General features: G+C 42.3%; 4 protein-coding genes across 5 annotated transcripts; 2 read left to right on the top strand and 2 right to left on the bottom strand.

The window, feature by feature from the left end:
* Positions 1 to 6,191: 6,191 nt before the first annotated feature.
* On the bottom strand, positions 6,192 to 22,539 carry rybpb (RING1 and YY1 binding protein b). Its single transcript, XM_072382852.1, has 5 exons — positions 22,385 to 22,539; positions 21,648 to 21,773; positions 9,880 to 10,248; positions 9,697 to 9,795; positions 6,192 to 9,411 (listed from the first exon to the last, which is right to left on the bottom strand). Exons 1-5 carry the CDS (start codon positions 22,408 to 22,410, stop codon positions 9,162 to 9,164), a joined length of 870 nt encoding a protein of 289 aa, XP_072238953.1. The 5' UTR covers positions 22,411 to 22,539; the 3' UTR covers positions 6,192 to 9,161.
* A 27,239-nt stretch (positions 22,540 to 49,778) lies between these two features.
* Positions 49,779 to 88,361, bottom strand: shq1 (SHQ1, H/ACA ribonucleoprotein assembly factor). 2 transcript variants are annotated; one of them, XM_072382867.1, is made up of 12 exons: positions 88,309 to 88,361; positions 87,270 to 87,436; positions 87,094 to 87,158; positions 83,170 to 83,298; positions 82,893 to 83,053; positions 82,681 to 82,793; positions 82,495 to 82,589; positions 74,209 to 74,366; positions 73,637 to 73,690; positions 71,236 to 71,359; positions 63,501 to 63,621; positions 49,779 to 52,470 (listed from the first exon to the last, which is right to left on the bottom strand). In XM_072382867.1, the coding sequence occupies exons 2-12, from the start codon at positions 87,410 to 87,412 to the stop codon at positions 51,843 to 51,845; spliced, it is 1,791 nt and encodes a 596-aa protein (XP_072238968.1). In that variant the 5' UTR covers positions 87,413 to 87,436; positions 88,309 to 88,361; the 3' UTR covers positions 49,779 to 51,842. The 2 variants fall into 2 exon arrangements, with proteins under 2 accessions (XP_072238968.1, XP_072238969.1); XM_072382868.1 differs by lacking the exons at positions 87,094 to 87,158; positions 88,309 to 88,361 and having other exon boundaries at positions 87,270 to 87,332.
* A 1,679-nt stretch (positions 88,362 to 90,040) lies between these two features.
* gxylt2 (glucoside xylosyltransferase 2) lies at positions 90,041 to 106,131 on the top strand. The gene is made up of 7 exons (XM_072382853.1): positions 90,041 to 90,473; positions 98,591 to 98,789; positions 99,657 to 99,788; positions 100,387 to 100,638; positions 100,965 to 101,088; positions 103,630 to 103,802; positions 104,976 to 106,131. Exons 1-7 carry the CDS (start codon positions 90,184 to 90,186, stop codon positions 105,150 to 105,152), a joined length of 1,347 nt encoding a protein of 448 aa, XP_072238954.1. The 5' UTR covers positions 90,041 to 90,183; the 3' UTR covers positions 105,153 to 106,131.
* Positions 106,132 to 106,438: 307 nt separating this feature from the next.
* ppp4r2b (protein phosphatase 4, regulatory subunit 2b) lies at positions 106,439 to 113,750 on the top strand. The gene is made up of 9 exons (XM_072382854.1): positions 106,439 to 106,614; positions 107,282 to 107,363; positions 108,067 to 108,237; positions 110,094 to 110,187; positions 110,266 to 110,303; positions 110,425 to 110,499; positions 110,618 to 110,758; positions 110,860 to 111,161; positions 112,268 to 113,750. The coding sequence occupies exons 1-9, from the start codon at positions 106,581 to 106,583 to the stop codon at positions 112,639 to 112,641; spliced, it is 1,311 nt and encodes a 436-aa protein (XP_072238955.1). The 5' UTR covers positions 106,439 to 106,580; the 3' UTR covers positions 112,642 to 113,750.
* The last annotated feature ends 14,152 nt before the right edge of the window (positions 113,751 to 127,902 follow it).

A 127,902-nucleotide genomic window follows, 5' to 3' on the forward strand; every position in this document is an offset into this window, starting at 1 on the left:
GGAGCTCCCCTGGCCTGCGCCTGCATGGGCTCCAGTGTGGGCTGTGGTGTGTCACGAGTTTGATTGAGATGTCTTCATGGGCTTTATCAAAATTCCGTCAATAGAAATAAACCGCACAGCTCTACAGTCGGATGTCTGGTTGAAGAGCTGTGGGGTTTATGGGTCTCTCTTTGCAATTCTTTCCCTAAGGCTGATGTCGCTGTGATTGATAAGCAACAAATAGAGATCCTCTTTCCACTGTTTAAAGCCATGTATGAACTGGTTCCTGCTCTCATGAGCTTGGAAACAGAGTTAGGGGCTCGAAGCTGCATAACAAAAAAACTCTTGTAATTATGTTTTCAAATTTTGAGCTGTCTGCCTGAAGGTTAGATCTGAAGAGAGTACAATTCATCGTCCTTCGGCACAGACTTATTAAAAGATGTCTGGTCTGCAGCAGCTCTGATTGTTGATTTCCTCTGATGCTGCGATGAAAAGATTCTTCCTCCCAAGGTGTAACTACGCAGGATGTGACCATGACATGCAGCACAAAGCCTGTCTGGCATGCTGCGTGCTGTTGCTAGTCATCAGATGAAATGATGCAAAGCCCACTTCATGTAGTGAATTCCCTGCTTCCCCAAGCTTCTCTGTTTTGGGGGGAAAATGGCAGACACTTTGAGACATTTTCGTCTGTGATTCCTGTGCCATACTGATTTGATCTGGTTATGGGGTTTGTTGTCTGTAAGCAGATTTTGATATGAACTTTATGTGGAAAGATAAGGACCAAAGACAGTCATGTGAAAATCCTTTGGGAGCAAAAACCCTCTGAAGTCTGAAGCCCATGGATATCACCAAAGAATATGATTAATCCTTTGTGATTCTTTAATAGTGACTTTACAGCAGCTGCCATGTGTTCTTGTCTGGTTTCGGGTCTTTCTCCCTTGTGTTTCATCTTCAGCAACTTAAATGCAGTGCAGTGGGTATTCCAATTATCTAGCTTTAAATACTCCTGGTTTGCTTTTGCAGTAATTTTTTGGTCACCGTCAATCTACGATCTGAAGAGTCATCTTTGGCTGTATCTTAGCAGAAAATATGATGCCATACACCCATATGCTAAACACCAGTGACCCCATGCATCTCCATGCTATCACACTTCCTCCATTTGTTTTTCTAATGATGTTTTACAGTTTGAAACATGAGTCTTTTCAAGCTCTCTCTCCATTTTTTTCTTCCAATCATTCCGCAGCTTGATCTTAGTTTAATTCGTCCAAAGAATCAAAGTTTCACTTAATAAGGAAGTTGGTTATGTTTTGGGAAACAGCTATAAAGTCAAATGCTGTGTTAGGGTCCAAATGTCTCTGGATCTAATTCCAGTGGAAGATAGGAACGAAAATAAACAGGCTTCGAGAGCATTTAACAACTTTTTATTCTCTGCTCCCCACTGTTGTGGGCACTACTGTTTCAGGTAAGAAGCTGGTGCTGTCTGCCCAACTGTACTATGAACAAACAATCCAAAAAATCAATTCCAACAACAGCAGGAACAGAACAGAACAGAAGTCTGGAGGTATTAATGTTACCGAACAATTTTCTGTGTAACAGTGAGGTAGCTCTGACACACAGCAGTCTGCTTGAATATCAAGCACAACAGCAGATACTTGACAAATGGACTGTGGAAAAACTAAGAGCCGAGTCAGAAGTTTGTCTCATCAGCCACTGCATTACGTCATCACACAAATTCATCATTTATTTCAAATAAACTCTGTTTAATCCATAAAGCTCTGTTTCCAAACTGATCACTGCATCACGTCAATGGAAGATTCTTAAAAGAAATGTTTTGCTGTGAGTCAGCGACAGCAGCATTACCAGCCATACTTAACACTATTGGGCAGCCTGGCTTCGCCAATAAGGAGGGAATAAATGGCAAAAATGACAGGTGCATTGCTGATGGAGACTATTTCCATTCAGCAAAGGTAAATTGGATTGTTTTTTAAAGCTAGTGGCAGCAGCAGGGCCAAGTCAAGAAGAGGACAGAGACAGCTTGTGGAGTTAAACAGCTAAAGAGCAGTTTAAGTGTCAGTGCTGCCTGCCCACAAGGGCGCCCCTTGCAGTGTTAAATGGGCCTATTCTTATTGGCTGAATTAACGTCATCAAAGAAGCAAAAACATGAAGAGGCTAAACGATTTTGGGATAAGGGAAGGCAAAAAAACAAGAATAAACGCAGTTGTGGCTTTACCCAGATGGAGATCAAAAGACAAAAGTCTTCAGAGTGGTGCTGAAGCTGGTTGTTTTCTCTTGGACTGGTAGGCTGTTAGCTAAAAATAGATACGACTTGTTGCTAGACAGTAAAGCAACAGCATTTTAGATGGTTTCTGTCTCCAACTTCACTGCTAGATGTCAGTCTCTGCAACACTGTCTGTTCCTTTAAGATGGCAGGAAGTCTTCGAGGTGTTCAAAACAATGGTCTAAATTTCCTCTATTTTCCCTTTATCGTACCAACAGCATCACTGTTGGTCTTCCTGCCATTTCTGTCACTCAGATAGGAACAGATGATTATTTTTTAAGCATTCTACAAAATCTACTAGTTCCCTGCATTCTGACTCCTGCCTGTCTGTAACGCACCACCACTGCAGAATCCCCTGTGGTGCCTATCCAACACATAGTCAGTAGAGATGGCGCTTAACAAGGACCGCTCACATTCAGCAGTAGAGGTTTTTAAAATATTAAAGGCACTGATGTTGTTTTGTGGTTCCATTTCTGTTTCCCTGTGCTTTCACCTGCTGTTTGGTTGCAGTGTCACACATTGCATGTCAACACAAAGCATGCTGGACATGAAAAGCAAACATCCGACTGAAATATTGTACTTTAAAAGTCATGCTGGGTGGCACAAAAAAAAGATCATCTTCGTCAGTCCAAACCCAAAGTTTTATGTTTCATGAGTAATGAGACTGAGCTGGAGTGAAATGATCTGCATTCTGCTGGTTTCTAGCATGATGTCCCCAAATGACAAAAGAACAGGTGTCAACAGCATGTGCGGTGCTCTCTGCTAAAAGTCTCACAAATCCCAGCTTACCCCTAGTTGCAGGTGGAATGTTGAATGAGTGAACAGGGATATGACTTTGGATACGACTCCTGAGTGTTGTCTAAAATGTTCTGCGTGTTCCAGATACCTTCTCACATACCTTAAAACGGAAAATGTTCATTAGCCTAAGTTTCCACATTCAACTATTTTTCACTTTTCTTTAGGTCGGTGGAATTTCTTCTTTGAAACACAAATGTGAAAACCTTATTTTTGCTGTTTTTGACAAGCGCAGACCAATTCTGTACAGATGGAATCGTGTGATCAACAAGAAGTGGGTCGAATGACTCATTTGCCCTTCCCTTTTCATGACTACAGCTCAGTAGAGCAGAAGCTGTTGGTGATGTTAGACAGCTATTTAAATGCTCTGTCTTCCTCTAGACTTCCGGAGCACGTGCACATGCACCACTGTAAACATCACAGAGTCTGTGGTCGGAGAGGAAACACGGCTCACTTCATCGTCTGTTTTCACACTGAAAGCAGTGTTCTGCATCAGAAGTGATTTCCTTTTCATATAAAAGTCATATAATCAAGCCTTCCTCAAAACATGGATCTGGTCATGCTGAGTCTTAAGAGCTACCCTTTCTCCTTGGGTAGTGACCTGAAAGGTATTCATTTTAACACTTCATTTATCCCTCAAGGGAGGGAATTCTTTAATACAATATACAATACAATATTTGGTAGGAGCACCTTTATTCTGCAGCAGGGTCTGAACCCTCTTGGAAAAGTTTTCAGGAATAGTTCTCCAGGCTTCTTCAAGGACATCCCAAAGCTCTTCTGTGGATGTCGGCTGCCTTTTGCTCTCTTCTCTGTCAACCTGATCCCACACTGCTTCATTAATGTTGAGGCCTGAGCTCTGAGGAGGTCCGTCCTTGACTGATGGTTTTCTGAACTGGACTGAAGATGAGTGAAAAGGGAGCCGATGTCCAAAGAAAAAACTTTGATACTTGAGAAAGCCCAGCGAGCTGTTACTCAAGACCATTTCAAAAGATTACACAAAAAGGTTTTTGGCAGCAAAATGTAAAGAAGGGTCTCGTGTTTTGGCCAGAAATGGACACATAATTCCTGCTTGGGCTGAAGAAGTAAAACTCTGAAGTTTTTCTCATGTAAATTTGCTTTAGTAAAGTTTAAAATGTTAAGAACACATTGGATCTTTACCTGGCAAGGCAATTCATTTTTCTTGCTCAAAAACTCTCAGTTTTACAAACTATCCTTCACCATCCCGATTATTTTCCCACAGTAGAATACAACAGAGCTAAGTATTGGCTTTTCTTCAAGATGGTGAGATGATGGGGAAGAAAACAAACTGAGAGCTTTTGGGAAGACAAATGTGAAACGCTGAATTTGTGGCTAAAAATAAAAACACAAGTTGTGTGTTGAAAATGTGCATGACCTCCAAAAAGAAACCTTTCTAAACCTTCAGACGCGTTCTGATAGATATGCTTTTAATAGTTTGAGGCCACATACAAGAGCCTGCTTTATTGAGAGCTTCATAGACAGCTGAGAGATTTGGAAGCTTATGCAGCGAACACACAACCTGCACAAAGTGGCTCTGCACCCAAAAGGCTCTCCTCAGCCTGGGAAAGAAAGTTAACCCTCCAGAAAGAAACAACCGATTGGAAAATGATGAGAAAATACAGAGTGGGCTGCTGAATTCAGCGACATAAGACGGCCTGAATGTGCTTGGATGAAAACAACGGAGGATGACAGCATACGTGGCTTCGAATGGCACCGTGTCTTTATTTCAGTGTGACATTCCTGACTCCTGAGGGGTGAAGGCATACAGAACGCTGTCTGCTCAGATTCAGCCGAATGGAGCAGAGCAGACCCTTTAGCGCTTCACACTGAGGATGGATGCTGATCGAGCTGCATTTCAACAGAGCCACAAACCAGAGACAGCTGCGTGCAAAGGTAGTTCCTCTCAGACAAAGACTTAAAGCATTTATTGCCTGAAAAGGATTCCCAGCAAATGCCCATTTTCTCAGACCGATTCAAACATGAACATCATCCAATCAGAAGCTGAGCTTGTACTTGAAGCACATATTTGTGTCATAACTAACTTTTGGCCAAAAGCTACATTAAGAGGAATGTGAATATTCCTGGAGCTGAAACTGAGGTGTGAAATAAAGAATGATTTATAAAGGAAAAGAGGGATGTTGCTCATATATTCACCTTCTCATCTGTTGGCTGTCAGAAAGCTGCAGTTGCAATGGTGAAAATGCATCCTTGTGGTTCAAAATACCTTTAGACGGTGATGCAAATGAGCCATGAGAATAAAATACTGAAATTTTTTTGCATTCTACAAACCTCATATCTTTTATCTCTTTGTTTCTATCGTCGCCATTTTATGTTTCTTGTAGCAGATGCCTCATCCTGCACGACCCAAGTTAGACTCCGGTGTCCGATGTTTCCATGGTTTCTAGACATAAAATGGCAGTATCTGGTTCTGTTGCTTACTGCACTAAATGTGACTGCGGATGCAGCGGAGGCTGTGATGTGCACTGTCTCTGACACAAAATCCAACAAACTCATATCCTGTCTTATAAAAGCGACTTATTAGACATTCTCTGTCTCTCTTATTCCAACTCGTTCCCTTCAGTTTATCCTGCTGAATATTTGACCCATATGTAACACCAGGACAGTCTGATGGACAGCGGGTCTGACTTGGTAAAGAAAAAAAAAAAGAGATCAAATTATTTAATATATTCCCCAACAAGGACAGAATCATTTGATTTATTGCTCACTAAAAATCTAACAAGAAACTCAGTTTTAAGATAAAAGGTTGAAGCAGAAAATGTTTTTTCTACACTGGAGGAAAAGGCAGCAGCAAACCGGAGTAGATTATCAGCTGAGACAGCAGTCAGTGGTTGTAGCAGCTACATGTCAGATGGCTGCTAACCAGCCCCTGGAGGGACCCGATGATTGAAAGCTGTTCTCAATATGAGGACTCCCTTAAGTCATGTGTCACAACACTGTAGAGTCTCCCTGGGACTTCACAATCAATAGAAGCCAGATCTATAACCCCAACCCATAATCTGATGGAGTAATGCAACAGGAGATATGAATCAGCGTGTGCCTGTAAACACGCAGGATGTAAAAAAATAAATCAATAAGGGACACGAGACAGCCAGAAAAAGGATAACTTTGACAGTTTTATTTGTGAAAAACTACAAGCAAAATTCATAAATAGACATTTCTATTTGAAGCGGAAGAAAAAGAACAAAAAAAGAAAAGAAAAAGGTCAGGTTAGCCTATAAGCGCAAAGTCGTGCACATGCCAGAAACATGTAGTAGTTAACATCTTTAGCTAGACAAGGAGCCGTGATCTGCTGAAAATGCTGCGTACGTTTCCACACCAGGAACATAATGTGACCATTTCACAAGGGGAAACAATGACACATCAGCTGGAATTATAAAACCCAAAACAAAAAGAAAAGGAAAGGAAAAACAGGAAAAACTCAAACTGGATCAAACAAAGAATGGCATTATTGTACTGTCCCTACAATTTTTTTTTGTCATTTTCCTTTAAACCGAGCAATAACTTCAAAAGCATTGTACAAGACATTGTTATAGGAAGAAATGAGTTTGTATAATACACTTAATTGGAAGTTCACGTTTAAGATTATACAATAAGTAAACAAGCATTCTATATTTGGGTCTCTGACAAACAAAGCTAAAATATGTAACCATCTTTACACAGTAAATTAAGGTTACTGGTCGCACACAAGAACAGAACTGCTTGCGCGGGAGGGAAACAGAAAACAAAAGACTTCATCTCCAATGCCATTACTCATAGTGTTTGCACCTTTTTAAAATTCTATATACAAGCAATAATTCATATAGTCAGCAAATGGCCTTTTGTCAATAATTTAACAATGAATACTCTGTCGGGAGTACTCAGTCATGTGAATGTGGTTACAGATAAGGCAGGTGAGAAGATGGCTTTTCAGGCCCAGTTGGAATAGATTGCATTACAAAGCAGGGTTGTATTCTCAGTAAAAATCGGGCAAAACATTCTCCCCTCCGACTCAGCAGATTTTACTTTTATCCACATTGCTTTTCCTCAATTTGAACACCCCGATTCCATGTTTGTATGCCATAAAGTGGATAATTACATATCAACTACAGCTCAAAAGCAGATTGAAAAAACAAAAAACAAAAGTTGACACATGCCCCCTTGACTCGAAACATCGCTTACAACACATGATTATCACCCCCACATGTCAAACCGCAAAGCGTTTAGGCGACGACGATTAAATCCTGCCCCTTAGATCCAAGATGAGGGGATGTTAGCCTCGACTAACCTGGGTTTAGTTGCTCTGTTGGGGGAGCTACACGTACGGTCCTGTGACAGTCCAGCAGAGTGAAGGTTTTTACTAAAGCCAAAGTCTTAGAGCCAGAGCTCGTCTCAGCTGCCCACCCATCCCCCGGCTGCTTCACGTTGCCATGAAGCAACAGTTTCCTTCCACTCTGCTCACAGTACGACGACCTCGGCTCCAATTTAGCCACGCGCAGAGATGAGTGGACAATAAGAACACCGTTTACATGGATTATATTAGTCTTTATTTAAACTGTTATTCATCTCACACATTAGATAATTGCATTTCAAATTGTTATTCATCTGTCTATGTATCATGTCATTATGAAATTCCTTTGGTCCTTCAATAAATAAAACTAAGATATCATATACACATTTATTCTTTATACAATTTCATACAGTTAAAAGGAAATAATGTTGGTCTATTATCAGCTAAGGTGAAAGTGAATTAAAACCCTTACGTAAGCCTCGCTGTTCTAAAATCGAAAGGACAGTTGTATTCTGTTAAGTACTGCAATGTCTTTGCCTTCAATGACAGGAGTCTTAAATCAATACAAATAAAAACAAGTCAGCTGAATTGTCAATCTTTGCACTTGTTTTGTGTGTGTGGAGGATGAAGATTCAACGTCGTCTTCAGGACCACAACAGAAGGGGGGTGGGGAGAAAAAAAAAAACGAGACCTATTCACAATACCTCGACAGAACTGATCCGTAATGCACTCCCGTTTGGTTTTACCAAGTGGGAGTGCGTCCTTCAGTCACAACAGAAACAAGGACAAGAAAAAAAACAATTAAAGTGTGGCCCCAGAACCGAGAGGACAGCTCTCTTCAGCCAGGAAACTCAATATTGAAGTACGGAATGCAGAACATATCGACAGCTTTTAGTGTTTTACACAACAGCCTACACTGTACAGTTAAGGACAGAAGATACTGTATGATCTGCTGTAGCAAACGAAATCAGAGTCAAGGATGAAAGAGTCAGGTGTCGGAACTTCAGGAGACGTTCCTCTGATGCACTCTGACCTGTAGAGGCGAGCAGGAGGACCTGATGGAGGTCTCGACAGTGTTCTGGGTGAGACAGTGTTGTTGAAAAAAGTGAATGAGAATTTGATTCATCAGCACTTTGTCACATTGAGTGTTTGGGCAGTCCCAGATCTGCAAAACCGCTTCACAGTGTATCTAGCACCAGTGCGTGTTTGTCTTTGTGTGTGTGTGTGTGTGTGTGTGTTGTCCTAACATTTTCAATGTAATAAAAACACTGAAGGAACGACCAATCAGCAGAGCTACACAGCAAAGCTTGAACATAAAGAGGAGAATATCAAAGTATACAGGTGCAACAGGTAATAAATAAGGGTAATAATAGTTATTAAAATGGTGGTGGTTATTGTGCCCAGCAGAGAATTCTTCTTTACAAAAACAGAACAAACAAAAAGAAAGTCGACTTGGCCTCACATCCACGTACAAATATAAAACAATACATACAAGTGTCTGGATGCTACCGTTAGGAGGGGGGCAGGGGTGGGGCGTTATTCCGTGTAGCCCGGCTCTCCTCGCCTATGCCATGAATGTAACCACAGGGGACGTTTGTTTCCCTGAAAGGCGCAACCCACTGTTTCTCTTAGCCAGAAAGCTCCTCTCTGCATCCAGGGGAGATCATGGAATGGAGGCGGGGCAGCGATGGGAATGAGATCTCTCCCCCTATGGGATCCATAGTGTCCAGAAACATGGGGGCAACAGTGGGGAGTGGAGCGGGATGAGCGAGGGTGGGGTGTGTGTGTGGGGGGTGTGGGATCTCAGAATGATTCGTCGTGCCCCACAGACAGATCCCCTTTAGGGGTGGAGGCGCGGGACGAGCCCTTGTCCATGCTCTCGGAGCCGGAGCTCTGGTGCTGCTGTTCGGACCCCACGCTGGACGTGATGGTGGACGAGGATGTGGATGAGGAGCGGATCTTCTCCTTAAAGTCCGTTATGATCACCGTCACGTTCCCGACGGTGATAGCCAACTGCTCTGCGGTACTCCGGTCGATGTTCTTCAGTTTGGGCCTGAGCGGATGGCCAGAGAAGAACAAACAAGCACATGTTAAGAGCCAGAACCATCAAGCACAATCTATGTCAGCAGCTGCACTAAATGGCACAATTTATCAGATGACACAGACAGACTCAGACGTGCATCAAGAATGTGAGTGGGTGTTTAGAGTAAAGATACATTTGTGAATCACTTGAGGTTTCCCACATCCTTTGAACTGAACGAGTTTCACTGATAAGATGTGGTGTGTAGCTGTAGAAGTCAAACCAAAGAAGTGGAAAGTAAAAGTGGGGGCTACACACCTGGAAATGTGAGAGTTCTTGTTGGTCTTGGTTGTTGATTTACCAGACTGTATGCTCTGTTTGTCACTGGGTGGACTCTGATGGCTGTCTGATTTAGGTCTGGAGGAACACAGACACGTGTGAGGAGTGAGGCCGGCACAGCAGACATGAGTGGAGACTTGACATGCTGACTCCATTACTGACCTGGTCTTTTTGCTGCTGGGCTTCTTCGTCACAGCTGGGCTGATGTCCTTCTCTCTGTCAGGTTTGTCTTTGATGGGTTGCTCTATGTCACACACCACCTTCTCAGGGGTGTCCCCCTCTGGCCTAACTCTATCCGGACGCTCTCCCTCTGGGCGGCTCTCTCCGCTGGCTTGCTCTCCTTCACCCTCAGGACGCTCCTTTTCACCCTCCGGACGCTCCTTTTCACCCTCCGGACGCTCCTTTTCACCCTCCGGACGCTCCTTTTCTGTGCGTTCGCTCCGCTCTCTCCGCTCCTTCTTGGCTGGGGGAGGCATGGGATACTGCTGAGCCACCTGCTGGGCAACCAGCTGGGAGTTTATCCTGGGTTTCCTGTGGAGGAGATCCGAGGCACAAACATGGATTAGTCTTGCAGTGGAACGGTGAGCTGCCTCTGACCTTCTATCTACACAGCCCTACCACAGCAGATAAAGACAGGTGACTGAACTTAGAAGCCAAAAGAGACAGCTGTGCCCCAGCAGCTACAGAGGTGGATTTGTGCAGCCGCTCTCTGGTGGAGCATCTCTATTTTGAGGGCTAATCTCATTAACTCACGGCTGTAATAAAATGAATGCACAGGATCACAAGGTGGAATATTTGCAGCATGTCGCTTAGGTCCTCTAATCTGATTACAGCAAGGCTTGCCCCATTTGTCACAGACTGAGATTGAGCCAGACATGGTGATGCTCTCGAGCAACCCCAGAGCCGTTTTTGCCTCATCCCGCACAAAGAAGCAATCCCAAACCTCTGGCGGGAACCATCACCATCTACAGGCAACCAACAGCAGCCTCTCCTTCCGTCAGCTGAAAGCCTTCAGACATAAAGCGAAACGCTAAGCCAAAGTCTGAGAGCCCGAGCCAACGCACACACCTGCAACATAATGGACACCAGCTGGCAACATCTGGAAGGGGAAGGAGAGTACCGCAAGGGAGAGGGAAGGAAGAGTGCGGTCCTCCACAGACTGCTGCAGAGACCGAACTGCAGCCAGAAACTGGGACAGCATGGTGAGGAGTAAACCGCTGGATTGCTCATACACACAAATGTGCACTTGAAAAGCTTAGCGTGCAAACGCCCTGGCACAGCTCGCTGTATTAAGCTGAAAACAGTTAACTCTTGCAAAGCCAAATCCAGCATTAGAAGGAAGCGTTTCTCCTATCCCAGGGGAGCAGAGGAGGATCCTTAACCCCAAACTGCTTTGGGACACCTGTGGTCAAGCAGGGAGTCCATAAAAGGACCAACTCTGCTGGAACAATCGAGGTAAACAAGCGCAGCTGCGAAGAGGCTCTACAACGTCAGACTTTCAGTGGCTTGCTGTAGAGAGCGGTTTTCAGACAGCCGCTTTAGTGGTTAGCCTCAGTGTTTCAATTTGACAACACCACACTGCCAGTCCAGTCATTCTCATTTCTGCACAACTTTCACAACTGACTCTACTGCCTCAGTCTCTCCACCTCGTGTTATCCTCACCCTTACAACCTCAACATTTGGTCTGTCTTTTCTCTTTTTTCCCCTTCATTGTTCAGCTCAGTTGTTTGACAACGGCAATGAAACTATTTCGTCTCCTTCTGCTATGCCCTATAACAAGCTGAGACGAGCAGGAGGACGGGACACGCTGATGATCAGAAGGCAATCAGCTGGGGTATAATAGAGCATCATGTTGTAATACTCACACTTTGCTCCAATCAATACACGAGCAGTGCTGAATACTGATGAGGCTGCTTAGGTTTCTGATCGGGGATCTATTAGCAGTTGGAGTCTGGGGGTTTTCTACCTGTTGGCCTTGTGTGAAACATCCTTTGGAAGTGTTTAGTGGGTGAAAATTGGAAGTGAGAGTCAAATGTTCTTCTATCCCCATATTTATAAATTGCTATCCGGATTTTTTGCTATCACTGAAAAAGACCCAGATTCAATCTTCAGTTAAGAGTAATTACTTCCCATGATTAATATTCAAAGGTCCTCCTTGTCTTACTTTACTCAAAGATTTTAAATAAGCTTTGAAGTTATATGCACGATCATTTGGGCTCATATTTTTCCGGACCTCTTTAAACTCCTGAACTGTAGTTTTCCCTGCCTTGCACCCATTCCTACTGCATATAGCAGCTCATTAGTTGGGAACACAAAAGGGCAACTAAGAAAAACTACATAAACAGCACTGATCAAACTACAGTAAACCCCTTTTCCATCAAAGTGCTTCCGTTGCTGGTTCAGAGCCAGTGCCAACATCATAACCAGTTCAGTTCCAAAACGCTTGCTCTGGTCCAGGAAAAACTGGTGCCACACTAACATCATCGCTTTGCCGATCAAAGAACTCCTTATCAGCAGCTTGCAGTGACTTTGTGACTGCTATGTTTATTTACTAGAATGGTGAAAAAAAAAAAGATGTTGCAAATTGAGAGTACACCTGAGTAAGGTTCAAACGTATAAACAAAGAAGCACTTAAAGTGAGTTAATGACTGGGCTCAGGCAAACCAGTTCTCAGAAGGTTCTAAAGTTGAACCAGCTCTTACACCAGGCCAGTACCAGTATCACCTGGTAGAAGGGAAAAAAAAGACAGATTACACCCACACGTGTCCCGTTGAAGAGAATATTTGTTTCTCTCATCCACCGCTATGAGTAAACGTACTGAACACACACACGGCATCAAACAGGCCCAGCAATAATTTAGCTTGGCAGAGAGAGCTGTTAGCAGAGGAGATGATGAATGAATGAGTGATTGAGTGACTGATAAGCTCCACACGTTCTTTGCCCTTTGCAGAGTTGAATCCCTGGTCACAGTCTGAGGTTTGGTGAGGCAGTGTTGCTGGGCTGATTCAGTGCAGCTGTGTGTCACATGGCACGATAAAAAAAAAAAAAAACATCTCCATCTCTCTCTTTGCCTCCATATTTATTACACTTACAGCTTTACACGGCACTGGTCTTTGCCTTATCAAGATGGCTTGGGAGATTCTGCCTGACACTGTGTGAGAGTGCCACATTTCAGATAGTTGTGGCATCTTCAAAACAAATTTAAACTGCCATATTGTCTGGCAAAACTTACGATAATAATAAAAAAAAACAGATAAAAAACAAAGCTGAAAAGTGTCCTCCTGCTGAACCAGAACTGCTTTTGAGCATCTAAATCTAATAAGAACCATCTAAAGAGTACAAGAGTTGCAGAGAATGACACTGGGAGCAGGACCAGCGAATCCGATGTGCTATTTCAGAAATTGCTCCATCCTCCCACTGCTACCAAAATATTCCGAGGGAATCACTGCGTGTGCATGTCAAGTGTGTAAAGTCTTCTGTTGAATCATTCCTGCTGTGACGGCTTACAGAACATTACCTCCCCTTTGCACAACAATAGGCCGTGACTGACAGCTCCTCCAGTGCTTGCCCCTAAATTCCACCATCTGGGGGAGGGAGGAGTGAGGAGACCCCCTCCGCGGGATGCCAGGAAATAACTATCATCATGCTTAAAAGCTCCTAATTTAGTCAGAATGACACCCGCGGTTTGACCGCTCCTCTCCTCCTGAAGCATCACGGGCGCACCTCTGCTCAGCTGGTCAGCCCACACTTGTGAGACGAGAGCGAGAGCCGAGTCTGCCGTTTCAGGGGCAACTGTTTCTACAGAGACCAAAAAACAATGAGCTCAAGTGCTTCATAGAGAGACGGAGTAATGAAGAGAGTGAATGAGCGATGGAGAGTGCGATATAGAGCGACGAAGGAAAGCCCTCATTAACACAGCTCTTTTATTTGAAGTGCTGTGTGGAGGACAAGCAATTATTTCCTGCCAGGCTCAGTGAATGCAGTGGCAGACAGCTGAGTGAAGAGGAGAGTGGGAGAGACAGCCGACAGACAACAATGTTCCCCAGCCAAGGACAGCCAAAGCAGGAGCAATATCAAACATAACTCTCTCTCTCTTTCAGACTTTGCATTTTACCGCAACTACACAGCAAAACATTTCTGGTTATCAACCAGCGTAACTCTTCAGAAGAATGAATCATCTTCTCGTGCAATCGGTTGTGACCCGTTTGCCTAAGACACCAGCCGGGGGCAATATCACAGCCTCAGCCTGGGGCACGTCTCAGATCTAATGTGTGAAAATTCCACATGTCGCACTGGCAACCGTCTCACCGATCGACGTGCGTTCATCTGTGTCAACATTTACGTAACGCCTTGGTCAATATGTAGCAATGCACGGTGCCTTCCCCTCCCCCCACCAGTGAGGAGGATGATGCGGCAGAGCCCAGAGCTGCGTATGCTGCTGTAGTCAGCTGGCATATCTATCTGCATACTTGATCGCTTCATAGCTGAATGTTGGAATGTTGAGTATAACTCAAGAATTTGTTTGAAAAACTATGCAAAACAGTGCCATGCCTGTGATGGAAGAATGGAGGAAAATTAATTAAAACAACTGTATGGCAAGTAAGTCAAAAGTTTGGACACACCTCTCAACTAATAGTGCGTTAAAAAAAAAGTAAAAGGTGCCTTCATTGTGTCTAAATAACCGCCCAAAACCTTAAAACATTCAATTAGCCAAAAGATGGGTTAAATCGTCATGTGATCTGCTGTCAACTAATAAAGCGATTATTCAACAAAAGCTGCTGCAGAATCTGCAAATGACGTAATACTGAGGGAATGCCAAGCAACACAACGTTCACTTTTCCTTCTTTTCATAATTCAACATGCGTGTACTGAATGTTAAACAAATGCTCAGTTAAAATAGTAGTAAGAACTGAGCTTGCATGGTAGAAGTGGGCAGTTGTTGGGCTCCTGGCTCCATAAGCTGTCCTCAGGCTTCAGCGCAGGCTCTCCTGAGATGCGTGGCTGTCCACAGCTGCCTGGGCCTCTCCTTAATTCCCCAGCGACCTGCTATGAGTGCTCAACAGGTCCTTGTTCTGTAATTCAATGTCCCAGCCCACCCACTGGATCTTTAACCCCAATGCGGTGCAGTGGTTTTGCTCTGGCTGTCTCCGGGTACCCAACTCTCCTCCCTTCTCTTCCCCTCCTCCGGTGGAAGAGAGGGGTGGGAATAGAAGGCCTTCAGTGTTCCATTTAAAGTTTTAAACGCAGTTTGACTGAAATAGGAATATTATAGATTTAAGTGAGTCAAATTGTACCTAAAAAAAACAACAAAGGGGGCACCTGAGCCACTCCGAATCGCTGTTGGGTAAATTCCCTTGCAGCAACAGTGACGACAGCGCAGGCTTCAGACGTCAATCTTACACAGAACCTTTCAGAAATCCAACTATTAATAATGCACATGCACACACCTAGATTTATTCATCAAAAGATGGAGAAGTACCACTGTGAACCTCCAGGCCTGAGTAAAGAAGTTCTAAAGGGGGGGCAAGGGCATTATTGCCAGCTCCAGCCATGCATGGGTGTGTGAGTAATGTGTGCGAGTGCTGGGAGGTTGACTGAGGATAGCACCTGAAGAGCTGCCTCGGGCAATAAGCTCTTTTCAATCATTTCCACTGCCCAGAGGCATTAAACATTTGTCCCTTTATCTGCGCCTTCCAGCCAGGATTTTGAGGGTTTAATATTACTGTCACTTTTCTACCTTCACCACCATTACATCATAAATATGACCATTCTTAGTGGGAGCTACTGAAGTAATCAATAGGCTTGTGCCAACTGCCACTTAGATCACCAGCAGAAAGCCTAAACTCTTCCTCGATCAATAATCCCTGATTAATTCAAAGTCACTCATTTGTGCAACCTTCCCAATCTGTCAGTTCTTGACAAGTGTGCTGTCCTTATATATCTGCAGAATACTCAGACAAAGAGAGAGGGGAAGGCTGAACATTCACACATGCTTTTCACAGGGACTAAACGTGCTGGACAGAGCAAAGAATGTCGAAGAAATCTCAGATTTGTCAGATTTTCTACAACAACTGTAAATGTCCTGCACCACCCTGGAGGACGGGATAATCATTTCTGCTTCTCCAGATGAGAGAAGGAATCAGACTGACAGGTTTTGTGTGTTCCCGTGAGACACAAGTGAGAAAGGAGAAGGTCTGTGATGGATGATTTGTCATGGAGGAAACGTCTAACTTATCTGTCTGTTAATGTGTAAAAGATATTTCATCTCGACACTGACAAGGCATTCAATGACTGACCTTTGAGGAACTGCACGGCATCGAACAGGCTGACGGGAAGTCAGGCAAAGGCACTGAGCACAGACGATAACTTCTTCTATGCTGCACTGTCACATTACTCAGCACCAGGCTCTTGTTTTTCTCCTCTCTGCGAGCTCACCATGATTCTCTTTGACTTCTTCCTTCCTTGCGTTTCACTTTCACCTCATGCATTAACCCCACCAGCACATTTTCCCTTCACTCTCTCCTGCTGCTTGCTAATAGTAAGCATCTGTCATCTGTCAAAAAGACCCGGATATCAGCTCTTCACTGCTGTCTCGTCATATTTTTGCCCATTGGCTTTACTCTGCCTGCTTTGGAATTTGTTCAACAGCTAATCAAGCAGCACTGCCAAAGGGGACACAGCGCCATCCCAGCAGGCTTTCACGTTTCGCACAAGGGCAACAAATGCGAGCAAACACACAAGAACAAGATGAGGGGGAACCTGACACCGAGAGGTCAAATACAAAGTTTCTGCTGATAGCTCCAGCCAGGTTCCAAATGCACCAAAATTATTTGACTACTCTCTCAATAATAGTGGGACTGATCATGACTTAAAAATTTTTTTAAAGATCTTGAGAGATCTTCCAAAGTTTGAAAAATTAAAAAAAAAAAATGGACATAGGAGTAAAATGGCGCTGCTCTTTTCCCACGAATTGCTGGTGGAGCTAGTGGAAAAAGAGGAGGTTGACCAGTCTCTCTCTCCCTGGGTAATGATGTGCTTCGCTCTGCTTCAGCCCCTGGAGACTCTTGGCTGAGTGCGCACCGCCCCCCTACAGCCATACCCCTCTTCAACACACACATAAGTGTCCAGACGCCACGCTCTCTGGAGTCCCCTCAATGTTCCGTTTCTCTCCTTGTCCTCTTTTGCCCTCCTCTCCTCAGCTCGCTCTGACTCCACAATTCACAGCTTCCTCACCCCCTCTTTTCGTTGTCCTCGTGTGCCTTTTTTTGGGGATTTTCTGAAGACTCATCTCTCTTTCTCTCTCTCTCCCTCGCTGTCACACTCATTTGCTTTCCTCATTTTTTCCTTCCTCCAAGGGAGGAGCCCCGACTCAACAGCCTTCTCAACATTTCTCCGTTTTGTCAGATTGCCAAATTGGCTATTGTATTTAATCACTCACACACTGCCAAATCCCATGAAGTAATTAAGAACTTTTAAATCCGGCAATTAACATGTAAAGATTAGGGCTACCCACTCATGCTCAGGACTTCGGTGCAGATGCTGATAATGCTGGATAAGCAAAAGCAGTTTCCTCTGAGTGGGGGCTGCTGTCTGCACGGGGGGGGGGGGGGGGGGGGGGTGCGGATATAAATTGAGCGCCAGCCTGTCCCGCTTATGTAATTCCATTATCCCAGACAATTTGCCTTAATGTGGCAGTGGTAGAATCCACGGATTATAATGACTCTGTTCCATCATTGTGAAAGACAGACAAGCGCACAGGAAACAGAAACAGACACACACGGCAATCATTTTTTAATAATTGTGCCACTTCAACATGCCGTCTCACACACACACACACACACACACGTGCTAATGTGTTTTTGGCTCCAATATTAAATGATAATAACACTAATTACCTCACAATGTTTATGGGTTCACCATCTGGTTTAATCAAAAAGCCGCAGGCTCGAGGTAACGCACATTTACATCTTAAAGGTCATCAAAAATACATTATGTGACTATGGACAAGTACATGTGTAGGAATAAGTAAGACAAGCTACAGGTGACTGAAAATATTTGTCTTTTTTTTTCCACTCGCATCTCAGCCTGAACTGTGAGCGCAGAACAATAAAAGCTGGCTGTGCACGCCTACAGAGACAGCATAGCGAGTCTGATTCTTTGGATTTAGCCTTAACAAAGCTTTTAAGAGTGGCAACTTTATAGAATATTTTCAACCAAATTCACATTTATAGTTCGTAGTTAAGAGTTTCAACGTCGCCAGATCTTTGCACTGTTCACACTGCGCGATGTGACAGAGTTCTGAGCCCTCTCTACAAGTGTGATACGCGTCAGTAGGTCAAACACCACAAGATATGTTGCCAGACTTGTCTGATTAATCTTTATCAAGTTGTTAGTCGTGCAGGAAAGACTCTGTGTCATTATGGGTGTTTCTCCCCGTGCCTTCTTTATCTAGAGTCGTGATATTGCACTTTGGAAACATTAAAGAACATAGAGCCGTGGGTGTTCTCACCACGCTTAACCAAATCCTGGAGCAAACTGTGGTTTCTTCACAACGCTCTGTCATGTTTGCCTTACATCTGTTGTTTTTCTTTTCTGAGTTTCCCCCTGAATTTCCCCCTGATCCTGTGTGCCCTGACCCCATCTCTTGTGCTGCCGCCAACTCCTCCCCAGCCTACTGCTGCAAAATTTCATACAAGCCCGACATTCGGTCAAAGACTGAGCCGTGTCCGCTAGTCTCACAAATCTCGTCTTTAAAGTGTTCACACGCAGCACCTGATGACCGCAGACCGGACTCGCCTCAGATGCTTGCTGTGTGAACTTAATGAAGCGACCCGGACATGCAAAGAACCCCTCAAGTCTATTTTCTCTTTAAATACTTCTGTCTAAAGCAATTAAATGAAAACTACAACATTGTGTGAACAAATTGTTTTCATTTCGATTAAACTAACGCTTGTAAAGAAGTGTATTAGACCTTGTTTTAACTTGTAGGATAATTCACTCCTAACAGCTTTAATGCCCGATGGCCTTGGAGCAGAGTAGCAAATATATCATACTGGTCGTTTTGTTTTTTTTAAGTCAGAGCACCGAGTCTTCTTAATCTGTTGTCAATGAAGAATGGAAGCACAGATGAAAGGTACTTTAACAGGCTGACGACAGAGCAACACAGTGTGGATAACAGCACATCAGTCAAAGACTGAGGTACCTCAAGACTTCCTGTGATCGCCAACATCAATCAACTTTAAAAGTCTAATGGTTTCTCTGGATGCAAGAAGCGCATACCAAACACTGCCTCAAAAGTAAACTTAAGTACAACAACAACTGCTATCACATTCACACAGAGATCAGGTTTATATACCAGAAACTTATAAATATGATAGCATCCAGCTCGCAGGGGATGCTAATGCAAGCCCTTCTCCCATTACCACAGAAGTGGGCGCTGAATGCAGAGACCGAACTCTTGGGCTGCTTGAACTTTTAGATTAGCAGCGAGGTCAGGTGCAAAAAGCAGAGTGCTTTCTTGTTTAAGAGTCAGAAAGGCAGAGGCTAGATTTAGCCCACTTGGGTATCATGTTTCATCACTGAGCTGGACTGAGTCAACAGGTGCGCTGGGAGAGTGGGGCCTCTCACTGAATGCTGATGCCGGAGCCGGAGTTTACGCTCTCGTTAACACACATTCTTGCCTTCATTAGCACAAATCAGAGCTGCATAACTGCCTGTTAACTAGCTTACCTACCACTGGCAGGGGGGAAAAAATTAAGAAAAAAGAATAAGTGATTCTAGCCTCATCGGAGCCTCCCTGTCTGTTAAGAACCATCAATCATGTCAGTTCCCCATCAACACCTGTAGGAACAGCTGGTGCTTTAATGGCTGCGCTGGCTAAAGAGGGGGAGAAATAATTACCTGATCTTGAATTTCACTAAAGGAGAAACTGGCTGAGCCAAATTCAAAGTGTAGCAAAAATGCACTCTACGATATTAGCATCTTATCATTCCTACCTGTTGTACCAGCATCTACTGAGCAATAGATGGAGGTAAATGAATGACTGATGCTGCATCTCTCCTCCTAGTGCTAGCTGACCAGGCCACAATATACGAGTACATGTAACCACCATATATCTATTTCTGCTGATCAAGGAAGGGGTGTCCAAAAAAATCTTGCACACCCTCAAAGTACACAAAACAGCCATTTTCAAAATAATTATTTCAAAACATGTCAAACTGCTGGCAAAAATGAATACCCAAGCCCACCTATCTTAAATGCAAAATGCAAATTGATAATACAAATTCAACTCAAATTGAGACTCCTACCAATCACTGGAAACTTTAATAAGAGCACACTTGTGGCCTCATGCACAAACGCACATTCAAAGTGATAAAAGCAGCAAGACAAACATCCACACACAGCCTCAAGTGTGAATCATTTAGCTAAGAGCATCTTTTCTAGCTGGAGTACATCAAACAGAGAGGGAAAGACGGCTAATTAGTACTCATTAGAATAAGAGGCAGCCCCACAACGACACAACTGCATTAATCAAAGGTTAACAATTCAGATCAAACGAGAATATGTGGCAAACACTCCAATGATGTCATGTGCTTTCATGAAAAAAAAAAAGGAGGCAACTGAGCTGTTGCCAGAGAACAAGGATGGGATGGCTACAACGTGCTTGTCTGCGCTTCCTGCTTTCATGCAGCGTGCTCAACCAACGTCGTCAGCTGTGGTCTTAAGCTACACGCTGCTGGGAAAGGATCATAGGGGGAGGGGAGCCTGACAAATAAGACTGAACTCAATCTTTCAGTTTATCTGTAAGGCAGCGTTAAACAGGTTCTCCCGTTTGTGGTGTAGGCCGAGGCGCTTTTTTTTTTAAAACCACAGCTAAAAAGGCTAGAGTGCAGGGGGACTTGTCAACAAAGCCACAAATGACTCATCTGTCTCTCCATGTCATCATGCAACCGATGATGTGAGCAAACAAGCCCACACTGTAGCCCAAGCAACTCGTCATCAAAAACATTCCCCAGAAGAGAACGAGTGGGTGTCAGTGTACACAAAACTGAAAGGGAATCCCATCACGAAAACACAGTGATTTCATCTCGGTTTCCCATAAGACGATATCCTCGGTTGACATCACAAAATTTACTCAGTTAAGTTTAGGGGAAATGCCTGGGACACACAACCTTGTTACCATCAATGATGCGTTGATCAAGAGAAACCTCTGAGAACAGGCAATCAGTGAAACCACAACACGATTCTGGGAATAAGGTAAGGTTTTCAGCAAACTAGAACATAAACAAATGTGTGGACTGACATTTGACTCTTATGTGGGCCACCTCAGGTTCTGCAGTAACTGTCACAATAAACGATCAAAAAAAAAAAATGTCTCCAATTCTGATAACAACCAGTTTTCTAAACCCAAGAAACAGGAATGCTCTGTTACTGTCCATCATGCCCAATACATGTGACTTGCCATGGCATGAACAGAACCTCTGCAATCCAACAGGTAGGTGAGCTGCACTGCACTCACTTGCATTCACCTTGGTTCACTCCATGAAAAATGAAAAAAAGACAGTCTTCTCAACGATGCTCTGTTGATACAAGGTAGCTGTACAGACATCATAAAGGATGGTCGTCGTCGCCCCCCCACCACCACACACACACACACCATTCGTCTTTGGCTCGCGAAGCAGACAGTCTACTTAGACGAATGCATAAAAGCAATGCGATGAGATGAGAAACTACGGACCATCCACAGAACGGCAGGAGAAATGAGCAAGATTCTCAATCAACAAGTCCCGATCCGCTCACAGACAAATAGGCTGTCGATCAAAGTTGTCATCCCCATAAATTGCGATGCAATGCTGCTGCAGCCTGGAAAAGCAGAGAGGGGAAAACAAGACGCTCAGGCGTAGATGCAGAGAGAAGGAGCGCTACGTTACCTTGTGGATGTGCCCTTCCTCACATCGCAGATGCTGCATTTGAAAGCCTCGGCGGTGTTCCTGAAGGTGCAGACGCTACAGTCCCAGTAGCCATCGTCAGCGGTCTGTTTGGCTTGTCTTTTTGGCCTTACAAATTACACAAATGTTAAGGTCAAGTTGGGTCTTTAGAAATACCACCAGCATATTTCGTCAATTAACAACAGAAGAAACTGTGACAAACATAACCTGCTGCATAATACACGAGCTACTTAATATGACACGAAGCATGGCGGTGTTGTCATTAACATTAGGTTCGAGACCCGGCAAGTACAGCTCCATAGTTGATAAATCTCCACAGTGGCGAAGCGGGCGACTGTCCACACCGTCCGATTGTATCGCCAGCTAGGCTAGCAGGCAGGGAAGCGTTGCTAAAATTTTGGCATCGAAGCTTAGTAGGTCGGCTGACGAAACCAATATCAAACAATGCCCATTTCGACATTGGCCCACCAAAAGGCTTCGTCGAAACGGAGGAGCGTTACTGGGAATGCCAGGCGTATCCTCGGAAAAAATTCTCTTTGTCTGTTAAGTGACTGGGTTGTAGGGAGCGAGAAGCCGCCATAGTGACTGCACTATTCTAGCTAGCTGTGGCATACCAACTGAAAAAGGGAGAAACGATCCCTGTGTGAGAGAAACGCATCCAAATTTCGATCCCAAAACGCACGAAACAAGTCTAAATCGACAGTGGGTGGTCGCATTACCTGGTAGGGCTCTTTTTGTCGCCCATGGTGAAGAATAATCCTCGAAAAATGAGAAGAAAAGGGGGCCTCCTTTAATTGTCAGTGAGTGTAGTAGGATCCAGATAGAGCCGCTGCTGAAGCTGTTGGCAGACAGGCTCCACTCAGCGCTGGCTCGAGGCACGGCACAGCGACTGACTGCACTTCACCATGTGACCGGCCATTGGCCAATCAACGGGCTGATAGGTTTAAAAGTCTAGATGGACATTTAGTATCTATTCTAATAACTACTAGAGATATTTGATAGACGTCTCCTCTTCCCACACGTCTAGATTTCAGTGTTGCAATTTCGATTAAATAATAAAAAAAATAATCAATTAAATGAAACTTTATAAAACACATAAAACTTTCACAACACAAAGTGGTTTAAAGGTCAAAAGAATAAGCAGGTAACAAATAGATAATAAATACAAAAGTAAAAGCAAAAGTGTTGGGCCATCAGTGGTCTTGAGCAATAATTGCCGGTGCTCGCTGAAGGTTTTTCAACATTGTTCTTTGAAGACTGGCTGCTTTTTCATTCATTCACATCAACCTATGAGTCATTCAAGCATAAAAAAGAAAAATACACCTAAATCAAGGAGTGAACCATTGTTGTGTCTGCACACAACAGACAACTTAGCAAAGAGACAGTTTTAAATTGTATCTGAAAACACTTTGTTACCAGAAGCAGGTGGGAAAGACAGATAATTTGTTCTGATTTATTTTATTGCATGTATGAAAATGCAGATGATAACATAGTTTGACAGACATAAAACAGTATTTTGCACAAACATGGGGATTCCTAAAAAGCTTTCAGCAGGAAATGTGGCACATCTCCGCATGGTGGGCAGTGTGGACCTAAAGAATTGAGGAAATATTGAAGTGTTGGTTAAAATCTGCTGCTGATGAACAGCATCTGAAAGTAATGTCGCTCAGCAATCCAGCAAACACCTGGTGCAACCTGAGCGATGCATCTGGCCCATCAGTTGATCCAGCTGCTGTTCACTGAAGCCTTATCAGAAAAGGTCTCCTTGGAAGGGTGGCTGTCAAGAAGTTATTCTTGAAATAAAGGCTGTGGTATGCCAAATGACATAAGAACTGGACTGAAAATCAGTGACGACAGGTCTTATGGAGGGATGAATCCTCCCCAGAGCCCGGGCCTCAACATTATTGAAGCAGTGTGGGATCATCTGACAGAGAACAAAAGGCAGCCGACATCCAAAGAAGAGCTTTGGGATGTCCTTCAAGAAGCCTGATGAACTATTCCTGAAGACTGATTAAAGAAATGACAGAAAGCTTGACAGTCTGTGTTGAAGAATAACATACCAAATATTGATTTTCAGGCTTGTTAAAATTGCACATACTCTGCTTTTTGCCTTATAGCCTATATTTCCATTTAAGTTACCACTTTTCTACAAATCACTGCACCTATTTCTTGTTTTCCAGGTAACAAATAAAGAAATGAGGGGTGGCTCAAGACTTTTGCACAGTGCTTCACGTGATTACAGATTTAGAGTTATATGTTGCAGAAGCTAGATATAATTTTAATGCAAACAAATGTTTTTTCAGGTGAAGGTACTTATAATGGATGGACTGTTCTTCACTAGAAAATGTACATTGTACATCAGCAGCCCAGTGCAGGATGCATCATACTTTGTTTGTTCAGGACAGAATTCTCTGCCATTGCAATTTAAACAACGTGGGACTGACAGATGTCCAGTAAGTCCAACACAATTTCTTTAATTGCAAAGAATTTGAAGACCATTTGGGCCATGCACTTTAACATTTAAATAGTGACAAGTTTTGGGTTTTTTTTGGCTACATTTGTTCTGTGTGATGTCACAAAAGGAGTTCTCTTGTGTGGAGATGATATTTGTGAATAGGAGTATTCAAAAAGATTATGCATGAGAGCTTCATTTTTTCTCCAAGGTTTTCTAGAATAAACATCTCTGAATGGCTTAATGGACCTCTGTTTGCTGATGCAGATTGATTCGAGACTTTAATAGGACACAGAAGACTTTGCTTCACCCAGCATTTGCAAGAGAAACTCTTAATCCCCCTCCTTTACCCCCCTGGCTCTGACAGGCTGCGTCATGGAATGTGTTGGCGCAAACACTGCACCTCTTGCGCGCCTCCACTCTGCCCAGGACAAGGCTCTATGTGGGGGAGACCAAGCGTGAATCATGTAGGCTCATTAGCTGCTCTCCACGACTCCAGGTTCTATTGTGCATCCCTCGCCTTTTCTTTGCAGAGTGAATATCCGTGCCTCCACGTCAGTTTGCCCTCCGCCCAGCGATTACCTTTGCTTAGCTCACTGCATGCTGCTCTAATTGAGCTTGATCACGGTAGCCTACTGATAACTACAATTCAGTCAAAACATGAGGCTTTGCCTCTCTGGCTCTGTAATGAGCTCCTGTGCATTTCTGTTGTTTTAACTTCCAAGTTACAGTAAATACCATTAAGTTACATAGAGTTTGGGGAGTGGAATTCATTTGTATTCATAGAAAAGCCCTTGCAGCTACATATGTTCTCTTTTTTTAAAGACCACAATATCTGTGCAGGCTGCTTAATTCATTGACACAACAGGGAAAAAGAGCATATTAAAGGAGGCATTAAGAAACATTTATTGAGAACAGCTGGCCTAAAGGTGAGAGAGGTGCACTTATGGAGCAGATTCTTTCCGCCCTCGTCGACTACACCCTTGAGCAAGGCGCTTACATTACTCGCAGACGATTTCACAAGGTAAACAGTTAGCCCTCATTCATTATTTATGAGAGGTGTGAAGCTCCAACAGCTTGGCATTAAGGTGGGGAAACAAATCAAGGGTGGGATACATTTAAAGAACTTTGAGGAAATTGTGCAAAGGAGGGCAGTCTTGCTATTCACGTTGGTGTGAAACTGCAAAATTTAATTCCACAAGGCTTGAAGAAAGTGGGAGTCGCTGTCAGGTTGGTGGTTTAGCTACACTTCAAAAACTGCTCCAACTCAATCTGACTGCCTTCCTCATCTCAAACAAGCACTTTGTTTGAAGCATCAGGCAGTCCTGAATTCCAATAACTCCAGAGAGCTGCAGAGTGTCTGACGGCAGAAGATATGCCAATATGCCGATCAAATATCATCATCATGGCTATATATACTGAACAATTCCTTGACTTCTTACTATAGTAATCACTGATTTCAAGATTTATTGCCAGTGCAGGACTCAGTGTATCCTTTTATAGAGGGAGGAATGGAAAGGTAATCTGTCAAACTTGTCCGACCATGTTGGTAATCGCTTATAGTTGGTAGTAAAAGCCATGCTCAGAAGTAGACTGAATGGTTTCACATCACAGAAAGGCTAGGAAAGAGATGTAAAGGTGAACAATTTCAGACTGTCTCTTTTGGAAAGTGGTTGCAACTGGTTTATTCACAAAAAGTGGTGGATATAGGTCAAGAATGAATTAAGAGAGCGACAGAAGTTCAGAGCCTGGCTTCTATCTCATCTCAGCTAGGCTGGCAGCCAACCAATTTGGACAGTTGGAGAGGAGGGGGGATTCTCAAACTGTCTGACCATCCAAAAAGCACTTCCGATGAAGCAACCTGCCAGCTTAAAAGTGTGGAGGTCATGCAGAGAACCAGAGTTTGCATCCTGTGCGTAGTATTACAATTAGGTAGATTCAACCTCAGATAAACAACAACACATAACATATTAAAGTCTGTCATTAACTAAACCAAATAAATAAGACAGAATACATAGGCAAAAAAAAAACTAAGTCTACCCTAATTGCTTCCATAGAAATTAAGAGGGTAAGTAACAACTAGGTGCTGCTAAGCATGTGTATCAGTGTGAGCACCTCTATTAAAGCAGAAGTTTTGGCAGTTTGCTGTCTGGGACATTCGGGTGTGTGTTAACACAATGTGAAGGAGGAAAGATTGAGAAACAACTGTTGGTGCCTATCAACATGTGAAGGGTTATAAGACCATTTCCAAACTATTTGGAGTCCATCATTCTACAGAGAGAAAGATTATTCACAAGCGGAAAACATTTAAGTCAGCTGTTAATCCTCCCAGGGCTGGATGTCCCAGCAAGTTCAAAGAACAATTAGGAAAAGACTGAAGAAGTATGGCTGGTTTGGAAGGGTTGCAGGAGAAAGCCTCTTCTCTCTAAAAAGAACATGGCAGCACAGCTTAGGTTTGTAAAGTTGCATCTGAACAAACCACAAGACTTCTGGAACTGATGATTTTGCCACAGCACCTGGGCGCCTTGCAGTCATTGAGTCCACCATGAACTCCTCTGTATACCAAAGTATTCTAGAGTCAGATGTGAGGCATCAGTCTGACAGATAAAGCTCAGCTGAAACTGGATCATCAACAGGACAAATCTACAACAGAATGTGTGAAAAAGAAAAGAATCAAGGTGTTGCAAAGGTCCAGTCTAAGTTTAGATCTCATCCTGGTTGGAATGGTTGTGGGACCTTAAGAGAGCTGTGCATAAACACATGCTGCAAACCTCAATGCACTGAAGAAATGTTGTTAAGAAGAGTGGACCAACATTCCTCCACAAAGATATGACAGACTGATAACATCATACAGAAAACAATTACTTTGAGTTTTTTCTGCTTAAGGTGGTTCTACAGCTTACTGAATGATTGGGAATGCTTAGTTTTTCACACACTGCTTCTGCCTTTAGGCTTTGTTTTTGTTAAATATATAATGACACAGAGTAATATGTCATGCGCTGTTGTTCACCTGAGCTTGTCTTCAGGATCAGCAGATCTTTTTAAAATGATGTCCCGATTTGTACAACCTCAGAACTGAAAGATTTTTTCAACGTCTGCAATGATTTGTCAACCCAAAGTACCTCAGTGCTTGAACTGAACTAGTTTGTGAAACATGTATTCCAAACACATCTTAAGATAAAGGTTTTCGTACATGTACCAAAGGGCCCGCTATCAAAGGCAGGTTGAAACCCAGCTGTCAACGGGTGATAAATGAGAAGAATCGAAATGGGGATAACAGTGCACACTGTTTGCCGGTTTTCCTCAAAGGCATGCATAATGCCTAGGCATGCTCTCATTTGTATTTGAGGAAATGAACACAGAGCTCAAATCCCTACTCAAAATAGCACGAAGACAGAAGGTCTTTTTAAATCATTCAACCAGAACAGCGTGAAGTGCACTGACATCTTAACCAGACAGGAGTTGCCATGGCCAGATATTCCAGAAGATTAGCATTTAAAGATATATATGTTGAATGTAAGACAATGTGCTCATTTAAATGTTATCCAGAGCTTTGCAGTGTAAGTGTCAAGTTTAGAGTGAAAGTGAAGGTCTCTCATGATGTGATGCATGGTGTACAAGGTGCCTGTGAGCTTCTGAAATAGAGTGTAAGAAACAAAAGGCAGCTTTTCATTCATACTTAATCACAAATTGAGGGAAGTCATATATGAGTTCTGATATGTATGTTTTGTGCAGAGAACTCACTGATCTTGTCAGAAGAAAAACAAGTAAAAATTCCACAAGGACCTAACTCACAGCTCAAGCAGGAAGAAACAGGAAACTGTGTGACGATCAAATTTAGTGAAGAGAAAAATCTGTTTGACGTTCTTAAAGCTCTCTTGTCTCAAATACTTCAGCGTTGAGCAGCCAAGACTCTTCCTCAATTTTCACAGAGGAGCCCACTGTGTAGTCTCAATATGCCACTGAATCATTTATGTGGGCGCACACAAAGATGCCGGGCCATGTGTGCGCCTGGTGAGTGCAGTCATCCAGGAAAATCAGAGGGGAAAACAGCTTCTCTGACCGTCCGTCTGGTTCGTTTTGTTCTGCTTGCTTGTTCCTCAAAAACATGCAGAAACTGGGGAGATAAGATTGGGATAGGAGTGGAGAAGTGGCAGAACTGGCTGCTAAAAATGCAGTGCTTGAGATAACACATCACTCTTCCTCCCTCTCTCTGGTTCTCAACCATGAAGGAGAAAAAAAGAGTGACTTATAATTACACAGCTTTCACTGAATTCCCCAACACATTCCCCAACCCAATAGATCCTTGCGTGCCATGAGGGAAAACAGAAAGTTTATATAAAGATTTGACCAATTCAAAGCTTCCGTTGTGCTTCCACGCATGCTTTGTTAACGCTCTATGCTCGCTTCAATCCAAGTTTTATACTTTACTGTTTTTTTAAAGCGATGATACCTTTGTCATCAGGAGGAAACTGTCTGCTTTATCGTGACAACATGCAGACTCTTGCTGAATTTTTCTCCAGCCCAGTTATGCTACCACAATTATATCTACCGCACCTTCCACCTGCAGATAATGTCCACACCAGTCTGGCTTGGTTTGCTGTCTTTGCAACTCACCTCATTCATCGCATTATCCAAAATTAGCAGAAGCATTGTCCAGTTTTCTGTAGATACTGCTTTTATCTATGCTTCGTCTGGTTTTAAAGGGTGCTCATGTGCTGTCGGACAAATTTACTTTTCCAACAGCCCTCACACACCTCGCTCTGTCCTCTTCATTGTAATGCATGCTGTGCAGTAAAAGCTTTCATGGACCAGCAATACAAAAGCGCAAAGCAAAAGAATCTCTCTAACAACTTACCAATGAGTGGGGTGAATGAGCTCGCTGAGGAGAAGTATTTCATATCAGAGTTAGACTCCTGCTCCACAGCCAAATCTCTGATATGGGAGCACATGCTGTTAAATGATGTGGAATAAGCTGATCACAGATTACAATGCTAGAAATACATACACGTGCACTCTCCATCTCTGTCTCATACATAGTCATGCACACGCTCTGCCTCACACTGTTCCTGTTTACCTCTGACTTTACCGCTGTCTCACAGCCATCTTCATTTCCACGTTCGTGGCCGTGCTCGTTCTCCTCTGCCCATGTATGTGTGTGCGTGTTCATCTGTTACTGACTGTCAAGAGGTCAAGCTCCGGCGGAGCTGTGTGGGATGTGTGGAAGTGTCTGGTGGGGATTGGGGGAGAAAAAATAAAAAGGGGTGGGGATGGTAGGGGACATTTGAGGACACTGTTTCCTTCAGCTGTGGAATGTTTTCATGCGTGTTCCTGTTTGGAGAGGCAGCTCACGGCTTCCAGAAGTTGGCAGGAAACCACATGCTCCTTACACTGGGGCTGATAAGAAGAGGCGAGAGGAGAGAAGAGGGAGAAGAAGCAGGGTTGCGGTGGGAAGGGTGGGAGGGAGAGGCGCTTTAGCAAACCTTCAGGAAGGTAGATTATCCCACGAAATGCTGGCAGAGCTTTGGCCTTTGTATGTGCGTGTGTGTGTGTGCTGAAGAGAGACTAAGAGTGTGTGAGAAAAAGAAAAAAAAGCAGCTCCTTCGGCTCGCTCAGCAGTGGAGAGTTTCACTGAATCCGGGGCAGTCTCCACAAAGGGCTTCAGAACAAAAGGCCTGTGAGCTGAGAATGTGCAGCGTACAGACACGGCCCAATCTCACGCTTTGTTAACTCTCAAGCATAACACTGAATAAAGACGAAGACAGTCACGCCTCACTTGTCAATTACCTGCCTGTTGATTAAAAAACCTGACAGCTCAACATCTTAAACTAGACGGTTCGTACACGACAGCTGATGAAGGAGCACTTTGCTTCACACTGGACATTACAGTCCTACATTTGTATGGTCAGGTTAATCTGTCGGTCAGGTTGCGGGGGGGCTGGAGCCTATCCCAGCAGTCATCGGGTGAGAGGCAGGGTACATCCTGGACAGGTCGCCAGTCCATCACAGGGCCACACAGAAACAAACAACCACACACACACTCTAAGGACAATTTTAGAGACACCAATTAACATGCATGTTTTTGGATAGTGGGGGGGAGCCAGAGAGAACCCATACATACATGGGGAGAACATGCAAACTCCACACAGAAAGGCCCCAGCTGGGAGTTCAACCTGGAACCCTCTTGCTGTGAGGTGACAATGCTAACCACCACACCAGCCCACCCAATGGAGACCACGTAGAGAAATTATTATCACTTTATTAAATCATACACTTACTCTGCATCAAAGAGTTTTTTTAATATCACGATGAAAAGTCTGTTTATCCTGTGTCCGTTTTTTAACACAAACTTGACTTCATTTGCTCACTTGATATGTCTCTCACGCAGCCACAGTTCCAAAAAAATTGAGATGATGTGTGTAAAGTGGGATTAAAAACAGAATACAATGATTTGCAAATGTTTGCACCTATTTCACAAAAATACTTGTGTTTGATGGCAGCATCAACATCTCAAATAAGTCGGGACGGTGGCAACAAAACGCTGGAAAAGCAAGAGGTACAACAAAAGAAACAGCTAAAGGTACATGTGGCAACAAATTTGGGTAACTGGCAATGGGTCAGTTAACTCCATTTGTCATCCAGACAGTGTCTTTTTTCAGGGAAGGCTTTGCATATTTCAGCAAGACAATGCTAAAAAATGCATACACACATTTCTGCTTTTGTGTGTTTTGCTCACAAAACGATCCATAATTCTATAGATTTGGCCCCAGAGTGTGTGAGCTTGACTGGCCTGACTGCTGTCCACATCTGTGTCCTACTGAGACTATAAGGCAAAGTAAGGGAAATTTTTCTACATAGTACAATTCAATAACTGGGTCATTCAAGGTGCTTTGCATGGAAAATTAAAGCAATAAAACTAAATTTACAGTAAAAAACAAGAGGAGGAGAATCAGACAACAACAGTCAGACTGTTGAGCAGCTGCCGTCTTATGTTCTGAAAGCTGACATGATGCAACAGTAAATCCCAATGTTTTATTAGTGTGTTGGTGGTTTCACATCTGTTTGTATTTTCTATATACAATCAAGTTGGTCAGTGAAGACACAAAATTGTTTCTGTGTAGATTTGCTTCTGCTAAACAAAGGTTCAAACAAATGACAGATTTAAGCTTTTATTGAATTTTAGAACATTTCCCAACTCTTGTCTGAAAATGGAGTTGAAATGGAAATGGCTTGTAAATCTAAATCAGATGAATCAATACTCAAAAAGATATTCCCTCACGTAATTGCACCTCATTAAGAATCAAGGAGGCTCAGATTAGAAAATGACCACACGGTGGTCACACAAAAAAACAAATGAGATCAATTGAGAAGGTCGTTGCAGGTCAGCAGTTCCCACGATGCAATGCTGCCTCATAGAAAAATGGTAAAATGGTAAAGACACATGATTTAGTCAACTGTTGAATCGTGCTTATCTGGGTGTATGAGCCTTTTTACCCTCACTACATAGCCGAAAAGGCTAAGCCGTATATGTCCAGCCACAGTCTATGGTAATTCCAACATCCTCTCTCTCTCTCTCTCTCTCTCTCTCTCTCTCTCTCTCTCTCTCTCTCTCTCTCTCTCTCTCTCTCTCTCTCTCTCTCTCTCTCTCTCTCTCTCTCACACACACACACGATTATAGGGGATTATAAATCACAGGCACTTGTGAAAGGTTTCAGCTGACTATGGCCGGTGTTTATGGTTTTCTATGACTGAATCCAGCTGTTTGGGGCCACACAATGCTCTGAGAGGCGCAGTCAATTTAGCAGATTAGCGTATTGACAGATGGCGAGCCATCCATCCTGCAATCAATATGTTTTATTTCAATCCTCTCAAATGTTTACTCATGAATCTGGGCACACACTGCTTCTCTCCCCAAGTTGAAGCAGCCATTGTACAGTATCTACACCTTAGTGTAACCCCTTCTCCTCCTCCTCCTCCCTCTTCCATTTTTTATCTCCTACTTGGAATTACTTCCTGGCTGCAAGAGCAAATGCAGCACTGGTTGCAAAAGTGCAATGGGATATGACCCACCCTCTCTAGCCCTCTTCGTCAAATAGGGCAGCCAAATCAAGCAATCAGACAAGACATCCATCACTATCCTATAGGGTGAAGTAACTGACCTTGATGCAGTCTTCACACTCAATTTCAGACACCCTTGGGCTCCATTATGGGAGATTTAAGCAGGGAGAACGAGGTTGGCCTTCACATTTGATTCTCACGGTGCTGGGTGTGATAAGTGTGTGATGCTGCCCAAGAGAAGAGAAAGGGAGTAATATAGCAGGGGAGAGAGGGTGAGGGTAGGGGTAGGGGTGTAGGGTGAGTCAGCAGGTGATGAAAGCAGCAGAAAATTAAGATGGAGTAACAAGACTTCAGGAGATGAGAGAAGGAGATGGTTGAAAATAGCTGCAAGAATGAGCAAGTAAGAGGTGACTTTGAATGGAAGAGGATAAATTGCTTTTCAAGGACTTTGTAACCCCCCCCCCACACACACACACACACACCACCACCACCAACTCAAAAGAGGCTCTGCTTTAAGAACCGATAGTGCTCCAGAAAGAGGAGGCACAATGTAATAGTAATTTTCAAATGAAGGGGCAGAGGGGGGGGGGGGGGGGGGGTTTGCTGAGTGATCCATCACAGAGGAAGCACAAGAGAGAATTTAAGCAACTGTGAATGTAAAAGCCGGGTGCTCTCTTTCCCTCCTCTTCGCACTAACTGGTGGAGGAAAAAAACAGTCTGTGAATGGACAAGTACTCGCACCCATCCCCCCCTCTTCAGTTCTCTTCTCCGGCTCTTGAGGGGAAAAAAATATATATGCACAGACGAGCCCTCTCAAATGGAAACATGCTTTCATACCACACCGGAATGTGGTTGCTGCACTGTATCCATTTTGATGCTGAAAACAAAAAGTGATGAATAAAGAACAAAGCAAACACCTGCTGAGTTTTGATGTGAAGTGATTTGGACAATGCTTCCCTTTTATTTCCACTTTTTTTCCCTTTGACGGAGTGCATGTTCTTCCTGTCAGGAGAAGCGGGTAGCTTTAGCGCAGCAGAGATGCACGCCACTCCCCCGGGACTTCATTTGAGAAACACCACCTGCAGGTTTGAGTGGCATCATTAACAAAGGTCAGATGTGCTCACTGTGAAATTATACACACATGAATTTCTCATTGACTTGTTAATAAACCAGATTTCCTTGCCCTGGGTGACAGCTTGCCCTTTGCTGTCTGCTGGGGGAGATTTAGACAAGAGTGCACCACGTGGCTACAAAGCATTTGATTTAATTAAGAGAGTGCTGATAACACTTTACACTTGAGCAAAGCAAGCATGTAAATACAACTAAAATCATTAATGAAGCAAGCCGCAAGACAAATCAATATGGGTCTGTGTGAGTGCACTGTGGATTGTAGTTGTTAAAACCCCTTCAAAGTTACACTGAATCACTTGTTTTTTAGCTGGTAATAAAGAACCACAAACAGCACTATAGTAATGACTGCCGACAACAAGCAGTCAAAAGAAAGTAGATCATCTTTCACTTCTGAAGTTTTGAATATCTTAAAAAGAGCCAAACACAACCACAGAGCACACAGCATATTACACTGTCGTCATTCATTTCACGAAGACAAATGCAAAAGCAGTGTGTGAAAAACAAAGCACATTCTGTGATCAATTTTCATTCAGTCATTTTCTGTTTAATCTTATCAGTCTCTCACATCATTGTGGAGGAATTTTGGCCCACTTCTTTTTACAACATAGCTTCAGTTCATTGAGGTTTGCAGCATGTGTTTATGCACAGCTCTCTTAAGGTCCCACCACAGCATTTCAGTCAGGTTGAGGTCTGGACTTTGACTGGACCTTTGCAACACCTTGATTCTTTTCTTTTTCAAACATTCTGCTGTAGATTTGCTGCTGTGTTTGGGATCATTGTCTTGCTGATGAGCCAGTTTCAGCCAAGCTTTATCTGTCAGACAGATGGCCTCACATCTGACTCTAGAATACTTTGGTATCCAGAGGAGTTCATGGTGGACTCAATGATTGTAAGGTGTTCAGGTCCTGTGGCTGCAGAACAAGCCCACATCACCAGCCCTCCACCACCATGCTTGACAGTTGGCATGAAGTGTTTGTGCTGATATGCTGTGTTTGGTTTTCTCCAAACGTGCTGCTGTGCATTATGACCAAACATCTCCACTTTGGTCTGGTCTGTCCAAACAACATTGTTCCAGAAGTATTGTGGTTTGTTCAGATGCAACTTTGCAAACCTAAGCTGTGCTGCCATGTCCTGCAACCCTTCCAAAAAAGCCATACTTCTTCAGTCTTCCTCTAATTGTACTGTCATGAACTTTAACATTTAACATGCTAACCATCTGAGATGTAGTTCTTGTTTTGTTTTTTTTTTGCTGTTTCTCTGAGCATTGGACAGTCTGACCTTGGGGCGAACTTGCTGAGACGTCTGCTCCTGGGAAGATTGACAACTGTCTTGATTTTCCACTTGTGAATAATCTTTTTCACTGTAGAATGATGGACTCCAAATAGTTTGGAAATGGCCTTTTAACCCTTTCCACACTGATGGGCAGAAAGAATTGATTCTCTCAGACAATTGTTCATGTCTTTCCTCCTTGGCATTGGCAGTGACATTTCACCTGAATGTCACTAAGTACTGTGATGAGAAACTGAGTGCACTTATTTTTTTCAATGAAACTCAACCAAAGTCTCCCACAAAACAGATGAAACTTTCAAGAGTGTCTCAAACTAAAAGTTCTATTTCAAAATGTTAATATTCTTTCTCGACAACTTAATTGGTGAATACTGGTTAACCAAAGCACGAATACTTAATATTATCATGATCCCCCTCAAGCCACAAAAGCAGCTCTGATTCATCAGGTCATGGACCATGGGTGTCCAGTTGTGTCTGGCTGGCAGAGATTCCTTTGAGTTGCAGGATAGATCAGGCTTGTTCCAGTTCTGTCCACATGCTGGAAGTGATTGGAATCTGGGAATGCACTGCTTTGCATGGTTTCATCATTGTGGCTGATTTATAGGCAGACTCTCCTGAAGAGATCAGTTTTTGAGGGAAGAAAAACAAGTTTTAGCTTTGACAGATTGAAGCTGCAAAACTTGAGCAATGTGTAAATACACCTACAAATTGTGTTTATTCAAAAGGAAAGGAAAAAGTGTGAGTTCTTAATCTATGAGTCTGTTATTCCTGCAGTACTTCCAGGATTATGTCCATTTTTCTCACTTTCAGTAACACATAACACAACCCCCAAGGTGTTTAGAATTCATCCCGAAACCTTTATGTTCATTTTCAAGACAGACCATTCAATAGTTTTGAAGAAATTTATCCTAAAGAAAGAGCAAGGTGTAGCATCCCCCCTATGATGGCAGCTAATAATTAGATGCAGGGAAATAAATTTAAAAACTATTCATACATTTCTCAGCATATCACAGAGAGATATGACTTATCAACAGGGAGGTCAAACAGGACCTTCCAGATAAGTGTGCTTTTGTCTAACAGCCCCATATAGCATGAACAATTTCCAGTCATAACACTGTGAGAAGGGCCGTCGTGAGGAGAAATGCACCGTTAAGTGTCAAGCAGCTGTGTAAGATCTGACTTTTCACAGCCTGCTGCTTTGTCATGTAAGGGAAGGTTGCGGCTTGTCCTTGTCTACTGAAGCGAGTGTTTGCACAGTGAAAACAGGCCCAGGCCGGGCTCTGTGTGCTGCACCCATCCATGTGACTGCAACATATGAAATACTCCAAGGTGCCTCTCTTTTTTCTGCCCTGTGAGTGAGAGTTACATGCAGAGGCTCATGTGGCACAGATCTAATCACCCTAATACGGTGGAACCAGGACAGACACAACAACGCCGTGTGTTATCACCACAAGCCTTGTCTTGAGCCCATGAAATATGACTTGTGCTGCAGATAACACAGAGAATGATCACAAGGGGCAAAAACTGTACTACTACAAGGATTCATAAAACAAGAAACTATTGTGATGGGGCAGGGGGAAGCATATGACAGTATTTGAAAGCACTGTTAAGAGCTGCTTGAGAAATCTAGAAATCTCCTAGCAACTAGTCTAAAGGTATGCATGAGTTGGGGTTCAGGTCACATTGGGGTTCCATTAGTGTGAGGATTAAAGTGGTTCAACTCAGGTTTCCCAGAGCGCAGGATGGCTGACTTGTAAACTGATCCATTCTAAGCCCTGTTGAATAAGAGGGCTCCATGTGTGACAGCGGTGAAAGGGAAGTGCAGCTCATTCTCGCTTCTCTAAAACTTAATGATCTGATTGCAAGCGAATTCGTATTCTGCGTTTGTGTGGGTGTTACTGCAGCTGATAGTATCCCACAAGCAAAAATTAAAGTGATATGTAAATCTGTGATATTTGGGCCATCCTACATCACTGCATTAAAAGCAAGCATGACTCCCTGAATGGGCTCTGAAGCACTTCCAGAAATCATTGTCTTAGGTTAAAGCTCTGTCATGCCATGAAAAAAATATGTGTGGACTTCCAGAAACACATCTTCTCTGGCCCAAAACTCATTTAAATTCAGAATGAGGCAAAGTGGAAAACTGTAATCATGACATTACTTCTTCTAGACTGAAGAGGAGAGGGACCATCCAGATCAGTGCTCAGTTAAAAGCCTGCATCTCTGATAGTATGAGAGTACATTATTTGCACATCTTGAAATGCAGCATCAATGCTAAAAGGTGTATGTGGGTTTTAGAGCAACATATGCTCTCAGCATCTTTTTCAGTGGAAGCCTTCTATATTTCTGCGAGACAATGCTAAATCCCACACTTCATCTGATACAACTGCGTCCATGTTCTATTGTGAATAAAACATTGGTTTAGGAGATTTGTAAATCATTGCATTGTTATTATTTACACTTTACGCAGTGTCACAACTTTCTGGAATTCAAGTTGCAATGAAATTAAATGAAATTAAATGAAAAAATACTTTAATTATCCCAAAGCACAATTGTATTATGATAATGTGAGCTTTGGCAAACTTTCCTGTGGTCTCACACATTTTGGAAACATATGTCGCCATCATATGCCGCTGGCATCTTTTTCATGGAAGCTTTGGCTCATTTTCAGCAAAACAATGTAAAATCACATTCTGCATCTATGTATTCAAACATCATGGCATCATTAAAAAAAAAAAAAACAAGATTGGGGCTGCTAATTTGGCCTGCCTGCAGTCCAGACCTGTCAGCTTGTGAAAAAAGTCATATTAGCAAAAGAAAAACATGACAAAGGAGGCCCTGAACTTTTAAGTACCATAAGTCCTATCTTATGTAAGAATGGTAAAACACTTTGCGGTTATGCCCCTGTCCAAATTTATTTGAAACTTGTTGCTAAGTTCATATTTAAAATTAGCATGCATTTTTCTAAAAACAACATTTCTTAGTTTCATTGACTGATATGCTGTCTTTGTACCATTTCGAGTAAGTATTTAGAATTATAGCGCAGTTTTAGAGACATTTTAGAATGCTTTTCAACTTTTTGGAAATGCGGTCGAACTTTGTTTTCAGTACAAATGAGCATGTTTGGATTGTTAGTATGTTGGCATGCTAACATTTGCCTTGTAATAAAGACCTATTGTACAAGATCCCAAAACCACTTGGAAGAGCTGTAGTCTTTGCTTAAATGTCTCCTTTGTTGTATAGACATTCATTTCAGTACCAAGTCTCAGGGTCAGCTAGCTAAATAAAACACTAAATTTGATGGATCGGTGAAGAAATTCTTCATTCAGTGTCAGGAAACAGGAAAAAAGGACCTCCATCATGGTGTCCACATTATCTTACCTGCAGTTTAAGGCTTTATAAGAAGCAGTGGCTTACAGGTTACTATTTGTTATGGAACTCAGGCTATGTCAGTCTGTCTTATGAAATATATGGATGTCAAAAAGGGAAACAATGAGTGACAGGTTGACAGCACAACATACTTTTCTGACAAGATTCAAAACAGACATATTACAGTTTGGAGGATGACAAGATGGGTTTTTTTCCCCTCCAAACTGGTGTCCAGAACCAAGGTCTGCTCTCAATTAGAGGCTGTCACGATGCCTTCTGTCACATTCTTGAAACCTCCAACAGGCTGTTCGGTTGTGAGGTTTGCCAAGCTGTACATTTCCAAGAATGAGCCATTTGGCAGTGGACTCTCCATTATATGTTGTCCTCAATCTCTCCCCCTCGCTCTCACTCTTTCTCTGAGATGAACACTGAGAATAATCCACTGTTTATTCGCTGCTGCCTCAATGACCCCTGAGAGAGGAGCTGAAGTTCTGAATTGAGTATGTTCTGAACCTGGTGTATAAAGAGAATCATTAAGCTCCTGTCTTCAAAAGCTCTCACTTCTTGTAGAGTCGTCTTCTACCTGCTCCTATTTACCAGAACAATGTTTGCAGTACTGAAGGTTTTTTTTTCCTTGAATGGTATTGCCAGACAAAAACATATTAGTCTGGAACTTCTTACTTAATTTTTATGTCCAACAACATTCTGAATGGGCACAGATACAAATGGAAGCAATTGAAAGGACCAACAACAAATCAAGGCAGTGAAATGAGTGAAGTACCCCTGAACAGATTCACATTATGAGCTTGAAAGTATCTTTATTATTCCTGCGGGCCTATTTGATTTGCAGCCAGCAGTATTACATAGCACAATAGTAAACTACAGCACATATCAAACCTTAAATATTGCCATTTACAAGACAGATGACAACAATGACACAATAGCAAATTCAAAAGGTCTTCTATCAGCGGCAGCCATTTTGGTTGTTTAGTGCCTAAACGGCGCACCTCCGTTCAGTAATGTATTCAGTAATGTGTTAAACCCTTTCTATATTAAATAAACAGCTTTGCTTTGACTGGCATTGCACGAGCAATGTCGGTGTAAATATGTTTGAACAGGAGGGTGTCCAGACGCATTCTGCCAGAGCAAATGGCACAAGAGCTTGCACACTTTCCAGGTTCAAGATTTCCCTTTTAGACAGCACAAAGCCAGCCGTCCAAAACTAGTTGTCCAGATAACCATAACTTTTGGTTATGCTAAACTATGCCTTGAGTCTCTTGGCATTAATTCATGGTTCATGGCATGCTACGAACAAGTGTATGTCAATGGCATCAATCCAGTGAGAACAAGTGTGTAGATGAAGGGAATTTCCCATCATTCATCAGCTTAGTGACTACGTTTGCATATTAGTTTTGCTGTGGTGACGCTGTTGGTTTTGCGGTAGTGGAGCCGGGAGCTCACTTTCCACACCAGAAAAGGCTGTCCCTGCTGCAACACACATTCAAATAAATGAGAGCGTTTGTAGTCAGCTCCACAAGAAAAGTGACATATTATCTCATATTCGTGGGCTCTCGAAGAAGGTCATGTTGTCTCCTGATAAGGTTCATAACAGAACAGACGCTGTGTCCTGATGTTACCCTCAGGCTGAGGGGGAGTGTGTGTGTGAGTGTGCCTGATCTGTTGACACACTTGTGAATCCACAAGTAAGGCTAACATCCCACAGATGTGTGAAAGCTGGATTCTCCTGAGTTAACCGCAGAGATGAATGTTGTGTGGGTGGGCGGGCGCCTCATTGATTTTTGTGTTGGAAAGATTAGTGCACATTAGTGTTATGTGCCGAGGGCTGGGATTCATTAAAGAGAAGCATACACTTTTAGCCTGACTGAGAAGACTGTCTCTGTTCACTGAGATCAGAAGTCTAAATCAGGCTGGAAACAGATGTATCACCAAAAATACACTTCTTACGTCTTTGATCACGTAGCGAATCTTTTTATGATATCTGCCTCTGAAAATCTGGCCTTGAATATGTGCAGATTTTTTTCATTCGCTGAGAGATATATTTGGCCTTAAAGTTTAAACTTTGATCAGCTTTTAGACTTTTCATCTTATGATCGACACTTGGGTTTTGGCCGTTTATTCAAAAATATTTTCACTTGGAGCATAAACCATCTGGAAAGACCAGAGATGAACATTTCTTTGCTGTTTTCTTTTTTGTCCCATTTGGAGAAATCTCTCATTCTGGGGTTCGTTCAACCACCACAGCGCACACTTTGGGCTGTGTCTCCTGCTTTCCCGCAGAAACTCAAGGAAGTGCTCATCAGACCCATTTAATTAAAACCTGTCAATGTTTCAAATTTCCACAGGGTCTTAGACGTTTTTATTTGTCCTTTAGTGAATAACTGCTGTGAAACAATCAGAAATCAATATCTCATTGCTCTGATTTAACTGCTTACTTGTCACAATCAATCTCCTCATTCGCATGGAGCTTCAGAACGGATGTCTGAGTGTGAATATTGTGTTTGCAAACAGTGAGAGCTTTTTCTGTGGTAGCACTTTAAGTTATACTGAGTTGACTGAGAGACAAAGGTGGAAATTAAATGCCGGGAATGCTAGACCAATCAGAAATGTTCACCCCAGCAAGCCCCAACCCAGAGTTTCAGGGTTGTCTCAAAAAAGTACCTCCCTACCAGAGAGATGAGGCAGAAATGTCTCCCCTGGAACTCTTTTTCAACCCTGTTTCCTGCAGTTGAAACAGAGGAAAAGATCTCGGCTCCTGGAAAATGTCCCTGCTGTGAAAACCCACTCTTGTTTTTTCCAACAGCTGGGGTCTTGTTCTGTCTGTTAAAAAAGACAAAATATTTATAGACAAAATATGAACGCTCCGATGTGATGTTAAATGTTTAATACACATACAGTCTATTCAATTCAATTCAATTCAATTTTATTTATATAGCGCCAGATTACAACAATTGTCATCTCAAGGCACTTAAGTAATATAGTCCAATTCAAGCCAATTGGAATTCAATTCATTGTAATCATAATCCAATTAATTATTATTATTCAGGAACGCTTTTGTCATTATGATGATTATAACCATGTATAATCATTGTAGCATTTTTTACTGTTTTATGTCTGGTGGTATAGCTCTGTTTAGGGACTCCCCTGCTGTTTCATATGCATACAAACGTGCAATGTCTGAGGCAGGGAGAACAAAAGCAAACGAACCAGCAGTGAACATGTCATGTCAAACTTGACACTAATCAAGTCAGACATAAAAGAGGAATTGGGGTGGAGGTGGGTTGTAAAGCAGCTTGTGGAGGAAGCAGCCAAGGCATGCAGGCAAGAGCAGATTGAATAGAGCTCTCTGTATGAGATTTATTAATTAGATGCGCAGAAGGGGAACAGCTGAATATTCAGCTAATATGGGCTGGGACTGAAATCAGCTGATGAACCAATATGTGGGCTGAGCTTGACTATGTGCCCTGTCTGAATTTAAATTATCTTCAAACTTTTATTATGGGATTTAGTTCCATGGGCGATATCTAAGATAATCTACTGGCAGAAATACAGCATACAACTCATAATTGCATTTCCATTTGAGTAGAGTCTATAAAGAAGCTTAATGTTAGATGGTCTTCCATCATGTTTTACAGCCTTTTTTTCTACAGTAACCTAAAAGGGACAAACCAAGCTTGGGCTCTAGAGATGACCTTTTGTCTTTTTGGAATTTTTTACAGCCCACATAGCTTCTCCTACACACTTGGAAGTGGGGGTAAAATGGAGGGTAGACACTTAATTGCAATCTTCAATTTTGCCATATGTCTTTGAGGCCATTCAAGATTGAAAGGTAAAAGTTCTAGGTTACATGTTGTCTACACCTTGACTTTGCTTAGTGTTTATACTGTATATTGCTAACATGACATTCATTAAGCAGATGCTTTTATCCAAAATAACTTAACAAGTAAGAAACACACTGAATCTTGCTCAAGGACACCTCAAGAGGTGGCAAGAAGAGGGGAGGAGTTATTAGAAAGTGACCCATTTACCGTAGATAAAAAACAGACATATACAAATATACCTATAGATAAATAAAGACATATATAGATATGAATAAGATGCACAAAGTATGTTTAGCTCATTGCCACTCAAGGTGTTGTAGAAATGAAAAGTAACATGATTATGTAAAGAATGAATATTTTCAGTTGAAGTACACCTAATATAACAAGATAACAATTGATAATATCAGCAGTCCACCTTTGTAAAGCAAACCACGCTGAATGAAATGTATAAAATGTAAGAAGAAAGCTTCTTTTACTTTACTTCAAATTCTTGAAAGACCTGTGCAACATGTTAAATTCAGTGTGATTAATCCTTGCAGCACTGCTTCAAACAGATCAAAGTTCTCACAGCGCGCACACATGCTCCATAATCATCCTACGCTGTTTGAACCAGCTAAAGGTCACTTAAGGCAGCCACTCTTCCAAGGTTCAAAGGCCACCAGTGTCCTTGTGTACAAGTAAATGGATCCAAGTACAAACTTGTTATCTGACTCTTCTCTCTGTTAGTGAACAATCTGAGTCAGCTCACAGCCAGCCTGTAGATATCATCGAAATGATCATTTCTTATCTGATGCGACACTGTTCTGCAGCTTGACACACCATTAACATACAACATGCATTTTTCTTTGCTCTGATGTCAGGATAATCCAGTGAGCTGCCACTCATGTTAAGGCTCATGTTGATGCCAGAGCTAAGGTGCCACACTCTATGAAACTAATGAAATTTTTTTTATCTGTACAATGTGTTAGCATGCTTTCTATGGTGTTTAATTAGCCTGAAAACTGTTTTTTGATTGGAAGCTGTAGAAATCTAAAAAAATTGTATATAAGAAGTTCAGACAGCTACCTTTCTTAAAAGCAATGCTATGCTGATTTTCCTCCACTAACACCCCATTTTCTCTCCGCTGACACCGTATATCAGCTGGGAGGCACGGCTCTATCCCATGCAGATGTAATCTACATCTCAACCTGCCAAGGAACAGCAATTGAATCATGTCGAGCAGTTGATCCATGACGTGCTGACAGGATCAGCATTGCGACACATGCGGGTATCTGCTTTCATACAACTCATTCCATGGCACAGAGATATGGTAGGACGCCAACTCCTGGGATATGCATGGGGTGAGAAGTGGAGATGCTGGAAACACTGCACAACTGGATGTGGCACACATTTTGACTGGCATCAGATGAGGAATAAAAAATAATTTAAACTGGGCAGAGTTAAATTTAATTAAATTAAAATTATTTTTCACTTCGTTATTTGAATGCTTTTCTGAATAAATCTTTTTACATTATAAACAGTCCTTCTGTATGGTTATTGCTTCTGGCATGAATCACCTCTTTGCGAAGAGGGTGTGCAGTGTTGTCCATTATTTTCATCAACTTGTGCAACATTCTTCATTGCACAATCAGCTCCAGGTCTTTATTATCAGTTTGTTCAGTTTCTATGAGTTACTGACTCTGATACTGCTGCCCCAACACATAGCTACAAAGCAGATTTCAGTCAGGCTGGAGGGGGAGGATGAGGAGGTCTCAGTTTGTCCTGATGTATGGGGGATATGTGAGGTTGTGTCAACATCCATGATTGAGGTGCAAAATGACATTATGGAGGTGTGATAGGGGTAGAGGCCCTCCCTAAAGCCGGACTACATGGATCCACAGGATACAGGGTGGGCTTCATGGATTTAATGTCCTGGATATAAGGTAGCTGGAGGCAGGTGAGGAGTATTGTTCTGAAATGAACAAATTGAAAAACACATTCAGTCCACTGGCTCTGTACAGACGACCATTAGTCTGATCCCCCTTCAGCTTGAAACCTGTGATCTTTTACGTCATACAATTATGAAAGAAGGCTAAAGAGGAATGAGAAGGTTTGAGAAGCAAATTGGAAAGAATGAAATATTGTGGTAGAAAGTTGGGTTAAGCTTTGGACGTTTCTTTTGTGTTGGACAGGTTGATCTCTTTGTGTATTTGAACAGAAGCAACCAGGACCTTTTATTATCTCATAATGGATCTTCATTACTATATAGAGATTCTCATAATTCATTTGAACTGGAAAGAATGATTGAACAATATAGACATTTAATATCAAACGAGAATTTGTTCCATAAGTTTTAATATTTGGAAGGTTTTCTGAAACTTAACCCTGACTTAACTCTAAAAGATATCCAAAAAATATTGGGTGGATGTCCTTTAGCACATTTCTGTTTCTGGATCGGGTGTTTGACCACTGTTCTTGATTAGATTAGATTGTCTTTTAAGCACAGTCAAAACACATTTGATTTGGTTTGGGTCAGAATTTTGAGAAGGTCACCCCAAAAACGTACTGTTAGCTTGCTCGAGCCATCCTAAAGTCCTGAAGGGTTTTTGGGTGATCATACTGCTGGAGCTAGTCTAGCTCTACTGGCAGCAGAACTGCCCCAGAGCATGATGCTGTCGCCAGTTTAATAAACAGCTGGTATAGTTTTTCTGCAGTTGAATGCCAAACCTTCACTTTTCCATAAATACTTCTGGATATTATGACCAAAAAATCCATTATTTTTGTCTTCTGATGACAACTTTTTTCCAGTAGTTATTTCTTTGTCCATGTGGTCAGTTAAAAACTACAGCTGATCTTGAAGGAGTTGATTTTGAAGCAGAGTTTTTTTTTTCTTGGAAAGATGCCACACACACCACAGTGCTATAAAATTTGCTTTGCTGTCAGCCTTTACATTTGTGTTCAAGCACTGTCCAGTTCATGGCAGACCTTTGCCTTCATGGCTTCTGGGTGATTCCAGCCAAACAAGTTTCCTCCCAGCTGAGGGTTTGTATCATCTTGGATCAAAGGTCTTGAAGTCTACAGTTGATGGGAAATGGCTTGTCAAATACATTTACTCTTCAACCCTTCCTGAGTCCTATTAAGCAGTCTTTTTTGTATATTCTTTGATATGTCTTCAGGAATACTTTTCCAGGTTTCTGGAAGGACATTCAAAATCTCTTCTTTGGATGCTGTACATGTCAAATTACACGAAGTGGACTGAAAATCAGAGTCTATAAGACCCATTCTTTTGTAGGGTCTAAAGCCATTGTCACATATTGGTTGTGTCTAATATTACAACACAACAAAGGCACGTCAGTCCTGATTGTGAAAGTCAAATGTGAAAAATCTCTTTAAGAGTCTTAAAGCACTTTCACACTAGGATAGTCCGAGGGACTCTGTTTGATTGGGCAGGAACTGCCGAAACATTTCACACCTTCATTTGGTTTGGTTTACTTTCACAATGCACTTTTGAAAGCCCCAGGACAACGTCACACACAGTGGGTCTACATGATGAGATTTACTCAATTATAGCTTTTGTTGGGTTATGCTCCTTATTTGAGCAAGGGTAATTATCCTTGGATATATGACGGTGAATTAATTGAATCACTGGCACAAAGCATCTCATACCGCAGTACGATAGGTGGCGCTGTACCCATTTCAACTATCGCTAATAGAGCCACTTCCGGTTGACCTCTTCACCACCACCAACAACAACAAACTCAGGTATTCGAGAAAGATGGCAAATGAAGAGCAAGATGAAGCTCAACCCTCTACATTTGTGATGAGCTGGTTATGGCACAAACGCGATGCACAACGGTGCATTCTCCATCACATTGTTTGTTTCTTTCCGACGGCGGCGACAACAGTGATAACGATCCTGGGTAAAAATCTCGAGCGTGCGCAGAACGCTCAATCCAATCCACCACGTGCTTCTGCCGTCTACATTCACGTTTGGATCGAGTTATCTCGGGGTCTTAATCCGATCCCGAGTAACCCAATCCGATCCGATTTTTTGTCAGATTAACGTGTCTGCATGAATTTAATAACTCAGTCTTATTGTAATTTAGCCATTAATCCGATCCGATGGCACACATGTAACCCCACTGACTGTTGCAACAGCCGCTCATTTCAGGCACTATTTCCATTTGCATTTGCAAGGGAACCAAGACTCACGTTTTCAGGCGGACCAGAGTTCACTTGTTTGATCTGCACCAGAGTTCAGATGAGCCTTCACAACTGTCCAAAGAAGCCGACTATCCGAGAAGACAAGCTCTGGTTCGGACCAAACAGCACCAGTGTGAAAGCACCATTATAGAGTCTTACGTAGTGTCAATGCTTTGCTGGATTTTTTCCTGTTTCTTGAGGACATTGCTTTCAGATACTGTTCATCTGATGTAGATATTTTTTTAGACCTGACACATTTCTTTTTAGCTCCAGCTCTTCAGCTTGTCCATCCATCCATTAATTCATTTTCTATACCCGCTTAATCCAAGTCAGGGTCGTGGGGGGACTGAAGCCTATCCCAGCTGTCATTGGAGGAGAGGTGGGGTACATCCTGGACAGGTCGCTAGTCCATCACAGACTTCACTTGTACATTTTCTTCAAAAGTCCACTGCATACTGTGCTGAGATATGGCAAGTTTTTGGCTTATAGCTCTTTGGGTATCACCTTGTTAATACAAAAATGCCATTTCATGACTGTCAAACCGTATTATCTTTGGCATTTTTGCATCAAGCTCCTAGTAACAGTGTCTAAAGATAGAATTAGTTCTTTGCTAAGTTGTTTTGTTGTGTGTAGACACAAACACTGCCTTATCCTTTGAGTTTGGTGCCCTTCTTATGCTGAAAACACAAGTCATTGTTAAACAAACCAAACAAAAGAAGAAAAAAAAAGATCAGGTACAGGGACTGGACTGAAAATGGGTGAAAAAGCAGTCGATGTCTAAAGAAAAACTTTGAAAGTACCTCAAGAAGACTGGAAAACTATGGCTTAAGACCATATTAAAAGGTTTCAAGAAAGTATGTCTCCTAAGAAATAAAATACAAAAAAAATTAGGACTAGTTCCACAGAATTGTAGATTTTTGACCCAGTGTTGATACTGAGCTGTGTGAATCCAGATCAATGGAGAGTAACATACAGCAGACGTAGCCAAATAGGGAGAACTGCAGGAAGCAGCAGTGTTGGTTTGTTGTTTTCAACTCCCTCAGCGCGTGGAGGATCCCTCCAGCACAGTGTCTCAGTGAAATATTAATTGTGTTTGACAGCTGTTTTAGCTGGGGAAACAAACAAGAGCTTTTTGGTAAAGCAAAGACACAGCACAACTCGTGACAGCAATGTGGATGGTGCTCATTAGAAATGTAGTGTTGTAGAGTGTGAAATTACAACAAGCTGTACTGTATCTCCGCTGTCATGTCCTCGGGGGAGCAGTGTAATGCAATAAGTGGAGGAGTATATGGTTTACAATCTGCATTAGCTCAACAGGTCAGACTAAAGACCTGCGCCTGGCTACCCATTCAGATACCTCTCCTCCACCTTAACACTTTAATAACATCCCTGCAACCCCAGCGCACTTAACAAGGTTGTATGAACGCTCCAGCACATACGCGTGCGGCTCCAGCGCGGTAGAGGCAATTTGTAGCATTAAGCTGCCTGATAGCACATGTCCACTGAGAGTTAGGGAGTGATTTAACGGACATTGCTCACACCAATTAAGTGGGAAGCAGCCAGGCAACGCTGCTGACGACAAGTGGATGCCGCTGCTGTCAACAAGCACCCGCGCGCGCACGCACATGCTGCCACACACTACAGAAAGGAGGCATGTAGCTGTTTGTGTTGTGATTAAGAGCATGAAAATAGCCCATTTAGATAATCCCTCCCTGTCAGCACTGTCAGCCTGAGAGACACTGACACGTCCCATGCTTTCATTCCCTCATTACCATACGCCAGTCATTTCAAGAGGACCCCTAACAAAGCCCGAGGGCTGAGCTGAAGGAAACCGGCACGTGCTCCTTTTCCGCGAGCCTCGGAGATGCTCTTCGTCTAGTCGCTGGCCAAGCCTGGAGCGACGTGACACAGTAAAGAAAAAAGGCCACGTAGGGGAGAGCGGTGCCGTACGAAACAGCCGCGCGACAAACCACGGTGTACAGAAGGATTTCTATTTGCAGGCCCACTGGAGTCAAGCCCCGAAGAGCACCTGATTCATTTCTTCTGGAGGGCCATTAATCTTCTCAAGCACCAGAATCACGTCGCCTTTCAGGAGCGGCCAGGAGATTGAGTTTTTCTATTACAATCAACCAGAGGCAGACGGTGCCAGCGGAGGCACTGCCCTTGGCGCTGTCTTTCCCAATTTAAACAAAAAACAAGGGAAGGAATGCTTTATCAGGTTGTGACATTGCTTTTAGATTTCTGTTCTCAGCGGATAAGCAAGGTCACACATACCCAAACCATTTTTTTAAATGTGACCGTTCACATAGTGGATCATTTAATTTGACCAAAATATCAAACAACATTGATTTGAAATGAGTCCACGTCTTAGCTTATGTGGTCAAATTTTTTTTCAAATGATATCTTCAGCTATATGAAATGTCTCTGACATGTCAAAATCACACATGCAGTACAACAGCACCCTTTTCAGCTATGTCTTCACTGCTCAGTCCACAGCAGCCAGTTTTTGGTTAGCCTCTTGTGAGGTCGGTCTTACAGCTTCACGTTAGCATGCAAATTCAAGTTTGGCAACCTGTTAACACTCGATAATCCTTAAAAATGTTATTACCGCATGACGGAACATGGAAATGCAATGGAACAATGGAGGCACACAAACTCGTGCACTGATCTGGCTCAGGGTATTAACACAACTCTGCATGGTAGAAACACTGAAGCTATGTCACAGCAAGCTGGCAGATGAGAGTTAAGTCAAAAGATCACACAATTCTTTAATTGCATCCATAAAATCTGGAGCTTTATCTCGATGTTTGTTCAGGTTTTTAGAGGCTAAACAGCAGACTTCACTATTGCTCTGGCGCTTCCTAATTGAATGTACAATAAGGAAGTTATGAAAAAAGGAACTGATTCAAATTTTTCATTTCTAATTGGGTAAAATCCAATAACATGACAACAAAAAGTCCAATTATTGATCTAAAGGAAACTGAACAAATTGCTGGTAAAAGATTATTTGCTAATATCCTTGATAAGTGAACTATGTATATATAAACCATCCAGAGTGGTATTTAGATTAACCCAACCAAATCGTTTAGTTGTTTAAAACGAGACTGAGTTCAAAAGGACAAAATCCTTTTAGGAGTGTTGCCAGGTGGGTGTGGAGAAAAGATAAAACAGACAAACAAAAAACCCACATGGTTTATACATCACTTATGGTATAATAAGTGGTATAATTGGACTTTTATTGAGTGCTTCTGTGAGCTTCAAAGAGTGCATGACGTTTCTGACAGTGTGGGTAGACGGGACCAGTGAACTGATTACTCTGGGACCCATGACTTGACAAGGTTGAGAAACACTTTCACAGACCATAAACCAACAGATTACATCTCTGCCCTCCGCCCTGTCACACCCTCGTATTACTACAGATGCCTGGTTGGGGCAAACCAAACAGTTCAGTGCACAACATTCATTTAATGCTTAGTCATCAGTTGACTGAAAGCTAAAACAGCCAATCGCAGACACTTAAATATGGAAACAATTGCAGTAACGGACTGTCTCTTTGAAATTACAGCAAGCAGATGTTGACCTAACTTGTGTTTTTGTGTGGACTGACCATCTATCTTTTTCATCGTCTCGGTGCATTAGTTAGCTTTAAAGATGTTGGAACGTTTATTTAACAAACATACAGTGGCATGACGGTGGTTTTAACATTTCAAGTCATTGTGTCAGGCAGAGTTTTCCATTCCCTGGCCACACCTTAAGCAATAAAGCAAATAAAAAAGCAAAATACCAGCCTCTTTATATTATTCATCTTTTATTCATACATTTCTGTAGTGATAAGTCTCTGTCCTGTACCCTAGTACATTTCTTCTTCTTTTTTTAGCCCCAAGATACATGCAAATGCTCAGCTACATACAGCACAAGTCTGACTGGACTGACCTTTACGGCTAAACATTTGTTGTAACTAATTGGCTCATTACAGACACAATCAGACTTGACTGCATAACACCAGTTTCTTAGACCCTCGAGGGTCAATGGGGTACCCTTGCTACAGGAGTAAGGGGTTGATTTATCAAATTCAAAGCAAAATACATCTTGGGCATTAGATTAATCACTGCCTTGTATAATTTATCAACTGTGCTCATTAAACCGTAGGCATGCCTCTCTAAGAAATGTCTCGGTGAAGGGAATTAATCGCAAAAGAACCAACTAAAATGGCAAAACTGCCTGCAGACCCCAAGTCAGGCGCTGAGACGGCAGCACTTATGGAGGAATATGGGGACCACTTTAAGATGAGAAACGACAAAAGAGGTCCGTGTCACTTAATCAATGTGAAACCCCAGCAGGGAGAAGGAGCCACCACCCGCAGGGGCGTCGAGTCCCAGAACTCATGTTCCTGGAACAAAAGGGGGTTTTAAATGGGCCTGCATTCACAGTGCAACTCATCTCAGTCATACAGCGATGATGGCGCCGGTCCCCAAGGGGAGTATTGTGAGGGAGGCTGTCTCTTCTTGGGAGGTGCTTAACAACAACATCAATCTCTGTAACTCAATACTAATAGAAAGCACCTACTTAAGTAGCCATCATCACTGGTGGCTCCAGAACTGCCTTCATTCATGATGGATGAAATTTGTCATAAAAAGCCGAAGGCAACTCCGTGGCTGGGCAACATCAGTCAGTCCCTCAGCAAGTTTAAACCCATTAGGATCACAAAATCTGACCAATTCTGCTAATTTGAGTCGTGTATACAGTGCAGTTTTCTTCTTCAATTATAGTAATCAATGCATGTCCACTCAGGGGACGCAGATTCAAATCAATTTTCCTGAAGAGATGTTTGTAAAGCTGAGGCAGAAAGACGTGAATGCCTGAGCTGGTCAGTTTGTCTTCACTGGCCCTCTGCTACTCTATCCTGCGGCTGCCCCCACCCTGGGGTGCTCTTGTCTCTCAAACCAACACTTCCCATGCCACAGCCTCGCTCGCAGCCCTCATCTATCTGCCTGACATGTGCTTCCTTGTTTGTTTTCTCTCGCCTTTTAAGACACGAACGATGATATTGAGCTGTGTCGGCAGCGCTTCTCAGTTCGCACCAGATGAATCAATCATTCTGGCTTGCTCTGCTACCCTCTTTAGTGCAGGGTCTTTTCCCACTTCAATCAATGCCTGGGCTTTAAGAGAGGGTTAGTGCTTTTCCTTCTATTTATCAGGTAAAGAATAGCTCCCGTAAAGTGGATCTGTTGGGCACTGGGAGCTGACTGGCAAACAAGCAATGAATGAACAATGCAAAATGTCTGCCAACGTCCTCAAGCTGCTTGTTTTGCTTGTTAAAACCCAGCATGGAACTGCTGCTTGCTTATGTAAACATTATGAGTAAATATACATGGGTAATGGAGAAGTTTTACACTGTGAGCACATGTCAGCACGCTGAAAAATGAGCCGAGACGGCTCAGTTATTTTCAATAATTTACAAGGAACAGAATAATTCATAAAGAAATGTAAAAAAAATCCAACAAAATGTTGAGCGAGTATAAAGTATTCTTACAGCAGGGGAAAATGGATTAAAGGCAAGACAGAAAGAAGGTTTGTAATTCTGTCTTCCAATCAAATGAGGACAATTCTGACATGTATGCTCATAAAGTAACAACAGAAATGATGTATGGACTTTGCAAGTTCTTTAATTAATAAAATATACTAATTATGGAAAATATCACATTAAACTGTGTTAACAAATTACAAAAACATGAAAAATAAAATCACACATACATAAAATTAAAAAAAAAATCTTACATTTCTTACAAGAAGTGTATAAAATCCTTCAAGAAGCTTTCAGATTCCACATCAACTTTCTCTCTAGCTGAGAAAAGCCCACTAAAAATGATCCAGATCTTCCTGAGTCTGCACGATGAGCAGAGGGTTTCTGTGGGGGCTCGGCTCTAACAAAGTCCCACTGCTGCTCCCTCCAGATGCTTCTTCAGTCTTTGCTGCAGCATCGCTCAGCTGTGAACTCTGTCCCTCTTCTTTGTAGCTGGAGTCTGGAGAGACTCTCAGCTCCTCTGCTAACTGCTCCCCCAGCTCCTGGATCAGCTGCCTGCAGTCTTCTGAGGCTAAGAGAGGGGTGTCCACTTTCCTCTTTTCTGCTGGGAAGAGTGCGCTTGTGGGTGTCTGGGGGATGGGAGAGGCAGAGGAGGTGGGTTGGGGTTGCAGAGGGTTGTCCTTGCTCGTCTCTCCTCCTCCTCCCCCTTCCTCTTTGGATTCAGAGCAGCCTTGTCCTTCAGCTTCAGACTCCTCAGTCTCGCTGGATGAGTCGCTGCTGCTGTCACAGGAAGCGCTGCTGCTGTCGCTGCAGGACTCGGCTGCTCTGCTGGAAGCTCGCTGCTGCTCTTCTTCCACCACCATTGTTGCTGCCTTCTCCAACACATCGAGCTCCAGCTCCAAGTCTTTTTTCTGCAGCGAGGCTTTTTGTAGCGTTGTGGCCAGCGCTGTCACCTTCTTTGGCCTAAGACGAAGAGTGAAAAAAGGGGACAAATTAGGAAAGCAAAAAGGCGTTTCACCCCATTAAAACTGCTGTAATACTCCACAGGGGTTGGGGGGGAAGACATCAGACTACAAGCTTATCAGTGTTGCCACGAGAGAGAGGTGCAACGACTGACTGATCGACTGGCTCTGCGTACTAAAGACATAGCCACAGGATAACCATCTACAAATCTAATACCCATTAAGCAAATCCCATTCTCATATGAATGCTAAGTAGACCGTGATTTGCAGAGGCGACGGGGGCTCAATGAAATATGGAAATATGAATGTTTAATAATGTAGAAAGATGAGCTCTGCTGATAACGGGAGCTCTGGATCTTCTCCTCCCCCAACCGCTGCTCCCTCTGCGTGAGATGATAAGAGACTTTGAGGGATTACATAGCGAGGCAGACCTCTCCTCCTCCCTGTTGGAAGAGCAAGCACACACTTTTACCTCTGCAAATGGAAAGGATAAACAAACTGTTAAGAGAGTGGAAATAGTGCCAGAGAAGAGAAAATGGTGATTGCTATCTGTCGTACTTCTCTTGCCGAGGTTGACAGCAAACACTTCACGCCGCACAAGATGTCATTTTCATATTTTAAAACTGGCAGTTATCGTCTCTTCTAATGATTTGAAGAACTGCCAGCAGTTACAGAAAGAGAGAGAGAAAGATCCACTGATCGTGACGCAATAGGAACTAGTGGAATCAATGCAAGCACTTTGGCCAATAGATAGAGCACAATGGAAGGAGGGTAACCCTAAAAGACTAAAAAGGCTGCAGTTGTGCACTGAGGCAGACTGCAGTATTGTCAATAAAGGTCTGGATAGAGCAACTGCAGCCTGCAGCTCCACAGCTAAATGTCTCCAGAGATTAAGATTGGGAGAATGCCCTCATTAAGCAGTACATTAAACATTGTTTCAGCCCTGTCACTTCAGTTTTACAGCTGTGTCACTGCAGACGGCACAACAGGCTGCTGGAAGTGAGAGGTGTTGTGTAGCTGATGAATGTCCTCCTACAAGGCCCTGTTTGCGTAAAGCCATCAGATTGTGTGGAGGCTCCCGCCTGCACATTATTCACGCTGGGAATGCCTGCCATGCTGCCAAAAAACTTAAGTGGTTGCTATTCGCCCCTCAATGCGGTTAGGGCATGTGTCCCACCCCCATTGCCATGGTGATTACGAGCTGACCTCTGTGGGTCACTGCGATTCAGACCGTGTCCATTCAGGGTCGAAGAAAGTGTGTGGGAGCCGCGCTGATGTGTTTGCACGGGTATAGGAGGTAAGTGTGTAGGGGCAACTCTTCCACTGCCATTCATATGCTCGCACACTCGGCTCCTCTTGCCCTCTTTGGCCCAATTAACCCACTGCTGAGCACCAGGATGCTCCTCATTACTGTGCAGTCCTAATGAGCTCCCTATTCTGGTGAATGGTGTTTATGGAGGCAGCATGTAGAGGCTGTGAATTCATTTAAGACCTAAGGAGGGACTGTGTAAACAGATCTTATTCTTGTGCTGTATCATACTGACACACATTCTTTCCCGGAAGAAAAGGGAAAGAAAAAATAAACAGGGAACTGGCGTAGCAGGGCCAACTAGCCTTTCTTGTACGCATTTCTATCCACAGATGTTTTGAACATAATGTGGGAGAATCTGAAGATCGACCAACTTGATTTTGGCAACTTGTCAGCCCAGAACTAAAAAGATTTCTAGAAAAATCTGTTTGTTTCTGTTTTTAGTGATATGACTGTAGCTCAAATGCTAAACATTCCTAGGTCAACAAATTTGTACACCGGAGACGGAAAAAAAAATTAATCCAATGAACTATTCTCACATTAAAAGGACAACATTTCATTAAAAGACCAACATTTCGATTCAATCCACCAGCATTATACGGCATGTGTACAAACATATATATCGTGACTTGGAAATCAGACTTTTCCTTTGACTTTTTATCTATCTGAAGTCGGGAATTCTGAGTTAACATTTGTTTTTGAATGCGGCATCAACAACGCAAAAGCAGAACCCATCGGTACGAAAACAAACAAGTAAACCTCGGGGAAAATTTGCCCATATCTGCAACTGTTACTGTTGAAAAACCTAAAACACAGAGGGACAGACCGACAGTGCAGCCCAACGTCGGTCATTGGGATGCGATTTTTGACTCATTACATGCTGGACGTTTCCATCTTTGGTGCGCTGTTTAAAAACCAAGTTCAGGTCAACGCGTGACTTGTGATGGATGACATTGTCCCAAAAAATAGGAATCAATACCAACTTTTCTGCGATCAAACCGCAGATGAGGGAAATGTAACCATTTGAGAGTAAAAGTGTCAAACAAGTAATTTTATACCGGTTCGGTGTGTGTTAGTCTGAGCTTTCAGGCGAGGTCCTGCAAAGACATACTTGCCTATTTCAGAAGAGACAGGCTGTAAAGAAGCAAACATTTGCTTCTGTGGAGGAGGGACATGGAGAAGCTCAATCTAAGTCCTAAAACTGGCCTCTATGAACAGACGTGGGTGAAAAGCATGCAGTTGTACTTTCTCTTTGCATAGTTTGGACCACAAAATATCTCTCCTTTAATAGTTTAGCAACCATGGGCATATGTACCCAACGCTTTAGCAATACATTCATTAGTCATTGGAGTTTCCATCAACATTTACATATTCACTTGAGTTGGTCCTGACAGAGTGTGTGATACTCCCGACTGGTCACATGAGCGATCGGCTCTTTGTGCATGAAGAGAATCACTGGGGGAAACTTCAGTGGGGAAACTTTCAGCCGATGCAAGAAATCCACATTCACCATAAGAAAAGCACTTTGTTTGGAAGAAGACAGATGCAGTGTATGACCGAAACATTATCAAATACCAGACATACCCAGCTGAAAAGAATTACTGAAGACCTCTCTATTCTCCTAATATGTAGGCAAGGTTCTGTTTATGCCTTCATCCTGATTCCTGTTAGTGACCACTTTGCAGTTACAGCCATGTCTAACAAACTGCCAGCTGCTGAAGACACAACGCAGCCCACTTTATTCACTCCAAACCAGGTAATGGAATGGAGCGTGCTTCAAATTCCCTCCGCATCTGGATGGAAACCCAGCTGGTGAGAAATCTCAGTCTAGAAAAAAAAAGAAAAAAAAAAGTGGAGAGCAGACTCACCAATGCTGTCATTCATGGCAGGGAGGGTGATTTTCCAAATTGTACAGTAGCACATAAATACACCACACTGACAGACTTTCCAAAGACAAACTGGGCATTAATAGATGAAGACAAGCGCTTGATACGCCAGGTCTCATGTGGGCAATGCTCCATCTAAGCTGTCTGAAGAGCTGACCAACAGTACGTGGGAACAGCAAACCATAACATTCTGTGGAGTGTGAAGTAACCACAGCTAAGATCCCCAAGCCCTAAAGTGACAAATTGCTTTTTCAAAGAGTGAGTAGAGGAGATCAAGATGTTACTGTGACCTTTACTGATGAAAATGATGAGTGTGTGCAGCCTGCGAGGAGCCTGTCCGGGTCCCAGGCTCCATAAAAACCAATGTGAGAGCTTCCTGTAGCGAGCGTCGGGGCAGAGGAGCCTCCTGCAGTGCAGCCACTTCAAACACTGCCCTGTATTCTTTTTCCCCCCATGGGAAGTCATTATTGAGTTAGCGTTGGAGAGGCGCGCTTGTTTTCTCTCCCCTCCCTCGCTCTGTGGTGGGAGAAGCTCTGCCTGCGGTGAATACAAAGGCTCCGTCCAGGAGGGGGAGGGATAATTTTGTACACAATCCAGTCATTACTACACCGCTGTTGTGGATTGCCTTCATTAAACTGAGGAGGGTCGGCTTTTTCAAGGTTGGAAAACTTCTGGCAAGACAAAGACGCCTCCATCTGCCAAAGTCTTTGTATGAGAATGAGAACAGAGGGTGTATCTGTGTTTGTGTGTATGTGCGGTGCCTGGGTCTGTGAAAGAGCCACGGTAAATTACAGTCTTGCGTTTCTTTCATCGGCTTGTGTTGTCTGAAAGACCAACTCATTCAGTGAATCTCTGCTCTTGCAAACGAGTCTGATAAAGCTTGTCCTCAGATGTATGAATCTGTAATTTAAGCACTGGCTTCGCTCAGAGAGACTTGTAAATGCTTCATTCACAAACTGAGGGGGATAAAGGCTGACACTGGGGGATGCCATCCGCGAATGTGACTGAATACGAAGGCAGACTCAGACACCAGTAAGCAGTCCGATTCCATATGAGAAACACAGAATTACATCCAAAGAGACATTGTTTAAGTTCAGCCTTAAAGCATCCTTTTGTCATTCTCATTGATTGCAAAAATCCTCAAAACCTCAATCTCACTGCATGCATAAGTAGGCAAAGTAACTTCACAACAGACCATAGACGTTGAACAGAGATTCACGGTATTTGGCAGCATAATCTATTTAAAGTTTTAGGGTGTAAAAATAACAAAAGTCTGTGTGAAAAGAAAACGATTAGAAGATTGAAAAACTATTCCGTCGTTTTCATTAGTATCAAAAATTGGCTATTTGTGCTGCGAGTTCCTCTACACAGAAGAACAACCGTAACTGTGCTGTTTGTGATACCTACCGCAATAAAAGGCACGAAGAAGAAGAGTACTGTTCATGGAGTGTGGAAACAGAGGCTCACGTATGATGCAAGAACAGGCAACAGCAAGCAAATCGACCTCGTCACAGAAGCGAAAACTAGGCAAGACAAAGTGAATTCAGGACAGATGAGAGCAGTGATGTGGCTTTTCTCCGATGGAAACGGTGACGATGAACAAAGGTCTTCAATGGGTAATCTGATACAGAGGCAATTTGCTGCTGACATCAGCTGTGAAAGTGCATTTCTTTTCTAAATTGTGTTACTTTACACTGATTTATTTAAACCAAAGTGACTTATAAGTGAAGAACACATTGGGGACAATGTGGGGTTCAGTCTCCTATCCAAGGATACTTTGACATGTAGATTGATGAAATTCAAAATAATTTGGCACAATCACCGCTTCACAACAGCAGAGTCCAGCCTCTCAGAGCTTCTACCATCGCTGTGGGTCATTTCTCTTGTTGGGAACTACAACAGATGATGAACAACCTCCGCAGTGTACTCTCATTTGGGTTTTCTTCTAAATTAGGTTGTTAAACTCACGGTTTTTGCCTGACAGCTCTTCTCAGTGGCGTTTTGGAAAAGTCGCTGTGAATCCTGATGAGGAAAGAGGGCTATTTTTAAGTAGTTAATAGTTCTACTGTATTTCCTTTAGTGGCATTTAAAAGACAAGCTAAAACTCCCATCTAACGTTTTTTATATACAGAGTTCGGTTGGGTCTGTGCGCAAAACAGCCAAAGCCCTCAGACTTCTGTTTGAATGCTCCACTGCTAGGATTATGGGATCTTCACTACAAACTATGTTTATCTCTTTGCTATCTCCTTTCACCATCTCCCCGTCTCACCTTCTGATTTATTCAAATCTTGAAACGGTGTCACTTCATTTTCCACTTGGTCTGCTTTATATTATGCTGGTAACGTTTCGTTCATTTCTCCAAGAGAAAGTTAAAGCTTTGAAGCTGGAACAACAAGAAAACCTGCCATGATCAACCCCATTAACTGGCGTGCACTCCAAATATTGGAAGAAGAACTTAATGCAAGCACAGTCCGTGTTTAATATGATGCAGTGTGTTCCGAGGCAAAATCTGTAGTGAGCCCATGCTGAGAGGAAATCTGTACTGCTTATACTTGTTAGCTAGGTGACATTTGTGTCTTTGTTCTCCCCAGCGGGGTCTCGCTGGATCTCCATCAGTGTTGAGGCTAACCGCAGATACAGCAGCTTCATTATCTGTGTCAAAGCTTTCAGGACAGGCATTTGACAACTGAGCGACGCGGGCTGGTGGTAGTCTTCCTCACATCCTCTGTGTGACTGTTTGGGGTGAATAAAACCTTTAGAAAGAGCCTTTGATACCACAAGCCCTGAGCAGTAAAACGAAACTCTGGGCAATACAGTAACATATAAGTTTAGATTTTACCCAGAATATCTAAGAAAGATAGCACTTCATCTTCTGTTCAATCATCTATTCCCAGTAACAAAAACAGTGATCCAGCAGTGTCTACTGAGGTGAACTGACAAGCCATGCTCGGCGGAGTGGGGGGGCTTCTGCAGCGCGCGAGTGCACTCAAGCTGCCCGGCCTAAGCTAACACATGACCCCCTTGCTTGATCTCACCGCCCTGAGACGCTCCCAGTTGTTACAAGCTCCAGCTGCTTCTCCCTGCGGGCGAGCGGCTGACGAAGCCGCCGACAGCTCTCCCAGATGGACACTGTTGCGGATACAATGCTGAGAATGACTGAGAAAAGCGAGGTAGGGAGAGTATGTAGAACCATAGAGGGCTTTCATTTCATTTCATTTTAGCAGTTGCCTTTGGTGTTTTCATGTGGTGCTGCATGCATGCTTTTATTCCATACACTGCCTTTCTACAGGGAAAACAACACCCATTGTTTCTGAGGACCGTTCATTTCACACCTACCATTAGCAATTATTTGAGCGTGTCTCTTCAGCTGTTACAGTGCGAGGCTCAGACTGTCCCTAAAGCATTTCTTGTCAATTTTCCAGTCCATGGAGCAATGAGTTATTGTCCTTTTCCCACAGAGTGTAGACGATTCATACATTTGCCACAACGGCAAAATAAAATAAATAAATGTATACATTTTTCCACCTTTCTCCGAATGACTACCGAGCAAAAGTCTTGAACCAGCCCTCAGTTCTTTACATATTATCATGAGAAAAGGAAAACGGTGTCACGATTTAGTGAAAAGTCCAATTATAAATAGAAAGATGATCCCACACTGCTACAATAATGTTGAGGTCCGGGCTCTGGGGAGGATTCATCCCTCCATAAGACCTGCTGCCACTGATTTTCAGTCCACCTCTCGTGTCATTTGGCATAGCTCAGCCTTTTCTCCCTGTTTCCCTTCCTTAAGAATGGCGTCTTGACAGCCACCCTTCCATGGAGACCATTTCTGATGAGGCTTGGGCCAACAGTAGATGGATCAGCTGAAGGTCCAGATGCATCTCTCAGGTCCTGTGTCAGGTCTTTGCTGGATTTTTTTCTCCTATTTCTTAAGGACATCAGTTTCAGATACTGTTCATCTGCTGTAGATAGTTTTACGCCTGACACTTCTTCTTTTGTCCTCCACTTGTCCAGTTTCCTAAATGTTTTAAGGACACACTGCACACCATGCTGAGATATGGAAAGTCCTCAGCTTATAGTACCTCGGGAATGACCTTGTTCTTTCAAAAATACTATTTCATGTCTGTTAAATTGTGTTATCTTTGGCAACTAAAGAAATGTGAACACATTATGTGCCTTAAAAACAGGCTGTTGCTCACAAAGTGCCTAAAGACAATTTAAAATTGGTTCTTTGCTAGGTCTTCTGTTCTGTGTAGTATACAACACGGGCTCATATGTTGAAATAGCAGGTTTTTTAAAACTTAAATGATTTATAGGTCTGAGTTAAGTGGCCTAGAAAACAAAAACAAACAAAAAAATCCTTGGAAAATTGTACGCTACAAGAACTCGACTGAAAATGAGCGAAACCGCAGCCAATATCCCAAAGGAAAATTTCAAAAGACCCTCAGAAAACCTGGAGATTTGTTGCTCAAGACCAGTTTAAAATATTACAGGAAAGTCTGACTCCTCTGAAGCTAAATATAAAGAAACGACGGGTGGCTCGACACCTTTCAACAATACTGAGGATGATCCTCAGGGACTCTCAAACACACCGCCTATGTGCTGCATCTCTTTTCTTCTATCACGCTTCTAACTAACCCCATTAAAAACAAAAAGAAGGAAAGAAAGGGAGTGTATGGGGGGGTGGGTTATAAGTGAACCAGAGCAGAGAAAAGGATTTGAACCTTCTGTTTTAACTAAGGTAGTGCAACACAACACCAGGCTTATGTGCCTGGTGTGTGCAGGCTGCAGTGATTCTACGCTGGCGTGTCTCCAAGCTTTTCGATAAAAGGAAGAGAAAAAAAAAAAGGGGGAAAATGTGAGCGGACTCTTTTTCTTTGCAGTCCAGCAGCTCTGCGGGGGTTTTGGCATCTGAGAGGCTATAAAAGCACTCGCTGAAACTAAAAGAGTGGAGAGGCAGCTGGTCTATTTTGAATAACAGTCTTGAGATAATTCAGAGATAATGATGATTAGATAGGTGTGCCAGGGTGAAGTTTAATGAGTTCCAGCAAAGGGAGTGTGTGTTGAATTTTGGAGCAGTGACCGCTCAGGCAGAAAAAAGTATCACATCACTGAGACAATGTGAAGCTCGATCTCCTTTGTGGACACACTTTTGATTTCAGTGGGTAGGGGCTGTGGTTTGACTCAGCGTGTGAGAGTAAGAGCGCCTGCCCTGTGACTTAAATCATGAGGAAGTCTTTACGAGGTTGTAAATCTAAGACGATATCTTGGCAGTCAGTGGAACTTTAGAAGCTGAAATGCGCATGGGACAGCAAGAAGATTAAATAAATCAAACCCCCTCGAGCAAGCAAAAATCCATTAATCGCCGTGTCCATCATGTGCAGCTGATCACTTCTGCCTCGTTGACGGCGGGGAATGACAGGATACACGGATTGTAATGGGAGTATAGATAACATCTCATCTTACCGCCGTGCGCCAAGAGATGACTCACTTGGCAGAGGAGTACAAATCTCACACGGGGGAATAGTCTGCACTGAAGAAAACAATGCCTACACGATCTGTCATCAAACCTGTCTGTTAACACAAACGGGCCGCCACCACACACTGAATGTATGGTAGGGGAGGTCAGTCTGTGGAAAACACGACTGCTGTAAACCCCGCAGAGCAGCTGGCTCCTTTTGCAACAATGGAGGCATATGTCATGAGAAAAACAAAGCTAATCTTCTTTCAGTTGAGCGTTAACACAATGTCAAGGAGGAAAGACATCAGCAATGATCTAGAGAAGCAATTGTTGTTGCCCATCAATCTAGGAAAGGTTGTAAGGCCATTTCCAAACTATTTCGAGTCCATCATTCTACAGTGAGAAAGATTATTCACAAGTGGAAAACATTTAAGACAGCTGTTAATCTTCCCAGAGTGCACATCTCAGTAAGTTCACCCCAAGGTCAGACAGTGCGATGCTCAGAGAAACCGCAACAAACCCAAGAGCTACATCTCAGACTCTACAGGCCTCAGTTAACGTGTTAAATGTTAAAGTTAATGACAGCACAGCTTAGGTTTGTAAAGTTACATCTGAACAAACCACAAGACTTCTGGAACAATGTCCTTTGGACAGACCAGACCAAAGTGGAGATGTTTTGTCATAATACACAGCAGCACGTTTGGAGAAAACCAAACACAGCATATCAGCACAAACACCTCACACCAACTTGGGTATTGATCTGCAGCCACAGGACCTGGACACCTTGCAGTCATTGAGTCCACCATGAACTCCTCTGTATACCAAAGTATTCTAGAGTCAGATGTGAGGCCATCAGTCTGACAGATAAAGCTCAGCTGAAACTCATTCATCAGCAGGACGATGATCCCAAACACAGCAGCAAATCTACAGCAGAATGTGTGAAAAAGAAAAGAATCAAGGTGTTGCAAAGGTCCAGTCAAAGTCCAGACCTCAACCTGACTGAAATGCTGTGGTGGGACCTTAAGAGAGCTGTGCAGAAACACATGCTGCAAACCTCAATGAACTGAAGCTACATTGTAGAAAGGAGTGGGACAAAATTCCTCTACAATGATGTGAGAGACTGATAAGATTAAACAGAAAACGATTACTTTGCACTGCTGTTCATCTGAGCTTGTACTAACCTTTCTACCTAAGACCTGGTAGGGATCAGGTGATTTATCTATTTTTCTTTCTAATCATTACATCCAGATGTAAAACCTTGTGAGTGAAAATGGGCATATTTTCTGTTTCACATGACTGGAGTTTAATAAACAACAAGTACAAATCTTCTGAAATTTCTCTTGCAGTGTGAGCCAAAGTGCACATCCTCACAGAGGAAAATTGCTCGTCATGCTTGGTTTCTCTCTATAGTGGCTGAAAGTGATTGAAGCAGTTTATCCTGGATGTCTTTTTCACAACATGGCAGCTGGTGATAACAAGAGGCGATAATAGAAACTGTCTTTATCAAAGAGAGATGTAACATTGCAATCACAGGTCATTGCTGCGAGAGAATGAGCTCATCCATTTAATAATCAATGCACAGCATAGCTGGAGTCAGCATGTGAAGCTGACAGTGAAATCCAAAGGATCCCGTCAACTGTAAACCCTGCTGCTGATTTCCTGCATTTTAGCATCTGAAACATTTTTAGAGTGGAATTCAAGACTTCTGGTGGTAAAGTCTTGTTGGGGGTGATGGCAGGGGGTGGGGTGTCCACACTAAATCCCTGCAGACCTTTTATCGTGTCTGCATCTGGGCGCCGAGCCTACAACATCAGGCGCACATTTTTCAACTGGGCTTTTTTCCAGACGAGCACACCACTCGGCTGAACCCCGGCCAAGAGTAAAGCAGAGCTCATTACAGAGAAATGTGCTCACAGGATCACATTTAAAATGTGTAAGCAATTTTTAAATACGAACTAAGAGGAGAAGAGAGCTGTTGGACCGGTATCATCAGGGAATAAAGTGCAGATTTCACAGGCTTGGCTTGCAGAGCTGGTGGAAGGTTACACCCATGAAGGATGTGAGAAGCCCCCGCACATGCACGGCTAGTCTTCCAAGTTTCATACACAGTGAATCTGTATAAGTGCCGCTGGCTCCTCTGAGACTCGCTGATGCCACTTTGGCCCCAAACGATAAAGGAGATTGCATCTTCTGCTGGCTCGGTCATTCAGTATGTCCTGCTGTGACAAATGACTCGTCTAATCCCCTCATCTGAAGCAATGATGCATTGTGGGGAATGATCGGCACTTCCCACGGCTCTGAACGTAAAATTCAATAGATGACAGCCTCGAGATGTGTGTGCCTGTGTGTGGATTTCTGCTGGCAGGTGTACTTACTTGACCCTCTGGATCCAGATGCAGTAGTCTGTGATGTACAGATCGTTCAGTATGTAAGCCGGGTCGTTCTCTCGGAAGATTTTGTGGATATCCAGCAGGCACTTGAGGACGCAGGCTTTCCCTGGGCACAGAAACACAGCATGGCAGGCAAATGGAAAAACTGTGTTATTTGAGCTTTGTATTAAGAATGATAATGTGCTCCAACAGCTGGCAGACAGCATCTATCCAAAGGCTTACAGTCATTGTTCCATACATAAAAGCCAAGGTAAAGAATAAGAGGGAAATCCCAGCGTGCGGCAGAGTAATTTGATCTACATGGTTTGAGAAATGGCGCGTCTGGGACAAAAGAGACAGAAAAGCTGAGCACTTCTTTGACAGCCTGAATCGTTTCTGATACTCAGGGCGTCAATTTCATGGTGGTTCTGCTTAGACTTTAAAAAAAAATCTCTTTGCTGTGACTTGTCAAAATCAGTTTTGATGCTCTTCTATCAGACAGCAACGTAACGGTTTGCATCAGAGGCTTTGTAGTCATTTAGTTTGCGACGCCGCCTCAGGTTGACTCACTTCTCAGATCGCTCTCTGATCCACAGCTGTGGTACTTTAACATGTAATGATGTTACATGTCCCACTCTCTCAGCCACTGGTTGGCGGTTGGTGACTCAAACTGATCATCTCCACTGGGTATTCTGTTAAACTCTGTTGTTACATAAATGACTCGTATTTTCAGACCAGCAGAATAGATCCTTACTCGCAGACACGTGCATTTGAATTGTGCTTGTACCCGCTTCCACGCACGCCAATGGTGACACAAGTCACAAAACGTATGTTCCCATCTTAGTTTGTAACTTATTTGAGGTGGTCGTGATCATGTCTGCAGAGTGGCCCCAATCGTCTCCATTCACCTGCATATGTGAAATCTACTGTCTGCAGCTTTTGTTTAGAAAGCCTAAAAGGCAACTTTTGTTTTACTTTTATTTTTTTTAATTATGCTTCTGCATTAATTTTGAACAAATGGCTTATAAGGGATGTGTGAATGATCAAATGTTAATAAGCCTACAATACAACAGTGGCATGAACACAGAAAAAGAAATCTTGATGAAAATTGTCTCATAATTGTGACAGCGTGATTAATATTGTCACATATTACAGCGTGGACTCTGGAAGCCTACTGAAAATTAATATATGGTATGAAATACTGCCACCATGTTGAGAACCTCTATATTAATCAGATACTACAATAAAAACATTTCAAAATACGTGGAAATGCCCGAGCCAGTCAAAAATGATACAAGTGACCTTGTGCTTGATTACGATTTGTAAAATGAGGTAACAAAAAGGCTGCAGTCATTTCGACGACGTAGCTACGACGTCAACGTGGACCCCTCTGCCGTAGCCTGCTGTGCACCTCCAAAAAATTCCAACTACATGTCGTGTAGACGCGGGCCGTAAGGGCTGTGATTGGTCCGCTCAGAACGTAATTTCCGGCAGTTGCTTTTTCCGATCTTAATGGCTGTACACGGCAAAGAAGCTCGAATGTCCACTGACATTCGAAAGTGCATTTGTTCATCCAGGTCCCTCAGTGGGTGAACGGTGTTGTAAATTCATCCGTTCCCAGCCTCGACCGGTCGTACACAACACCTCCGCAAACGTCTTCTCTGTCGCCAGCGCTTCTACATTTTACAACATAAGCATTTGTTCTTCAGTATTGATGAGCTCCAACTGCAAATACAGCTGCTCCACCTCAGTTCCCATCGTTTACTGCTGTTAACTCTGACTGGAGGAAAAAGCAAGCAGTCAGCTATAACCCCTGAAACCACACAGCCATGCGGAGCAACGTGTTCCCTCAACGCAGAACTTCCAATGCTTGATGACGACGATTATGGACGAGTATAAACTAAGAATTATGTGATGCTGGTTTCCCCTTTTTTGTGTGTGTGTTGGATGGAGGCGGAAAAGGAAGCGGCTGATTTGGGATTCTGTTGGACCAATAAGCCAATCACCAACAGGGAGATGATGCAGAACTTGATTTCCCTGCTTTTGAGAGGCAGGCTTTGTGTCAGAGAAAAATTTCACATCTTTTTAATCTCTATCCAGTGAATAAGTGGCACTGGTACAGCTTTGTTGTTCATTTACAGCTACAAGAATTCTTCAAGCTTTTTAACAGAATAAAGACAACAAATAGATGACAACAAAGTCACTGTTTTTAATACCAGGTATGTTGAGAGAGTGAGGTTACCAGAAAGGTTTAAAAACAATGATTGAATTATCATCATACTGTTAAACATGTTTGAATTTTAGAGAGGGCTTTTAGTAACAACTAAAACCTGCACTTCAATTATGTGTTTTTACATGGTCAGCCTGCTGCCACACAGAATCTGCTTCTTTAATTCTGACACATGACTTTTCCCTGCAGTATGACAAACCAATATGTGAGTGCATTTCTCCAATCAGGCATATACATCAGTTTTCCAAGTGGCCAACAATCCACAGAGGGCAAGAGAATCTGCTCCTCTCCACCTCCGCAGAGCTGGCTGGCATTGTCCAGAGACATTCCAGACCATTCTAAATAAGCAGCACTCTGAGAGCGAGGAAAACCTTAGACAAACATTTGGTTTTCATTTAAAGCATGGGATCACATGCAGGGAACTCAGCCCTAAGAAGTCAGGACTTGGATCATATGAGGCAAAAACACGGTTCTTTCCAAGACTTGACTTCTTTTTCAGAGGGAGGATGTATAATTTCCTCTGTTTGCAGAAAACTGGAGGAAAGGTTGAGCTCTTCACCAGTTTATCATGGTGATTCTAGCTTAGGACAAACAATGAGGTGTGTTAACCTCGCAAGAAATCTAGGGGAAAAATGCATTGCATACATATAACCTTGATAGGACTGTATAACTGTGCTGAGGGTGAAGTGGACCACAAACAAAAGCCTGCATTGTCTTCAAGAAGCAGAAGTAAAATAAAACAAAAAGCTACAGTACTGCAGCAAATTCAAAATGACATTTGACATTTTCCCCAGTTGACACTTTACATCAAGCACATTAGCATAGGTATACAATCTTTATAATGAAAGAAGTCGTCATCTAATCACAAAATCTTCAGTTAACAAAAATAAGTATGAGTATAAAGAGTATAAAATTAAGTGATTAACCTGTGATATGCATTTATGCATGTAAAGAAATCTCCACAAATAAGATGAAATGTCATTGGTTGAACTCTCAACTTTCAATAAAACTTTAAGCATTGATAAAATATTGCCCAATAAAATAAGATTTATTAATATTATGTATTTAATAATTACTCATATTTAAACTAATTAAAAAAAAACAAAAAAAACTTTAGTTTCCGCAATGTCCCTAAAGTCAAGTTCACGCTACAAGATTTTAGAGACACTTTTCACATCCAAGATTTTTTAAAGTTGAAGACAAACGGCCCAGATATGATAGAAATATATGATTTGATTGCCGGTCACCAATCGCTATGTGAGCTAATCGTAGACAGTTTTAGGACTCTGACCATATCTGTCACATGTTGGATATTTTTGGCAAAGTCAGTGGAGGAGGAGATGTTTGGTGAGCTGGCGGCGTGAAGCTACAGCCAGTAAGAAGAGAGCCAGTCTCTGACACAAGAGAGGGAAATCCAGAAGAAGAATGTAACTAACAAAGTAACAAAAACCTAAGAAACCTGTCAAAAAGCTTTGCTGTGCTCAAGAAAATCTGAAGAATTTGAAAGAAGTCTGGCGAGAAAACCTATTCCCTTTTGATGTTTTGTGTACAATATCATGACGGTCCATCCATCCATTTTCTATACCTGCTTAATCTGAATATCATGACAGTTCTCTTTAACAACACTGTGAAAAACAGATTCAACCAGGAGTTACTAGTATCTTAAGCCAGGTTTCCATTAACTAGCAAAGCAAATCCATAGCAACCTTTTGAAAAGCTGCAAAACATAAAAAAGTATATCAGATTTGTTTCAGACTGACGTTTCCACTATCAGTCAGTTTGTTGGCTCAGAAAAAAAAAAAAGCTGATGAATCATGACGTTTTAAAATGTTTCCATGCCCCCCCCCCACATGCATCATGTCTTCTTCCAAACACAAAAACTACCACTGTATAAACATCTTTGCATATTTGTGGAAATTTTCTTTTCTTTTGATCATTACAGTTTCCATTCTCACATCCTCTAAATGAGAATCAAAACCGGCTCTAGTGAAACGTTAATGACATAAGACACACTCATCTGCATGGTAGCTGCAGACGAGTCAGGGGGGTTAAGTCTGGCACTTAGGAGCGTGTGGACACCCTCTCCGCTGCAGATAACACATGTCGCGTGAACCCACTGGGAATTCAAAACTCCCAATTATGCTATGCAGTGTGAACAATATATCAATGTGATGACACTGAAAATTATGTAGTTGGTACCCGGGTTTAAAAGATTAGGACAATCAGGCCGCTGACCTCTCTGCTCCCAGTAGGAGTTGCAGGTCCATTTTGAGGTAAACTGTCTCTTTGATACTTTGTTTAGTCCCTGCTCCCTGTGGTGGGAGTGCAAAGTGTCAGGGAGGCTCCAAAGACTACCAGCCCCCGGGGGGGAAGTTCCACTGGCCAAAATGCATCTCATGTCAAACGAACGTTATTAATACTGAACACTTCCAGAGCAAACGCAGATGCAGCTTTTCTAAAGCGGGAACCGAAGCATGGAGTGTTTTTGCATTAGCCTCATTTTGTAAGTGGTGATGATGTGCTTGAAGGATGCGTTTGGCAGATCTTCACACTATGTCGAGACTAATGCACCCCACTGTAGTTTTCCCCCTTTGTCACAGATGCAAACACGCATAAGCCATGAATCTAAACCAATAACATATAATCAGCACCGCAGAACCTTCCGAAGTTTGGAAGGAAAAATTCATGAATTTCAAGTGATTTTTTCATAGCAAGGTCACAGCGTCCATTTGACCCAAAACTTTCTAAATCATTTCAATATTCCGTTTCAATTTCAATTCCGTTTTGAAAAATAACTGAATGAATGAAAACAGAGATTCGTGGCAGATGGATCTTGCCCTGTCCTTCGGTGAGATGATGACAGCATCCAGTCCCTCTCAGGCTCTCCAATCTCAACACTGCAGCCACTTAGGAGGCAGGTGGAAGAGCTCCTTCAGAATACTCGCCACCCTGCCAGAGGGCTGTTCAAATATTTACCGCCGGATAACATTTCCTCCGCGGCCTTAACCTGTGTACTGCCACTAATGGGTTTGTTTTGCTAATACCTATGAATGTTTGCTTTTACAGCTACTTAAATGGAGTGACTTTAAAAAAATAAATTAAGCAGACATTTGAATTTTTTTCTACTATGATAAATTAATTAGTGTGTATTGCAGGGAGAAAACAAACCAGCCTGAATTACTGTAGTGTTACAGTTCATTAAGGAAAAGCCCTATTAGTCATCCTTCCATAATGCTTGTTATGCTTATGTTAGTAGTGGGTGAAACTGATAAATAAAATACAGTAACAAGCCTTGGCAGTGATTGTTGAGGACCTTTCTCATCAGCTGGCAGTTTTTGTGCAGACTGAGGCAGGAGTGTGATGGTCTTTGAGGTGTAAGGAGACTTAGGCTCCACATGTTTCAAGATAAGATGAAGATGGTGAAGGAACAGAGCGACTAACTGCTTCTCCCCTCGCTCCCCTGATCAGCTCATCTTCCTTCCTAATGAGGCGAGGAAATGCTAATCTGAGGCTTAAAAGGCCTTTAATTTGCTGTCATTTACCAATGCTAAAATCATCACAGAGCTGGATAATCTTAGCCCTCACACATCCTGAGTTATGTTTACATTCCTGACTCTCAGCTGTCTGCGGGGGCTTTTGATTTAAAGATTACTCTGGGATTCAGGGTATCAAAGTCAACAGGCTGTTCTCCACTAATCTGTGTTTTGGTTGCCTGAGGCTTGGGGAGGGGCCTGGCCACTCTCCTCCACTCTTTTACTTGAATATAACCTTCAAAAACACTTGCTGCAGTATGCCCATGAAGCACTTTCTCAAACTCTGTGTCTAACTGTCAGGCTGCTTCTGCCAGAAAACACACCAAGAGAGCATGCTGGGTGTCAGGCTGCCGTTTCAGCAGCATCCACTCACAGTCGAGCTGCATCCCACTGCTTCCAGGCACGCAGCAGATTCTATCTGACTGCACATGCTTAAACCTATTAACATATGAAAACAATGCGCGGAGGAATCCACGGGGTGGACAGAATCAATTAACAGTGATTAGCAAAGAGCATGTGTTTAGACTGGAGAGAAATTCATTTGGATTTTACTCCATGTTTTCACTCAAAAACCACACAACCCACTAAGATAGCACTGACTATAAAGAATGTGGCAAACATCCAGGGATCGCTGCAAGTATGCAAAAGTGAAACATCAGCGTAATAATGGATATTTTTAGTGGTATCGATCGTGAGTAAGTGGGCAGCTTCACTTGTGACTGGATCTCACTTGCAAAGAAAAACCTGCCTATGAAGCACAGTCAAGCTATCAGCTGAGCAACAAAACATGACATCAGCAGGCCTATCTACGTTTCCATGAAATCATGACCACATGCAGTGACGTTCATATATCAATACGTTTCAGATACCCATTTACTGCAGAATATTTTCAAATTCTTCAGTGAGCTCAGTGATGCAACGGATGAGAGCTGATTTTCCCCTCACTGCCAGGGATGACATGTTTAGCCTCAGTGCTCTGAGGGTTACGACAGCTCATTACCTCCCAGAGGACAAGCCGACAACAACATAACGGGATGGCATTGAACTGTATCCCACAGGCTGTGTTGGACCATAGTTTTTGATAATCCCGATTCTCTGAGGTTTATTATTTTTAACCGGATCTCGGACCGCTCCACACGGCAGTGCAGAGAGTGAGCCATCTGCTCTCTTGCAGATGGTAAAATCGATCGATCTCGTCTCATCTCGTCTGACAGTTGCTGCTGTCAAGTTTCAGAGCCTCCATGTGAGACATCATGGTGGGTAAACGTGTTTCTGTACAGAAAAAGTGGAGTGCAGCCATTCTTGTAACCCTGTCTGCATCATCTTCTCCGACAATTAGCTTGTACAGCCGGGTGTTCTGCTCCCCTCGGTGCGGTGATGAGCCGCAGCCAATAAAAACCTGAGCCTTGTTAACACGTTGCACTCAAAAGCCAAATGTTAAAATGACTGTTTTCTGCACAACTTTTGCTGTGCCGTGTATAAGCTGGTGTACATGTAATCCTTGTGATTTCATTGATGCAACACATTTCACAATTCAGTGAGCATAACCAGCACAATCAATGGCTATAACAACCAAAACAAAAATGACACTATTGAGGTGGATCGATATCATCCTGACAAACGCCGTCATTTTTTTTTCCATTTTCAAGATTATTAATGAACCAGTTCAGCAAAACTTTTAGCCCCCAAAAAATCGTTTCAGCAATGTTACCACAAATTGTTGCTGCATTATACGATATCAGCTGGAAGATGCATGTAAATGTTTGCAATTTTGTTGGCTGGTGAATAAATACATACATCCATTTATGCATTGGACATCAGACAAATACTATTCAAACTGCTAAACCAGTGTGGATAAATGTGTCCCAGACCATCTCTGAATGTGGTCTGAGCGACTGGATCTAAATGCATCTTCAATCTGTATTTTGTGTGTGTGTGTTTGTGTGTGTGTGTGTGTGGGGGCTTTTAAGTGACTCACCTGACTGCAAAATTTTAGCCGTGTCACGAATTGCGGAGGTGACCAAAACAAAGTTTCTGTAGAGTGGGTAGCACAAAACCCTCCTTCCAAATGACACCAGGAGCTCTTGCAGGGAGCTGTAAGTCTGCAGGACACAGAACGTGACTCTCATGAAGGTTTCTGCATAAACCTCTCTATTCACAGACAGAATGACGGACACAAAGATGCAGCTGACAGAAAACCCGTGATTCTGCCAAATATTTTGCCCACACTCCCTTTTTCACAGGCTGAATACTAAACTTTCGTTTGTGTGCACGTGATGCTGCTCTCATTACTTGGAACAGCAAGCCTTTTATAAAGCTGGCAAAAAGGGGGGTTCACGACTCTTAAACACCTCTGCAGGCAGCTCTGGCCTGTTAATTGCTGCCTTGCTTTAATCCCTGCCGTCTCTCTATGACGTCCTCCTCTTTAATGGACACACAGCCCGGAGAAACAAACTGATATTTATCCTGGGTTTCTCTCCCTGCTTTTCTGAGAGGCTTGTTACGGATGTGCCGTGAGCTGGCGAGTGCTTGTCATCTGGATCACACTTTCCCTTGGGCTTATTTAGCAGAAGTGTAAATAAGGTCTGTGCTGCTGTGGGCTGGGTGGGGAGGGAGACTCAAGAGTAACACCAGCGCAGTCGACTGAGGACAAGTAAACATGCAGCAGATGGAGGGAGGGTGGGTGAAGGGAAAGGAGCAAAAGAAAGGGGATTGTTCAGCGAACGCGAGGCAAGAAAGACAGCCAGTCCGATCGTTAAAGAAGAGATAGTTGAGGGGAGAATGGAGTGAGTAAGCAGGGCTGATATCAGCAGTGACACAGAGAGAGACAGCCAGTCAAAGACGGAGACGAATCTATTGTGGAGGCGATTAAGAAGAGAGGAGAAGGAGGATATGGGGGGAGAAGGAGGATGTGGGGGGAGACTGAGTGAGGTGGTATGCTGATGAGAGCTGACAGCTCTGCAGACTGTCTGACGAGCAGTGACGAGGCTTCCAGCCAGGTGAACACTCTTCTTTACTTCACTGTGACCGCAGCAAGAGAACTACCACGTGTCAGTCTGTGGTCAAACTCTCACAACCGGTCCCGATCAGGCGAGCGTGCCCAACTCTTAATGAGGCTGCTCCCTCACAAAGTATTCAATCATGCTCCCGGAGCCATTTACCACAGATGTATGGGTTAAATATGGCAACGTTTACCCCCCATGTGCAAGAACAATAGCAGGAACCGATGCAGTGTAGATCCACACTGAGCACCTGTCTGCGTCTGCAGAGACAGAAGTGATCCCAACTCCATTAACTTGTCAGTTGGAACTCAAGATTGATTTATAGCTGTGTAGTAAGTGATACCTGCAGCAGATGTGCACCTCCTGAAAGATGGGACTTCACTTCAGGCTCTACACCTCAGCTTCAAGTGGAATGTTGCAACATGGGTGGGGATATTAAGAATGCTTGCCCTCATTAGTCTTGTTCACATGAGCATTTCTAATGCACATTTTAAAGAAAAGCATTTGAAAAAGTTCATGGAAATGGAGACAGTTACTTAGATTTGACAAAAAAAAAAAATCCTAAAATCACTATTAGGATGGAACAGGCAAACTGAAGCAAGTGTACAATGTTCGGACCAATTAACCAAATACTTGTTGGACTTTGGAATCCAATGAATGAGTGTTCTGACTGAAGAGGACTGATTCAGGCACAAACTACAGTGTCTATTGGAACACTTACAGTAACGTCTTTGTGCATCTTCCCTATAACAAACGATGTAAAATAGCCATAAATAAGTCGGAAGAAGTTCCTCACTGCTTTTGTTCTTTTTCAGAGGGACCTGTGTCCACTCTTGCTCATAATAAGATCCGTGTATCTCTGGTGTGTGAAAGCAGACCTCAGTTTCACATTCAGCTGAAGTGTCGACTCATCTGACCACAGAACACGTGTTCACAGAGCTGACATACAGCTTCCTCCTTGGGTAACAGAGGTTCCGTTTACTGAACTCCTGAGCCTGTGGGACTATATTGATCATGGTAGCATGATGATTTCTCAGGAAATTTTGCAGAAGGGCTCGAAGGTCACATCTAACAGTGATGTTTAACCTTGAACTTTATGCACTGAGCTTTCCTGTGACCTCTTGAAACTTTTCATTGCAACATGCAATGCAGATGTTGAATAACCTTAATTCACCTTTGGTGGACGCGCCTTTTATGCTCAATCCTGACACCCTCACCTGTCACCAGTCAATCTGCTGACTGTAGAATCTTCCAGAACGGTGTTTTCTTTAATGTCTGTCTTATAAATAGAGGCTCAAACAACTGTACGTTTTGGTTGCGTTTGAAATCTTCTTTGGATATGAGGTGTGTACATCAGGTGAGTAATAACCGACTCACCTCCAGCCAGCACAGAGTCCCGCTGAGTTTTCTGATAGTCCATGATGACTCCACCTGCAGGGTACGAGGGAACCTCTCGTCATCACAATAGTAACACACAAGAAAAAGCTCCAAAAACAGGCAGTACTGTCAATTCTGGCAGGACAAAAGAATAGAAAAGCAGCCCCTCGGGAGTTTAGCTCACGGAGAGGAGCAAGCGAGGCAAGGCTTTTGAAATAAGGGAGGTAATTTGCTATGGACTAGCTTCATATGACAATGTTTTAAATCTACATTTAAATGTTCATCTATGACAGATTCTTTTTTCAAAGCTTAAATCTAATAAATCATTCTGCCGGATCAGATATTTCACAGATTAAATTAAATCTACCTTTTTCACCTTGCCTTCCAGCAGCTATCTTAAGAGGGGTGACACAAAGAGACCTGGACTGAGCTCGGGGATCTGCTGGTAATCTCCTAAGGCTCTGAAGAAAATGGAAGGGGTCTAAAGGATGTGAAAGTAGAGGGCTTTGTCATCCGAAGCCAAGTACTGCTCAGAAGGAGGTGCCTCTTCACACATACATACACACACTCACATTGTGCTCCCCTTCCGTGGAGCGCATTTCATAGGAATAAGCCAGCAGGACGTCCACAAGGCTGAGCCACGCTTGGCGACGGGACGTCTTGTCCAGCAGGTAGGAGCGGTTTGTGAATTTTCTCAGCTGCTCTTTCTCTTCTTCGGTGAATGCCACATCTGCACGAGAACAAGGGATTTACAGTTTAAAGAAAGCACTGACACAGTCTGATTTTTACCGTTTTCTCTGAATGATTTGGGAACTGCAAAAGACTCCAGCTGTGGGTGCGAGGAGCGGTTAAGCTGAGATGAGGGGGAGCTGCAGGCACTTCACTGCACACGTAAGCTTCTGATGTTCGGTCTGTGTATGACTTTCCAAGCGGTGCACAAGCACCAACACATCATTTGAGTGTTCTCTTCAGCTTCAAGTTTAAAAAAAGAAGAAAAAAAAAAAGAAGCAATTTTCAGCTCAAATAAACACTGAAACCAGCATGTATCAAGATAATAAGGCACAGTGTTTCACTGCAGGGGTAAACAGCTTAATCAAAGCAGGCTTAGTGCAAGAAGTCTTTAAGACCATGTCCACACTAAGCTGAATAAATATGAGATGCATACCGTCCACTGACATTAAGCAATGATATGTAGGATTAAGTTGAGAAAAATCCACTCACGTTTTGGAAGCACAATACCTGCGAGACTCAGGATTTTTTACTGTTTGTGATTCAGAAACACCCTTGTGTGCCCTATAAGAGAAAAGCCTGGTCTCTAAATCTCACAATACCATAAAAACTGTCACAGATATAGTACAACGCTCACCAATAAAGCACCAAAAGCTAAAACACTCTTATTAACTGCATCGGACTGCAGCCTGACACTACAGGATCAGATCTGCATTCTTCAAGGAAACCATCCATTTTAATGACTGCTTTAGCACAACCTCAGGCTGACTAATATGTCAAAACATATATCTGTGATAAGCCAGTCTATCTAAATCAAACAGTCACACAGGGTGGAGGCGGCCGCACAGCTGCATGCCACTTTAACACATGCACCGCAGAGCGGCCAGACATTCTGGAGGGGCTGCATGCGAAACTGGCTCCTGACCTCTTGTGGGGATTATCTTCTTCCAAGTTCAGAAGATCAGCAAGAGCAGCAAAGCGTGAATACAGCAGCAAATACTCAATAGGATTTGAGGCAGTGTGTTGGTTTCTACCAGCTTAACAATGCAGCCGAGACACACTCTTATATAGAGGTTACGCACCACGTCGCTGCTCCTTCAAGGGAATGGAAGCCCAACAAGTGAATATCATCTTAAATTAAAAGTTGTTGGTCTCCAAAATGGACTTTGCAACCTACCAAAGAATCTGTGGACAACACACATTAACATCTGGCCATGAATCAGGTTTGAAAGACACTTTTTGCCTCGTTATGATGATTTCTAATCCTTTTTTTCCTGTTTATCCCCTGAATTTGTAACTTTGGGAAAACAGTTGACATTCAAGTATCAAAAAAGAAGGTTGGGAGTGTCGTTTGACCACTGATCAAAATGAAAATAAGCAAACTTTAAACATCAAGCCCATTTCCACACAATTTTCTTTCTCAGAATTCACCCGTTTATACGAGGTCGTCATGTCCACCACACATCTAACCCACATCCTCAGAGCACTGCTGCTACACACATTATTTCAAACAAATGCTGATTAGAAATGGGGGATGCTAACAAGTTTATAAAAATGGAGAAGCCTACGAAAAGGGCTTTGGCTAAAAATCTAACAACTGTAAGTGGACACAAACTGTTCCCTACAAATCCTCGTTTCTGGGCTTGGATTCCAGTTGTCTGGATGAATTCCAGCAATCCATTTGATGTTCTGCTCTTTTTTTGCTAGATTGTAAAAAGAAAACTCTGACTTCTTTCTGAATCCATTAGTGCAGTCAGTTGGACAACGGTTCTTCCCCATTTTAGATATGTTTTCTGTGTTTTTGAGGCGGTCTGATGACATCACGTGCGTATCGTCTGAACAATGCAGTGCAAAAAAAGTCTTGATCCGGTCTGCATTTATATCAATTCTGTTTAAACTTGAACCTTTTCACGGAGGTTTTGAACAATAGCTCTCTGGGCTTTCTGAAGGTCTTTCAAAGTTTTTCTTTGGACATTGGCCTTCAGAGCAATGCAGTTTTTGTTGGTTTCTACACATAACAGACAACTTAGCAAAGAACCCATTTCAAATTGTTTCTATAGGGACATTGTTACATTATAAAGAAGCATCAGCTGATCCATCTACTGTTCACTGAAGCCTCATCAGAAAGGGTCTCCATGGAAGGGTGGCTGTCAAGAAGCCATTCTTAAGGAAGGGAAACAGGGAAAAAAGGCTGAGCTATGCCAGATGACACAAGAAGTGGACTGAAAATCAGTGGCAGCAGGTCTTATGGAGGGATGAATCCTCCCCAGAGCCCGGGCCTCAACATTATTGAAGCAGTGTGGGATCATCTGACAGAGAACGGAACAAAATGCAGCCGACATCCAAAGAAGAGCTTTGGGATGTCCTTCAAGAAGCCTGGAGAACTATTCCTGATGACTACTTAAAGAAAGCACAAGAAAGGTGTCTGAAGAAAGGAGCTCAGACCAAATATTGACTGTCACCATTCGTCTGCCAGCGATGAAATAAACGACTGAACCATTTTCCTGTTGATATTCAAGGAAATGAGGGGTGGCTGAGGACTTGGACCTCATCTGCACAAACGCAGACGTTAGTGTGAGAATGCATCTCCAGGGGCGAATCCCTCGCTGTGAAGTTTACGTGTGAACAGCAACTGCGACCAAACTGTCTGCACATGCTGTGGAAAAAATCTGGTGTTGATGCATGAAATCGGCTTGTGTTTTACACCACTGTGTCGGGGCGGCACAAAGGCAGAATAATCACCAAGTTTGAGATTTCTCTACATTACCCAGCACTGATTTATTTGAAGAAGAAAAAAAAGAGTAGAATAGATAATTATTATAATCTGATGAATAGCTTCAAATGAAAATGTCATTCTTTTTCCTTTTTTTCTTTTCTACATTAAACACGTTGATCTAAGTGTGAAGGTTAAAGGTCCAATAACTCCTTGTTTGACTTTCCTTCTCAAGTTCAACCGTGTTGATATAGACACAACAGGAAAACAAGAATTAAGAGTCAACCTCTTTTTTCTACTTGACACGTAAACAGCTGGCGGAGACGTCCAAGCTGTAAACATTTCCCAGTCAAACTCTCCATCAGGTTGTTGAAATTTCACAGCCTCACACTAGCACAACCATCTGTCAGCTAATTAACTGCAATTCTGCAACAACTGATGAGCAAGTTCCTTCTGGAGGAGTGTGTGAAAAGCAGAAGCAAAACTTAACCAAATTGCCCCAAATTCAATCAGCAATATTAGCTATAGTGTTGGCCTTCGTGCTCTTCTGACATCTGGACAGAAATGAAGTGTCTAGAAATGAAAAAAAATCTGAAAACATTTGCCTTCCTGCTCTGAAAATGCATTAACTGTTGCCTTTTGAAAAAGATATCAGCCTAATGGGGATCTGTGGCAAGCCTAATGGGGCGACACAAACAGACTTCAATCCCATTTAAACAATCTGCATCGCTCAGTGCGCAGAGGCAAGCTGAATGTCTGCAGTGACGTGCTGGAACTCAACTGTTTTTATTCCCCTCCCAGCAGCTTATGAAACAGCTGAAAGCAATTCTTCTCTCTGCATGAGAAAAGAAGAGTCCCTCCTCTGAGCCCCCGATGTGCACGATGTATACTGGCTAGAGCAAATAGACAAATACCCACACACACTCGCTCAATATCTCACTGGCTGCAGTGGGAACTTGGCTCTGCTGCGAAGGAGATTCCTGGGGCATTACGTCATTTCAGCTCCCTGCGGACGCTACCTGAGTTTCTTTGTCAGCCCGGCCGCGGAGGCAGAGCACAGCCAAGCGGACACAAAGCCCTGGATGTGTGTGCATTTTTCTTCTTCAAACATACTTAACAGACACACACACACACACTGAGAGACGGAGAGAAGCTACGAGAGCAAAACACAAAAGTGAGACATTGACTTATAAAGAGATATCTGAGCCAGTGTACACGCAGCGTCTCTCAAACACACACACATGCACATTCCAGGATGCAAAAAGTCTTCACGACTGAAACTGTAGGAGCAAAGATATCCTGTATGTAGAATAGATATATTTACTGTACGCTTGTATATAATCACACTTGCATATCAAACTATTTATTTACATTTTGCCTCCAAACAGCCAGACTTTCCTGAACTCTTGTAAAGCGGTCATGAGCAATGATTCCAGGCTTTCTGAAAGGTTTTCTTTGGACATTTGCTGCTTTGTCTCTCACCAGACCGTTTTCAGAGTTTTTCATTTGGTAAGCCAGTAAACACACTGATCTAGGAATCATCAATCATAGAAAAAGGCACTCACTTCAAGGAATGACCAAGTGTTGTTTCTGCACATAACAGACATCTTAGCAAAGAACTATTCTTAACTTGTATCTTTGGGTACTAATTTCACATTTCTTCAGTTGCATCCGAGTGAAAAAAAAAACAAAGACAACACAGTTTGACAGACTTAAAATAGTATTTTTGCACCAACAAGGTGATTCCCAAAGAGCTACAAGCTGACAACTTGGCATATCTCAGCATGGTGTGTCCTTAAAAGAATTAGGGAAACTGGACAAGTGGAGGACAAAACTGAAAGTGGCAGGTCTAAAAAACTATCAACAGCAGATGAACAGTATCTGAAAGTGATGTCCTTAAGAAAGAGGAAAAAATCCAGCAGACGTTCAGCTGATCCATCTACTGTTCACTGAAACCTCATCACGGTCTCCATGGAAGGGTGGCTGTCAAGAAGCCATTCCTGAGCACTGTTTGCAAATCTTTTAATTAATCACTGGACCTATTTACTCTTTTATTGGCAGCACATGAGGAAATGAGGAGTGGCTCAAGAATTTTACACAAAAACCGTACATGTTGATATAAAGCATATGCACTGTATTTACCATAGAAAACTGTGGCCTCCTCTGAGAAATGCCCACACAACAAAACACCAAACATTCACAGACTCAACAACAGAGCAGCGAGACTCATCCAAGATGAACATATGCTTGGAGTCTATTCTATTTACTCTGCAGACCCAATATTATCCACCATCATGTTCATTCATCTTCACTATGAAGCCAATCAACTCCATTGGGCATTAGCACGAAGCTTTTGAAAGCTTCCTGTGATTGGAAATTAATTTCTGACCCGATTCTTCCAGTTGGAACGGCAGTCTGGCTCGTTGCTGCTCTCTACAGGTCCAGATGGCCTGATGGCATGGAGCAAATATGCTTCAAAATGCTGCTGAGGGTTGGAAAGAGCTCCCGGAATATCAACAACATGAGAGGTCAAAGCAATACTCGTTCATCACTGTGATCATGTCACATTATCAAATCTAAGAAACATGTAATGAACAGTCTGCTCAGTCCGTAAACTCGGGTGGTGTATGTCAATGGAAGATGATCCAAGTTGGTCAAACATCAGACTGCCTAACTCATCCGTGATAAAGTGGAGCAGCCAGAGAGGCTGAGCTGTCAGGAGCATTTAGGGTAGACTAGTGCTTTAATACAGGCCTCCAAAGGACAGCTGTGGCCTGTCGGTGGGCTGGCCCTGACAGTGGAGAGGACAAAGGGGACGATTTCTACTTCATTAGCACTTGTGTCCACATCCATCTGTCAGGTGACATATATATCAGACTTAGCAGAAGAGAAGGAGGGTGGGGGAGACTAAAAACCCACACAGAAGACCTCTAGTTCTCCTTTTGAAATATATGGCAACCGGTTAAAATCATGAGCATGCTTTCAAGATATGACGGCAAGCTGCTTAAATCTTCTGACTGACGCCATTCTTCACACTCAGCAGAGGCTAATGCTATTTGAGCTGTCAATCAAGCCATTAAGTTTAATTTGGCCCATTTATCTACGCCTGAGCTCCTGACTGAGCCGCTCCGTCTCAGAATGCAGAGTGAGGGGAGGGAGCCGGCGGGAACAGTAATGTTCCTCTGAGGCTAACATCAGACTGCAGCTAATGGCCTGACTGACGGCTGCTCGTCAACGATCTGGCCCCTCGAGCTGCTTAAAACCCGACCAACAGCTCTCCCTCCTGTGATAATGCTATCTGTTTAATCTAAATCCCCCGGGAAGCACGCTGCACTCGTTCACGTAGGCTGCAGCTGTGAGGCATGCCCTTGCTTAAACAGTGGGAAGTGGTGGAATTAGCAGGCTGTTAGGAGAGCTGGAAGGCACAATCGAACAGTCCCTCGCAGTACAAGGGGTTCACATGTTATCACCTCTGTGGTGGGAAATGAAGAACAAGGAAACGAAGCTGAAAAGCCTCCACCCGTCGTTCCCACATAAATGACTCATTAATTTGAAATGGATGGGAACTGACTGGGAAAAGAAAACCTGAATTTAGAGGAAATAGAGACTAACACCTCAGTCTCAGCACTCAGATTTGTGCTTGGTTCAATTGGCCAACAGGCAGTCGAGAGATGTAGTGATTAGGGAAGGTCCAAGTTCAATCCCTCATAATGACAAGTGTCTCTACCGCTGAAGAGCCCTGAGGCCCCTTAGCAGGGAGTGCAGCTTGGCAGCAAATGAGCTGATGTCTCTTTCCTCTAGAGAGGGGCCATGAAAAGACTTGAGTGTCCTTTGGGCATTGATACATTGTCAGAGAACAATGGCAGTGTCTGGTAGACATAAAGGCCAGATATCAGATTCCCGTTTGTAACTGTGCATTTAAAAGATTTCCATTCACAGCAGGATTTGGGGGAGATTTGAAACAGCACGACAGGGAACAGTAAAACAATCAGTAAGAGAGCCTTACTTTAGTCAAAAAACAGTGATATTACTTCAGTGTTACATCTATGAGTATGTGCAAGGCATGTTTTAAATAGTTGCGCATGAGGGTTTAACTTGAGGAAAGAATAATTCACAACTTCATACAACCCAAAACTGTAACACGGTTGTTGAACACCTTTAATTTTGTACCGTACTGAAGCACAGTTTTGGGGAAGTTGCGCTCTTACCATTTATTACTTCTTTTAAACTGCATCTTTCACTCTGACTTTCGACTGGGAGAGTGCATCTCCAGCAGAAAGCCTCCCGCTGCGACATGCTTTTGTGAACGACAGCTGCAAACAAACTGACAGAATTTTTCACAAACTTTTCCTGAAAATCTCTGTTGTTCTTGTGCAAAAATGGCTAGAAAGGAATACTGAACTTTTAGGGACTTTTACTACTTTCACTTTTACTTGCAGTGGAATACTTTGCAGTTTTTGTCATGCATTGAAAAGGTGCTCTTCAGAAATGCCAAACAATTCCGCTGTCGATTAAAAGGCTCTGTGTGCATTTGCTCATCTATTTACTCATCAAAAGTATTTGCTTTGATAGGAAACTAAGTTTTGTCTCACCAAAGTAAATGTGTACTTATCAAAAGAATCCAGTGGTGGATTTCTACATTTCCAGCCTTGAGGACATGGAATTCTTCGACTGTGAAGATGAGCTCACTCAGCTTCTAGCTACCTTAGGTACAAATGGTGCTCCGCTACAATAGGTGGCGATATGCCCCCTTTCAGCAACGTTTTGCGGTTAGTATTGGGCTTCCTCCAGTTGACCGATTATGTCACAGACCTAAACGAGTGATAGACAATTCGAATGGCAGCAAATGGATTAACTGAGGAGCAATTTCACAGCTTTTCTTTTCCTTTTGTGTAACCGATGAGATACACAGTATCCGTGTGATCATTATTTGTTGTTACAGCCTTCTTTTTTCTCTTATTTCCAGGTCAAAGCCTGGGATGGGAGCTGTGGAGGATGGGTGGAGGCACTGGGCCCGTTTGAATCCAACTGAGCGCACACACGCAGGATTACAGGCTTGCACAGAGATGTATTTGTTTCCAGTCTGCCAAAAACCAATCAGCACATTGAAAGTGAGCTTGAGTCTGGAGGAGGGGCCCAATAACGATTGATTTCTACACCACAGAAGACGAAGTGGAAAAAACTATAAATAGCATTAAAGCACAGGTGAAAACTGAGACAACAGTGGACACTCAGTTTCACTCAACTACAAAGTAGATCTTTGTCCACTACAAATTCTGTGATTTCTGCAATAAAGTAAAGCTAAAGGACCAACAACAGCACAAGCAAAACCAAGAGCAGACTTTCCACAGACATAAGGCAGATTTTAAGGTCTACAGACCATATTCTTGTTTACAGATTACAGACATGAACTCACTTGATACCCCGTCTTGCTCAGAAACGCTCAGTTTTGCCCACCAAGGCCTAAACTTCAGCAACCCCTTTATCTCATCATCTTCAAACAAATCGGCCCTGTAATGACAAATGGATGTGAGCAGTCAACGACAGCACAGAAATGATAAAGAAAAACTAAAATTCTGGAAGATCCATTCTTTAAACTCACAAGTAATGATCAGGAGAGAAAGCTGATGTCTCCGCTTCGAGCCGAGCCGCCCGCCTCTCTGCTGCTGATGTTTCCTCTGGGTTTCTGATGTCGATCACGTCACAGAGCTCCTCCTGTCAGGACAACCACAGCACATGCATGCTCCAAAACTATACTCACTCAACTGTTCAAAAGGGTCAAATTTACAAAGAATATTTTTCCATGGATCCTACCTGTAATCGTGCAAATACTCCAGATCTCTGATTACCAAAGCCATATTTCTGAAGGGCTCTAAGCTCTTCTTCAGATCTCTCCATGTAAACTTCCTGTTCAACTTGCCAGTCAAATTCTTCATCCCCTTCCTCTTCATTTTCTTCTGTGCTTTCACTGCATTCTGTTGAGATGTTAAGAAGCCATGGTCGACTCCAGTTCAACTCCACTTCCCAACAATTTGCTTCATGAGAAATGACTTAAATAAAGGGTAAACTAATGGTTAACAGTGACACTTACCCGCAGACATATCTTCCACTAGAGGTTTCGCTGAACGGGTGCCCTTTGGAGCGAGGAGACTCGTGAGCATCTGAAGCCCTTCAAAGTGCTCCCCAGCTGTCTCCTTTGGGACCCGAAGTGTGAAAAGACCTACAGCGACGCAAGGAATCACAAGACGGTTTTTAACTATTACAGACTTCCTCAGTAATAAAATCCAGACAATTCGATTGGACTTCATTAACACACATGGGCTGGTGTGCGAGTGTTATTTAAATTCTGTTTCTCCATCCTAGTTGCCAGAATATGCAAATATAATAGAGTAGAACTAATCACTTATTAAATTACTTTTTAAAGTGCTTCCCAGTAGTGCATAATAACTCTTAATGGCATAATTAAGTCAATAAAACCTCGACCCAAATTGATTCCATAAATCACGTGGATGCATTAGACTGTTAGAAAAGTGTTTAATGTATCCACGTCTGTGCTCCGCGCTCAGGATGATGAGCTTCCTGCGCTCTCTGTGATCATGGAAAAAAAAAAAGTCTTCAGTTCATACCAAGGACATATTACAATGAGCTTTTGCAAAGTAACATTAATCCAAACCACAAGCAGGAATCATTTAAGACTTTTGGAGTAAATCACAAACAAACTACACTGAAATCAAAGCTTTTTTTTCCATTTTATTTTTCGGTACCTCTTCTTCAGAAAACATGAACTAGTTTAATTGGATTAAAACAAGCTATGACCCACTGACACTATTGTGTTGATTAGGATTTTTTAAAGGAGTATTGATTTGGTTCCACCTCACATCACTTCATAACACTATGAACAGAGCTGATGTTCTTGACTCAACAAAACGGCCTGGAGCTTTTACAAGGAGCTAGAAAAGTCTTTCAAGCCCTGGATCTTATGGATTACCACCGAAGTCTCAGGCACTGAGCAGATTTAGCTAATTTAGTCAGTCGATATGCATCGCTCCGCCCGCCAGCTTTATCAGAGCTGTCCACAGAAAGCAGGCCCAGAGATTTTCACTTCTGCTGCATGCCCGCTCCCCTCTGAGCAAAAATTGTGTATTCTTCTTAAGGTGCCAACTGTCTCCATTGTATTGTGAACAGCCACTCCACCCCCCACTGAGGTTGCTGACTGTAATGACAAAGGCCAAACTGCTGTTTGAACGAGCAGAAAAGTCTCTTAATTTATACTCTTCCAGAACGTCGACGTCGTCATTGAGCATTCCAAGTTCTGCGTCGAAGGAGCCTCTGTGGCCTCTGTGTGAACTGTCCTGCTCAATCACATACTTGACCACCCGTCTCCTGGTGTGTCTTTGGAGGGGAGGATTTACTGGTGCAACAGCAGTCGCATCCTCATCACTTGACATATCGGTGACAACGTTTTGATTGTGAAATGCGAGGTCCACATCTCCACCGTCAGATTCAGTCTGACATGCTCTGTAGAATTGCTAAAGCCTCCTGAGCTCTGACCCTTCTTGGTTGCCTCGGTTGTGACATTGTGAAGTCTGGGTCTGTGTGCCAGGTATTTCCCTGTTTATGGTTGTTTCTTGCCCGCAACATTCACACCTTTTACGACACTCCCTTCCCCTCCCTTCCTTCATCGAATCTAAATTGTATGATGACCATTGAGTCTTACAAAAGGGCACATCGGCTATAATCAAACCCACGTAGTCAACTTGAAAGAGGCTATTTCTCAGGTGACACAATTTGTCAAATGCCAGCTCAGTTTTTGTTACAAATGTTACAGTGGAAAAATGGCAAATATTTTGGTTATGTGCCTTTTATGGCCAGTGATCTTACAGAAGGGCACATCAGAGTTGCTAGCCTGCAGAATTTCCTGTGTGTGGGGGTGGGGTGCTGGAAGGGACACAGCTCAATAATTAGGCTTCTTTACACAACAATGGGAGGCAGTTAGTGGTATGTTAGACTTATTCACACATTTGAAGGGGGGGGGGGTTTAATTGCATACTAAAGTCTGCACTTTGGGACTTCTAGTGTTAATCAGGAATTGGATTTATTTTTGTTCTATAGAGCAGAAACACTGTGAAACAATCAGAGCCTGATGTTTTACTGTTAGAATTTAACTGCTTTCTTGTCACAACTGGATCTCTCGCCATTCCCTCAGCAGCTTGCTTCAGAATCAGCTCCGTCTCCCCAGCCGATTGAAGCTGTGTGATTTTCTGAGCTTGAATATTGTGGGTACGAACAGCAACAAAAGTCCCGGCGTGACAACGTAAAGTTAACAGTTTTTTTTTTGGAGCAAGTGTGGAAATTTAACTAGAGATGACAGAGACAGAAAGATGGATTTTCAGTGGTGCAAACCCCACCCCGAAGGTTCCAGATGCTAAAGCCCTAATGAAGCCTTTTTTTGGGGAATTCGATTTCTCCCCCAGAATGGAGGGGAAGGAGGAAAGAAAAAAAAAAGGTTCCTGGACAAGGTTCATAGAAAATGTGACAACATCAGAGAAGATCTGAAAGTGATGTCTAACATAAGATACCACATAAGAGATCACAGGTTAAAGAAAGTTGCCAATTTAAGTTCTTACAACGGAGCTGCTTTACAGACTTTCTGTTGCAAGTTAACAGGCAATACATGATGGATGACTTGAATGATTAAGCCACACTGCAAAGATAATCTGCTGGTCGCCTAAAGACCCCATAAAATTTCAATGCACCCAAGTGATACAGCTTAAATTGCTTTACAATAGAAGCTGACTAATTACTTGAGAATTGAGAGACCGGAAGAGGGACCTTAATGATTGCTCATTAGAAGCCTAAACAAGGACACTCATTAGCAGGGCTTTATTAACAAATGTTCCAGGCCTATACAGACACAGTGTGTTAAGCTGCAGACATGCTGACAGATGGGCACGGAGATGTCCGAGATCATAAGGCAGGCCTCTTTGCAAAGACTCCATCGCAAGCGATTATGTGCAACAGAAAGTCAAAGACAGATCACAGTGACAGGAAGTAGCGTCAACTCGTGAATGTCACGCTGAGTCATTATGATGCCCTCTTTGTAAAGTTAAAGGAAAAGTGCAAAAAAGAGCTTTCACAGACAGCCTGCAGGCTGTGAACACTATGGCATTACAGATGGTTACAGTTGCCCTTTACATAGGAGGGAATAACACGATCAGTTAAGCAGTTAGCATGGCTGACTGAGTGGGACACAAACTAAAGATGATTAATGAGGATTAATCATTGACTTCTGCTCGAAACAGGTCCCAGTGTCCTGGAGGAGTGTGACCAGTCACTCGGTTACATGCAGAGTTGAGCTGAGCTGCTGTTACAGCTCAACAGGGCCATTTAACTGTAGCCACATCTGTGTAACACTTTACATGCGTGGGAGGGGAATCAAGTTATTAACCAACGTTGTTAATGGCGCAATGCTGTGGACTGTGAGAAAACATGTTTACGTGCAAGTCTAGTTTCGGTTGGACTGACACAATAATAAGTCATTTTTCTCCTGTCACATAACTGCGCTCACAGACACCGTTTCAATAAGATGAGAGGGAGCTTTTCTACACAGCAATGAAAATACAATAACATTTTAATTTCTTAATCTCTTAAATCCTGAGACGAAAAACCCAAATCTGACTATTTCTGCCTTTATGGTGATAACTCCTACTTTAGAAGAAACTTCATTTCTGTGAGCAACGCTGATCTGACGTCACTGTTCACTTTTAACCGTTCCTTTTTAACCGCAAACCTTTCAGGGAGTGAATAAAGACAAGAAGCCCAGTCGTGTGAAACCAGTTTGGGAGTAACGGCTGAGGTGGAGTGGTTTCAAGTTTTGATCCTTAACCATGATGCTGCACAATTCATTCTTGAGCATGACAACAGGCACAAAAAAGTCCTACTATGGAGAGGTATAGCAGGGTGTCAAAGCCGTGAAATAACAGGTTGTAATAGTTTTGCACTCATGCAGACATACCTTTGTCAATATCAAATGTGGCTTTTTCCCTCCCATCCTCCACAATTCTTCCAGGAAGAGTTAATCTGATAATAAGATGAGATAAGATTTTATATATATATATTTAGAGCAAAATTAAAGTCCAGCATTGTTGGTGTTATAAAGTTACATCTGGGTGTGTATATAAGCTGACTCACCTCAGAAAGTAGGGCTTTGCGTAAAACTTGAAATCCGTCCCATCAATGAACAGGTCAAACTCCGATGTTCGGGTGTAAGGAACTCGGATGGTGAGCATCAGGTAGTCAGGATCCTGACTCAGGTCAAATGCAGGAGTTATCATTGTGAACAATGATGTGATGCAGACCTGCAGCATTAACAAAAAGAAGACTCCTCAGCGCGGTTAAACCGTACAGGACCGCGTTCCTCAGCAGCCTGCCAGCCTGTCATGAATCACGGACCAGCTGACTACAGCGTGCCACCTGGTGGATAACTCTGTTGTGGATCATGGGTCCGGGGGCAGCAGCCCACGTGTCATGCTGACAGTGAAAAACTGTAAATACAATTTATGTCAAGCATAACGTTCGGTTGTTTAGAGCAGCGGATTACAAAAGGTTTTCACTCCATCTTCCCGTTACTGTGGTATTTAATGCGGAAGGTGTTATTATTGAAGGGCAACGAAAAACTCCACAGCTACGACTGTTTTGCTTATTGAGACGCGTGAGTCCAACGGAATACTTAAAACGTTGCTCTATATGTAACTACCTATTTTTGTCTCCGGCGTAGGCCTCATCACCCTGGACGTAGAGAATTTCCTCAACGGAAAACGTTAACTTAGCGTACCTCAAGCTGGAGTCTTACCATTACTTTTCATTCATAACTATAATGGTCTTTCAGCGACCCGAAATTGACCATAGGCATTCACAAACGTCAAACCTTAAGTGTTATTCTCCGAGGTGACTCATTTTGTCGGCTATAAACAAGCCACACTGATTTAGCTGATTTTTAAGGGAAGTTCTGTTCGTAGTTAGCAAGCTACTAGCCTGTGAAACAAGCTAACGCATGATTCGTCCCCTCGTGGGTGTCAGTTAAAACAGTACAGCAGAGCAGCAGTGCCAGCTCATAGCCTCGATGTAGCACTTTACTCCACTCCATGCAAAGAAGGAGTGCTGTGAGAGTCGTTTCAGAAAAGGGTACCGAAATACAGTATGTTTAAGTGGCAGTAAACATAACACTCACCAAAACACTCTGAGTTATCCCAACAAGCTGAAGCACTGGCTGGTGTTCAGAGTAACGTCCATATTTTACCGTAATACAGAGTGGAAACAGGCAGAGCAACTGTGCAAAAAATAAAATAATAAATTGCATCAATACTATTTGCAATTTTCGACACATTTTATTCTCATTTATGCATGACAGCGGAAACAATTTCAGGAAATTCTGTTGTAAATAGACCAGTGTCATTTTCAGGGAAATTTCAATTGCATTTCCTTGAATAGTTATGTGGAACTCAAAGTCAGTGTCTGTATGCAAATGCATTGTCTTCTGAAAAGCAAATAAAAGGTTAATCAAAAGATTTTAAACCGTACAGACAACAAAAAGTGTCAAAATATCTTCATAGGAAATATTCCTCCGATTACTGTGGCACCTGTTCTAATTGTGCCAAAACTATGTTCATATTGGAGTGACAAAAAGTGTTTCTGTGTTTATTCAAATTTTAAATGTATGCATTGCATACTGATGGGTTGTTTGACTATATCCACTCCAAATGCATTACAAATTACCCCTGAAAGCCTGATTGCCAGTTGGATCTGCCTTACCATGGCAGCTTGTCAACAAAGGACTGATGTGACAAACGTTATGAACCACTTTTAAGAGGTATAGCAAGGTAGCTACCAATAGAGCCTCCCATCCTCCACCCAAAATATTTTGTCTCAAGTTCAGTGGACACAGATAGTGTACGTGGGAACTTCATTTTAGAACAAATTTAACCTGAAGCACATTGTGTGATACTGTGTCCAGTAAACGGTGAAGACAAAGTAAAGGTCTTTACTCACCAGGTCTGTGTTTTCATTTTGTATTTTAAAATTTCTTATCCAAAAAAAAAATTGCAATGCTAAGAAAGTTGTGTTGCTCTCCCTAAAATGAAATACCAGACCCATCTGATCTGACTTTTTCGAGGTGAAATTAACCATGTATTCCATACATTGTCATCAAGTGCTTGGTGTTGGAAAACAAACAGATGTCAGATGTTTTGGATAATGATTTTATGGTGGTGGTCACAGTCTCAAAAATCTGGTTTAAAAAAAATAGAATATCAAACCCGTCCTAAAAGCTTGATTGATGGTGAGAAGATTCAGAATCTGTGTGTAAATATGATCGATATGATAAAACATCATCAAATAAAATCATCAATCTGTGACCAAGAACAGACTGGTGTTGACTGGAACAGAAGTAATTCTGAGTTGAATTAGTATCAGTAAATCTATTCACATTCAGTCACATTTTAACATTATTTTGGCACAAATGGAACCTCAAATATCTCTAATGTGAGATTAAGGCTCAAAATCTGTGCGTCACATTTCAATATATAGTCATTAGGAATCATTATGTAGATGGTCATAGAGATACTAATCTATTTGACTTGTGCTGATATTAAGTGTTTTGTAAGGCTGCATTCTTTTCCTGATGTGTACGAAAATATGGTACTGGAGCGTAATTAACAAAATATTTTTGTTTTTTGAAAGGATTATTTATCGATGTTTTAAGCCAAACTTCTTGACTTCGTTATTTTACAGTTTTAACACGCACATATTCAAGTTCTGTAATTACCGCTTCAATTAAGGGTGAAACACACAAAGCAAAAAAACAAAAAAAAAAAAACGTACAATATAATGGTGCGGTCATACTGCCATCATTACGGTAAAGCTGAAGAGGCCACGCCTCCGCTGTGTAATCCTCCATGGACAGGCAGCTCTCCGCTCTCCATCATCATCTGAAAAAAAATGCGAGCGGGGAGCGGTAACAAAATGTCAACTGTGGCTGCTCTCCCTCTACCGCAGACATGAGCGACGTCCCGACCGCCTCTTCCACCCGCAACGAGTCGCCCTCACCATGCGGATCCACTGCAAAGTAGTTGTAATCGCCGTGTGTTTCGGAGTTTTCCTACTTTTGTACTTTTTGGGGGGCAATGCCGCGGACGATCCCCTGCTAAAAGAAGTTGAAGAGGATCAGGAGGAGGAGGATAGCGAATCCTTCCCGTCGCCGTCAAAGCTGGGAAGCGATGCTGCTGCAAAGTTTGCGAGGAAATCAGCCACTGGAGTCGGCGTCCGAGCGGAGGAGACTCTCAAAAGAGAAAAAGAGGGGAGAGCGATTAAAAGAGGGGGCAGCGTGAAAGCGAAGAGGTGAGGGGAGTTTGTGTCTCTCTCAGCTTTCTGCTCCTCCCCACGTTATACCTTCATTCCCATATTTCCGGTCTCTATGAAGTTTAAGTTTGAGTAGTGTTCAAGGCGTATCCTTCAACATAGCCTCATCTGTCAGATCAAAATTCAACGTGCATTTGTATCTGCTTGGCTCCACTTGAGTTCTCACAAAAAAAAGGGGGGGGGGGGTCGAGTTTATTGGACTCAGAGATGGGCTCCTCAAATATCTGGCTGAAATGTGACCAGAGAGCACGACTAATATGATTATGTGGAAATATGTGCAATATTGGCAGAGAAGAAATCACACACTAGCACAACATGGGGATCATCTGCAGCATATGAAAGTAGGGTCACGCATCTTCTCCGTCCTTGACTGGCTTTAAGTGACTAAATGTAACCCTGAAACACATGGATTGTAAATAATTAGGGGTTCAGAGAGGGATGGAGATGGCCAGTGAAATGCATTCACTAAAGCACCAGCGAGATATTTCTGGAAACTGCAGAGGACAGAAACCCATCCGGTTGAGCTTGCTCTTGTCAAAGTCTGCCAAAACAATCCTTGTGGATGGGAGGAAAAAAAGCTCATCAGGTGCCCCCTCCCCCTCTTTTGGGATAGTTAGAAGCTTTCGTTTGCCTTCCAAAATCAAACAAGAGGCAGAATTTGTCAGCTACCGTTTCTGTCCAAGGATGTCTCCCAGCTTTCTAATTAAAGCCTCATTTGCGTCTCTTGGGTTTTCCCCCAGCTGGCTTGAATGCCAGCCGATGCTATTATGGCAAACGACAATGTGGTTGTGGAGATACCCGCTCAGGAGGCAGGCAGTAATATGTATTCGGCTCCAGAGCCAGGCTGGAGGCTGGGGACACTGTTCGGTAGATAAAAACCATCGAGGCGTTGCATTGAGAAAGGACCTTTACGTCCTCGCTGAGAGCACACCGCTCGCTCTGAGTGTGCTGAGTGCTGATAAGGGAGATGGGGTGGAAAGGGTCACCGGTGGTCGTTGAGGAAGGAATTAGAGAAAGGGGGAAAAAAACATAACAGGTTGGAAAAAGCTTTGGACTGACTGCTGCGATTAAAGGAAGCAACTTTCTTTTGTACGAGCTGAGGGTGTCAGCCCAGAGGATTGTGAACAATAGGGTGCAGTTTAAGTATTTAAGTATTAGGATACAGTCGTGTACATGGAAAAAGCTATATTGAGAGTTTGGACAAGAAATAACTAACTGTCCCCCTTATAATTCCAGTTAGTTTACAGCAACACAGAAATACTCTGAGAAATGCAGAAAAAGGCAATCTTTTCATTCAGGGTTTTATTTTTCTGTTTTATTTTATTTTCCCTTCGCAGTTTCCATTTGCCAAGTGGACAGATTTCCTGTCTAACTTACTTAACAGACAAACATGCCTGTTTTTAATCATACAATTTCCTCTTGACACATCACACGAATTCCTGCAGCCAAAAATACACACCCCACATATGGCACGCTGCAGCTTTTTATCTATAAAAAGTTCCAGCGTCTCCTGGTTGTACCTCTTCTAATGGGAGATTTTACTTTTTTTTAAGTGTATGAATTTAATACATGTTGTTCTCACTTGTGGTAACTTCTGATGGGTATTTTCAGCATCTGACTTAATAAAAATAAATCTTAAATCTTCCCACCACAGCATTTCAGTCAGGTTGAGGTCTGGACTCTGACTGGACCTTTGCAACACCTTGATTCTTTCTTTTTCAGACATTCTGTTGTAGATTTGCTGCTGTGTTTGGGATCATCGTCCTGCTGATGAATGAGTTTCAGCTGAGCTTTATCTGTCAGACTGATGGCCTCACATCTGACTCTAGAATACTTTGGTATACAGAGGAGTTCATGTTGGACTCAATGACTGCGAGGTGTCCAGGTCCTGTGGCTGCAGAATAAGCCCAAATCATCAGCCCTCCACCACCGTGCTTGACAGTTGGTATGAGGTTTGTGCTGATATGCTGTGTTTGGTTTTCTCCAAACATCTGCACTCTGGTCTGGTCTGTCCAAAGGACATTGTTCCAGAAGTCTTGTGGTTTGTTCAGGTGTAACTTTACAAACCTAAGCTGTGCTGCCATGTTCTTTTTAGAGAGAAGAGGCTTTCTCCTGCAACCCTTCCAAACAAGCCATACTTCTTCAGTCTTTTTGTCATGAACTTTAACATCTAACATGCTGACTGAGGCCCATTGCACGATCTGACCTTGTGGTGAACTTTCTGGGACGTGCACTTCTGGGAAGATTGATAACTGTTTTGAACGTTTTCTGCGTGAGAATAATCTGTAGAATCATGGACTCTAATTAGTTTGGAAACGGCCTTGTAACCCTTCCCAGATTGATTAGCAGCAACAGTTGCTTTTCTAAGATAATTGCTGATGTCTTTCCTCCTTGGCATTGTGTTAACACACACCTGAATGAATATCCTCTTATTCCCTTTGGAGGCAATAGGGGTGTACTTAGTTTTTGGCTCAGCCTTTGTTCAGTAAGTGACTTGGTGTGATATGTCATGCATTGTTGGTCACCTAACATTGTATTTACCTGACTTTAAGTCTTAGTAAGAATAGAACCCTTTCCTTTTTTATTATGTCATGTTATGCGAAGTCTTAGAATTGAAAGAGGGTGTGCTCTCTTTTTCACATGACCGTATATCTGTGCATCTGCAGGATTAGATTGGTGTTGATGTTTTGTGTTGAAACAAATCCCCTGCCCTGTCACTTCAGATATAGTTAAGCAGTGTTTCCAGCAGTAAAGTAGTCACTCTCTGGCGGTGGCATTATGCGGAGCTATAAAAATGTCATCTCGCATGACTGAGCACTCTTTCCACTCAGAGCGGTTTGAAATCTCCCTGCTTGCCTGAGTAGCCTGATGTGCTTGGAGAGGGTGCTTGTGGGAGCCTCATCACGAGAAGAGCGGTCTGTCTCAAGTTTGGCTAACTCCCTTTTAAATTACTAGAGTATGAGTCACTTGATGTCGAAACAGAAAGATTGAAAAGACTCGATTTTGAAGAGCGGGATTTGAAAGTTAAAGTGTAGAGGGAGACTAATCATGTCAATAAGAATGTCAGTGTTTGCTGGTAGCAGCATTTATTTAGTAAGTAGGAGGTTTCTTTGAATACCAGAGCCACGAAACACTGCAACGCTGATGAACAGTTGGGCTTCAGAATGTCCATCATCTCAGTTAGGCGTTATTTTAAGTAAAATGTCTTTACTTAAAAGCTAGTTAGCTCGTGTGCTAAAAAGTTGTGATTGATACACTTACCTATTTTTCTTGACTATTATAGAATAAACTAACAATAAGTTATCTGAAAGTTGTGAGACTAAAGGGTGCAATTTGGAGTTTTTCACCTCCATTTGTCGTGGTAGAGGCGTAACAGTAGAGTTCCTGCTGTAGTTTTAGCCTACACTTGGCTCCTTAGAGGACAGGCGCAACCCTTGGAAAAGATGCATTTGGGTGTCTCTCTTTAGAACGCTTTTCTTATGTTGGATCCTGTTGGATCCAGCCACAGACCTCATTGAATTCTCTGTGATGAGCTGTTTATCCAGGAAGCTACCCTGATTGGCAGCTTACTGACCGCAGCTGTCTCACTGCCAGCGTTCCCAGCAGGTATCAACTGAATTAGAGTTGATCGAGCCAATGCAGCTGTGATTATGTGCTTTGCAGGGAGTAATCAGCTGAAGAAAGATGTGTGCCAGTCCGTCTCTCCATCTTTTAGGTTTAAATGGGACATATTGTGGAAGAAAAACTAGAAAACTTGCTTGAGAGCATTTATTTGGATGTCTGAAGATAATTCCAACTCCAGAACTCTTTTTAAAAAAGACTAAACGAAGAGCCAGGGTTGTGTTTTGTTTTTGAGCGTCCTTGGTTTGGAATTTTCTAGTTCACTGAGCTGTTCGGATGTGCAAAGGATTTCTATGTCACCCTTCCAGCACAGGGAAGACGCATCCGGCCTCTTCATCTTCACCCAACTTCAACTGTGACTCATGCTGCAGCAAATTCTCCTCAGCTGTTATAGTTCACTGAACTTAAGAAGGAAATTAGATGATTGTCCTATACCAGCACTTTGTCTAACGTCCTACATCCAGACAGAGGAATGGATCTACACACCCAGAGTTTATGGTGCGGATATGTGACTGGGGCATTAACCAGCTAACTGCCCCTTACATTCTCAGAGTGACTGAGAGAGGAAGTCTTTGAGAAAAAAAAGATGGCCAGTCATGTGTTTTGCTTATAGTTTGGCGTGCTAGTCTGAGCCTTCAGGCTATGAACTGTATTCTCTGTGATACAGTAACCATGTGGTTCGAGGGTTATTGCACTGCAGATCTCAAAAGAAACGGACCCTGTGCAAGAGATGGGGTCAAGTCAAGTAGGTCACACCCTGCCCTGAAAACTGGCCTCGCCAGACAGAGGTATAGATTCATAGAGGAAAAATTAGACTTAGTCTTTCTGTAGTATTTTGACCAAATTATGTCAGACATTGTGTTAAAACATCTGAGGAAAGAAGCGTCTCCTTTGACCTAGCGTATAAATTTCCATCCGGTTTAGTCAGCACATCTTGGGCTAAAAGACTAGTCTGACTCGTCACACATTGGTTTTAGGACATCCTGACTGAGTATCCCGATGCGTTATAACCGGCTGGGACAACAACTGAAATTTTCTTACAGTTTGGACTGCGCACCTGCTCTGAGAAGCTCAGTTCTGTTTCCGCAACACATCATCATCTGCGTACGTTCAGCGAACGGTTTTGTTACTCACGGCTTCAAACCGAAGGGAACATGTTGGATTTGTCCTCCAAATGACCCAGTTACATTTGAAAAGATTAAATGCCCTCAAGGGGGTTCTTTGGTGAAGTTGTTTCTTTGGTTCTTCACTCTGCACGAGAACATGTTTCTTTGGCATGATCTTTAAAGCTGCTGCTTTTTTTTGTTTGTTCTGTCCTTCCATATGAAAAAGGGCTGGCTGTGGTGCTTTGTAGGCAGGGAGCTCCTCTTCTGCTCGCTCTGCAGCCTGTAATAAATTCAGTCCTTTTCTACCTCTGCTGGGCTTTTTTTTTTTTTTTTTGACTGCTTCCAGATGTGGGGAAAGTGCCGAAACACAGGGCGTCATGCGTGTGAAGCCCATGCTTTACTCAGCAATGGAACTTTAATGCAGAAAGCATTTTGTTTGTTTTGCATGACTAATCGCGGTGCGATTGCTCTTTCGTCAGAGAAATGGATTGCATTTTCTGTGGAAGAAATAGTGATGTGTGTGTTCAGCAGCCTTGACAGAGCGTCGGCCTTTGAGGCAAGGCAGACAGGTTTCCCAGCACCTTTTCGTTCATCCTTATCTGCAGAGCATCACTGTCCCTCAGTCATGCAGAAAACCAAGTGTCACGCTTGGAGACAGCCCTGCAAACCCACCTGTCAAATTTCACTCTTCTTCCTTCCTGTCGAGACTCAGAGGAAATCCCTGTCTTTTTGTTATTGTGAAGCCATTTGCCTTTGCTGTTTCCCTCCAACCGGGCCTGATGAAACAAAAAGTTATTCTTTGTTTGCCGGCCCTTTTCCCTCTACAGCTATGGCAACATTTATACTGAACTGGTTGCCATTACAACAAGCCCCCTGCATTTGCATGTCTTTGTGGAGGATGACAATATGATATTGACCTTGGCTTCAGGCTCCTCCATTATACAAATGTTTTCCTATTATTACACTGGGAGGCACTGCTGAGTGTGTTTTAACTCAACAGCAGCATTTACTTTGCCTAGAGGGCAAAGTTTCTACATCAGATAAATATCTCAGCATGGCAGAACAGAGTCCAGTGAGAAATCCGAGAGCCCCTGTCTTTTAAAAAAGAAAAATCCTTGACTTTGCACATTGGATAGCTCCAAAAATGAACCAAGGCACTACGCCTTTTGATCAGGTTCCAGGGTGTTACTGCTTAACAGGGACATGTTAGCTCATTGACTAGATTAAACTGGAAAAAGAGAGGGGGAAGTGCTTGTAAAAGACACGTTGACCTTATATCACCCACTCTGCATTCTGTACATTTTATCTTATTGAATGTTTAATGTGCTGTTTGTCACCTTATAATAAATATATAAATAACCAACAGAAGACCAAAAAAATGTTCTTATTTTTGAAAGGAAAGACCATCTGTCCTTATATATTATGAGACAGTCCACTGGCAAGAACCATCAAGCTGCCAATTCTGGGAATAACCCCTTGCATCCAAACGTCCCCCTGTGGTCAGAGACCTTTAAGCTTGATTTATGCTTGAATGTCAGATCAAAGCCTCCATTGTAGCTTTCTGCCCTATGTCATAGCTTTTCAGTGCCCTGACATACACGTCCTCAGAAATGTAACTACACTTTCAGTATGGTTACATGCACAGTTGAGTCGAGTTTGACCGGATCACTTGATTTGACCATTGTTCCAGTATACATGCACAACAGAGGCATCGAGTGGTTGACTGAAGTATGACGCTGTCGCAGCATGTGGGAAAAAATATGACCCCCTATAAAGTTCTGTGTGGGAAACCATCAAACATGCAGGTATAGCAGAATTCAGTGATTTCTGTCGGATTACACTGTGGTTATAAGATCAAGATCTGCACTGTCTGGAAATGCTTAATCACAATGCTTTTGGCCTCTTGGTTTGATTAGCTTGCATAGGTGTGACCACAGTAATGAAAACCAGAGAACTGCCCCAAGACCCTCAAACTGCCCTTTCAGTTGAACATCTCAACAGCGTCTTCTTTGTAAAGTGTGCAGCGTTACGTTATTTTCACAATACTTCCTCACTGTGCATTTGGCACCGTTTATGTGGGATGTTACATGATCATTTTTGCAATTGTGAACAAATGCCAGCTCAGTTGATGTTCTTTAATATCTCATACAGATAAATCCATTACATTGCTGTATGTACTTTCTTGCCCCCACCCTAGACACATATGACCAATAAGCGGGAGCGTTTGTGAATTTTATGGAAAATGTATTTTGATTCACAAAGATAGAAAAATGAAAATGACTCAAACATTACTGTAACCTGAATCTTCAACACAAGGTTTAATTAACATGGAAGATTAATATACTTTCTCTCCGGGTTCTCCGGCTTCCTCCCACCATCCAAAAACATGCATGTCAGGTTAATTGGTGACTCTAAATTGTCCTTAGGAGTGAGTGTGAGCGTGCATGGTTGTTTGTCTCGTTTGTCTCTATGTGGCCCTGTGATGGACTGGTGACCTGTCCAGGGTTTGAACAAGTCTCATTTATTGAATAAGCTTTAGAACTGTTTTAACAAATTTTTTTAACAGTATTTTTAACTTGACAACAAAAAATGTCAACCAAATATTTATAAAAATATATATACATTCCTAATCTTTATTTTAAGATTAATTATTTGGCAACTATCCCTTAGGGTGTCTACACTAGGTAACACATTATTATTTTATCATTGTGTTTTTTTCCCCAATAATTTAAGATTTTTGCCTCCTGTAAGTCAGGTTTTAAGTATCATTAACATCCAATTTTACATTTAAAGATGGGAAAATAATAGCACAAATACACAAATTCATATATTTAGTATAATAACTGCACACGTTACATTTAGAAACTGTTTGGTCATTTTAACCTATCATTTATTGGTTTAAATTGGTTGCACCAACTGACAAATATTTACGCATATAATACGCATTTTTATAAAGAATATATATTGCTCAGCACTTCCCGAATACAATCAGTTTAAGACATGTTGGGAAAGTCTATCAAATAACACTGAAATTGGCCATCTTAAGTTCTGCAGCACACAGACCAGTTTACATGTGATATATATGATATGATGTATAATATGTTTCATAATGGTCAGCGGCTCTAAAGGCCCTCCTTCCAGACCGCACCCAGGCCTTGGTTCATTTAGATCTGAAAACACTTCTGGGTGCAGAAAATGACACAACCCTCATTCCTTGCATCAATGTTGGCTGTTACTTTTTGTTGTTACATTTCATTGATATGATAATATACCAGTGTGGCTGTGTTCACCTTCAGAGGTCACTGGAGGTTTTCTGATTTTTTTTTTACAAGACTTTCACAAAGACTTTTGTGTCACTGTCTTTTGTAGTCGATCACGAAATAATGTTGCCCGACCTGTGAGCAAGCGCACCCGGGCCCAGGAGGTCATGCACTTGGCTGTGGTAGCTTGTGGGAATCGTCTGGACGAGACACTCACTATGCTTAAATCAGCCCTGCTGTTCAGCCTGAAGAAGATTAAGTTTCACATTTTTGCTGAGGACCCCTTGGCCCCACAGTTTGAGGAAAGGGTAAGACACCTCCAGTGTGCCAATGCCAAATCCTATATTTCCATTGCACCACAATCTGCTTTTATTTTCCCTTTGGCTTATTTGAAATGGCTCTGATTTCTGATTTTCTTTGCTGCATATTTTAAACACTCCTCTCTTTGTAATGGATGATATCAAGATGAGCGCAGTTTTAACTCTCCAACTCACCCTAGTATAGACATAGAGCTCTTTTATCTCAAGGCATAGGCGTAATATATCACCTAGACATCCTGCCTTTTCTCCAGTACCGTATATCACTTCAAAGTCACCTTTTCTTGCATGACTTTGATTAGTTCTATTGATGCTGTAACTAAAAGTCTATTAAAGTCACTTCAGTGAATGGACATCAAACACTGCGTTAAGTAGCTTAAAGTTAAAATCCTCAACTTGTGAGCCTGTCTTCGTGTCTGGCTGCATCAGTGCTATGTGCTGAAAGTCCCGGGAGTCGAGGCTCTGATAGTGTTGTCCATACTGTCTTTGAACAGCGAAGAGCTTATGACCTGCCGCAGTTTTAAGAGACACGGCGAACGTGCTTGTCAACAGCTTCAGGCTCACTCATTCTTTGAAACCGTCTCTCAGTGATGACCTTTGGAAGGGTCCAGCTCCTAATAAGTTGGTCAGCATGAACTTCCACAATGTACTACGATGCTTTTTCTCGTTAAGACTATTGCTTTTTGATAAAACAACTGTTGGTGTCTGTATGTGTTACCACAAAGAACCAAACAAATAGCTCTGCTTTCAGTATAACTATTGTTGATCCTGATTATTTTTTTCTCATTCATCCTGCCTTGATCGATGTCTATAAGACACTTTCTCTGTATAATTATTGATGTGTTGCTTCGCTTGCAGCTGAACCAGTGGCCCGTCTCCGTCTCAGCCAAGTTCCAGTACAGCATCTACCCCATCTCCTTCTCTGTGGGCAACGCTGAGGAGTGGAAGAAGCTCTTCAAGCCCTGTGCTGCTCAGAGGCTCTTCCTTCCTGTACGACCGCAGCATTTATCTCACCATGTATCTCACATACCAGACTAACACCTAGTTTTGCTCACCTAGACCCATACATGCTCCAAAGTTCCATCTTTTTTGTAAATTGTAAGTGGATATTATTGTGGCCAAATGACCAAATAAGGTGTTCTAATTCACACATTTTTCTGTTTCTTTCGTTAGACAGCTCTATGCGTCAGAAATTGTGGTTGAAAATCAGTCAAGAAAATCGTTAAGACTGCGGGTTTAAGCAGTGAATTCATCCACACTTAGATGTACGATGAGCTCCCTCCCACAGAAAAAGTTAGAAGTGGCAGCATGTTTTTAACGTTTTAACACACACAGTCCAAAGTGTTGCAGCGGCAGACACTTCAGTAAATAGCTTGTTTCCGCTCCCTTAAATGTTTACTGGAACAACGAGGACAGTGGTCCAGATAAAAGACACAGTCAACTGTAGCCATGTATCAACTCAGCTGTGCTGTTAGTAGATTAGGAATCTTTTTTAAGCAGCCTTAGATAAAACAGTCAGTTCAGACCTGAACTGTTGATCTTAGACAGACTCTGTCTAAGATGCTGATGACTGGAATTTCACTCTCAGGTAATCCTTAAAGATGTGGACTCATTGCTCTACGTGGATACTGACGTGCTGTTCCTGAGGCCCATGGATGATCTCTGGAGACTCTTGAAGTCCTTCAACGGGACCCAACTGGCAGCAATGGCCCCAGAGCATGAGGTGCCCAAGATAGGCTGGTACAGCCGGTTTGCCCGCCACCCTTACTATGGAGTCACAGGGGTCAACTCTGGCGTCATGCTCATGAATCTCACAAGGATCCGCAGCACACTGTTTAAGGTAAGTTCAGACTGTTATCCAGTTTCCCAGCACTCTGATTGGGAGAAAGCTAAAATGGGCTCCCATTTCACTTTTGCATTCTGAAGGCGTTTGTTTCTTTGAGTGCGAGTCAAAAGCTGAGTGCTGTGAGTGGCTGTGACTGAAGCCTTCCAGATTACCATGCCAGCATCACAGACTTCTGCCCTCAGAACTCAATTTAGCAGCTTTGCCGGCAGTTGATTGTACATGGAAAGTGGAATATAAATGTGCTCCTTCTTTGATGTTTTTTCTTTTCTTTTCTTTTTAAGGCTGCTGTTGAGCTGTTTTTGTTGATGTTGGTATTTTAGAACAGTATGATTCCCAGTGGTCTGTCATGGGAGGATCTTCTCCATCCACTCTACCAGAAGTACAAGAACCACATCACCTGGGGAGATCAGGACCTCCTCAACATTATCTTCCACTACAATCCAGGTACAGTGTCTTTTTAATAGTGTATTTATAGAAAAAACACAAAAAAGGCTAAGTAATATCAAACTCTAATATACTATATATGCAAACTATAATGCATATATAGCAAAATGCGTGCTATATATCCATTTTAGAATCCCAGGCACAAATGCTGACTTAAAACTCCAGCCAGTCTGTCATGAATGTGGCTCAGTTAACACACAATTGACCATGGCTGCAGGAAGCAGCCGGCTGAGTTCCAGCTGCAGCAGCCAGATGTGGGCACAAAGTTCTCAGAGCCAGTGCATGTTCTGTGAGACAAAGAAGCAAATGGAGTGTCTGTTTTGCACACCTCCAGAGCAATCTACAGACAAGTCAATCAACAAGACTCTGAACTCTTTGGAGTTGTGGAGAATTCTTCTTTCTCAGCAGATGTGAACACTATGAAGAAGGCGTTTAAAAGGAATCAAATGCAGCTGATAATTTGATCCATGTTATCTTTGATAAACAGAAAGTCACCTGTTACTTTCTACTCTGGAACTACAAAGATGAGATCTTATAAGAGCGCACAGCATCATGTTGTGCCACTTCTTACGCTGGATGTTCACTATGTACACATTCACACCCAGCAGTATATTAATCATCAATTAAAACAAAGAAGGTAGTACCATTTTACTAACTCAACAACCACTTGAGGTTGGGAAAATCCAATGCGAAGGAGCAAGGTGAGCAGAAGTAGTAATGCTCATCACAACAGATCAGCGTCATATCCACATGTTCACAAGAACAGCCAAAGAGGCCAGTTACGACAGTGAAACTCACGCTCTTAAGGAATCTCACGAGTCTAATTTGTCCCTCACTGTCTCCTCCGTCCTCCCACCTCTAACCTGAAAAATCAACCTCAACAAAATAATGTGACACTTCCTAGAATGCACCTGAAGGAGCGAGTGTTTTCTTATGGAAGCTTTGTTGGCACCTGCAACGTCTCAGAGGGACATAACACTGTAATCCCACATTGTAAATTTAATTGGGAGGGACTAAGAAGTGAGGAGAGGATGTTGAAAATTGGGAAATGAGATCGGAGTTTACACTGCCACAGCAAGACCAGTGGAGGTGCAGAGGGATGAGACGGCCATAAACATGTCAGACACTCACTGACACACACACACACAGTGTGCTGAGTGTACATTTTGCCACATTCATAACCTGCACTCGACATGACATCTGCACTGATATGTTTAGCCCCACCTTTTTGTCTCAATTTGAGCTATTAGGTGTTTTATCTATTCAAACACTGCCAGTAGAATTGGACATTTTTGTGAATTAATAGCAGCCACAGACTAATAAACAACAAAATATTGAATAAGACAACTGAAAAACACTGGGACTACATATGCTATATTACCAGAAGTATTCGCTGATCTGCCTTTACACGTATATGAATTTAAGTGACATCCCATTCTTAATCCATAGGGTTTAATATGACGTGGGCCCACCCTTTTGCAGCTATAACAGATTCAGCTCTTATGGGAAAGCTTTACAGAAGTTTTATGGGAATTTCTGACCATTCTTCCAGAAGTGCATTCATGAGGTCAGACACTGATGTTAGATGAGAAGGCCTGGCTCGCAGTCTCCGCTCTAATTCATCCCAAAGGTGTTCCATCGGGTTGAGGTCAGGACTCTGTGCAGGCCAGTAAAGTTCTTCTACACGAAACTCGCTCATCCATTCCCAAACTGTTGGGAGCATGAAATTGTCCAAAATCTCTTGGAATGCTGAAGTATTCAGAGTTCCTTTCACTGGAAATAAGGGGCCAGAGAACATGTCTCCACTTCACTAGAGTCCAGTGCTGGCGTGCTTTACAACACTGCATTCGACGCTTTGCATTGCACTTGGTGATGTATGGCTTGGATGAAGCTGCTTGGCCATGGAAACCCATCCCATGAAGCTCTCTACGCACTGTTCTTGAGCTAATCTGAAGGCCACATGAAGTTTGGAGGTCTGTAGCGATTGACTCTGCAGAAAGTTGGTGACCTCTGCACACTATGCACCTCAACATCTGCTGACCCCGCTCTGTCATTTTACGTGGCCTACCACTCAGTGACTGAGTTGCTGTCGTTCCCAGTCACTTCCACTTTGTTATAATACCACTGACAGCTGACTGTGGAATATTTAGTAGCGAGGAAATTTCAGGACTGGACTTGTTGCACAGGTGGCATCTTATCACGGTACCATGCTGGAATTCACTGAGCTCCTGAGAGCGACCCATTCTTTCACAAATGTTTATAGAAGCAGTCTGCATGCCTTGGTGCTTGAACTTATACACCTGTGGCCATTGAAGTGATTGAACAACTGAATACAATTATCTGGATGGGTGTGTTAATACTTTTGGCAATAAAGTGAATGTTCTTACTGCTAACTGTGGAGGGCTGTTATTTTCAAATTTTCTTTTAAAAAAAAATACCTCTTTTTCTTATTATTCTTTTTAAGAATAATAAGAATGTTTGGTGTGATAGATCAGTAATGATGTGCGTGTGTTTTAGTCTGATGAGCTTCTTTCTCCACAGAGTGTCTCTACACCTTTGCCTGCCAGTGGAACTACAGGCCTGACCACTGTATGTATGGGAGCAACTGTAAAGGGGCAGAGGAGGAGGGCGTGTCCATCCTCCACGGCAACCGCGGAGTGTATCATGATGACAAGCAGCCAGCATTCAAAGTAGTCTATGACGGAATACGTGATGTGAGTATTCCAGGAAGTTTCCCTCCCCCAGGTGACGTCACTGGTGTAGTGCTGATGCATAGCGCCCTCTGTTGAAGCAGAAAAAGCTTTTGATCGTTTTCACTAGTTAAGTGATTAAATCCCATATCAGACAGCTTCATTAATTCCCACCATTCCAGAGCAAGCAATTAAAGGATAATATCACATGCCCCAAACAAAGTTCCAGGGTTGTGAGCTTTACTTTGCTTCAGACATCGGTCTGAAGCGATGATATTTTTTGCTCTTTCAAAGAAACAAGTATGACAAAGTGTTTTAATTAGGTATTAGGCCATCAAAACGGCTTTCTTGTACCTTGGCAATGATTCTACAGATCTATGGAGCTTTACCAGAGCACTGTCAATCATTCTACCTGCTGAGCTACAGGTGCCCCCAGACTATTTTATTATTTACTCACTTCCTTTGAGGGTCAAGGGGTCAGGTCCTTGCTTTAATTTGCCTCTAGTGTTCACAGTGCCCTCTGAGTGGCTGCAGAAATGCTCCATTTTCACAGGTTTTACCAGTCCCATCAGCGATGGCTGCATTCCATTTATGTGCGTCAACCCCTGGGCCTGGTATAATCACTGATGTTATTGCTTGCAGCTGTGCTTTTCCTTAGACGGCACAGCAAAAGTGAAATTACTCTGAAGTGATGCCAAGTTATTTGTATGCATGATAGTCTTTTTATGTCAGTGAGTGTTTTGTGAGTAGAGTTAATACACTGTCAGCAAACAAACTATACCTAACTGAGTGTGTTCATATTCTAAACTTCAAGCTCTGACTTGTTAAAAGTGAATAAAAACAATGTGTATATATATGCACCTTCCAAGAATTGGTTCAGGATAATGCACAGAATGCTCCTTTAGCTCATAAAAAGACCAGATCCAACTATTGATTCTGTGATGCTAATTCTCTCCAGCTCACGTCAAATAATCTGGGTCAGTTTTAATTTTAGAATTTGTTTTCACCAGCGGCAAAGTCTGCTCCCTCTGCTGTGCTGAGATAAGCCTCTTTAAAGACATACTGGGTTGTAATGAATGATTAATACCGAGCCACACCCCCAAGCCCCGCAGACAGAACTTGTAAACACCATTTAGCATGCAATGGGTTCCATTAACAACCATTAGAAATGAAATGGCACTGTCTGTGTCTCTGCAGTTCCCCTTCGAGGACAACATGTTCCAGTCACTCTTCTTTCCCATCCAGACCAAGTTCCTGGACACCGTCAACACCCTATGCGGTCGGATTCCACAAGTCTTCCTCAAGCAGATAGAGAAGACAATGAAGAAAGTATTTGAGGAAAAAGTGGTGCGCCACGTCAAACCACGCAAATAACTCACCGAGAAATTGGACTCCCTGTGGATTTATGGGTCATACCAGCACCTCTCTGATCAAACAGGTCGCTCTGCATTTGAATCGTGCAACATGTGGCGCCTTCTGAAATAAGGCTCTCATGAACATTGTGACACTAAAGTGATGTCTTTTTTTTTCTTTTTTTTTACCTTCCAATTATATGGTCATAAAAACAAGTGAGAAAGTTTGAAAAAAACAAAAGTGCTTTATTTTCATTGTTTTGTTTTGTATTGTTAAGAATGGTGAAGACATCAGTTCATCTCAAGCGTCGCAGAAAAAACAGACTTGCTTTTCTCCGCTGAGCATTATACAAAGGTTGCTATGTTTATTCGTCCTGATACACTTTTCGTTTTTTTAAATTACTCCTTGTTGGACAGCTTTACTGTGCGAAGCAGCAAAAAAAAAAATTTATAAAAAAATTGTGAATGTTTTTACGAGCAAATAACTTAAAATGTGAGCCTGAGAGAATGAGAAGAATCCTGAGCTTTTTTTGGTCTGATTAAACACGGATACAGATGTTAAAATGCACTTTGTGAATGATGCCAGAACTGCATGTGTTGTTGCTTATCTGCTTTTTTAACTATTTTATTTTTTATTTTGGTTTAACACGTCCACTTTAAACATAAAATTGATTGAGTCATACCAAATGTGCAAGGATTTCTTTTAAGTGGCGATGTGATACGGCTCATTCATGTGGGCCATGTTTGCTATTAGAAGAAAATGAGTGGTAAAGGTGTGTGTGTGTGTGTGTGTGTGTTTGTTTGTGTGTGTGTGTTTGAGGGGGTATCTTTGATTGTAATATATGTTGCCTGCCGTGAATACATAGGTCATATGTTTCTACATTATTTTTTGTGGTGTACTGATTTTATTGTATCATATCATTCAACCTGGAAACTGAAAATGGCTGTACAGTCGACATGTGTTTCTGAATAAAACAAAGACATTGAACTGAAACTATAAATGTAGTTCATAGAACTGGACTTGTGTGACTGGTTTACAGAGAGTTCCCCATAATCTGTCAAAATAGGTTTTCTAATGTAGTTTCCGTGCCGGAATTAATTCTAAAATGTTGTTTTCAACTTCTTACTCAAATTGCATCGTCTGTAGTGGATGAAGTGAGCTTGTCAACCTATTACAAATCCAGAAAAACCTGTTAGTGGGTTCCTGCTTTATTATTGTTGTAACGTTTGGTTTGTGTCAATGGGTTATTCTCATGAATAAGTAGTAGTTCAGGCATAAGTTTTGTGGCTCTCCTCAGTGCCTTGCCTTGTCTGTTGCTGAACAGGCAGTGACCTCACGGCGCCATATTAAAATGCTCTCTCCTCATTGCCTGTGAGATTGTAGCTTAGCAGCAGCTAGCCACCAGTCTGCCTTTTTACATCTTCAACACTGACAGAGGGCAACGACGGAATGGAAATTGACTCGCTTCAAGAGGCTCTCAGAGGTATTTTAATCTTATGTCGTTACCTTTGTTTTAATTTAGAACGATTGATAAACGTGTCCGTCCAAAAATGCTATGTCATTTTTAAAAAGTAAATGGACTATAGCTCATAAGCTAGTGTCGCTAGCTAGCTGCCACTTATGCTAACATAACAAGCGCTCTCACGGAAATGGTTAGCTGTCTATTGAATATATTAGCCTTGACATTAAACGAACGAATTGCGGTCTTTCATTTATCGGCACATGAGGACGTAGATATGGTTTTCCTCTGCATTTGTAAGTGTGCTCAGTGATGACCGAATATATGTTCAATGTCTATGGTTATTAGTAGATAACCGTTTGCCGGTTACTCTGTTGCGGCTAACTTAGCATTTCAGCCAGTGCGCTAAACTTAAGCTAACTGTGGCTAGCAAGCGCTCTGGATTGATTATGTAAATAGTTAAGGTTGATCAAATAATTGATTGTCCCCCGAGTAAGTACTGGACAGCTGTTAACAGACAGTTCAGTTGACTCTAATAGATAATAATTAAGATAAGACAAAACATCTAGGTTCAGTGGCAGTTATCAAAATTGTAGGTTTCGCTAGGATAAATCGAAACTTTGTTATCTACACTGGCTGCATAAGAATTTATAGGTTCGCCTGTTCACGTTTTGGTTATTTTTCTTCTCAGATTTTGACAAGAAAACAAAGAAAGAGTCATCCCCTCTTTTGGAACAGTTTCTATGCCATGTTGCCAAGACTGGACAGACCATGTAAGTGTACACTGCAGGCCTGACACATTTCCCTTTGCTTACCTTTCCAAGGTGCATCTGATTTTGAAATATATAAAAAATATTGAGTTTTCTTCATTTAATGTCAGAAGTAAACTATGGCTTAGGTCGAATAAATAGTCAAGATTGTTATGGCTTCTTAATGTTTCTCTCTTTAGTAAATGGCTGGCTGTGCCACCAGTCTTTAGTCAGTTGGTGAACTGGAAACTTTACCAATGCAGTGAAAGCAAGTACTGTAATTCCTGCAGCTGGCAGGGGTATCAAAGACTTGGACAAAGATGAGCGCAAATGATGCAGGATACAAAGGTGGTAATGTTGAATTAGAAAATGACAAACGTGCAAGGAGGATCACAGGAAATGTGTAAAGATACAGAAGGATGGCTGTTGGTTTGTGGAGCTCAGCAGCCCACCAGCCAGCCTTTAGAGACTGAGGCAAACACATTAAGCAGCTGCCGTTTTGTTTTTGTTTTTTTTATTGTCACACTTTTGTCTTTTGAAAATCTCAGATATCTCTGACAGTTGCTGTGGAAATTCAGTTTTTAAGTAGAATCTACTGCTAACAAGAATTACACCAGAGCTTACTTCTGCTATCGTAACACGACAGACTCCAATGCTCATGTCTGAAGTGTTTCCTCTTATATCAGATATATTTGGCTGTCGTCTTCATTCTTTGCATTTTCTCCAGGGTTCAATGGTCTCAATTCAAGAACTACTTTCTGTATAAACTGGAGAAGGTGATGGATGACTTCAGAGCCTCGGCGCCTGAGCAAAGAGGTCTGGCAAATCCCAACGTGGAGTCGGTTCCATTTGAAGACATGAAGGAGAGGATCTTGAAGATTGTGAACGGATATAATGGGTGGGTACCCGTTTGCTTTAAACTGACATTGACCAGTTTGAACAATTGAAACTTTAGAACATGGGGGGCGAAGCATCAATAATCTTACATAGACTGCTTGTAACGGACTACCTGTCCGGAAGGGGCAGGTGTTCTTGAACAGGATATCGTTCAGGTTCATTTGGGCATCATTTACGACCTTGATACCGTTCTCAGTGCCCATCATTATCTTGGTGCTTTAAAGAGCTACAGATTGGAGGCCCTGTTGTACGTCTGCGACTGTTTTGGGTCACAGGACATGGGGGGCTTTAAAAAACCAACCCGTTCTGATCTTGAGAGAATGGGACAGCTTTGAGAATGGGTTGGTTTTTCACCAACCCAGTTTGTTGCATCAGACTGAGCTGCTTTGGCTGAATGTTGAAGGGCAGGAAACTGTTGAGATATCTCCGCTCAGTACCGTAAAGAAAGGTGCACACATTGTGTGTTTTTATGTAGACGTCACATAGCAGGTTTTTTTTTTTGTAATGAGAATGAAGTAGAGAAAAGCACTATTTTTGATACTTTGCTTGTGAGTACTTCGCTTCACAGGCAGAGAAGAACATCATGTTCAGAGCCAATCAAAGACGGAGAAGTCTTCGCCTGTCACCGACTCTGCCCTCAGAGATTCCTCCAGACTAATGTGGTTGCTTTTAAAACAGCAACCAGGTGGCAGAGCCCACTGAAAATGAAAAGTTCAAAATGTGTGGCCAGAAAGACTAGTTAACCTATTATCTGTGGGGATAATATGGCTAATGTGATGGTCAGCATCCGCTGCAAAGAATGTGACCAAAGCCTTAATGGTGATAGTGTTTTTTTTCTGCAGCATTGGGCAGTGTCAAACTGAAGCGGTGACAAATCAGAGATGATAAAGTGTTATAATGTAGCCCAACATGCTGGAAGCTTGCAAATGCACACTGCTGCTGAGAGTGTCGGTCTCTGAGATCCCACAGCATGCACTCCGTCTGCAACATGGCAGCATCAAGCAGAGGAAAAAATCCTTGAAAGGCACCATGAAACATTTGAGTGAACCTCAAGTTATTCTGGGGTCCCAGGAGGATGCGGTGGTGCTCTTGTTGCAGAGGCAGCTTATGCTGTGGGATATCTTTCCAGTGATGCCAGGGCTTGCAGATTTGTGAAATCTCACACTCGGAGTCTTGTCGACTGCTGATCATTTCCATCGAAGAAAAGTTACTTGACTTCAAAACGCTGTCTGAAGTGGCAGTGGTATTTTCAGCCTCCACAGCAGCAGCAGAGTTGGGTTCCAACTTCTAAACAAAGATGTAAACATGTGAAGGCACCCGTCTGAGACACAGATGATGAATTAACGTTCCTCTTGGTGTGATGTGGACAAAAAGTACTGTCTGTGTCTCTTCATATGTTCTTCTGTGGCTCTCTAAAAGCTTAACGGGCAAGCTGTACTATGTCGATGGTTACAATGGAACTGTTGGTGAAAATCAAGTGTCCCCTTTAGATAAAACATGCAAAACTTTTGCCACCTTGTCTGTCATTGTGATAGAAAAAGCCAAGCGCAACGTCTGGTCTTATTTGGAATGATTAAAAGATGGTTCAGGATCCCCTTGCTCAACCAAAGCTCTAATTGTCTTTCAAGTTTCCTGACGAGTTATGTTTACCTCAGTAGATGTAACCGCAGTACCCCCCCCCCATACATAACATGATACCTTTCTTCAAAACCCACAACACGCTTTACTGCCGTAAACCTGAGACATTGATGTCACTGAAAAAGATGTGATGACTCAAACCACTCGCATCGACCGCATGAAACCATAGACGCATCTTCGTGTCACTTTATGTTTGTAATGTTCTTCTTCCTCTCTTAGAATCCCATTCACTATCCAACGCTTGTGTGAGCTACTCACGGAACCCAAAAGGAACTACACAGGAACAGAGAAGTTTCTCCGAGGGGTGGAGAAGGTACGTTCCAAGCCACAAAGCTCACATTTCAAATGAACAACTTCTGTCACAAATCTGTCCGTTTTCCGTTTCCCTTAGAATGTAATGGTGGTGAGCTGTGTCCATCCGACCTCAGAGTACGTGACAATTTCATGTTTGACAGTTTATGAAATATATTTATTCATATAAAGTATATACAGTGTTTATATGCTTTCCAATGAGTTAAGCTTAGTGTCTTCTCCTCACTTGCTTCTTCAGGAAAAATGGATGCAGTGCAGTCAATAGAATGAATGGAGTGATGCTTCCAGGGAACACGTCAGCTTTTACCGAGAGGTTATCTTGACCGCAGATTTCTAACATCTAACATAAATTTGCCTGACATTCAAATTTAAAAAATATAAGTGAGCATTTAATTTCTCAGCTTGTTTTCTTCTCCTTTGCCTTTTGTTAGAAAGGTGAACGGTCCCGGAACTCCGCGGCCGCTGAACAGACCAAAGCTGTCTCTGGCCAACTCACTAGCAGCTAACGGTCTGCCAGACAGCACAGACAACAACGACCTCAACACAGAGCAAGAAGGCAACAAAGACGCAAAGTATGAAAGAATCTTTCAAACACTGGAAAATGTTCCCGCCGAACACAACCAGAGCAGCTGGGAATCTGAGCTCCTTGTCCCGCTTCTTGTTTCTGTTTCAGCGAGCTGTCGCCTTCAGAAGCGTCCCCGGGGAGCGCCGTGAAGAACAAGCATTCAGAAGACGAGGAGGAGGAGGACATGGAGGCTGAACACCAAGAAGTGAAGAGACTCAAGTTCAGCAAAGACGAGGAGGAAGAGGACGAGGAAGAGGAGGAACAGGAGGTGGATACACTGAGGCCTTTACATAGCACCTGCCTCTCAAAAGAAGCAGAAGCCATGGTCCAAGAGGAGGAAGAAGAGGAGAAGGTTGCAAATCTTAAGAAGAACGAAGCCTCCACCACTGCTACTGCCACTGAAGACCAAGGTAGGTTCTATTATGTCCTGTGTCTTCAGGTTCAGTCATTTGAATGCTTTTCACGATGACAGATATTTAATATTCAAGGACAATCACAACATTGTTTCCAGAGTTAAAAAAACACATCACCACACGGACACCAGTGAAAGGACTGCAGCAGAATACAAGCAGAACATTGAGGCATGCTGTTGTGTGACAGCACCCACAGTTCGAATATAAACCCGATTAAGACTCTGCTCTTAATGGGAGTAAGGTCTTAATCACGTTAATGTCATCGCTTGTTTTTGCACAGTCAAAGAGATCGAATAGTTTTTGTGATAATGTGTTCCTTACGAACAACAGCAACCGAAGAGTTCCTCCCTGCTGGCGTAGGAGGCAGTGCAGTGTTGCAAGTCAAAACCGCACAGACGGTTTTCTCTGGTTTGAATTGGGCCAACTTGGGCCTTAATTTGCATTGTCTTGCGTTTGTGGCTACTTTTCCCACTGAAGGTGTTGGCTGTCGCTCTCTTGACGAAGAGTTTTTGTAACGGCGTCGCTCCAGTCAGCACTTTAAGTGTGAAAAACAACTGCATGCCAAAATTCAGTGTGATTTCCTGGCTAAGCACACATGTTGAGCTGCTACTAGTTTTCTCTTCTTTTGAGGGAAAACGCTTGTCAGTGCAGATAGTTGTGCACGTCCACTGTATTTCTGTCAGATGGAGACGGGCAGGTGATGATCCAAAATGATTAGCTTTCATACTAATTATGTTGACCAGTTGATGTTTTATTGGCATTAAACTAAGTTGTAGGCACTCTCATAATGAAGCCTGATGTAGCAATCTTAATTCATTAACAGGTGTGTTTCTCATCCTGGATTGCCCTTCAACCGGTTTGACTTGACAAAGAAAATGTTGCCTCGGTGCTGTAGTTCCTTGTGGAACTTGACAGCTTCATCCACCTTTTTAGATAATTGCTAAACATTTGGATGACCTTCTGGCTTGAGGGCGGGCTTCAGTGCATTGTGATGTGATCAGGATTTTTCAGACCGCTTTATGAGGTTGGGGCTCATGTATAAATCATATGATTGCTTTGGTGACGTTATGAAAATACACGCCTTCCGTTTTTCTTTGTTCCAGAACCAACAAGCAGCACACAGGCTGAGATGTGCACAGGCTCAGGTCAGGAGGTGGAGCAGGCTGAGCGGGAGGTACCGTGCAGCTCCGAGGAGGAGGGCAGCGACATGGATCAGACGGAGCAGCAGGCCCCCGCAGGCGTCGCAGAGAGCCCCGAGACCAACAGGGACAGCGAGGAGAGCAACAGCGACCCAGTCAGCAGCAGCAGCAGTAGCAGCAGCGGTAGCAGCTGTAGTATAGAAGATGGAGCAGAGCCGGCCAGAGAGGACGTAGCTCTCGCCCCCTCCAGCAGTACAACTGAACCTCCTACAGAAGGCGCCATGGGAAGTGCCACCTCAAACACTGGGACCACTGAGGAGCCTATGGAGCAGGACTAGACTAAAAGCCACCCCTGCAGCCATGTGACCATAAACCAGCTTGTCCTTGAATCCAGCCTTACTGTCACTGGGAACGGGGACGAAGGCTCCTCGAACACCTCGTCCCGCTTTCGGACACTCCTCCAAAATGGCTACCTGGCATTGATGTGGGCATACAAAATATAATTTTTTTTCCTCTTTTTTTACCTCCTTTATTGGAATATTTTATTGCTCTTCTGATTTTTCCTTTCAGTCAGGGCCGGTTTCAGCAGCCTTGAAGTTAATGGCTGTGTTTTTGTCTTTTTAATTTTTTGCTATGTTTGGGGTCGTTTGAATTCTGCAGCGGTCTGGTTCTATCCTGAGCCACTCCAACCTTTGGGGCATGTGATGTGACAGGTAGTCTTCACGCTACCAGAGTTTGAACAGAGACCATGCCAGACCTTTTCTTTCTGTTTCGAGAGATAGTTTCAGTGGAATAAAACCAGTCTGCGTTCCACAGTCCTGTAAAAGTTTTTAGGTCAGACATGACCCGAATCCCACCACGTTCCACCAGGCTGTTTAAAAAAATTTTTACTCCTCCATTCGTGAAATGGGAGGCTTTTAGTTGATTTATTTTTTTAATTTCTCTCCCCTTGGTGTCTTATCATAATCATATTTTTGCAACGATACACTACCAGTCCCACTGAACTATACTATGAAATGCTACCTTTTTAGAGGGGTCCTCTGTAGAATTATATATTTTGAATGCATAAAACTATAATTTATGATCATTTCAATTCAATGACTTCTTTTGGAGTATGTTTTTTTTTTTTTTTTGTCTGCCAGTTGTTTCCAAAACCAGCTGTAAGTACAAAGATGACGGCTTTCTTTGTATTGTGATGTCACCACGCTGTTTCACCGACTGATGTCCAGAGCGGTTTCTGGTTATAGTTCTACACCTGTTTCTGCAGCTGTACTTTTTGATATTTAGAATTTTAAATTTCTGTAAAGTAGATTTTTGTAGATTGTAATACAGTATGTGTTCACTGCCTTTGTGGAACCATATATAATTGTATAATTTCTGTGTATACTCTGAATGCTTTTGCTTTCAATGCGGTATTCAGAAACAGCAATAAATGTTAACATTTTTATGTGTGGTGGTCTTGCTTACTTGCACAGCGCTGCTCTTCCAACTCGACACTTATGTCACTTGGAGAGCGTCGTGTAGCTGGTGAACATCTTCTTCAGCCGTTTAAAACGTTCAAAACGAGGTTTTGACTTTCTGTAAGAAGTACTGACACACGATGGTTGGATTTGATTTGTTGAAAGCCGGATTGTGTTTGCGTCTTCTGGCTGACGGGTGGGTTTGCTCGTGTCAAACGGCACTAAAAAGCAACCAAAAAAAAAAAAGACTCTAATGCCTGCAGGGTCAATTGTCGTGCATTCGAGCTTTTCTTGTGTGAACCTTAAAAAAAAAATGTTTTTGTAATTAACTGACAGCTGAAATGCTTGTAGCAGCTGAATTATTCTGTTCTCATTCAGTCTGTGGACACTGATATGAAATGTTTTTATGGCGTAATAACATACAGATGCAGCAGTTAAGGAATGGCTTGTTTTGTCATGCGTGGGCCATTCATCTGCCCGACAATTCTCTGTAAGGTCAGTGGCTGAAATGGGCTGGAAACTGGCTGCCCTTTGACTGAGAGGCAATTCTACTGGCTGCTCTGCCTGCGTAACACCGGAACTCTGTTGAGTTGCAGTGCGATGAAAAAGTCACGAGCCACCCCTCATTACTTTACATTTTTCTTGCAAGGAGTCAGATGAACAATAATTGTTCAGGCTTTCTTTGGATTAAGTTTTTCTGTGTAAATTGGCAGCTTTTTCACACATTTTCAGTTCAGTCCTTGTAGCTGACCGTTTTCAGAGGAATGTGTCTTTTTTTTTGTTGTTTATCAAGCTACTTAAGGCTGGCTTATGAAAATTTTAAGCATAAAAAGGCTCTTAATTCAAGGTATGAACCAGTGTTGTGACAACTTAACAAAGAATCAATTTTAAATGGTATCTTTAGGCACTTTGTAGCTAGAAGCCTGTCAGAAAAACCCATCATTTGGTCACATTTCTCTGTATTTAAGAGAAAGCCCAAAGATGATAACACAGCTCGACAGACATGAAATAGTTGAGTTTTTTCTGCACCAGACTCCTAAATGGCTATTAGCTAAAAACTTGGCATATGTCAGCATTATGTGGAGTGCCCTTAAATATTTGAGAAAACTTCACAAGTGGAGGACAAAAGAAATATCCAGAGTATCTGAAAGTTATGTCTTTCAAAAAACAAAAAAACAAAGCTTGTCTAAAAAGGGTTCAGGCTGTAGAATAAAGGAGCTCAGACCAAATACTGACTTTCAAGCCTGTTTATACCTTACGGTGCTGTATTTGTATTCATTGTTGCACATTTCAATAAAAGGTTTTTCTAACAACACAAAAAAAATCAAGGGCAGTTAAAGACTTTTGCACAGAGCTGTAGAATGAAGTGCAGCCATTAGTAACACTGCTAATTACACTTTTTGTTCCATTTTCTTCAGCTTAAACGTTCATCGGTTATTTCTGTCTTGTGCTAACGGCGCAGCAAAAAGGTCATTCAACTTAGGTGTTGAAAATTGAAAAAAAAAAATGAATAAATAGGTACATTTTTTTCTAATATTATCATCCCAAGAGTTTATGTGCTTTGTGTGCCAAGTTGCTGTGACAGACCAAGGAAATCCCGTCTCATCCATCTTAGTTTTACATGTCAGACGTCGAGTGAAATAAGATATTGAAGCGTTTAAGACGAATAAAACAGTCCATTTACTGTGGTTATGAGCACCAGCCAAACCAAACCAGTGGGTTGGAAGGGAGGGGGGGCTGCTAAATGACGAGGACTTTTCAAGTAACTTTTTTCTTTGATTTATGTCATCGTCTGTCACTGCTGTCCTTCCTCTGCTGAAATTTGCCCAGGCTCTCTGAGGAAATAAAGAGCGGACTATATTAATCCGTTCAGCGCTGTTTAAACGAAGCGCTCTAAAGACTTCTCTCTAGGTTGGAGGGGGTTGGGGGACAAATGCCAGGTCAGGAGGGATATTAAAAACAGCTTGACACCACTTGATTTTCAATCTGACCCCAGCTTTATGAGCAGCAGATGATTTGCACAGAGGACGGGGATTTTCTCAGGCTCCTACAGAGCACCACAGGCCGCAGAAACGGCCGGTTGAGTCCTCACACTTGCGTCATTGTGGTTTTCACAGCTACTCTTTTGCATATTTGTCACTGCTGCAGTTGCAGGTTTTGATTTGGACCCTAAATTACATCAATAGCCTTTGTACTGTTCTTGCAGACCTCTGTTGGGGGGTGGGGTACCATTTTAGAGCGATAAATAGAATAAAAAGACACCAGCTTGTTGTCAGATGAGAATGCAAATCGAGCAGCTGCCTCTGGGCTTGTTGAAAGGCAAAAATGTAGAAACTGAATGGAATATAATGCAGGGAAAGAATTCATTAAAAAAAACCCTGCATATAGTATAAGTTCTTTCAAATACAGGCATGTATGATTTGAGTAAATGTGTGAGTATAATGGCATGTATAAAGTGCCAGTGTAAAAGTGAAGCATTCCATCGAACTCTTCAGTGAAATTGCCATGAAATTAAACTCAACTTCATTTTGCGGGCGACCCCCTGGGCTCAGTGGTCATTGGATCTCTGGGGGGAGGGTTCTGGACCGGTGTATGTAGATATGCCTCAGTTCTATTCCTTAACACCTGCCTCAAGAGAGGAAAGTTTTAATGAGTGGTCGGTCTGTTGCGGTGCGTACCAAATCACCTAAATTGACTCGAGCCTTGTTAAGTAGAAGGACTTTGCTGTTGAACGCACTCTGTGACACTGACAGGATTAAAACAAGACATGTATCATGTTAAGTTGGAGTGCATCAGTTGTTGGATTTGAGTGCTTTAAGTGGCTCAAAAGGATTGAAAGTTCACAGATGGAGCAGCAGCATAATCACCACCAGTCATGGCAGGTCAGGCACCCTCCATACGCAATCTCCGTGTCATCCAATAGAGGGTACTGTTTAGTTTCCAAGCCAGACCAAACCTGCTCAGCCCCCTGGCACTGGAATCAGAATGCAGACCGAGTCCTCCCGCTGCTGCTGGTGGTGACACATTCAGTATGGCTCTTATAAACCACCTTGAATCACCTGAAAAAGCGCACATAGACATCATGACCTCCTTCAGCTCCGTCTGTCCACAGGATGAACCCTCACTTGTCTAATTTTCTTTTAGAGTTAGAGGACTTGAGGGGAGGCTGTGAAAGCTTTGAAATTAATACAAAAAAACACAGGCAACATCCACGTGTCTCAGTGCTAACAACAAAAAAAAAAACGTTCTTACAGATCAATCTGCTTTTCTATCCCTTAGCATGTTTAAAACATAATCATGTCAGGGAACAGGTTTTCTCTACGTTGCCAAAAGGGCCTGTTATAGCTCGTACTGGAGAGTTTCTGAGGATCATCAAGTGGGGTTGTTGTCAACGCCAAGTTTCATTATCTGGCACACAGCAGGGTCTTACATTCTGAACTCCTCTGACAAAATGACAAACACCAGCTGTGGGTAGTACACTGCTCAGTGTGTTGGCAGACTAGACATGTCTGGCAGGAAGAAATATTATTTTACCTGCGCTCCAAGAACACCAAACGCACCTAAAAATGGAGGCCGCATGATGGCTCAACCTCAGGAGGCCTCCAGTTAGACTTCACAAGAACCGCTTAGCAAAGTGAGGCCACTGAGAGCTACTATGTAAGCATCTGAAACAGGGAGTCGAAAAAGGTGGAGGAAGAATTATTTGGTTGTTAGGTTCCAGTTGGTTTGCAGGGTACACTTTTATGTGGCTCAGTGTGGGGGCAGTGGGCTCAGCTCAGACCTCCTGTGGCAGCTGTTTGAATTTCCACTTGGCTGTCAGAATGGCATCATCACAGAGAAACTCTATATGGAGGGTTTGCTTTGATTTAGCCATTCTGTTTGTATCAGTGCCCGCCAGCATCTTCTTTCTGACTGGCTCCAAGTCCTCTCAATCAAGTACGCAAAGGTAGGAAATTGTAAGACATTACACATTATGTGAAGTGGTGACATTTATGGCCAGCAATGAAAGCCTGGCTGGAGAAACCAGGTCAGTGTTATAAAAGAGATTGTGTATTTGACTCATACAGAAGCACTTAACCCTATTCCTCCAAGACACACAACTCGTCTCTCATAGGAGTACTAAAAAACAGTGGAAAAATGCAAGCAAATGATGTTCTTGTAATCCTACAATGCAGTCTCTAAGAAGTTCATAAAAAACTGTCATCAATTGATTAATGTCCTGTGTCACAATTTATTTATTTATTTATTTTTTTTTGTACATGCACAGGAACAGAAAAATTACCACACAGGAATACAGACTCAGGACATAATGTATGCACTGTGATAGACTGGCGACCTGTCCAGGATATACCCTGCCTCTTGCCCAATGACAGCTGGATCGGCTCCAGCCCCCCTGCGACCCTAAATTGGATTAAACGGATATAGAAAATGGATGGATGAATGGACATAATGTATGATAAAATAAAAAATCAATGTTTTTAATTTGGAGTTAAGTCATCCCACAGTTTAATCTTGATCCAGTCATTAAAAAGGACTGCTGCTCATCTTTCACGCAAATAAGCAGAGAAAAGATAAACTACTGATCAAAACTGAAGTAGGTCTGACTTCACCCCAAAACAACTGACAAATAATAGTTTAGCTGGTGGTAAGTTGCTATCATGTCCAATGGTGAAATGGGCATCTTTACAGCGCTGTACCTTTGGAACATGTTGCAGAATGTTTTTTATTTTCATGTATAATTACACACACAAGAGCAATTCTACTTCGAGCTGCATTATCTGAGTGTGCTGGTCCAAATTTGACAAATTCAACTTAAGTTCAGTTTCAGTTGGTCTTAATTGGACTAACACAATAATCATATTTTGTGTCAGCTGTAACAGGTGAAAACATCTATTCCTGGGGACAGCCTCGGAAATACGTGGACCAATCTGAGGCTGCTCTTGGTTGTATTTAGCTTAGTTTATGCTTTTCCGTAACATCAACGGTGTCGACGGGAAGCCGTCATTGAGCATTAGAAGTTCTGCGTCGAGGGAACGCGTTGCGCTGCAATTCACCATGCCGCTCGGGGGGGTGTGGCTGTGTGTTTGTGTGGTTTCAGGGTTTTTTCTTCCGGTCACAGTTAACAAAAGTAAACAATGGCAACCGACGTGGAGCAGCTGTATTTGCAGTTGGAGCTCATTAATATTGAAGAACAAATGCTTATATTGCAAATCCTTATATTGCTGTGCCATAGCTATGCCGTTGAAATGACGGAGAAGCATAAACTACGCTTTAGTATGCCATTATTGGTCATGTAGGCTGACTTTGCTTTGGAAAACACAGTAGTCACAGTACACAAAAATCTTGACTTGAAAATTAAACATCTCTCTAAGGGAGTAACTGGATTATTTCTAATTTACAATTAAAGCCTCTTAGATGACAGATGAAACAGTTGCAAAAGCTTCGAAGTCCAGTGGCCTTCTACACTCCTTACAATCACAATGACCTGGTGGACTAATAATTGATTCACATATACGGTAACAATGGCACTGACTAAGGGAACTAAGGCAATTACAATGTTGCCAATGTTCAACGCAATTCTTGGAATAACCAGAAAGCCGAGGCCAGATGAACTGCGGTGTCTCGCTGTGGTCAGAGTTATCGTGGAGCCGCATCATCAGCACCCGTCTTGTCAGAGCTCTGGCTATTCTCCAGTGTGAAAAAGCCCTTATGAGTCAGAGGGTCTCTTTAGAGTGACCAGGGAGAAAGCCATGGCAACAAAAAAAAAAAAGAGGTCCCCGTTAACCCACGCCATCACTCTTGGTCATTTACAAATGCCAAACAGAGGAGATTCAGCACTGCATTGGTGTGTGCTTACACACATCAAGCCAGCATCTTGGAATCAGCTTTATGACATGTTCTGTAATGCTGGCCTGTCTTTACACATGTAACCTGTTTCGCTTCTGTTACTACCTCCCTTGCCAGTTCAGATCAATTTTGACCCCACCCTCCATTTCATATTCGCACTGCTGAACATGACATAGATGTGCAACAAATGCTCATCAGCCCTGGCTCGAAAAGCATATGTGAAAAGTCATTCTAACCCTTAAATAGTATATTTTCTAGGCATGTCAGCACACCTATGGTCCAAACTGAAACATTTCAACAATTTTAGATCTTTTATCAGAATTAATTTTTAATACAGAAAGCCACAGGATGAATCCTGTTGGCCTTTGTGATAGAGAATGAAGATGTAGTGTTGCATGTTGGTACAAGGGTGCCCCATTGCAATGATTGTCCCTCTCCATTACTGGTGTCTGCTTCCATAGTTACCTTTTGTTAGGCTTAAAAGTTGGTTCCAATTGGTGCCCACTAATAAAGAAGGAAAGAGATAGAGAGAGTAAAGGACAGAGAAAGGGGACCATACTGAGAATAACTGAATCATACTGCCAGGGAAAAATATTTGGCCTAAGCTCGACAAACAACATAGATCCATAAAAGAAAATATCTATCAATGGTTATGTCCTTGATTAATTCAAACAATTGAGTGGTGACTAGTTTTCCTCCTTTCTTCTATTTTGTCTCATTTCCACCAACCAAATTCTAGCTCATTTTATCTTGATTACATGTGCTGGGTTATGCAGTGTATCTGAAAGTTTCCTGTGATTCTGGTTAGTAGGGACAAAATGCAAATGTTATTTATCCCCATACATATATAAATGATCCATTAAAAGTAAGAGCAAATTATGACAGCAATCATTTGTCAGGCTGTGGCCTTTCTACATGTTTATTGCAGTCTTATGAAGTACACTGATCGGCCTTACTTACCAAGCTGGATGGCATAGGGCTTGTCCGCTTCCCCCAGCCACTCAGTCTAATGGCCCTGAAGGGTCTTGTTTATAATAGTCCCATGCTTTTAGAGGCCATTTCCAGAGATGCAACCAGCTCTTTGCACCAGGTTGTTAAAATGTGAATGGGAGACTAATAAAGGTGCAATTACAAAGATTGTGTTTGGATGTGGTGATACTGTCGCTGACTGGGAGTGTGTATGTGCATCGTGCAGCTGAAGAGGTGGGTTGGATAGTTTATGATGATGATAATGGATGGTCGAGGCACACCCAGGTGGCTCACAGGCTTGTGTCTGAGCTGCCTGTCAATGCAGAAAGCTGACATATGCTAAGTCTTCAAAGAGGGAAAACATGGATAAATAAGACACTGAATATGCAGTTCCCTTCATCTTGTTACAATATATATATAGAATAAAGTTGAATCTATTTGAATACTTCAGAAGCAGCTGAACAGCATGAAATCTTGTGTTATGGTCACTTAAGCTGTGTTGATTAGGCTTTCAGCTGGAGGATCACAACACTGAGATGTAGCATGTGAGAACATGCCATGGATGGTTGAAAACTGCTGCAGAGCGGCACTGCAAGAAAAAATCAAGTTATTTTTTTGGCTGCTTTTTATGTGCACAGGACTTCAAATACAAGTATGTTAAAACAGATACATAATAAACAAAATGTGACTGCGACTATCAAAACACTGACATCTTAGTAAGAATCACGCTTTCTTAAACATTGGAACTGCAGGTTTACCTCATGCTCTAAAGAAAATTAATGACAACTAATGGTCAATAAATGCCCCAGAACACACACAGCAGCTATATTATATATAGTGTGTCTTTGATTTACACACTTCCTGGTTTGTTACGCTAATAAACTTTATGAGTATTAGAAAAGAGTGTTTAAATTCAGTACCTGTTTTATCCTGTGCTGCACATGGGCCTGAAGCCTATACCAATCTACCCAAGGAACAGGGTTCACCTTGGATGAATTGCCAGCCCATCACAAGAGAATCCCCAATTAACCTTTGAATTGTGTGAGGATGTGGAGAAAACCCATGCAGAAAAGGCCCAGCCGTGATCCCAAAGAGGAACCTTCACCGCTTTTCAATTTTTAATACTTTTTCAAAATGAATTAGATGACAGTTTAAGCTTTTGATTTTTTTAAGTTAATGAGAATGATGTCTAAATGAAGTCTTTCAATAAAGGCTTGTTTCACACCGAGAGTCTAATTCCTCACTCCAGTGCTCCTCAAAGTGGAGCCCTCAGGGGGTATGCTGATCCTTTTGAAAATGAGAAACAGTTTAATTTCACCATCATTTCACTTAGCATTTTCCATCTTTAGGTTGCGGGACACTCAGATGTGTAGACTCAAAGTCAAATGCAGATAAATCCTTTGATCAAATACAATTTTTTTTAGGCAAGGTGAAATTGGTTGGAAGGTCTAAACTGATAAAACAGGGTGTTTTACTTTTACATCAAGATACTCTAGCCTTACCTCCAGAGGCTACAATTTCCACTTTACTCAAATTAGAATATGAGCTGAAGCTAAAAAGAATGCTGATAGTTTAGCCATTCAAAGCAGTTATTCTAGATTAACCGATTCCAGAACCAGACTTTAGGGCTGCTCAGCTGCAAATGAGAGTGCGACTTGCAAACAATGCTTTGCTAAAGAGTTCACTAGGTTACACTTTAAATGTGACATTTAATGGAAAAATCTCTTACAGTTGTTCTTGGAACCTATATTATGGTGTCTGTTTGAAAGTTCCTCGTTTAACAAGACTGTCTGATTTTCATTTCAAAATTAGTCACCCATTAAGTTCACTTGTAAAGTCTTCACTTCTGAGCTCCGCCCTCTCACATTCACCCTGCCAGACCAATGAAGCCAGCTGTGCTTGAAAATGTCCTGTTGTCAGCTGTACTGAGGAACAATGATCTTACACCACTGGACCCAACTCTCCCTGCAGTGAACTTCAGACCAGGGATATGTAAGTCTCTGTGAAATCATTCATCATGTTGTTTTTTTCTTCGTTTAGCAGCAGTCAGGCTTAGCTGCTGACCTCACCAGATGGGCAGCGTTGACAGAGAGGTGTCAAAACAAGTCTGAGACAAGAGCCACTGTGCTTAAAAAGACATGTGTTTTTAAGCACCTAAATTGTGCTGTTTAATCACCTAAATTTAAGCACCTAAAATTAATTCCTAAATTGTGTAATTTGTCTAAATTGTTATTTAAAAGAAAGTGCACGGAAAGTGGGTTGTTGGCTTAGGGACTACTAACAACTGTGATAATAAGAAAAAGCTAAGCAAGACTGGCCACTACTGTTTTGCCCCAGGATGCAGAAAATAGTTTTACAGCGTGAAGAACCAGGGAAAATCGTTTCCACACTTTGCCTCTGAAGCAGCTTAAAATTGCTTCAAAAAACATTATTTCAATATCAAATCAACCAGAAATGTAGCTTAAACTGACTTTTTGATAACAGTTGAAGTGATATTGGTAAAATGGCAGTTGGGGTTTATTTTAATTTAAGTCAACATCAGTCATAACAAGTGCTTTCAACATCAGATGCGTATGTAGATTCAGCATTAATGGCTGATGACATTTCAGTGTTGATTTAATTAGATTTAGCTATCTAAAAATAACCCTGTAGATGAATTCTAACCCCAACAATGTACTTTTAACTCCTAACCGTAATCATTAGTGGGTGGGAGCTAAGTAGAAAAGTACATAATTATGGATAAAGTGTTTAATTACGACAGTGGAAAAAAAAAAAAAAAAAAAAAAAACCCCATCTGATAACTACTGCTTAGATTCTGTTTGGTCTTTTTCATCTGAGTCAAGAAACTGTTGCAGTTTGTGATGGTGAAGAGGAGATAACCCAAATGCAGATCAGCAGACTGAAGGCAGATGGAGAACTTTTAAATGGGAACCAAAAACAACTGTGATAATAAGAAAAAGCTAAGCAAGACTGGCCACTACTGTTTTGCCCCAGGATGCAGAAAATAGTTTTACAGAGTGAAGAACCAGGGAAAATCGTTTCCACACTTTGCCTCTGAAGCAGCAAGTTGTTATGCATAGTTTAACTAGCTGTACTGAAACAAAAGAATCCTCCAGTGAGCTGTGATGCTGGTTATTCACAGGACAAGCTGAAGTCAGAGACTGCTCCCTCTATGTTTGACTTTTCCTCTAACAGAGGTGTACAGACTGTCCAACACAGTTTACCAGCAAAGTAGCAGCTCTGCACCACAAGCTAAGTGCCCAGCCACTCTGATAGAGCAGAGAGAGGTACTACTTAGAGAATAACCACAAAATCCAAGCCAACTCCCCAAAAAATACACGAGGTCCACTCATAACAGTCTTACAAGATATGTACACTCCACTACATCCACACACAAATTACACAACCCAGCTTTCTTACCATGGCTGAACGGGACAAACGTTCAATATCTCACTGGAATTAAAAATATTATCCTCATCTTACAATATTCAAAGTAACCTTTCCATTTGAACTTTTATTTTTCCCTTTTAAGTACACATGGTAATGACACCACTAATGAGAGCAATTACATGTTTTCTTAACCACTTGGCAATAGTCTTGCAGACAAAAATGTATTGAAAATGAACAACTTCTCACAAACTACATGCTTCTGACTTACCCTACCTGTCCAGAGATTCACTTGACAATTAACAAACTCTGCTTAGCAAATAACTTAGGGAGGAAAAAATGGATATAAATGCCTTTTAGATGATGGATTAATTAAAATTGCTTCAAAAAACATTATTTCAATATCAAATCAACCAGAAATGTAGCTTAAACTGACTTTTTGATAACAGTTGAAGTGATATTGGTAAAATGGCAGTTGGGGTTTATTTTAATTTAAGTCAACATCAGTCATAACAAGTGCTTTCAACATCAGATGTGTATGTAGATTCAGCATTAATGGCTGATGACATTTCAGTGTTGATTTAATTAGATTTAGCTATCTAAAAATAACCCTGTAGATGAATTCTAACCCCAACAATGTACTTTTAACTCCTAACCGTAATCATTAGTGGGTGGGAGCTAAGTAGAAAAGTACATAATTATGGATAAAGTGTTTAATTACGACAGTGGAAAAAAAAACAAAAACAAAAAAACCCATCTGATAACTACTGCTTAGATTCTGTTTGGTCTTTTTCATCTGAGTCAAGAAACTGTTGCAGCTTGTGATGGTGAAGAGGAGATAACCCAAATGCAGATCAGCAGACTGAAGGCAGATGGAGAACTTTTAAATGGGAACCAAAAACACAGCAGAGCCAAATTACCAAGAACTGATACTGAGAAAGCAAAACTTGGATAGAAAAACAAACCATAAGGTGAAAAACTGACAGCAAGAACAGACTACTGAGCATTATTACAAGGCTGAAACAGCAAGGATCTGACAAAGACTGAGCTGATCAAAGGAGTATATGTATATATATATATACACTGAAGGGGAACTAATGAGGAAGTGGTTGCATCTGTGGTAGATTGAGTTGGAGACAGGTGTGGAAGTTAAGCTGCTGACCGAAAAGGGACACTGGGAATACGAGGAGTAACGACAAAATCTAAACACAGGACTGAACGCATGGACAAAGTAAGCTTAACCAAGAACACAGAACAAAAGATAAAAAAAATGATTGCAGAGAAAAGGCGAGGAAGTCAAAGGACAAGAAAATCAAAAAACAAGAAACCATGACAGTAACTATAAATTCAAACAGAATAATTCCTAATTCAAACCAATGACTCAAGAGTACAAACAAGAAAACAGAATCAAGACAAGAAAAAAAAAAATGTGACTTAGAATTGTCTCTGCACTATGTACAGTGTGCTGAACTCATTCGATCCCGATGACCAATACAAGTACCATGCAAGATTTCTTTATTTTCTTTACCTTGTGCATTACAAAACTCATTTTTAAAACTGTTACAATAGAAACTATCATGCGCCCAGAAAAGCAAATAGCTTCAAAGCGTCGGACAATGAGGCAACAACCAGCCAGTTGACGTCTGGAGTATCATGGATTAAAAAAAAATCCATTTCACACTTCTACTACCCATCAGCTGACACAGAAAACTGTTGGTTGTATGAAGTTGCAACTTAATAGCTGACTGCTGTTAGTGTCAAGCTCCACAAAGCTCTTAGAATTTTAATGTAAAACTAAGTAAGTGCATTTAGCTCTGAAACTTTCGAATAATACCCTAATGAGAGAATTGTTAAAGACCAAGTAAAAAAAAACATGAAAATAATTTAATCGATTAAATAGGCTATTAATTGCTTGTAGAGCGACTCATTTTCAAATCTGTGGTCCTTTCCGTCACTTTTTCTAATTCAACACAGATTTCTGATCCAAAGGGCTGGTATTTGTTCAGCTTTCCAACAAGTTCATAGATTAATTACAGAAAAGATGACACTGGGTTATGACTGAATGGAGAGTTGAATGCCAACATTTAATCAATGGGTTGATTCACACTGACCATACACTACACGATTTGTCAAACGATTTCAGTTTGTAGACATTTTTCCAGTGTCAGAATGAAATCAGGAAGAATCTCACAAGAGTTGTGGCGCACTAACAATTGGCAGCGCAACAGTCAGAAACGTGGCAGAATGAATTCCATTATCATTTTCTTCACTGCCACGTGCAACTACAGAGGACAGCTACCTAAACTTTACTCCCACAGAACTTCACTGTCTTGTTGTGACAGCACGACAATTTCAATGACTGTAATTCTTTATTATTGGGATGTCCAAAAAAATCTCTTTGTATGAATCTTTGTATGTATGAATTGGACTAATTTGGAATTTAATGAATTGGATTATGATTGTATAACAATTAATTGGATTCTAATTGGCTTGAATTGAAATGTATCTTTGAGGTGCCTTGAAATGACATTGTTATAATTTGGAACTATATGAATAAAATTGAATTCAAATGAACTGAAGAGTGACCATGGTGATAAGGCAAAAAACATACCGTTCAATTGGACCTACACAAAGAGGAGAAATTAATTGCATTGTGGAGACAGCATGAATGTCTCTACTACGTTCCATGAGTTTTGTACCACGACAAAATGGAGGAGAAAAAGTGGGATGTAATTGCTGCACCATTCAATATATTCATCTACATTCTACCGTGCTACATTCTACACAAGACTGCACTTAAAAATTCAGCTGTGGCAAAAAGCTGCTTTTCAATTAATTCATTCATTGTTTTCTTCATTGTTTCATCTTCAGAATTTCAGTGCAAGGGGGGAAATTATCTCAGAAAAATCTAGAAAATCTAATCTAATCTAGAAATCTAAATCTTGTGATCTTGCAAATAAGAATCTTTAGTCTGTGATTTAAAACTCAGCAACACTGTCTTTAGATGTGAGAGGGTGTCAGGTTTGAGTCTCTTTTCAGAGTTGTCTAGCATATGGGAACTGTCATTGATTGACTTTAAAGATGACGGTTAAATTATTGATGTTCTGGTCATAATGTCACACATCAACATAGAATCAATCGGTCTCATTTTGCTTTCTCGGATATCATCAGAAACAGAATCAGGAGGATGGAAGTTTCTTTCTACAGGCAGTTTAGTCTAAAACTCATAATCATAAGCTTATCCAGAGCAAATTATGAGACCAGCATCAGTTATTCTGTCGAGTTTAACATAGCTCGCCAAGCTACGGATTTTACATACATCCATGTGTCGTTGTGGGCGCATGATACAATGGAATGAAAAGCCATCCTATCTAATGCTGAGCCCAGCCACCCTCATTTCAGCCACTTGTGTCTGCGATCTTGTGACAATAGGAGAGGGTTGGAACAAAGATGGACCAGTAAATGTTTAGATTAAATGTTTAGTTTTATTCAGTTTTTGACGGTTTTCCCCCGTTCTGTGTGCAGTGGGCTCATCAGCCACTATTACACTTTCCCCTTTGCATTTTTATTTTATTTGTTCTCCTTTAAGGGCTTATTGTCACATGCTCTTGATTGTTTCAAGTTCTTTATCAGTTATTTTCAGGTAAATAAAACCCACGAGAAACAAGCTCTTCACACATTGAATTTCATCTGAGCTGCTTCCTGGTCAGTTGTTAGCTAAGGCAGACACAGTACATTTAGACCAGTTATCCTTAAATAGCCTGAGTGTCATATTTTATGTTTTGATTATTATGTTCAGGTTCTTTGTTATGTTCTTGTCATGTTTTTCCCCTGCCACTTAGTTTCACTCATGTCACCTGTTTCATTGTCATCAGCTGCACTCAGTCACTAATAACCCTCCTCAGTATTTAATCTCCCAGTTGGTTCATGTTCATT

This window comes from Leuresthes tenuis, unplaced genomic scaffold, assembly GCF_036924035.1.
Source record: "Leuresthes tenuis unplaced genomic scaffold, fLeuTen1.0.hap1 SCAF_3, whole genome shotgun sequence".
Classification (NCBI taxonomy): domain Eukaryota; kingdom Metazoa; phylum Chordata; class Actinopteri; order Atheriniformes; family Atherinopsidae; genus Leuresthes; species Leuresthes tenuis.

Excerpts from the sequence above, each read along its gene's own strand:
- rybpb (XM_072382852.1), bottom strand. The coding sequence starts at position 22,410 with ATGGGCGACAAAAAGAGCCCTACCAG. Across the intron at positions 10,249-21,647 it reads AGGAAGGGCACATCCACAAG|GAAACCCAGGATAAACTCCC; the intron begins GTAACGTAGCGC and ends TCTCCTCCACAG. Across the intron at positions 9,796-9,879 it reads CCCAGCAGCAAAAAGACCAG|ACCTAAATCAGACAGCCATC; the intron begins GTCAGTAATGGA and ends GTGTTCCTCCAG.
- shq1 (XM_072382867.1), bottom strand. The coding sequence starts at position 87,412 with ATGATAACTCCTGCATTTGACCTGAGTCAGGATCCTGACTACCTGATG. Across the intron at positions 74,367-82,494 it reads TGAGCAAGACGGGGTATCAA|ATGTGGCATTCACCGAAGAA; the intron begins GTGAGTTCATGT and ends GTTCTCGTGCAG. Across the intron at positions 52,471-63,500 it reads ATCTGGATCCAGAGGGTCAA|GCCAAAGAAGGTGACAGCGC; the intron begins GTAAGTACACCT and ends TCTTCGTCTTAG.
- ppp4r2b (XM_072382854.1), top strand. The coding sequence starts at position 106,581 with ATGGAAATTGACTCGCTTCAAGAGGCTCTCAGAG. Across the intron at positions 110,304-110,424 it reads TGTGTCCATCCGACCTCAGA|GAAAAATGGATGCAGTGCAG; the intron begins GTACGTGACAAT and ends TTGCTTCTTCAG. Across the intron at positions 111,162-112,267 it reads TACTGCCACTGAAGACCAAG|AACCAACAAGCAGCACACAG; the intron begins GTAGGTTCTATT and ends TCTTTGTTCCAG.
- gxylt2 (XM_072382853.1), top strand. The coding sequence starts at position 90,184 with ATGCGGATCCACTGCAAAGTAGTTGTAATCGCCGTGTGTTTCGGAGTT. Across the intron at positions 99,789-100,386 it reads CTCAGAGGCTCTTCCTTCCT|GTAATCCTTAAAGATGTGGA; the intron begins GTACGACCGCAG and ends TTTCACTCTCAG. Across the intron at positions 103,803-104,975 it reads TCTATGACGGAATACGTGAT|TTCCCCTTCGAGGACAACAT; the intron begins GTGAGTATTCCA and ends GTGTCTCTGCAG.